This window comes from Hevea brasiliensis, chromosome 9, assembly GCF_030052815.1.
Source record: "Hevea brasiliensis isolate MT/VB/25A 57/8 chromosome 9, ASM3005281v1, whole genome shotgun sequence".
Classification (NCBI taxonomy): domain Eukaryota; kingdom Viridiplantae; phylum Streptophyta; class Magnoliopsida; order Malpighiales; family Euphorbiaceae; genus Hevea; species Hevea brasiliensis.
Window position 1 is genome coordinate 9,943,860 of NC_079501.1, and position 137,431 is coordinate 10,081,290.

Consider the following 137,431-nt stretch of genomic DNA (forward strand, 5'->3'; position numbering starts at 1 on the left):
TTTACTAGCTGTTTTAGAGATTCCAAAATGTCCTCCATAATCAGAAGCATGGCAATGATGCATAATACTCTGTCTCCTCATCAGGAATACATCTTCTTATTAAACCATCACAACATCTCCTAAAGAGTAAAGGATCATCCCATCTATAAAATTTTACCTCATGCAAAAACTTTTTCTTTTGTTGCCATGTCATTCCTAGAGGCAAAACTCCACAAGATAGATAATTCACAAAGTCTGCATACCAAGGTAGTTTAGCAACAAGAGAGAAAAGTTATTCATCCAAGAAAAACTCATCAATAGGGACTTCATCCATTTCTTCATCATCCAATTTCAGCCTACTAAGATTATCTGCAACTAAATTTTCAGCTCCCTTCTTATCTCTAATCTCCAAATCAAACTCTTGTAGCATCAGAATCCACCTAATGAGCCTAGGTTTAGCCTCCTTTTTTCGGTTTATATACAGGATGGCTGCATGATCTGAAAATATAACCACCTTTGAGTCAATAATGTAAGGTCTGAACTTTTCCAATGCAAAGACAATTGCTAAAAATTCCTTTTCAGTTGTTGCATAATTTGTTTGGGCCTCATCCAGTATTCTACTAGCATAATAAATAGCATAAGCCCTTTTGTCCTTTCTTTGACCAAGAACAGCTCCAATTGCATAGTTGCTAGCATCACACATAATTTCAAAAGGTAGGCTCCAATCGAGCGGTTTCATGATTGGTGCAGTGATAAGAGCTTGCTTCAACCTGCAAAAGGCATCCAAACACTCTTGGTCAAATAAAAATGGTGTGTCATGACTTAACAAATTAGACAAAAGTTTAGCTATTTTAGAAAAATCCTTGATAAAGCGTCTGTAGAACCTGGCATGTCCTAGAAAACTTCGAATTCCCTTGACATTGGTAGGAGGAGCTATCTTTTCTATCACTTCAACCTTGGCTTTATCAACCTCTATTCCTCTGTTAGACACCAGATGTCCAAGCACTATCCCTTCCTGAACCATGAAATGACACTTTTCCCAGTTTAACACAAGGTCAGTATTTGCACATCGCTGCAAAACTTTAGAAAGGTTAGCCAAGCATATGTCAAATGAAGATCCATAAACAGAAAAGTCGTCCCTAAAAATCTCCATTATATCTTCAATGAAATCTGAGAAGATTGCCATCATGCACCTTTGAAAAGTGACTGGTGCATTAAACAACCCAAATGGCATCCTCCTATAAGCAAAGGTTCCATATGGACAAGTAAAAGTAGTTTTCTCTTGATCATTTGGATGGATAGGGATTTGAAAAAAACCTGAATATCCATCTAAATAGCAAAAATAAGAATGCCTAGCCAATCTTTCTAACATTTGATCAATGAAGGGAAGTGGAAAATGATCTTTTCTAGTGGCAATATTTAATTTTCTGTAATCTATGCACATTCGCCAACTAGTCACTGTTCTCGTGGGAATCAATTCATTATTTTCATTTTTGACCACTGTCATTCCACCCTTTTTTGGGACAACATGTACTGGACTCACCCAAGTACTGTCTGAGATAGGATATATGATCCCTGCATCAAGCAACTTCAAAATTTCCTTTTTAACAACTTCTTTCATATTTGGGTTCAACCTCCTCTGATGTTCAATAGATGGCTTACAATTTTCTTCCAAACTGATTCTGTGCATGCAAAAGTGTGGGCTTATTCCCTTAATGTCATCTATGGTATATCCTAAAACTTTCCTAAATTGCCTCAACACTCTTAACAACTTATCAGCCTCTAAGGTACTTAAATTTGCATTTACAATTACTGGATAAGTGTTATTAGTGCCAAGAAATTCATACCTGAGCTGAGAAGGAAGTTGCTTAAGTTCTACCTTAGGTGCATCTTCTTCCTTGAATGATGGTTGCTTAGATTCGACTTTTTCCTTTTGTGTGAGTTGAAAAACTGGAGTAGAAATGAATGGTGGACTACCCTCTAAATGTTGAGCATATGCAGCCACATGAGGGTTGTCATAGTCTATACCTCCTCCATGAACCAAGCAATTTTCAGGTGGATCTTCCGGATATCTCTTTCTGAAGTGTTCTTCAACCAGCTCATCAATGATATCAACTCTCAAGCAAGTATCAGCTTCAGAATGATGCTTCTTCATAGTGTTATTAATATTGAAAACCAATTGATCTTCACCAACTCTAAGAGTTAATTTTTCTCCCTTAACATCAATCAATGCTCCTGCTGTAGCTAGAAAGGGTCTTCCCAAAATAATTGGGATATTAGAATCTTCCTCCATGTCCAAAATGACAAAGTCAACAGGTATATAGAACTTCCCAACCTTCAGAGGCACATTCTCCAAAATCCCTTCAGGATACTTAATTGATCTATAAGCTAACTGAAGAGAAATGTGGGTTGGTTTTAGATCTCCCATATTGAGCTTCTCATAAATGGAGAGGGGCATAAGGCTAACACTAGCCCCTAAATCACATAAAGCTTTTGTAGAACATGATTCCCCAATGTGGCATGGAATTGAAAAACTCCCTGGATCCTTGAGCTTTGGAGGAAGTTTCCTTTGGAGGATTGCACTACATTCTTCTGTCAAAGCTACAGTTTCATGGTCTTCAAGTCTCCTCTTGTTTGAGAGAATTTCTTTTAAGAATTTTGCATAAGAGGGCATTTGTGAAAGAGCATCAATAAAAGGCACATTTATGTATAGCTTCTTCAAAACCTCTAAGAACTTTCCAAATTGCTTATCAAGCTTGGCTTTTTGAAATCTTTGTGGAAAGGGAAGTTGTGGCTTGTAGGGCTCTAGAGGTATATACTTCTCTTCCTTCTCTTCAATTTTCTCTTTACATTTTTCTGCACTTTCTTTCTCACTTTCTTGTTTTTCACCCTCATCAGTTTCTTTCTCATTTTCTCTCTTCTCACTATTTTCACTTTTCTCATTTTTTTCACTCTTCTCATTATTTACAACCTTCCCACTTCTTAAAGTAATAGCTTGACACTGCTCTCTTGGGTTTTCTGGTTGACTTGGAAGCTTTCCAAAAGACTTAGTACCTGAGGAAGATGTTTGTTGTGCAATCTAATTTTCCAGCATTCTGTTATGTGTTTGCATCTGTTCTAACCTTGCTTTCATCTCTCTCATCTCCTCATCATGCTTAGTTTGGTTAGCAAGAATCTGTTGTAATAAAGCTTCTGTGGTGGAACTTTGTTCTTGCTGTTTTGGTGAAGGATTCATATTTTTCTGCTGAAAATTAGGCAATGGTTGCCTATTTTGCTGATATGGAATTCCTTGTTACTGTTGTAGTTGAAAATTCTGATTTGGAACTTGACTTTGCTGATTTCCGCATGAAAAGTTGGGATGATTCCTCCAAGTTGGATTATAAGTTTGAGAGTAAGGATTTCCCATTTGTTTGTTCCCATAATTACCAACATATGCTGCTTGCTCTCCATAGTCTACTCCACAGCTGGTAGTTCCCTCTGCATAAGCAACTTGTGAACTTCCAGATGATGATGATGAACTAACCAACACACTTAAATCTTCCATCTTCTTAGCCAAAACATTTGTAAGTGCATCAAACTTTGCATTAATCATGTTGAATGGATCAAGGTCATACATTCCAGCAACTTGCCTCCTTTGAGTTGGGGCTGGTCCTTTTGGACTACTCCAAAGATGAGTATTCTTTGCAATTTTCTCCAATAGCTCATAAGTTTCATCTTCATGCTTCATAATAAATTCTCCTCCTGTTTGAGCATCAATAATCCCTCTAATTGCAGGAGTGACATTTGTGTAAAAATTCTGGTTTATCATCCATTTTGGAATGGCATGATGTGGGCATTGTCTCTCTAATTCCTTCCATCTCATCCATGATTCATAGAGAGTTTCATCTTCTCTTGGTCTAAAAGTTGTCATTTGATTCCTCAATTCTTGAGTTTTTCCAGGTGGAAAATATTGTGCAAGAAATGCATCAGTAAGTTCCTCCCAATTTGTAATGGAGTTGTGAGGTAAAGAATCAAGCCAATCCAATGCTCTATCTTTCAAAGAGAATGGGAATAGCTTTAATCTTGCTGCATCATCAGACACTCCAGGTTGTTTTTGCATATCACAAATCATAGCAAACTTCTTTAGATGTGTGTGTGGATTTTCAGAAGGATGTCCCCCAAATTGAAAATTTTGAATCATTTGAAAAACTCCAAAATCCATCTTGTAGCTATTTGCATCAATTCTTGGTCTTGCTATACTTTCTCTCAAATCATCAAAATGAGGAAAAGCATGATCCATCATACTTCCCCTAGGCACATTAGCATTTACAACTTCTTCACCTTGGGCTACATTTTCATTGTTTCGATCATTTCCAGCATTACCACCAATTCTAATTCTTTCATCAGCCATGTCTGCTTCTAATTCAGTTTCTCTCAATGCTTCTTTCCTTTTTCTGGTTTCTTTCTTGTTGGCTTTACAAAATTTCTCAATTTCAGGATTGAACAATAAGGAAGTGTCACTTGTGCTTCTAGCTCTTCTCATAAAAGATTAAAAGTACCTGAAAAAGAAAAAACAAACACAAAATGAAAAGATAACAAAGATAAAACTATAAACAACTAAAATAATCAAGAATTCAATCTTAAACAAACAACTCCCCGGCAACGGCGCCAAAAACTTGATGTGGCCCAACCGCAAGTGCACGGGTCATATAAGTAATATAGAAAAGATATCGTTCCCACGAGGAGTTGTGTTAATGATTGAATTTTTGATATAAAAAGTTGACTAAATTGAACTATTTTTGAAATTAAAGTAATAAATTGATGGGTATTGGAGTATGAAATCTATATGTGCAAAATTAATAATCTATTCAACTATGTAATGATTTAACTAAATTTGCATCAAATTAAAATAAGCAAATTCAAATATGGCAAGATTTAAAATGGCAAGTAATTAAATTCAATTAGAAATTAACTATGATAAAAGGGCGATTCCGGAGTTCGGGATTTCATATTCAAGCTATTTTGGGATTTTAAATTGGTTATCCAATCTTGTGAAACTTAAGGGTTTTAAGGAGATTAATTCTTAAATCCTTTGAATACCCTTTCGAGTGGGACAAAGAGTGCCTTAATCAATCTAATCCTACTTTCGTGGAGTTAGAGTTAATTAAAACCCATTAGGTTCTTTAATTAATCTGTGAATCCTCTTAATCCTTAGTCTATTTCTAGATCTAAGTTAATTAAGTCCAATTTCTTGATTATCTATCACAAGGCCTTCTCCTTTCGGTGCCTCAACCATGGATTAAAAACATCACTTAATGGGATCCTACATTAAGCATGTCATTAAGCACACAAGAAATGAATAAAACTCATTAAGACCACAAAATATGGATTACCCAATCAAAATCCATAAAATATCTCAAATATTACATCCCTTACTCCAGAATCTAAGTAAAACTACTCACTATCCATAATATTTACAAGATATTGTGAGTTAATATGGAAATAAAACTTTAATCTAAGCTAAGAAACAAAAAGCTCAACACTAGAAATGTAGGAAAAATGTAAGAAAAGAAAGAAATCTCCAAATCTGGTTGGAAATGGTGTGAAAAATGATTGTGACTCTTCAGCTGCTCCCTGCTCCTTTTTCTCTTCTTCCTTTCTTTCTTCCTCTAGGAAATGAGGCTATTTATAACATTTTCTGACATGGAGCCCTAAAATGGTGTGTTTGAGGTGAGATTTTTTGAGGGAATCTCCTGCCAGCTCATTAATGAAATTTTTTGTGGGACTGCATAAGTGGACTGCATAAGCCATGCAGTCCCTTATGCAGTTTTCGGCTGGTTTCTGGTTCACTTATGCGAAACTGCATGACCAGGCGCATAGGTTATGCACAATTCCGTGAGATTGCATAAGGGAGGCGTGAATCTGCATAAGCTCTGCACTCTCCTTATGCACAATTCGGCAGGTATTAGAACAGTGTTTCTTCTCCTTATGCAGATCTGCATAACTTATGCGGCAAGTTATGCGCAATTTGGCCAATGCATATTTCAACTTTGAAACTTGTTTTTAACATCTTTGGCTGTAGAAATCACTCCTCAATGGCAAAGTTTCTTTTTAGTCCTTCAAAAACACCAATTTTCCTACAAAATAAAGTAAAAATTACAAATTAATCCAAAATTGACAATTATGAAAAACTAACTAAATAACTAATGAAATTAGCTAAAAATGACTAATAATAAAATAAAATGGCTATGAAATTAAACCTAAATGATTATGCAAAATGTATGCATCATATATATATACATTTGCATATAGTTTTCATATAGATTACACTTAGTTTTAATTTGATTTATGCATTCATTTTAGGATCATGCATATCATAAAAATAAATTTTTACCTTGTCCTTAGAGGATTGAGAGTTGCTTTGAAGAGCAATTAAGCTTACTTTTAGAAGGGTTTTATGGATTGAAAGTTCTAGATAGGTGCAAAGTTATTAGATTCTTGCTTTAGTTTATATCTTCTTAGCCAAGGGCCACCCAATCAATTGCATTGACTTTGAGTGCTTAGAGAAAACTCTAGGGTGAGAAGTAGCTAATTAATGTCTCACCAATCCTAGAATAATCTTTCTAAACCTTTCAAGGCGAAATCATAGCATACACTTGAAAAAGAAATGATCTAGGCATTCTTTGAATTTTAAACCCATATTTTAGCCTTAGCCAACCTCACTTTAAAATTTTCCTTTGGAATCAATTTGAGCCTACATTTATCTCTCTTATTCCTTTGAAACCCACATCAATCCTAGCCATAAACCCAAACACTTACCTACCCTCCATGAGAATAATTCTTTGAGTGATAGATACACATAAAAAAAATAAAAATAAAAATAAAAAAAATATATAACAATTAGTTGGGAGAAGTGACTAAAATAAAAAGGCTAGCAAATTCAATTGTGGTATGTAAAGTAATTCACCACCCAAGTACACAAAGAAATGAGTTTGGGGGTGAATTGAAAGGGACAATTATAATTCAAAGTCAATGTTATTTATGTAGTCCCTCTAAAAGCTTCAAAATTATATGCTAGCATTGGTGAATTGTTGTAAAGTTCCTTCCCCCGCTTGATTTAAAAAAAAAAAAAATTGTGTGTCTTGATCTTTTAATAATTTGATTATTCTCATATTTTGTTACCTTTATCCTTTCCTTGTTAGCCACATTATCACCCCCTTGGCCCCATTACAACCCTTGAAAGTCCTTTTGATCTTTTGATGGTGTTTTGTTATATTAGTGGAAATTGGAATAGGAGAATTGCCTATGGGATTGTGATATCATTAATCCATTCATTTACTTCCATCATTATTTGAGACACTTTAGTTTGTAGATTACCCTATAGTCTATTTAGGCATGATTATTCTTTGTGATTGATTAGTTTGGGCTTGATGATATGGATAATTGACCCAAGGGCTAAGCGGTGATAACTTTGGTGAGGATTAAACTCTTTGTACCTTGAAAGTGGGTATATGATTTGTTAGTGGTTAAAAGTAAGCTTGAGAGTTTGGATAAGTAATTTTCATAAATTTAAGGTAGGTACCTCAAATTGCATTAATTGTTTTAATTTGCTTGAGGACAAGCAAAGGTTTGAGTTTGGGGAAATTTGTTACACTCATTTCATATAGGCATCTTAGGGTAGTTTTGCATCCATTTTGCCCTTATATTTTAGTATATTTTATATTTTTAGCTTTATTTTAGCTTATTTGTTAACTTTAGATACTTTATATTTGATTTTTGTAATTTTGTTATTTTTGATAGGATTTTGTGGCATATCGAAGATCAATGAGTGCATTAGGAAGTGATTTGAAGAAATTGGGAATTCTTTACGCATGGAGGAAAGTTGAAGAAATCAAGCTTTGAAAGAGCAAGTTAGCCGAAATTTGCTTAAGACTTTGCTTATGATGTTGCTTAGGGTATGTCATATAAGCTTAACCTTAGGTCTGTTCAAGCTGAAAGTCAAGCGCGGCTTAAACCCTGCATATTCAAGCTTTTACTCCACAACCTGCCTAGAATTGCTTAAGATCCTGCTTAGGGTAAAGCGATAGTGCTTAAGGTGCAGCACAGATCAAGCTGGAAGTCATGCATGAGCAGAAAGAAAACCCATTTTATTCCAGTCTGCCGAGATTTGCTGAGGGTCTGCTTAACCTTAAGCAGACAGTGCGACCAGAAGCTGAAATTTGCTAAGAAGCTGCTTAGGGTTAAGCCGTACCCTAAGCAGACTGCCCAGAACGTGAATAATGCTGCTAACTTGGATAATTTTACACCTCATTTCCTATCCACTCCTTGGCTCTTATTTACTTTTAGGGTAACTTTTTGGGACGATATAAATTCATCATTTCCTAGTTTTTGCCACAAGAGGAAAGGAAGGAAAAACAAAAAGGAAAGAAAATATAATAGAGAGAGGAGGAGACGCCATTTTTCTAGGGAGGAGCTGCTGCAACCATTTTTGGAGCTCCAGCAATCAGAGTTTTGGGTTCTTCTACCTGGGTTTTTCTATTTTAGTTCTCTTATCATGTTTTTCTTTACTTTTCCATCAATCTTTCTTGTAAATACCATCATGAGCGAGTAAACTCTTTAGATTTCAGAGTTGGAAAATATGTTTTAGATTAATTTGTGGATTTGGACTGGGTATTTCCTTATTTTACGTAAATACGAGTTTTGATTCCTTCCTTGTGTGCTTGATTTACTTACCTAATATTGGTACCCATTGGGTATTGTGTTAATCTTTGATTGAAGGACCGAAAGGTGAAAGTCATTGATAGATAATCAAGGATTTGAACTTAAAATCACCTAGATTTAGAAATAAACTAGGATTTTAAGAGGAATTAATGATTGGTTACAAAACTTAATGGGTTTTAGAGTAATCAAATAACATACGAAAGTAGGTTTGAAAATTTTAGAACACACTTTGGTTTGCTTGAAAAAGATATCAAAGGAATTTAGAATTAATCACCTTCAAACTCTATTTTTCCCTAAAAATTGGAATGCCCAAGAAAAATCCAAATTAATTTATGCATAAACCCCCAACTCTGGAATCACTTTTAACATAATTAGACTTTGATTTGAATTACCCATTGTTAATTTAGTTTAATTGCAAACTAGATCTAGAATTTATTTGTTTGCTCTTTACCCATTTCAATTAGATTAATTAATTTACCTTGCTCATTTATATTTACCATTTATTCATTAATCATTAGCCCAAATAATCGCTTCGTTCATAGTTTGGTACTCAAACAGTAAATACTCGTGGGAACGATACTTGATTCATCACTTTATTACTTGAGACGACCCGTATACTTTCGGATTCGCCCCATCATATATGCCTTGCCTCCTAGACTTCTAGGTGTGATTGGACCAAAAAGATCGAGATGTAATAACTCCAATGGTCTAGATGTAGTTACAACATTTTTTTATTTAAAAGATGATTTTGTATGCTTACCAAGTGCACATGCTTTGCATTGAAACTCTTTTTCAAATCTTAACTTTGGAAGCCTTCTAACAAGATTCCTTCTAGAAAGTTTAGCAAGTGTACTCATGTTAGTATGTCATAATTTTCTATGCCACAACTATGCACTATCATTCGAAGTCATAAAGCATGTTTCACAATTTTCTTCAAAACTTGTTAAATCAAGTAGGTAAATATTATCTATTCTAGCACCAGCAAACATAGCATTGTTTCCATGAATCTCACAATGTGTTGAAGTAAAAATAACTTTAAAACCATTATCACACAATTGACTAACACTTAAAAGATTATATTTTAATCCTTGTACTAATGCAACATTCTCAATGCAAGGATTTTTATCAATAGTTCCACATCCAATAATTTTAACTTTACTTTTATCACCAAATTTGATATAACATTCTTCTTTCAAAGTAAGAGAGGAGAATTTGCCTTTATTTTCTGTCATGTGCCTAGAGCAGCCACTATCTATGTACCAGTGTTCTGTTTCTAGCATACTCCTTAGGCAGACCTAAAATCAGTTAACTGTCCTTAGGTACCCAAGCAACTTTGGGTCATTGTATGTTAGTAATATTAGGTAGGGTTCCTTTAGGCACCCATACTTTCTTTGCCTTAAAGGTTCCTTTCCTAATAGGACAAGCATTAATCATATGACCTTTATGATTACAATAAAAGCATGTAATATTTGGTTGAGAAGAAGATGAAGCTTTAACAAAATAATATTTGTATTTTCCATATTTCATAAATCCATCATAGTCAATTCCAAATTTTTCATTTGTGGATCTTTGATTTTCAAGAAGTATATCAAGTGTTTCTCTTCCTTTTGTAAATTTAGTTAAATCTCTTGTCAAAGATTCAACTTTTGCTTCAATAATTCTATTTTTCTCAAGAAGTTGTTCACACACTTCTTTTGATCTTTGAAGCTCATCATTCACTTTCTTAAATAATTTCATTTAAGATTTGTAAAATTCATTTTCCTTTGAAGCCACACTCAAAGAAATATTTTCTGATCTTAAAGCACAATTTTCATAAACCAAAATTTTGCATTTCTTTTTAAAAGATCTATATTTATCAAATGTCTTTACAAATGCAAGTTCTAATTCATCAATATTAGAAAGTTCAAGATTTACCTCATTTTCACTATCTTCAATGTGTGAGCTTTCACCTTTTTCTTCAATTGCAATCATACAAGCATTTGCAACATCTTTGTCACTTGTTTCATCATTTGATGAAGAGTCACTATCACTCCATGTTGCCGCTATTGCTTTTTTACTTTTATCCTTTCTAAACTTGTTTTTCTTCTTCAATGTAGGACATTTTGGCTTAATGTGGCCTGGTTTGTTATACTCATAACAAACTATTTCACTTGAATGATTTGTAGTCTTTGGGGCATATTTCTTTGTGAACTTCTTGTATTTGCTTCCACCTTTTCTAAATGCTCTTTTGAATCTCTTGACTATCATAGCCATATCTTCATCATCATCACTTGAAGCACTTGAATCATCACTTGAACTAGCTTTGAAAGCAACACTTTTCTTTTTCTCATCTACCTTTTCGGATATGAAGGCTATACCTTTCTTTTTCTTTTGATCACCTTCTTTCTCATCTTTCTTGTAGATCATCTCATGTGCAATGAGAGAACTAATTAGCTCATCATAGGTGTATTTTCTAAAATCCTTGGTGTCTTGAATAACAGTGGTCTTTGCTTCCCATGACTTTGGAAGAGATTTCAAAATTTTCTTTACAAGTTCTTGTTCCTCAAATCTCTTTCCAAGAGCTTTAAGAAGATTAGCAAGATCTGTGAATCTGGTACTCATTTTAGCAATAGTTTCACCAGGTTTCATCTTAAATAACTCATAATCACGGATGAGGAGATTTGCCTTCGACTTTTTCACCACATCGGTTCCTTCATATGTGACTTCTAGTTTGTCCCATATTTCTTTTGCAGTTTGACACCCTGAAATACGATTATATTCATTAATATCAAGAGCACAATGAAGAATATTAATAGCTTTGGCATTTGTAGAAATTTTCTTCCAATCATTATCATCAAATTCGACTTCAACTTTAGGAATTTGCACAATTCCTTCACTAGTTTTATAAGGAATATAAGGACCATCTTTAATTATTCTCCAAGCATCAATATCAACAAATTGTATAAAGTTTCTCATTCTAGTTTTCCAAAAAGAGTAATTTGTGCCATTAAAAACTGGTGGTCTAGTGATTGAATAACCTTCAGTTAAGGGGGCAGATATACCAGCCGAGTTTCTAGATGAACCAGCCATGTGAATGGATCACTCTAAGGAGTTTAATCCTCAAGCAAGAGAGACAAGCTCTGATACCAAATTGATGTCCCAAAATATGTCAAAGAGGAAGGGTGAATTGGACACTAAAAACAATTTTTCGGTTCTTGCTCAAAACTTTTGAAAAATTGTAGCTTGGTTCAACCTAATTTTCTAATGTGAAATATGAACAATACAGCTCTATTGATAAGTTGATTCAAAGTTGGGTCATAAGCAATCAGTATACTGATCTAACAGAATATATTGGCATTCAGTAGAAATTTCAGTAATTTGAATAAGTTCACAACACAGCAAACAGAGCAGTACACCAAATATATTAGTTGACAGCAAATAAAATAATAAGCAAATTAAATCAGATATCAGCAGATTCAGCAGTAAACCAATTTTCTTGGTTTGCAGCAAGGTTAACAATAAACAGTATCAATTTTTATATCAACAAAAACACTTCAATCAGAAAGTTAAAATGCATAAATGTAAAGAGTAAGGGTTGAGAAATGAACACTGAATTTTTATAGTGGTTCGGCTCAACTAGCCTACATCCACTCTCTCAAAGATCCTACTTTTGAGTCTTCACTCCACTAATCTTCTCTTTTAAAGGTAAGAGACAAAAAGCCCTTTACAAATCTTCTCACCAAAACTTTTACAAGTAGCTTCACACTTCTACCAAGTGTTATCCCAAACACTTTTCACAATAAAGCTTCAATAGGTGCTTGAATGACCTCTCATAAATGATAAGAAAGTGTTTAAAACTCAATATCACTCAATAAAACAGAATCTATAAAGAAGAGATGAATAGGTAAGCCAATGATGAGCAATAAAAATAATTTTGAGCACTTTGAATGAAAGCTTTAATGATCTTAAAAGGTTAGGACAGTAGAGAGACTTTCATTAAGTGCAAAATGGCGAAGGATAGGTGTATTTATAGCTTTGGAACGTTTTTGACCATTTGAGAACTCATTTGAACTTTATAATTTCAAATTTCAAGAAAATAGCCGTTATTTTATCTTTTCTTGCAATGTTGTGCAGAGTTGAGACAGTTAGCATACCAGAAAAAATAGCAAACCAGTTAGCATACCAAAACAAGTAGCAAACCAGTTAGCATACCAGGAAAACTTTTCTGCATAACTTTGAAAACTTTAAAATTTTACACCAAATCATAATCAAATGCTTTTAGGCCATTGATGAATTTAAAAGAAATAATTGAGGGATTAAAAATAAGTATCATTGGCTTCTACTCAATTCTTTTCACAAGTAATCCTTAAAGTTAAAACTAACTTCTGTTCTATATTTACCTTCAAATTTGATCTTCAATGCAGCTTTGGAAGGTAACATTTTCTTCCTTTATCTCCTTTAATTCGTCCTGTGTTATCTTAAAATGTCATCCTTTCTTCAAAAGCACGAATCCATCATGAATTCCTTGAGTCATTTTCTTTGTTCTTTGAGAAGCACAACACTTAAAACAAGGTTAGTTTGATTCTAGTTGAGTTTTGTTATCATTAAAATCTATACTCCTTTGAGCTCATGGGGTTAACAGACATGTTTTCCCTAGTATCTCTAAAATGGACAAGGGCTTTCTACTTGGTGACTCTATTATCTCTATCACTGATCTCCAGATGAAGATCAGAGTTTTGGAAACTGAGAAGGAGATGACTAACAGTAGGCGAAAGCAACCTTCATTGCCAGAGATTGATTTCCAGGCAAGACGGGACGATGCAGTAGTGAGGCCCAGCTGCACTTTGGATGCTCACCCAGTTTTTAGCATCCTAGAAACATTCCAAGAACATCAAATTACAGCTCAAGAGTGTAATTTGTCCACCACAACGGAGAATGATAATATTATTTCGCACGTTCTCTATCCGGACGCAAAGTGGTGTTGCTGAGCAGCTGAAAGAGAAACTGGAGACTGCCCTTTCTAAATGATCGAACTGTATAATTTGTTTGTAATCTCAGTCCCTCCATGCAGTCATTGTCAAGAAGGGGAGAGATTATCTTGCTTGTGACTAACAAATTACTGTCAGCTGGTGCCATTAACGTTCTGAAATCTAACTTCATGTTGTTGTATGAACTTATTATGTCAAATTTGTAGACATGGCAATGGTAATCCCTGTTATGATCTTTGTTTAATGTTCAATTGTGTAAAAATTCACGAATCGGAGAATTTACGAAACATGATCTAATATTGGGAGAAAACTGAACTAATTCCATAGGAAAAAGACAGTTGGAAATCTGGACATAACCATTGCAATAATGTCACGGTGAATCAGTGATTTGTGTTTCTTTTTGGTTTAGTTTTTTTCTTCTTTATTTACTGGCTTCAATATTTGGGTCCCATTTTCAGAATATGCTAAAATTTTGGGAAAGATTTTGATGCCAGAGAAATAATTAAGACCGTGTCCATTATAGATTTAAGATATAAGTACGTGAAATTGATATATTTAATAGGTAAATTCTATTATATATTATATGTCTTGAATCTACGATGAAACTGATTTAAATTAAAAAAAATGGTTGATGTAAATAGCTCTAGTCATCCACATTGATGTGTAGTGAATGCAGATGAAAATCTAGTGGGACAAGATAGCCCAACTCTGATCAGGATTCCTAGCTGAGGCCTGAGCCCAGCTAGACTTGAGGTTGAGGACTTAAATCTTTTGATGCAGTTCGGCCTATATATTATTCTGTTTATAAAGTGGGCTGAATTGAGTATTGGAAAATAAAATTTAAATCTCAATTTTATTTAATTTTAATTTTGAAGTTATATAATTTTAAAAATAATTTTAATATTTTTTAAGTAAAACTAATTGATATGCTTTACTTGTTACTTGCTAGTCTTTTTTACTAGACCTGACCCATCATAAATCTAAATAAAAAATGTATAGTGAAATTTAAATACATGAATCTCATATATTTATATTTTGAATTTATAGCCGATTAAGTATAGTTAAGAATTTTTCTAGAGAATATATATAAAGATTAGGGAGCAAGGGTTATAGCTTTTATAGTTCGTCTCTAAATTTTACTCTGTGTTACTTTCATTATTTAGCTTCAATTTGTTACTAAAAATTGTATTTCACAAGAATCTCTCTAAATCGTTAGAGCATGAAATAATAAAATTACTTTTTTAACGTCATTTTCTCAAACACTTAAAAAATACTAGCCAATGCAATCACTATCTAAACTTATTACAAAATTATTAATGCTATCACAATTATCAATTTTTCTGTAAAGAATGAGAATTTACCTTTTACCAGAAAGTGTTAAAATTATATTTATAGATATCACACTTTAATTTAAAGGAATTTTTTTAATCTGAAAATTTACTATTACACAAATTAAAATTTAGAAAATTTTAATAACAAAGTTAAGTAATAAAAATAAAACACGGCACAAATTTAAGAAGAGGCTATAAATATTTTTCGAACAAAGGCAATCTATAAATTTTTTTGGTACTTAAATAATTTTCTGTATTAATAATATAATATACTTTACAAATTTATTTGGCATTATAATCGTTGATTTACGGATTATAGTTTAGGGTGGAAGCTATGATAATAAAAAATAAACAGCTATTCTATAGAATTGCAAGCATATTATCAATCTAGATTTATTTCAAAGTATGAACAACACTTAAGAGACACAATTACAATTATTTTAATTCAAAATAAAATAATCTATATCTCAATTATATAATATAATTTATTTAAAAGCATGTTATAGCATAACCAAATATCATATAAAAAGGTATGTCCTGGCTCTGTGGATCACTTTGGCATATATGGTCGACTAGTATTACTTCTTTAATACTGACCTAATGGCCAGTTAAAAATAAAAATCAAATGAGCAAAGTCATTCTACTTATTAATTATGTATTAGGTAAATAATATTACTATAAAAATTTTTTAGAATTCAATAATCGTCAGCTAATTAAAAATAAATAAATAAATAAAATTTACAATGGAATAACTTATTAATCACTTCATAAATTTAAAATTCAATGTTGAAGAAAAAATTTTGAGTCTCAACTTGGCAAATAGCGAGGCGTTTAAATCAGAATTTATGCTGGAATGCTTATTTAAGATATTTTTAAAATTTATAAATTGTATTTATAAGAAAAAATATAAATTAAGAAATAAGGAATTTTTATTTTGATGTTATAAATTTAGTCATTTTAAGTTAATTTAATAAATATTTTACTATATTATTCTTATTTAATTTTATAATTTTACTATATATTCTTATTATATTTATTCTCATATCCATTTTAAAAAAAAATTATTTTTCTGAAATAATTTAAATAAATTATTTATATTAATTTTAATAAATTTAAAAATTATATTTTAAATTAATTTTAATAAAATATATGTCTATAAAATATTTATTTACTTAATTTAAAATTAAATTATACTATAATATACCATTTAAAAATACTTTTGATAATATTATAATAATAAATATTAAATTAATATAATTTATTATTAAAGCAGATAATTTAACATATCTTTTAATTATTTGAATAATAAATATATTTATAAGTTGTATTTTTATTAAAAGTATTTATCTATTTATCAGTTATTTTTAAATACTTTAACTAAACATTAAATTACTTAAATATTAAATACTTATAAATTTAAATTAACTTATAATTTACTATTTATAAGTAAATTTTTATAAATTACGTTAAATATCCTCTTAAATAAATTATTAACTATATTTAATATATCTATACACCTTCACTCACGATAATATAAATTTTCGTTTTTAATATTTTAAAAGTAAAATATTTTATAATTATATAATATAATATTTTTTAATTGTTAATCCGACTTTTTTTTTTTTCTGATTAATTTGCTCGACTTGTATATCCAGCCGTGCCTCTCTCCCACGCAAAAGCTTCTAGTCCGCCATAACGTTTTACCCAAGTTTCATTATCCTGCGCGCCCAGAATATCTTTCCTTTTTTATTTTTATTTTTATTTTTTGGTATTTACAAGCCACAACCTACTTTATTAATCCATTAATCCACGTTGATCTAGTTTTAAAATTTTTATTTAATTGGTTCAGATATTTTTATACGTTATTTTCACTCGCCATATTAAACCTATTATCCCAATTCACTTTCTTAGTTAATTTATTATTCTTTTGAAATTTAAGCATGAAGTTTATGCCAATGTATGCGATTAACTAAGAGCTTGATTATTCTACGAAAAAACTATTAAGAGCTTTCATGTGTCCCTACCGCAAGTGCACGGGTCGTTCAAGTAGTATAGAAAAAATATCGTTCCCACGAGGAGTTGTGTTAATGATTGAATTTTTGATATAAAAAGTTGACTAAATTGAGTTATTTTTGAAATTAAAGTAATGAATTGATGGGTATTGAGAATGTGAAATCTATGCATGCAAAATTAATAATCTATTCAACAATGTATTAATTAAACTAAAATTGCATCAAATTGAAATAAGCAAGTTCAAATATGACAATATTCAAAATGGCAAGTAATTAAATTCGATTAGAAATTAACAATGGTAAAAAGGCGATTCCGGAGTTCGGGATTTCATATTCGAGCTATTTTGAGATTTTAAATTGGTTATCCAATCTTGTGAAACTAATGGGTTTTAAGGAGATTAATTCTTAAATCCTTTGAATTCCCTTTCGAGTGAGACAAAGAGTGCCTTAATCAATCTAATCCTACTTTCGTGGACTTAGAATTAATTAAGACCCATTAAGTTCTTTAATTAATCTGTGAATCCTCTTAATCCTTAGCCTATTTCTAGGTCTAAGTTAATTAAGTCCAATTTCTTGATTATCTATCACAAGGCCTTCTCTTTTCGGTGCTTCAACCATGGATTAAGAACATTACTTAATGGGATCCTACACTAAGCATGTCATTAAGCACACAAGAAATGAATAAAACTCATTAAGACCACAAAATATGGATTACCCAATCAAAATCCACAAAATATCTCAAATATTACAACCCTTACTCCAGAATCAAAGGTAAACTACTCACTATCCATAATGCTTACAAGATATTATGAATTTATAAGGAAATAAAGCTTTAATCTAAGCTAAGAAATAAGAAATTAAACACTAGAAATGTAGAAAAATGTAAGGGAAGAAAGAAATCTGCAAATCTTGGTTGAAAATGGTGTGGAAGGTGAAAGTGACTCCTCAAATTCTGCCTCCCTTCTTCTTTCCTTTTCTGCTCCTTTTCTCCTCTTTCCTTCTAAAATGGGAAAATGAGACTATTTATAGTATTTTCAGACATGGAGCCCTAAAATGGTATGTTCTAGGAGGAATTATCTGAGGGAATCTTCTGCCAGCTCATTAATGAACTCTTTATGGGACTGCATAAGTGGACTGCATAAGTCATGCAGTCCCTTATGCGCTTACTGCTTCGGTCACTTATGCGAAATCGCATGACTTGGTGCATAGGTTATGCACACCGTGAAAGTGCATAAGGGAGGCGTGAATGTGCATAAGCTATGCGCTTCCTTATGCACATTTCTACCGGTTCTGGAACAGTGATTTTTCTCCTTATGCAGATCTGCATAGCTTATGCGGCAAGTTATGCACAATTTGGTCAATGCATATTTCAGCTTGAAAACTTGTTTTTGACATCTTTGGCTGTAGAAGTCACTCCTCAATGGCAAAATTCTCTTCGGTCCTTCAAAAATACCATTTTTCCTACAAAACAAAGTAAAAATCACAAATTAATGCAAAATTGACAACTATGAAAAACTAACTAATTAACTAATGAAATTAGCTAAAAATGACTAATAATCAAATAAAAATGGTTATAAAATTAGACCTAAATGACTATGCAAATGTATGCATCAAATACCCCCAAACTCAAGCTTTTGCTTGTCCTCAAGCAAACTTTAAAATGTAATGCAAAATTTTTAGGGGTGCCTTATCCAAAGAGCTATGAAAATTACCTATTAAAGTAACTAAACACACCTTTAGTCATACCAACAATCCATATACCCATCCTTCAAAATGCAAGGAATTTAATGCTTATCCAAGCTTTCACCGCTTAGCCATCAAGTCAATTATCATTCAAAATCCCCAAACCAACCAATCAAAAGAGAGAGTCATGCTCAAAAGGAATTCTAGGACAATCAATAGTCAAAGTGTCTCTATATGGAATGATGGAATTGAATGAATGAATGAATAGTTTTCCAATCCCATAGGCAAATTCCCTACTCCCATCTCCACTAATGTAGCAAGTACTATCAAGAGATCAAAGGTCTTTTTAGGGATGTAATGGGGCCATGGGGTTCAAGAATGAGGCTAAGAAGAAAAAATGGGTAAAAAGGCTTCAAAGCATGAGAATATTTTCAATTTTGAAACATAAGGTACACTTTATTTTATATATATATATATATATTTTTTTTATATATATATAGGAGAGAGAAATACACAATGAGGATTGTCAAGTGCTAGCATATTTTACAAAACACATAAAATGGAGGGACAGTTTGATACTTTAAACTTGTATTTTGCATTTTCTTTTTTATGATTGTCCCTAGAATTGCCACCCCCAAACTCATTCCTTTTAATACTTTGGGTGGATTTCTTTCATTTTGAATGACAATAATGAAAAGCACATATACTAGCACTTTCACAAGATGACAAGCATTTCTTCTCCCTTTTATTGTATATATTTTTTTAAATATCAGAGTATAAAGTGTACCTAATATTCAATTATCCTCATGAAAAGGGTTGGAGTGTTTGGTTCATTGGCTAGGTAGCAATAAGGGTTTCAAGAAAAATTAGGAATAAAAAGGCTCAAAGGGGTTTGCAAGGGTCAATTTTAATTAGGAAAAGGGCAAAAGGTTTAAAATGAGAAGGTTTAAATCAAAGAATGCCTAATCATCTCTCTTTTCAAGTACAAGCTGGTATTTCGCCTTGAAAGGTTTAGAAAATTTGTTCTAGGATTGGTGAGATATCATTTGACTACCTTATATCCAATAACTCCCTCTAAACACTTCAATTTCCAAAGGACTAGTTGGGTGGCTTTTTGGCTAAGAAGATATAGGCAAGGGATAGACACTTCAAAACCTTGCACCTTTTAGGAAACTTTCAATCCACAAACCCAACTAAAAGGTGAGTCAAATCACTCTCATAGGCACATTTTCAATACTCAAGGGATTTGGCAAAAGATTTTAATGCATGATGCACTAAAATGAGTAATGCATTAACTAAATGGAGGAAGTCTATTTGTCTACTTGTGTGCAATGTGATGTATAATGTGTATATAAATGTGTAATGTGTATGTATGTATGGTTGTATATGTGAAATATTTACAATATATGTAAATGGAATGGGATGAGATGCTCTATACTCAAAATGTGAAAAATTAAAGCCAAAAATCAAAATGTGCACCCCCAAACTCAAAATTGGACATTGTCCTCAATGTCTCAAGTAGTAGATAACCAAAACTCAAAGCAAATAATATTGACCAGGAATTGTAAAAATTAAGAGCAAAAAGAAAGAGTTACCTGGTATGGAGCAGAGGAGAATTCAAGATATAAAGGGATGCATAAAAAGCTGCATAGGTTATGCAGAGTAAAGAACTGTCCATATCAAGTGCATAAGTAGGGTGCATAAGCCGTGCGGTTCTGCATGAGTGACAATATGGGTTGCATAGGCTATGCAGGACAGTTGCATAAGGGGAATACAACCTGTGCAGTTCTGCATAAGTAGCAGAAAGGGTTGCACAGGCTATGCAAAATATTTGCATAAGGAAATTCATAGCCTGTGCAGTGTATACAAAAGCTGCTGCAGGGGAATTGGCAAGGGAAATGTACAACCAGCAGTAGAAGCATTGAAATATATACAGGGTATGGGTAAATATGTACAAAATGGCAGTCAAAGAAAATTAATGGAATAACTATCCAATAAAACTTCAAGAAAAACAGAATTTAAAACAAACTAATTCAAAACAAACAAACATAAGTCAAAACAAACTATAAATGTTTGAACATATTTACAAAGAAAAGGTCCTCCAAGATTGAACAAAAGTAAAACAGAAGCTAATCTAGTTCTATTATTTTGCCCTTGTCCAAAGATGTTGCTAAGGGGCTGGTGGCTGCTGCCTGCTGACGAAATGATGGTGCTGGAGGAGGTGATGGAGGTGGGGGTGGCATGCCCAGAAAGATCATGAGTTGCTTCACCATCTCCTTCAATTCTTTCTGCTTGTCCCTGGTTTCCATGACAAGGTCAAATAGTTGATCATGACGATCCTTGAGTGTATCAAGACCAGTGTCAAGCTTCCTATCCACAAAGTATATGTCATCACTAAGCCTTTCAAGATAGGTGAATTCAGTTTCTGCTGCAGGTTGTGGAATGTCAGAATGTGGCAAACTGAACCCTGTTTTGGTTAAGTGGGCAGTATCAAAATATAAAGTGTCCACAAGTGCTGGTATTGGGTGCTCTTCAGGATTAAAACCAAAATGCTTAGCTATAACTGTTATGAGCCCACCCAGGACAATGTCACCTATGGATTTAGTGGCAATATGCAATACATGCTCACAAAAGAAATAACCAGGAGAAACCTTGACCCTGTGAAATGCACACCATAACATAAATAATTCAGATTTCCCCACAGCACCAGAACTAGTCCCTCTGCCCAATATGGTGCTAGCAATCAGCCTATGAATAAACCTAAGTGCAAGGTCAAGTATTTGGGAGGTTTTTGATCTTCCAGCAGAAAAAGTTTGAGGTTGGTTGGTGATAATTCTCCAAAATTGGGCAGCATTCCAAATACCCTTGTTGGCTACCTCTACTCCAGTATGTGGCACCCGAAATAACCCATCAATTGCAAAACCAAAAATGCTATGAAATTGGTCCAATGATAGCTCTCTATTTTGCCCCAAACATCTAAATTTCATAATTGGCTTATGGTCTACATCATGCAATTTGAGGGTAGCAGAGAATGAAGAAATAAACTCCAAAACTAGAGTTGGATAAACTATCTCCTGCTTATGCACAAATTCCATCCAACCCATACCATCAAGATATGCAACTACATTGTCGAATAAACCAAGAGATTGTAGAGAATCGGCAGAAATATACCTAGTGGGTTGTACCCTCCTGTCCTTGAGTCTCTTAAAAGCTGCCTTTTGAATTGTATCAGGAAGAGGCCAAGGTAATTTTGATACCTGTGAAGCTACCGAAATTGTCTTTTTGTTGGAGGAGGGTGTGGAGGCTGGAGCTTTTGGCTTTTTGGGTGGTGGTTCCGACAATGGGGTGGGTGGTTCTTTGCGTTTGGATAGAGGAGGGGCAGAGGACATGGGTCGCACAGATTTGGACCGGATTTTTCGTTTGTATGTGGTTGTGGGAGGTGGTGGGGGTGTTTCTTGTGGAGGGGAATTAGGGTTAGGAGGTATTATTGACAATGGTGAAACCTGGAGAGGGGAAGCTGGACGGGAATGGGGAGGCGACTCCATTGCTGATAGAGAGGATGAAGAGATAAGGGTGGAAATGAAAATTCAGGGGGAAGTTTAGGGTTTATGCAGTGGAAATGCTAGTGGAGAAGAAGGGGAGAGGAAGGGATATGCGAGAATGAGTATCGTGAGAGAAGAAGGACAGTGAACAGGGTTTATCGGGGTGAAGGTGGGAAAGAAAAAATTTTGCCGAAAGGAAAAAATTTGATTTAAACGGGTTTTGTAAAAGACTGCATAAGGGGAAAGTGCATGTGCATAGCTTATGCACCAGCTTATGCAAGTGTCGCCTTGTTTTGAAGTTCAGAAAAATATGTCATGCAGAAGTGCATAGGCCATGCACTCTGCTTATGCAGGTCTCGGCAACTTTTTGAAATTTGGGTTGTGAAGTCATGTGGGAGTGCATAAGTCATGCACTCCCCTTATGCACCTCTCGGCGGATTTGGCTTTTCAGAGAATCGGGTCATGCAGAAGTGCATGGGTCATGCACTCTGCCCATGCAGATTTCGGCAACTTTTGAAATTTGGGTTGGTGGTCATGCAGATGTGCATAAGCTATGCACTCTGCTTATACACATCTCGGTGGGTTTTGAGATTCAGAGTGTGAGGTTATGCAGAAGTGCATAAGCTATGCACATTGCTTATGCATGTCTCGGCAGATTTGGAGTTTTTGGATTTCTGGTCATGCAGATGTGCATAAGCTATGCACTCTGCTTATGCACCCCTCGGCAGGTTTGGAGATTCAGAGTTTTTGGTCATGCAGGAGTGCATAAGTTATACACTCCCCTTATGCAAACTTCGGCAGAGAGAAAATGAAGAATTTGAAGTTATGCAAATGTGCATAGGTCATGCACTCTGCTTATGCAGGTTTCGAAAGATGTGAAATTTGACAAAATTAGGCTATGCAGAGTTGCATAAGCTATGCACTCTCCTTATGCACTTGCAATAAAGGTGAAAAATGGCAAGAATTGTGGTCATGCAGGATTGCATAAGCTATGCAGTTGCTTATGCACAATTTAACAAGATTAAGAATGCAATAGAACATGAATTGCAAGTATAAAAAATACCCTAGAATGAAGAAATATAATTCTATGAAGCATAAACCATGAGAATTTTCACCAAAAACACATCAATATATGCAAAGTTCATCAAAAATGCATCATACAAGCATGTAGACATGGATCCTACATAAAAGACCTTTGAGAACTATGCCATTTTAACTCAAATTCTGCAAATCAACATTTAGCACATTAAAACTCAATAAAATCTGCATAAAGTTGCATCTATTCACAAATGATGAAATGAAGTCTCCAAGTTTTGCCAAGAAAATGCACCATACCTACCTTGAATCCTACAACCCAAAGAAGCTCAAAACTGCAAAAATGACTCACTTACCACCATATTAACATTATAAGCACAAATATTGAAAAGTCACACACCCAACCTCACCAAGAACATAAGCCATCTACTGCAGACACCCTTTTTGCTGCAGAATGTCATTTTTCCTCTGCATAAACCAAGTAGCAGCTTCAGCAGTTCACCAACTTTCCTCCATTGAAATACATCCAACCTCACCAAAAATACAAGCCATTTGCTGCAGACACCCTTTTTGCTGCAGATTTCATTTTTCCTCTGCATAAACCAGATTGCAGCTCCTGCACAGGTTATGCAGCAAAAACCAATTAGTTTTTGGAAGAATTTGAAGGACAAAATTTTCAGGTTAAGGATCACTTCCCCAACAGTTCACCAGCCTTTCTTCATTGAAATATATCTACAAGGGACAAAATTTCAACAATGTCAAAAATTGAATTTGGGGAGATTCAAGATAAAAACAAAAGTAATGAAAATAAAAGTAAATTAGCAAAAGCAAAATAAAAGGACTTGGGATGCCTCCCAAGAGGGCTAATTTATAGTCCTTAGCTGGACTCTTCATGAATTTTACTGAAATGAGGTGAGGGATTGGAGAGCTTGTAACAGCTTGCTCCCTTTATTGGGTCTCCAGTTATGTAATGCTTCAATCTATGCCCATTAACCTTAAAATTCCCAGATTTTTCACTCCAAATTTCAATTGCTCCATAAGGGAAAACCTTAGAAACTCTATATGGACCAGTCCACCTTGACTTGAGTTTTCCAGGGAACAATTTCAATCTTGAGTTGAACAACAAAACTGAATCACCTTCTTTAAATTCCTTTTTCCTAAGGTGCTTATCATGCCAAACTTTAGTTCTTTCTTTGTAAATACGGGCACTTTCATAAGCATCCATCTTCAATTCTTCAAGCTCATTAAGTTGTAATAACCTTTTCTCACCAGCTTGCTTAAGATCAAAATTCAAGGTCTGAATGGCCCAATATGCTCTATGTTCTAGCTCCACAGGTAAATGACAAGACTTACCATACACCAACCTAAAGGGAGTAGTTCCTATAGGAGTTTTGTAGGCAGTCCTATATGCCCATAAAGCATCATCTAGTTTGATAGACCAATCTTTCCGAGAATTGTTCACTGTTTTCTCCAAGATATGTTTGAGCTCTCTGTTAGAAATTTCAACTTGTCCTGAAGTTTGAGGGTGGTATGGGGTAGCTATCTTGTGCACTACACCATACTTCCTCATTAAGCTCTCAAATTGCTTATTGCAAAAATGGGAACCACCATCACTAATTACAACTCTAGGAGCTCCAAATCTGCTCAAGACAAATTTCTTCAAAAATTTTACTACCACTCTAGCATCATTAGTTGGAGTTGCAATAGCTTCCACCCACTTTGACACATAGTCAACCCTAACTAAGATGTATCTATTACCATATGAAGGAGGAAATGGCCCCATAAAATCTATTCCCCAAACATCAAATAATTCCACTTCAAGAATATTATTTAGGGGCATTTGATCTCTTTTTGACAAATTTCCACTCCTTTGACATTTATCACAATCCAACACAAATTTCCTCACATCCTTAAAAAGATTTGGCCAAAAGAAACCAGCTTGCAAAATTTTACTAGCTGTTTTAGAGATTCCAAAATGTCCTCCATAATCAGAAGCATGGCAATGATGCATAATACTCTGTGTCTCCTCATCAGGAATACATCTCCTTATTAAACCATCACAGCATCTCCTAAAGAGTAAAGGGTCATCCCATCTATAAAACTTCACCTCATGCAAAAACTTTTTCTTTTGTTTCCATATCATACCTAGAGGTAAAACTCCACAAGATAGACAATTCACAAAGTCTGCATACCAAGGTAGTTTAGCAAGAAGAGAGAAAAGTTGTTCATCCAAGAAAAACTCATCAATAGGGATTTCATCCAATTCTTCATCATCCAATTTCAGTCTACTAAGGTTATCAGCAACTACATTTTCAACTCCCTTCTTATCTCTAATCTCCAAGTCAAACTCTTGTAGCATCAGAATCCACCTAATGAGCCTAGGTTTAGCCTCCTTTTTACGGAGCAAATACCTGATGGCTGCATGATCTGAAAATATAACCACCTTTGAGTCAATAATGTAAGGTCTGAACTTTTCCAATGCAAAGACAATTGCTAAAATTCCTTTTCAGTTGTTGCATAATTTGTTTGAGCCTCATCCAGTGTTCTACTAGCATAATAAATAGCATAAGCCTTTTTGTCCTTTCGTTGACCAAGAACAGCCCCAATTGCATAGTTGCTAGCATCACACATAATTTCAAAAGGTAGGCTCCAATCAGGTGGTTGCATGATTGGTGCAGTGATAAGGGCTTGCTTCAACCTGCAAAAGGCATCCAAACACTCTTTGTCAAATACAAATGGTGTGTCATTACTTAACAAATTAGACAAAGGTTTGGCTATTTTAGAAAAATCCTTGATAAAGCGTCTGTAGAACCCGGCATGTCCTAGGAAACTTCGAATTCCTTTGACATTGGTAGGAGGAGCCATCTTCTCTATCACTTCAACTTTGGCTTTATCAACCTCTATTCCTCTGTTAGACACCAAATGTCCAAGCACTATCCCTTCATGAACCATGAAATGACACTTTTCCCAATTTAACACAAGGTCAGTATCTACACATCGCTGCAAAACTTTAGAAAGGTTAGCCAAGCATATGTCAAATGAAGATCCATAAACAGAAAAATCGTCCATAAAAACCTCCATTATGTCTTCAATGAAATCTGAGAAGATTGCCATCATGCACCTTTGAAAAGTGGCTGGTGCATTACACAACCCAAATGGCATCCTCCTATAAGCAAATGTTCCATATGGACAAGTAAAAGTGGTTTTCTCTTGATCATTTGGATGGATAGGGATTTGAAAAAAACCTGAGTATCCATCTAGATAGCAAAAATAAGAATGCCTAGCCAGTCTTTCTAACATCTGGTCAATGAAGGGAAGTGGAAAATGATCTTTTCTAGTGGCTATATTTAATTTTCTGTAATCTATGCACATTCGCCAACTAGTTACTGTTCTTGTGGGAATTAATTCATTATTTTCATTTTTGACAACTATCATTCCACCCTTTTTTGGGACAACATGTACTGGGCTCACCCAAGTACTATCTGAGATAGGGTAAATGATCCCTGCATCAAGCAACTTCAAAATTTCCATTTTAACAACTTCTTTCATATTTGGGTTCAACCTCCTTTGATGTTCAATAGATGGTTTACAATTTTCTTCCAAACTGATTCTATGCATGCAAAAGTGTGGGCTTATTCCCTTAATGTCATCTATGGTGTATCCCAAGACTTTTCTAAATTGTCTCAACACTCTTAACAACTTATCAGCCTCTAAGGTACTCAAGTTTGCATTTACAATTACTGGATAAGTGTTATTAGTGCCAAGAAATTCATACCTGAGCTGAGAAGGAAGTTGCTTAAGTTCTACCTTAGGTGCATCTTCTTCCTTGAATGATGGTTGCTTAGATTCTGCTATTTCCTTTTGTGTGAGTTGAAAAACTGGAGCAGAAATGAATGGTGGACTTCCCTCTAAGTGTTGAGCATATGCAGCCACATGAGGGTTGTCATAGTCTATGCCTCCTCCATGAACCAAGCAATTTTCAAGTGGATTTTCTGGATATTTCTTTCTGAAGTATTCTTCAACCAGCTCATCAATAATATCGACTCTCAAGCAAGTATCAGCTTCAGAATGATGCTTTTTCATAGTGTTATTAATATTGAAAACCAATTGCTCTTCACCAACCCTAAGAGTCAGTTTTTCTCCCTTAACATCAATCAATGCTCCTGCTGTAGCTAGAAAGGGTCTTCCCAAGATAATTGGAATATTAAAATCTTCCTCCATGTCCAAGATGACAAAGTCAACAGGTATATAGAACTTTCCAACCTTCAGAGGCACATTCTCCAAAATCCCTTCAGGATACTTGATTGATCTATCAGCTAACTGAAGAGAAATATGGGTTGGCTTAAGATCTCCCATATTGAGCTTTTCATAAATTGAGAGGGGCATGAGGCTAACACTAGCCCCTAAATCACATAAGGCTTTTGTAGAACATGATTCCCCAATGTGGCATGGAATTGAAAAACTCCCTGGATCCTTGAGCTTTGGGGGAAGTTTTCTTTGGAGGATAGCACTACATTCTTCTGTCAAAGCTACAGTTTCATCATCTTCAAGCTTCCTCTTGTTTGAGAGAATTTTTTTCAAGAATTTTGCATAAAAGGGCATTTGTGAAATAGCATCAAAAAAAGGCACATTTATGTAAAGTTTCTTCAAAACCTCTAAGAACTTCCCAAATTGCTTATCAAGCTTGGCTTTTTGAAATCTTTATGGAAAGGGAAGTTGTGGCTTGTAGGGCTCAGGAGGTATATACTTCTCTTCCTTCTCTTCAATTTTCTCTTTACATTTTTCTGCACTCTCTTGTTTTTCACTCTCATCAGTTTCTTTTTCATTTTCTCTCTTCTCACTGTTTTCACTCTTCTTATCATTTATAACTTTCCCACTTCTTAAAGTAATAGCTTGACACTGCTCTCTTGGGTTTTCTGGTTGACTTGGAAGTTTTCCAAAAGATTTAGCACCTGAGGAAGATGCTTGTTGTGCAATCTGGTTTTCCAACATTCTGTTATGTGTTTGCATCTGTTCCAGCCTTGCTTTCATCTCTCTCATCTCCTCATCATGCTTATTTTGGTTAGCAAGAATCTGTTGCAATAAAGCTTCAGTGGTGGAATTTCGTTCTTGCTGTTTTGGTGGAGGATTCATATTTTTCTGCTGAAAATTAGGCAATGGTTGCCTATTTTGCTGATATGGAACTCCTTGCTGCTATTGTGGTTGAAAATTCTGATTTGGAACTTGACTTTGCTTATTTCCCCATGAAAAGTTAGGATGATTCCTCCAATTTGGATTATAAGTTTGAGAATAAGAATTCCCCATTTGCTTGTTTCCATAATTACCAACATATGCTGCTTGTTCTCCATAATCTACTTCACAGCTGGTAGTTCCCTCTGCATAAGCCACTTGTTGTGAACTTCCAGCTGATGATGATGAACTAACCAACATACTCAAGTCTTCCATCTTCTTAGCAAGGACATTTGTAAGTGCATCAAACTTTGCATTAATCATGTTGAATAGATCAAGATCATACATTCCAAAGAAATTGCCTTTTTTGAGTTGGAGCTGGTCCTCTTGGACTACTCCAAAGATGAGTATTCTTTGCAATTTTCTCCAATAGCTCATAAGCTTCATCTTCATGCTTCATAATAAATTCTCCTCCTGTTTGAGCATCAATAATCCCTCTGATTGCAGGAGTGACATTTGTGTAAAAATTCTGGTTTATCATCCATTTTGGAATGGCATGATGTGGGCATAATCTCTCTAATTCCTTCCATCTCATCCATGACTCATAGAGAGTTTCATCTTCTCTTGGTCTGAAAGCCGTCATTTGATTCCTCAGTTCTTGAGTTTTTCCAGGTGGAAAATATTGTGCAAGAAATGCATCAGTGAGCTGCTCCCAATTTGTAATGGAGTTGTGAGGTAAAAAATCAAGCCAATCCAATGCTCTATCTTTCAAAGAGAATGGGAATAGCTTCAATCTTGCTGCATCATCAGACACTCCAGGTTGTTTTTGCATATCACAAATCATAGCAAACTTCTTCAGATGTGTGTGTGGATTTTCAGAAGGATGACCCCCAAATTGAGAATTTTGAATCATTTGAAGAACTCCAAAATCCATCTTGTAACTATTTGCATCAATTCTTGGTCTTGCTATACTTTCTCTCAAGTCATCAAAACGTGGAAAAGCATGATCCATCATACTTCCCCTAGGCACATTAGCATTAACAACTTCTTCACCTTGGGCTGCATTTTCATTGTTTTGATCATTTCCAGCATTAACACCAATTCTAATTCTTTCATCAACCATGACTTCTTCTAATTCAGTTTCTCTCAAGGCTTCTTTTCTTTTTCTGGTTTCTTTCTTGTTGGCTTTACAAAATTTCTCAATTTCAGGATTGAATAATAAGGATGTATCACTTGTGCTTCTAGCTCTTCTCATAAAAGATTAAAAGTACCTGAAAAAGAACAAACAAACACAAAATGAAAAGATAACAAAAATAAAACTAAAAACAACTAAAATAATCAAGAATTCAATCTTAAACAAACAACTCCCCGGCAACGGCGCCAAAAACTTGATGTGTCCCTACCGCAAGTGCACGGGTCGTTCAAGTAGTATAGAAAAAATATCGTTCCCACGAGGAGTTGTGTTAATGATTGAATTTTTGATATAAAAAGTTGACTAAATTGAGCTATTTTTGAAATTAAAGTAATGAATTGATGGGTATTGAGAATGTGAAATCTATGTATGCAAAATTAATAATCTATTCAACAATGTATTAATTAAACTAAAATTGCATCAAATTGAAGTAAGCAAGTTCAAATATGGCAATATTCAAAATGGCAAGTAATTAAATTCGATTAGAAATTAACAATGGTAAAAAGGTGATTCCGGAGTTCGGGATTTCATATTCGAGCTATTTTGGGATTTTAAATTGGTTATCCAATCTTGTGAAACTAATGAGTTTTAAGGAGATTAATTCTTAAATCCTTTGAATTCCCTTTCGAGTGAGACAAAGAGTGCCTTAATCAATTTAATCCTACTTTCGTGGACTTAAAATTAATTAAGACCCATTAAGTTCTTTAATTAATCTGTGAATCCTCTTAATCCTTAGCCTATTTCTAGGTCTAAGTTAATTAAGTCCAATTTCTTGATTATCTATCACAATGCCTTCTCCTTTCGGTGCTTCAACCATGGATTAAGAACATTACTTAATGGGATCCTACACTAAGCATGTCATTAAGCACACAAGAAATAAATAAAACTCATTAAGACCACAAAATATGGATTACCCAATCAAAATCCACAAAATATCTGAAATATTACAACCCTTACTCTAGAATCAAAGGTAAACTACTCACTATCCATAATGCTTACAAGATATTATGAGTTTATAAGGAAATAAAGCTTTAATCTAAGCTAAGAAATAAGAAATTAAACACTAGAAATGTAGAAAAATGTAAGGGAAGAAAGAAATCTGCAAATCTTGGTTGAAAATGGTGTGGAAGGTGAAAGTGACTCCTCAAATTCTGCCTCCCTTCTTCTTTCCTTTTCTGCTCCTTTTCTCCTCTTCCCTTCTAAAATGGGAAAATGAGACTATTTATAGTATTTTCAGACATGGAGCCCTAAAATGGTATGTTCTAGGAGGAATTATCTGAGGGAATCTTCTGCCAGCTCATTAATGAACTCTTTATGGGACTGCATAAGTGGATCGCATAAGTCATGCATCCCTTATGCGCTTCATTCTGGGTCACTTATGCGAAACTGCATGACTTGGTGCATAGGTTATGCACAATTCCGTGAAAGTGCATAAGGGAGGCGTGAATGTGCATAAGCTATGCAGTCTCCTTATGCACATTTCGGCTGGTTCTGGAACAGTGATTTTTCTCCTTATGCAGACCTGCATAGCTTATGCGGCAAGTTATGCACAATTTGGTCAATGCATATTTCAGATTGAAAACTTGTTTTTGACATCTTTGGCTGTAGAAGTCACTCCTCAATGGCAAAATTCTCTTCGGTCCTTCAAAAACACAATTTTTCCTACAAAACAAAGTAAAAATCACAAATTAATGCAAAATTGACAACTATGAAAAACTAACTAATTAACTAATGAAATTAGCTAAAAATGACTAATAATCAAATAAAAATGGTTATAAAATTAGACCTAAATGACTATGCAAAATGTATGCATCAAGCTTGATTAATTAAGAACAAACCAGGGTTTAAGGACCAATAAAAAAGAAACATAATAAATGTCGCAGATCACGTTCCCGGCTTAGGGTCCAAGCGATGTACCGTGTGTTGATTAATTCCAACTACGGTTCAACCTTCAAACCCATGGCTTAGTCACCTTTTTAGAATGAATTTGTTTTACAGTATAAACATTCAGCACCGGTCAAACCTTTTAGCACCCGCCACCACTGTATGTATATATATATATATATACCTCTTCGGCTTTTCGTTGTCATCAATCTTCTTAACCCAATATTAAACAAGTTAAATCTCATCTCATCATCACTTCTCTTTATTATCTTCTGCATTTATTTCTGAAAGAGACGTTAATTTCTCTGTTCATTATCAGTAACTAAATTAAGAAGATGGGTTTCTTCCCCCAAAACAAGAAAATCTTTGTGATTCTAATTGTGTTTTTATCCTTTTTCTTGGTTGCTGAAATGAGACCTCTGAGAGACCACCAATGGCTGAACATGCAGGATGGGCTGCTGCTTCAGTCCCTACAGAAATCGTCTGGTTCCAACCCATGCAGCAACATCCCTGGACAGGGCACTGGCGTTTGCTCAAGGAAAGTAGCTGGGAATAGTGCACGTTCGCCTCCTGCAGTTCCTAAGCTTGTCATGGCTGATATGAGGCCCCTGGGAGACCAGCAATGGCAGAACATGCAGGATGGGCTGCTGTTTCAGTCCCTACAGAAAGGCCAGGGGAAGTCGTCTGGTTCCAATCCATGCAGCAACATCCCTGGACAGGGCACTGGCGTTTGCACAAGGAAAGTAGCCGGGAATAGTGTACGTTCGCCTTCTGCAGTTCCTAAGCTTGTCATGGCTGATATGAGGCCCCTGGGAGACCAGCAATGGCAGAACACGCAGGATGGGCTGCTGTTGCAGTCCCTACAGGGGCAGTCGTCTAAATCTAATCAATGCGGCAACATCCCTGGACAAGGCACTGGCGTTTGCTCAAGGAAAGTAGCTAAGAATATTGTACGTTCGCCTCCTGCGTTTCCTAAGCTTGTCATGGCTGATATGAGGCCCCTGGGAGACCAGCAGAGGAACATGCATGATGGGCTGCTGTTGCAGTCCCTACAGGGGCAGTCGTCTCAATCCAATCCATGCGGCAACATCCCCGGGCAGGGCACTGGCGTTTGCACCAGGAAAATAGCCGGGAATGTTGTTCGTGCTCCTCCTGCAGTTCCTAACCTTGTCACGGATGTTTCTGGGGCTTCTTCCATTGCTAGCGAGACTAATAAACAACATCCAACTTCTTAAACTAATACAATGTTCCTTCTGGAGCTGTTTTAGATCTCCGAGTTTTCATCACCAAAAATGCTGGTGGTCAAGTATAATCCTCTTAGTCTCTATTTATTTCGTTCTTTCATTCCTCTTAAGTTGTACTTTTTTTTTTTGGGGGGGTTTGGGAATAAATCAAACCATGCCAATTCAAGTAAAGTCCGTTTGTCAATTAATTGATGTAACATGTAACTCAAACAAATCAATAGAAATCATTTATTCATTTTTTTTTTAGATCTTGTAGCAATTTTATTTTTTCCCTTATTCTTGGAATCATGCAATCCATTTTCAAGCTCATGACAATTATTCTTCTGGGATATGAATTAAATCGACGAAATAATATAATTGAAAATATAAATAAAATATTAAAAAAATGAAATGCTGATGATACAAAATAGTATTAAGTAAGTAGATATAACTATACTCAGTAATTGAATTAGCACGAATACTTTTTTGAAGTATTTAGATGCATGAAAATATTTTATAGGCAACAAAGATGATATATATATATATATATATATAGTTTCTTGCAATAACTCAATTATTATAGAAGAATGACAATGTTTTTGAATTTGATATCTTAATTTTCTGCATGAAACTATTTTTACATGAGCTCAACCATATATAATTGGTAAAGACATCATTTCCTATACATTCTGAAATTATTTAACCTGACTTGAGAATACTCATGATTATAAGCAAAAGAAAAAAATTATTATGGTATATCCATTAATAATGATAACATGAGATAAATTTAATCTGACTTGATCGAAGAAGTTCACTCACTTGGCATATTTAAATTTAAATTTCTATTTTCTCAAATCTTGAAAACAAAAAGAAATCACATCTTAAAAAAAAAAAAAAAAAAGAAATAACATAAGACAAGAGAAATAGTCCAAGTCAAGATAAAGAACAGAAAGTTAAACAGATAAAGTTAAGAAGAAAAGTTGGGAGTCGAAATAAAATCAAAGCTCATTCATAGCATTAGAAAGCCAAAGTCAGAATCAATATCCTCATGGAATGGGACATACTACGCCCAGAGTAAAATTACACCATAAGAAAAATTCGAAGTCAATCAATATAACAATGACATTCTTATCAATTGTTTCGGTCAATCTCAGAGCACAATCTTATAATTAAATAATATTTGTTTCTTCGAAATTGTTTTAATTAAGAAAAAAAGGATTCGTTAATTAAATTTTGAACTTTTATAAAAATTATATTATGTTATTAATTTAAAATCAAATTTTAAATGAGATAATTAAATAATATGTGCTGCTACGTGTTGATTTAAAATAAATAATGAAATTCAGGTCAAGGTTTTATATTCAATGTTATAAGGTCAATATAACCCTTTTGTTAATTAATAGTATTGTTTTTTGTGTCCAAGAGACACGACATAGGCTTTCTCGCAGCTACCCATTCAATACACTTTGATCCAATACCATGGGGATGTTCAACTCGATATTACAGAAGTAGTGGTGAGACCAACCTTCTTTTATATATATATATATATATATATATATTAACATTAGCAATGATGTCAATGGAAATACCTTATTGGTGGAGGTGGGTTTTTCTTAATTAAATTAAATTTATGGTTTAATTTGTTTCATAAAAAATGATTTATATCTGAAAAATAACTTTTATAAAAATATTTGTTTCATAAATTTGATGTATGTATAAATATTTTTACAGTTTAATAAAATTATTAAAATTTTAAAAATAAAAATAAATTATTTTCTAAAAAAAAGTTAATTTTTTAAAAATAACTTAATTTTTCCTTTGATCAATAAATTATTTTTTGTTGAATAATTTTCCTAAATGTCCTAAACGCTAGATAAAAGTGAAGAATATTTTTTGAAAAAATATTTTTCATGAAATAAATGGAGTGTAAATTATACAAAATTATATAATAATTTATTATTTTGTTTAATACATTAGTATTAGAAAATCTGTTATTTTATTTATTTTTAAGTAATGAAGATTATTTGTGTAACACCCCTGATTTTTTTAAATATTATTATTGGGCTTCGTGTAGGTATCCTCAATTCACGGAAATTCGACAGTTGTCCGGATCTGTGAATTTCCGGCCAGACAGACCAGCTATCGGAAAAGTCTCCGAATTGGATCGAGGTTTTGGCTACCCCACCATTGTCATGCATCCCGAGCGCGTTCCCGAAGTCGGAATCGGCAAAGGTAAACCCGAACCTTGCTTTTTCGTAATTTTATAGTGCTTAAATCCATAAAATATTCGTGGTAGCTTAGAAAATTACGATTCTTTTTGCAATAGCTTAGTAATATTTCTAAGGACTGCGGGGCAGAGTTTTATAATTTTTAGAGCTTATTTGAGCAGTTTTTGCAAAAATGATCAATTATAAGGACTAAATTGAAATTTTACATATTGTGATGGATGATTGATTTGGTGGGCCCAAGAGGGGCTGTGTGATGTGATTGAGTTGTGGACATATGGATTGTGAATATAGAAGTGTGTTTTGAGCCCTTTTGTAGGTTGGGTAGGTCCTAGGTATAGGGGAGACTCTGCCGGATTTTCGGCACGACTTAGGACGTATTGGTCTTTTTCTTTGTTTGTATTGAGTCAAATTTATTAAATAATTGTAATAAAATTGTTAGGTGAGCCGATGCCTTTCTTCCTCCGCCCACCGCCATGATGATTGTCACAAGTCTGTGAGTAAAATATTAATTTTAATTGTAATTTCACTATTATTATATATTCAAGCATGCCCATGCATCACTTATATGCATATATTTATGTAGTTAAACTCTAGGCACGATTTATGTTGCATTGATAACTGTTAAAGTGCCATGGATGTTGTTGTGGTAATTTGGAGCAAAGCAGCGTGCGTTGGCGTGCGTGTGATGTGGTGTGGACTATGGATAGGACGGGTAGTCACGCTTGAGTTCTTCATTGACCCGATCCTTCGGGGGGTAGTCACGGCTTGAGTTCTTCACTGGGACCCCGATTTGGTTTATTAAGCGAAAGTCCGGCTTGAGTTCTTCGCTGGCACTAAGTTGGATTTAAGAGAGTCAGATAGGGATCACCCCATATGTTATGATTGATGCTACAGGGTGCGTGAGTGCTCCAAATTACCTTTTTGATGTTATGATGTGAAAATGTTGTTGATGTTGCATTTCACTCTACAGGGTGCATTAGTTTTAGATAGTTATAGAGATTATGGTTAAAATTGATATTTTACTCTCTGAGTCGAACGCTCACTCCTGTTCAATATTTTTTTCAGGCTACAGGAGGATTTTATTTTGGTTAACCTGCTTTTCTCCTTCGCAGGTTGATTATCGATATTTGTGTAATTTTATTTACTCCTAGAATTTCCGCATGTGTTAGAAGTATTTATTTGATTATGGTCTGTAATATTATTATCATGTTGGACCTGTAAACGTATAATGATATGCATGTTTGATGGATTGGATGAGGAAGCTGAGCTCCCATTTATTTTTATGAGGGTATGAGTATGTGGAGGGTGAGCTGAGCTCCCCAATTGAGTATTTATTATGTTTACAGGTCGGGTGAGTCGAAAACTCCCCGTTGGAAAGTCCATTTTATGGCCGGACTCTGTCCGTTTGTTTTCTTGATATTGGGCCCAAATGGGCCTTAGAGTTGGGTAAATGAATAGTTAAGGCTTACTACGGGCCTCGGGGGCTTTAGGCTGGCCCAGGTCCTAGTGCCGGTCCGGCCCATAGGTTGGGTCGTGACAAATGTGGTATCAGAGCTTAGGCTCCATTCATAGGAAAAATTAACTAAGTGTTGGGAAGAGTCTACTAGGAGTCACATGCGGAGTATAGGATTCTGTTTCGTCTTTTCCTGTAATTCTTTGTTTCTAGATTCTACGTTATACCTCGGGAAATATAAGATTACCTCAGTTAGTGTCTTGATTTTCGTGGAGTACATAGAAACATGAAATAGATTTAGCAAACTTATTGAGGTCTACGTTGGAAACACGTACTCCAATAAATACTATATTTTCGTCAGTATGGGTTTAAATGGTGTGCCCATTTCGTGCAAGGCACGAGTACATAAAAGTGAGTCTTGAAAGTACAGTTGCCCTAGATAAGGATGAGGATACCATTCTGGCAACATCGATGGATGACCCGCATGTAATAAGTTTATGATAATAGAAGATTCAAGAGAGATAAGAGATTAAGAGACCTAGTCTGCCAGGACGTATCGTAGTAACTATACAATATTCTCGATGTCTATTCCGTGTCGTGGATTACTGATCGACATGAGATTATTGTGTAGAGTCGCGTACTTCCTTGTAGTGCTTATGATGAGGATGTTGCAGCGGTCTGCTTTGGTACAAGAATGCCGCAACGAGTTCTATATCCGCAAAGGAGTTGGGAACTCTGGTTAGGGATCTAGAGCTAGAATATCGAAGGTCACAGCTTGGGTGGTAACTAGAGTCAAGGACCAGCTTACCCTAGCATGAGCTAGAGTTACAAAGAAGACTTGCAAAGTAAAGGTGACACCTATAGAGTGAGACCATCTAGTCTTGGTATGGAATTTTGGATGGTTTTTGCAAGATGACAAACATTTTGCTTAGAGCTTAGTGAGAATAGTATACCTTGTGTGTATCAGTATGGAATAAAGTACAACCCTACTACCTAGAGAAGGTCGAAACTATGAATATATGATTTACAGAGCTACGATATGATAAGAGAGACATTAGTTTGACATGGTTTTGGGCAAGGTGGTAAATGTAGTACCTTTGTTGCAGCAAGTTAGGGTATAGTCCTATCTTTTCAGAAGGGATCGAAAGTTATTACTAATAATGGTGACCCACAAAATAGTGCCCACTTGATGGACCGTAGAGTGTGGTAGAGAGTAGTTGGCTCGGGTATCCTGGAGAGGATACAAGTTCTATTATAGGAATCATGTATAATCAGATCACGATGGATGTAAATCCTTTGAATTGGATGACGGGTTTGGGTGCCCGAAATCTTAAGTTTTGGAATTGAGTAAACATGGAAAATAATAATAATAATAATAATAATAAAAATAATAATAAATAAAATTACTGCAGAATCAGTTCTCGAGGTAGTAAGGGTATTATGTAAGCTAAAGAATAAGAATAGAAATCATACGATAAAGGTATGACTGCAATTTCCTGAGTTCCTTTCTGACTTCATATTGTTCAAACAATAGTATAATCTAATTATAATAGTGTTAAGAGTAATAAATTAGCGAAGATAAATCACAGAAGGCCAGTAGATAGAGAAAGTGTAGAATGAAAATTGGGATAATTGATTACAGATGCAATATAATCTAAGTGCCAGTGGGAGTACTAGCTAGAGTGGTCAAAGGACCAAATCTGAGTAGCACAGACATATGATAACGCGATAGAGACTCTGAAAGATATAGTTAGCAAGTACAGCTGTTATGTTAGGAAGAAGAATGGAACCAGTGATAGAATAGTCAAGTTCTATTTTGGGTAAGACAAAGGAAATAAATGAAAGGACAACCTAAAGAGCGCATAATAAAAGGAACAAAGTTAAGATATAGGATAGGCTAAGTGTTATTCTTGGCAAGGAGAATGACAAGGATGGAAAATCCAAAATGGGACCACATTAGTGAGAAAAGTGATGGAGGTATGGAATACAATAATAATGAGTAAATGTTAGAAGGTGTGCGATGGTATTGCGGACTACCTAAATAGGTAGAGAAAGAGAAGTTAGTAAGCAGTAAGTTGAATAAAAGTCAGTCTAAGGGATCAAATAGGTATGATGAGAGGAAAAGAATGATAGATAATGACACATAGGTTTTAGGTTAGACTTTTGAGATAGTGAGAAGGTAGTTAGAGGTTAGTTATGAATGTCAGGCAAACATTTTTAGTGTGATCAATAGAATCACTTTGCAGTGAAGCAATAACGACAGAGCAACAGTAGGGGTAGAATAAAAAGTGACAAGTATGGATGGTAATAAATCACTAGAAAGTTTAAGGATCAAATTAATGACCATAGATAAGGGTGGAATTAGTGTTGGAAGAATCTATTAGCGAGAGAAATCTTTCAGGATTCAACAAGGGTTAAGGGCACAATATAAACGATGATAGATATGAATCATAGGTCGAGTATAAGTAAAGTTAATAAATTATAAAATATTATGTCAGGAAGGACGATGGTACAGTAAAGGGTTCATGCAGATGATACCTTATAGGTAGAGCACAATTGTGCTAGGAGATGATGAAATTTGAAGAGAAAGACTAAAAAACATAGGTTAAACGTTATTATATGGACAATCGGGCGTAGTTGAATATAAAGAATATTTTTCTTTCTTTTCAAGTTTAGCTCGTGTTTTTGATTCCAGAGCGTTATATAAGTAGCAGAGACTGAGGCAAGGAGACCTAGTTATTTGAGATTTTGATAGGCACCAATTCATATACAATTTCCTGATATGAGAATGACAGTAAGTGCATACGTAGTGTTAAGTATGAAAGGACGATCAGAGTAATGACAGGAGTTAAATTGAGTTAGCTACTAAGGCTTACTACGGGCCTCGGGGGCTTTAGGCTGGCCCAGGTCCTAGTGCCGGTCCGGCCCATAGGTTGGGTCGTGACAATTTGGGGAAAAAAAAAGATTTTGACAATGCACAATATGGATGACTTTCCCATTTATATAATGGCCTAATGAAAGGGAAACAAAAATTTTCTTTCAAAATTGTAATATTTAATTCATTAATTTAAATTTTGATCAATTTTAAAATTTTTGTTGTAATTTTATTTGATCGATTAAAATTAAACTTTCAATTTTAACATTTTAATCAATTTTTGTTAGTAAAATCATATAAAAAGAAACATGTATTAAAAAATTATTCAATTTAAAAATTTAATTTTTTAGATGATGACAAAAAAAAATAGTTTATATATTTAATATATTTCCACACGCAAATGTCCATTAAATTGGAAGCATGGATAAGCATTTTATCTTATATTGAAAATTTGAAATGTTTAATTAATAAATGATGATGAATATGATTTAAATTTCAAATTTTTTTGTATGAGAAGCTTGAATATCATATTGAGAAATATTTAACTCAAAAATTTAAAGTTTATAGATGAAAGAGACTAAAAATAGTTATGTATCACTCGATCTAAAAGTTGAAACTCATATATAACGATCTCAATAATAGTTTTATATTTAATTAATTTTAATTAATTAAAGATCTAATTTTGATAAATAAAATTGTAAATGATTTGCTTAATGTAACCAAAGGACTACCGTCGAGAAAGCTTTAATTACCTGATTATCACACCTTGTTTAAGCGTAGATTAGAACCATCTACGTAAATGGGCGGGACACCATGTGGTGCAAATAAAAAAATTAACCATATATTGGATTAAAATAAAATTCATGAAAAGATTGGAATTTTTTTTTCCCTCAATGTTCTTTCTATAATCCCTCCCACTTGGAATTAAAAATAAACTGAAGATTGTTCAAGCATAGCTCTGAGATATTCAAGTAAATCTCTTTTTCTTTTTCAGTATCCAGAGACTGCTAGATGTGGATTACAGAAAAAAAAATTATTTTTATTCACAAGCTATTTGCAGTGTGCTGGAAACAATGTTATTGTACAAATTAAGAAGGAAAACAATTGAAACATTGGAAAAGAGGATCCACTTCCGATGGGTTAGTATCAGTTCTCGCGCCACTAACTGTGTAGTAAATTAAATTCTGTAATAAATCCAATGGATTAATTTCCAGTTCTGTTAGTAGCCAGCGATCGACCTTGAGCTTCACTGAGGTTTATCAGTAGCCACACCGAAATTAGGAACCAGGAGACCAGGGTATGCATGTTGTGGAGGAGCCACAGCATGACCAGCAAAGTTCCGTTGGTTGGTGCAAGGGGCGCCGCCCTGGTTTGGTATATTGGTACACCCATTTGATCTAGAAGGAGGGACAGGGCCCTTCGGCAGAGACTGGAGCACTATATCTTTGTTTATGATCATTAATTCTTCTTCTTCGTCGTCGAGGATTCTGATAGCCTCAAATTGTTGCATGCTGGACAGAAGAAGCAAGATTGCAGCCAGTAAAGCAAGATTTTGACGTCTCATCTTCTTGAAGAAAGCTAAATATGTGGCAAGGAAATGAACGGAGGAAGGATTGGGAGAGTAATGCGGAGGATAGAGAGGAGGATAGGAGTAAAAGATATTTATATAAGAGAAAGCAAAGCGACCAGCTTCTATAAGTTGAATCTTTCAAATATTTTTTTTTTTTTTTGAAGTTTATGAGACGTGTTTGTGACTCTTGACTAATATTAATTTCTTTAAAGAATAGAAAGAAATGGTCAAATCAAATGGCAAGTTTGGATTTTGGAATTGAGTTCAACCCAAGTTCACATCATATGAATAAATTTATGGGATATATTAATATAGGGGCAAACAAGGCATTAAGAGGTTGGTAGTTGATGCTTTGATAGTGATAGAGCTGACTGGATTGCTCCAAATTTCACTTGAACATTAATTGATGAGCACCTTTATCTCTTTCATGCATGCAGGGACCGCCGTTGTTTATTTTATTTATTTTTGTTTTATGCTTATAATTGAATCAGTTTTTACTCTTTGAATGAGTATGCATTATATTAATTGAAAAGCACTTATTATATGACCATTTTTTTTGTCAATATTTTTTACTGGTCCTTGATCTTTAACAGCAAATACATTTAAGTACTTATTAAGAAATATTATTTAATGAATATTATAGAGGTTGTATATTAAATTCTTGCCATAATCGTTTTTCAGAATTTGCATGAAAAAAGTCGTAAGAATAAAATTGATCTTAAAAAACAACACACAGTATATATACACAAAAAGAAACACATTAAACACTCTTCACCGGCCATTTTAAATGTAATTATTTCAGTCAATATTTATATGTAAGACTCATTTTTAAAATAAATTAAATGTGATTTACCTAAATATATCCCAATTATATTCTCTTTTTTAATAAATGTACTCATAAAAATTTTAATGTTATTTTAAGATTAAAACAACGTTTCTTGATGAAAATTTTATGTATTTTTCCCATCAAAAATTATTATTACCAATAATATATATGAATTTTATATCAAATTTATCATTATCTATATATAAATATACTTTTTTGTATATATATTGGAACTTTATATGGTGGGGCTTAAAAGCTCAATTATACCCCTATATTTATTAGGAAATTTCAATTTAGTCAATTTTTAAAATTTTATCTAATTTATTATAGAAGTTCAATTTAAGCTCAATTTAGCCTAAAAAAAAAGAAATTAAATTTCTTAATTTTTAGGCTTAAATAAAAAAATTAAGAAATTTAATCACAAAATTAAGAAATTGAACTTGTTGATTTTTTTTTTATTTAAATCAAGAAATCAAAAAATTTAACCCATAAATTTTAATTTTTTAGCTAAATTGAATTTAAATTAAAACTTTTGAACTAATTTGAACAAAAAGTTAAAAATGGGTTCAATTGAATTTCTCCAATAAATATAGGAGCTAAAATTGAATATTTTACCAATTTTCTTCTCCCTTATGTGTGTGTTTTGATAAGCTCTTATCCCTTGTGTTAACATCATGAATAGTTCTTTTATCACATGTGAATGTAAATTCTCAAATTGATACGTAATTATTCTCAATTAAATAGTAAAAAATTAATATAAAAATAAATGTTTAAAATTTTTAACCATTCATTACACTATATTTAATTATTTGAAATATATACTTTATGCTTAATTAGTGATATTAGAGTTGATTTTAGAACTGTGACTGCGAGATTTTTAAATTCAAATTTTAATCAGAATTTTGGAGTGAGGTTTTCAAATTTAAAATTAATATTCTCAAAGTACATATATATTTTTTTATTTTAGGTTATTTTCAAAATTAATCTAAAAATATTTAAAAAATATTGTAAGAGAGTTGAATCTAAAATATACAATAAAAATAGAAAAGCTAGAAGTCCAGAATGTTTTTTTTAATATATAAACTCTCTTCATGATCTTTTATTAATTTCAATAAAATTAAGTACTTATTAAAAAAAGAAAAAACTCTCTTCATGACTGTGTTTATATTTGATTATACAAATATAAGATTTGCCTATAATTGTAATAACATTTTCATTAGCAACGATTATATCTAATTAGCCATTCCAATTACAAAAATACTATTTCTTGTAAAGATACTATTAGATATATTTGGTGAATTTGTAATAGTTTTCATAATTACGAGAACTCACTTTTTATATTATAAAAGAGTTATTTTTGTGAAAGAGAGTACTACTTTTATGTACATTAGAGTATTTTATAATCTTTCTTTTTTGTATGTATCAAAAGCATTTAATAAATTATTGAGGATATATATGATTGAATGAGATATATAATTAGGGGTGGTATATATTTATTTGTATCAATTGATGTGATATTTGATTTTAGAACTTTAACTTTTTTTTTTAAATAAGAACACATGCATACGGGTGAAACATGATTGAATCGCTGTTAAAATTATGATAATTTAAACAGATTCTTTAGTCATATATAACCCACCTACACATTATTACCATACGATATGAAATTCCGAAAGACCAGCCTCTGGACACATTTGATTTTCACGTGATATTTGATTTTAGAGCTTTAACTTTGATTCTTGACAGTGTTGGCTATTGAATAAAAATTTATCTGGTCGGCCACGATGAAATATGGGAAGAAAAAGGAAAAGAAAGTGGGTGTTTGGAATTGAATATCTGGGCTTCGCAGTAAATGTACTGTGCATTCTAGGAACGGAATTCTTGACCATTGCGTGCCTGCAATAGAAAATTTTTTCTGAAATTGGCTTCTCTGCCGGGCACAAAGAAATTGAAATCAAGTCCCTCATAAATTAACATCTTATATACTAGCTAGGTTAATTGCATGTATATTTCATTTTTGTCAAGTCTAAAGAGAGCAAGAAACTGGGTTATAATTTCCTTTCGCACCATTAAGCATTCACACCAAAAACGTATAGACTACTGCATCCAAATCTTGAAGTCAAAAGACGTCTTAGATAATACAGAATGAGGTTGTTTAATTAAGCCAAAAAAAAAAAATAGAAAAAAAGAAGTCTAAAATTTAGTTCCAGCCAACTACCATGGTGCACTAGCTACCATGTGGTTAGACTGGCCAGCTACGACTGAGGCAAAATCCTCTAGACTTTCGCGTAATGTGTGCCACTGCATCTTCTATAGGGAGACGGTTTTATTTTAGGAAAGTGATTAGAAGCTTGTTCTTCAGGGTGGAATGGTCGTTAGTCTTTTTCAAAGTTAGGCATGGTACTAAGATTAAATTTTAGCAACTTGCATGGAACAACCTGGGTAATGATCGCTGGCCAGGAGCCACATTAATTCCAGCATCTGGACTTTTCAGCAAACTTGCATTCTAAGACTAAAGTAACTCGCAGAACATGATATGTTTCCACTGTCCGATGTTCAAGGATTTTCAGGGATGAATGATTAATGATGGTTTAGTGATAAATCCATCACTGATATATTATTAATATGTCACTAATACTTAGTAATGATGACTCATATTTTTAAATTAACTACATATTAGTGACAAATTATGATCACGCTAATAACCTTGTCACTAATTCAGTCATGCAATGGATTAAGTAGAGATCCACCCTCCAATCCAACGCTGAAAATCTGTTTTTTCTAGTGCCACTAGTACAGGAGCCTTTAAGATGAGTTAAAATTTTTACAGAATAATTAATTTCAGGACTATAAGCTTTGGGAAGATTTTAGAGATGAGAGTGTGAAAATTATATATATATATATATGATTTGGAGATGGTGATAGTGAATTAGTGATAGTCTCTAGACGCTACCGCTAATAAAAATTAGCCTGTATTTAATTGTGAATAAAAATTGTCATTAACTGCTACTTATCGTTAGCTATCGATTGTGATTGCTGGTGGTAAAAAAGTATTAGTGGTGGCCATGTAGTATATATTTTTTCTCTTGAGCCATGCTCATTTATTTATCAAGAAGTTTCTAAATAAATTAATAGTGGCACAGAGAGAGAAAGGAATAGCATGTAGCAAGCTAGTGAGTAATGAATTTTCTTGCCGAAGATTATATATATTTGCAACTGTAAGAGCTAAACTGGGGACTTTAGTTCTTTATGCCCTTCACGTAGCTAGCAGTGAACTAGCTAGCCTGCAGTTGCTTCATAAGTTTCTTAATAATATATTAATTATCAGGACTGCAAAGATATCTGAAACTAATTAATCAAATCATCAGAACAGCAGAAGGGAGACCAGAGGAGAAGGAAAAAGAGATGATAAGTAACCAGAATAAAAAAAAAGAACCCTTGAGCATGTTATTAATTTGTTCATGCAGATTATTGTGCGTTGTACAAGAAATTAAAATAGTGTTGATCAACTGGGTACATATAAAGAAAGGAAGTCCTGTAATTTCTTAATTACAAATAACTAGGACATAAAGCCAATAACAGTATGAGCACAGTACAGGCCGGTAAGCAGCAAAAGCTTTCATTTACGATTAGCAGACATTCCAACTGGAGACATGAGGTGTTGATATGGACGCGGAGGAGCCATCGCCCGACCGGCATAGTTCTTTTCACTCACACATAGATCAACTCCAGAATTGACGGGAATATTGGTGCAGTGCTGGGTCCAGAAGGAGGATCTGTACTCCTTAGTGACTCAAATAACCCCATTACTTTCCCCACGATCAGACCTTCTTGTTGTTGTTCTTCTCCATTTGGAAATGGAACTCTAATGGCCTCATGAGTTTGCATGCTCATGAGAAAAACCAGAGTTGTCTCTAAAAGAAGAAGATTCAGATGCCTCATTTTTTGTTTTTTGAAACGATATTAATTGTTAGATGAAAAGGATAATGAATTGCATATGGTTGAGGAGAGAAACACACGCATATATATATATATATATATAGCTGCTTGTAGGGCTTATTATTATTATTATTTTTTGCACAGTTGTTTTTTATTGGTGACTTTTTTTTAATAAATAAATAAATAATGAACGAAGCTTGAAGGAAGAAGGTGGTAGGTATGAAATTGAATCTTTTTAGTCATAGTGTGTGGCGTTATGAGCTTATGTCAACCATCTAGTCATAAGACATCATTTGCTTGTATTTTGGGCGCACACAATACCTGATTATTCTATCAACACCTTGTTGCAATTTCTATTGTTAGGCTTTTGCTATGGTCCTATATATGTTTGAACTGCAGACCTAATTAATTTATGATTTTTTTTTTTTTTTTACTTTGATCTGATTCATCATGTATTTATTTAAGATACAAGATTATATTTTATGGATTTGACTTCATTTATAATTATTGAATCTAGACAAAAAATTTTCTAAATTTATTTTATTAATACGATAATCATGTTAAATATATATATATATATATATATATATATGTCATTTGGTAATTAGTCCAACAATCATTAATTACCTACTTATAAGGTTAATTAACTTTTGAAATTTAGCAGCCCCAATCTTAGTAATTATAATATGTATATTGGAAAGATTCAAATTAATATTATATTGAATATTGTCCCAAGTAAAGTCAAAATTTCAAATAAAAATTGGAACTGTTTTTCTGTAAATGTGTGCTCAAGCTCTCAATCATATGAACTTGAAAAATAGGGTTAATTGTGGAAAAAAAAAACATTTAAAACATGGGAGTGTATTAGAATGTGAGTCATGCCATTTAAAACATTAAAATTCATACCTTGAAAAATATTAATTTTTCATTAATAACAGCATAATTAGGTTAACGATTGGACTTTTATACATTTATAGCATTATTTTCGTAATAATTTTTGAGGTAAAATTTATCTTATTTATATTTTTTGGTGGAGTGTTTATAGATTAAGTGAGTGATTTAAAAAATATGATCTCTTATAACTTTTAAAAATTTTAAAAAATGTTTTCATCATAATAAAAAAATGATAATATTAATTTTACATTTAATCACTAATTTAATAATAATTTTATTAAATATTTTTAATTTAAATTATTATATAAATATTTAATTACGAATAGTTAATATTTAATAAATAATAGTAAAATAACTGAAAACTCTATGTGTTAATTAGAGTAGGAGTGGAAAATTGAAAATGGTGCAATGACTTTCCAGCGTAATACAATGCTGGGAAACTCAGACGTGTGTTGAAGCAATTCTAGCTTCAGTCAGTTCTTTCAAAGTGAGGTTTTCTCGCATGTCAAACAATCTGCAAGTGTTGCAGTAGATTGCCTAGCTAAGCTTAGTTTCAACAAACTTCTTAACTGTAATTGGTTTTGTAATATGCCTGAATCTCTACCTGCTATTTGCAATGCTGAAGCTGTTGGGGCTGTTTAATGCATCTTCTTCTTTACAATTCAAAAAAACAAAAAATTAATACGCTTACATGACCTGTTTTAATGCGATGTGGACTTATTAGGCACTGGGTTGGGACTGGAAGGCCACAGCTATAAACACTGAGCAAGCTTTCCTTCACGTCGTCACAAGTAACATCAACCAAATTATATCCTTCAGTCCCATGAATGCTATGCACAAGGAAGGCCCATTTTGATAAAATATATTAATTTTTTTCTTTGGAAAATGTATAATTGGATCATTAGATTTTGCTATATATTAAATTCTAGCCCCTAAGTTTAAAAAATTAATTATTTAATTTTAAAATTTACATTATATTATATTTTAATTTTTAAATTTAAAAAATTAATTATTTAATTTCTAAGTTTTATACTATATTATATAACACTTTATTTTATATAATTTTAATATAAAATAATTTAATCTTTCTTATTAGTAGATAAAATTATTATAAATATTAAAATTATAAAAAATAAATTATTTTATATATTAAAATTATATAGATTAAATAATTTATTTTTTAAAATTTTAAAATTAAAATATAATATAATATAAAATTTAAAGAATAAATAATTAATTTTTTTAATTTAAAAATTAAAAATTAAATTATAATTTTTTTATCTAAAATATAATATAAGATAAAATTTAAAAACTAAATTATAAATTTCTCTTTTTCTTATCAAACCGTCATCTTTCTTTTTATTAATTACCATATTCAAAATTTAACCCAGCTAATAGTAATTTTTCTAGCCAAGCCAAATTCTTTCTGTAATTTGAAAGTGACGACCCTGCAGCATCAAGTGATTATTTCTCCTTGCTTTTTACTTTCTGGGGAGGGTGGCCATCTGTCCGCCGACCGTCTCTGATCTCCTTACTTTTTAGTTTTCGTTTTATCTTAATTTTTAGATAATTTTTATTAGTTTTCTTGCTTTTGGTTAAGTCTTCCTATATTGAGTGTAGTACCTCTCTTTAGATGGGATTTTTGTTGCTTGCTTTAGAAATGATCACGTATCAACAACACAGTTTGTCTTCCTTGCTTCAAATGGTGTTATGTTAGTAGATGAATTCCAGGATACTCTCTATTCAGGTGGCATTTCAAGGGTAGATTTTTTACCTTTTCACGTGGTACTTGTAGATGATCTCGTGGGTTATATGAGATTGAAAAGTCGAAGCTCTGCCAAGCCTCCTCTGGTTCATCGAAGGTTTCATGATCCTTGTCCTTTAGCTTCACTGTGAGTCTGGTTTCTTATTTTGCCTATGACCTATTAGCTGATCTGTTGAAAATCTCTGCGTAAATTGAAGAAGGTGGAGTTTTCTTTGCTAATTTTTCTTTAGTTTGATGGTATCCTCTTTAGTGTCGCTCGGACAAGATTTTTTTTTTTTTTTTACCAGACTCCGGCAAGATTGATGTATGCAATAGCCAGTGATTTTCATGCATCGCAATGGAGTATCTCTTTCGTTATGGTGCTTAGTGTATGTTATCGGGTATGAATATCCAATTTGTTTTGAGATTTCAAGCAGGGTGAAATCTTAAATTATTTTTAAACTTGAAAAATTAATTAGATTCTAAGTATAATAGTCTTTATTAGACTTTAATTATATAATCCATTAACTATTTAATGAAATATGCCTTTCTGATTAAAAAAAAAAAAACTGATTATTTCTCTAGATTTCTTTTTTTTTTTTTTTTGATATGGGATTAGTACTGACGGGTAAGTGCAAACGACGATTGCGATTACAAACCATTTTTTTTTTATTAGTATTATTATTATTATTATTATATTATAGGAGTATCTAAAAGTTGTTGTTTTTTTTTCTAAGCATCGATTAGATGGACTCAACTCAACTGCTCAAACGCCAAAGCTCAAAGCAAAACACCAATAAGGATTTGACACATAGCAACAATCTCCCATGGTCTCCATGCATCACCCACCAGTTCCCTTCACAGTGCACTCCCCTTGCCTTTCGGTTCACAGGTGAAGACAAAAACCGAACCACGTTAACAACGGCCTTTCAAGCTTTCATTAACCGTAGACGGCTCAGACACGAGAAAAGCCAGAAAACGCCCAAGCGCCCTTACTATCCCTCATCTCGGGAAAGTGGGACAATGATTATCTGATAAGCATCGGAAAAGCCATCCTAGCTATCTTCTGTTCTCTTCTCTATGGGGACACTCCTGATTTTCAAATGATGGTTTCCATGTCGAGAAGAGCCAGACAGAGAGAGACACCAGTGGTTTTGTTTTATACATGGAGAATTTTACATAGCTTTGTTTAATTCTTCTTATTCTACTCTTTCAAGTAAGGAGTGATTTTATCAGTCGAATTGGTCAATTCTTGCAGAGCTGGTGTATAGAACGTAGAGATTCAGATTGGGAGGCTGGGAGGTAGATATCTGTGCCTCGCTCGATTTGATAGATTCTGATTTTATCTAAATTGAAGGAGAATAATTGAATGGCCCAATTTCCGTCGTCTTCTTCATCTTCGGCGTCTCCGCCATTGCTGTCAATCGACGAGTGTCTGACTCTAATTCCTGGCCTCCCAAACGACATCGCAGCGCAAATACTCTCCATGGTCCCTTACTCTCGCCATTCTCGTATCAAATGCACCTGCAAGGCATGGTACGCCTTCCTCTCCTCCAAAACCCTAATTACCCTCCGCCATCACCTCTGTCATCACACTCATCTCCTATGTATATTCCCTCAGGACCCTTCCATCTCCTCCCCTTACCTTTTTGATCCGCAAAATCTCGCATGGCGACCGCTACCACCTATGCCCTGTAATCCTCACGTGTACGGACTCTGCAACTTTACCTCCATATCTCTCGGCCCTAATCTCTATGTTCTTGGTGGGTCTCTCTTCGACACCCGCTCTTTCCCTATGGATCGCCCATTGCCTTCCTCCTCCGCCTTCCGTTTCAATTTCGTCGATTCCTCGTGGGACCAACTCGCTCCGATGCTCTCCCCTCGTGGTTCATTTGCTTGCGCTGCAATCCCTAGTTTGGGACAGATAATCGTGGCTGGTGGAGGGTCGAGACATACCTTATTTGGGGCAGCAGGAAGTAGGATGAGTTCTGTGGAAAGGTATGATGTTGGGAGGGATGAGTGGGTGGCAATGGACGGGTTGCCCAGGTATAGAGCAGGTTGCGTGGGGTTTTTGGTAGGGAGTGGAGAGGAGAGGGAGTTTTGGGTGATGGGAGGCTACGGAGAGTCCAGGACAATTTCTATGATGTTTCCAATGGATGAATATTATAAGGATGCTGTAGTCATGGATGTGAAGAAGAATGGGTGTGGCAAGTGGAGGGACGTTGGGGATATGTGGCGGGAAGGGGAGAGAGCAAGGCTTGGGAAGATTGTGGTCGTTGAGGACTGTGATTGGGACCGACCTGGTGTTTTTATGCTTGACAATAATGACATTTTCAGGTGAGTTACCCCTTCTATGGTGCCTTTGTGTCGAAGCCTTGTGTTTTCTTAATGTTTATTCTATTCTAGAGGTAATAATTGCTTCCTATAATACTAAACTAGTTCAATTACTTATTAGTATTCTTACTTAGAGTTTTATTTTGAGTGTTGTGCTTTTCTCATGCGTTTTATTTTATCTGGCTGATACTTAGACTCCTTGTGTTCAATCCATTATTTTTCTATTAGGAAGTAATGTTAGTTATACTTCGTGTTCATATTTTTCTATTAGGAAGTAATGTTAGTTATACTTCGTGTTCAATACTCTTAGTAGCAGTGATATTGTTTATACAAAATCTTGCACAGTTATGCTTGTTGTATGGTTATGGCCTGGTGTGTTTGCTTCAGTTAATAGTGAAGAATCTTATATAATATGCAACAAAGTAAAAAATCCCAGCATTGGCTTTTGGATTGGGTAAAACAAGAAAAACTCATAATAGGATTCAGAACGCTTCCTCAGTAGGCTATGGTTTTCCCCTGCTTTATGGAATGAAGTTGTTGATTAATGATTATAAAAAGTAAGGGAATTAACATTATTACTTTTCTTTTAAGTCTCTTTAATGATCACTGTGAGCGTACTTAGCTGGTGACTGTTGGCTATTCATACTGATGAAGGTGTAAGTGCTTTTTTTTCCCATTACAATGTGTAGTGGGTATTTACTTTTGTTCTCAATTTAGGATCATTATTTTCGGGAATTTCACACTAGACAATTTCCAAAATTCAAAAGTAAATTCTAAAACCACTCCTAATCCTAACTTTGATTTCCAAGCCATGGCTGATATTCTCTAGATTCACCAAATTCTTTGAAACTTAAAATATTGAATGCAAGAGGTAAGTTAAGAACTATTGGCATGATCTTAAGGTTGATCATATCTTTCATATGGTTATTGATGCAAATTGATAATATTTTAGTTTGATTTATGGATATTGATGTGAGCTCTCCTACTTTCCTCTCCTCTGTTTGGAGGTGGTGATTTGGTTTGTGTTTTCACTATACTGCTCCCTCCCTTCCCCCACCTCCTTCCACCCACTTCTCTTCCCACCACACCCCCCCCACCCCCCCCCTCTCTCTTTGTTGGGGAGGAGAAGAGAAGAGGATTTGTGCATTGGAGGGTGATCTTTTTAGTTACAAAAGTATCAGAATGCTGAAGTTGAAATTCCCATTTGGTTTATTATAACTTTTCTACACAATCTATACACTTGGCCTTTTATTCTTCTGTATTAGTAGGAGGTGATTTGAGGGTTTTGTATCTAATTATGTAGTAAAATTTGTTATTACATTTACATTGGGTAGTTAGGACTATGTGGGTAGTCAGAGTCTCAATTGAAGATTTCAAAAGTTTTTTATGGGGAAAAAAAATCAGATCTGAACTGGGAACTTAACTATTTGGAAAAAATGAGGAACAGATAGGGTTTAATCTTACACCTAAAAGTCATTAAACATCATGCCCGAGATGCTATTGGGTGGCCCACCCAGGGTTGAATTGCTTGCCTAATCTGAAAGGAGCTTTATTTGAAAAATTCTCTAACCATTGGTTAACTGAAATTGAAGGAGATTATATGGATATAGATCTGGTATTCCTAACCCAACTTGGACCTTGAATCCAAGTACAAAGCAAATAAGATTAAGTAGCGTGATCCAAGACTGCGGAGAGCTAATTGCAAGGGATTGGATATGTTAATTGTCTCATGGTTACTCGGGGGCAAATATCTGTGTTGATTTCCTGCAAGCTAAGTGGGTTTTTCACATATGGGAGACCCTTCTGACGTCTTAGAGTCAGTTTTGCGGGTCAGTGTGGCTGATGTGTCGTTTAGTAGTTTGTTTTCCTGCTTCCTAGTTTATAAGTAAAGACCAAGATGCTATATTACAAATTACAGGACACAGGACCAGCAACTAATTTTCTTGAATGAACTTACAAGATTTGTTAAGGACTAGAAATTACTCAATAACATCCTGAGTAAGACAAATGTACCATCTAGACTGTACTATTAAATTTCTCAAGTCTTGCAACTTCTCAAGCTGTGTTATCTGCATTGGACATTTGTTAAACAAAGATTGATAAAGGAAAAAAAGCGATGCAGAATTTATGGGACTGATGCAAACTTTTCATGTAATTACTTTTCTGTTGGTTATAAATGCTACATTTTTGAAGTTTAATTGGTGATACACATTATCTATTCATGCTTTTCTGCGTTACAGGTATGACATGGTTTCAAACTCTTGGCAAAATGAGTCTGCGGTACCAAGAAAAGCTCCTTGCAACTCCTCATGTGGTTTTGTTGTGATGGATGGGGAGCTGCATGTTATGACTCTCCTGAAAGGAGGTGATTCAACAGAAAGTCGAAGGTCAAGACAGCAGAAGAGGGCTGGGTCAATTTTCATCCAAATCTACCATCCCAGGAAGAAGACATGGAGATCACTCATTACAAAGCCACCATTTCATTGCCCTTTGGATTTTAACACTGCAGTTTTGTGCACCATTCAATTGTAAACAACTATATCTTACGATTGTGGCAGTTATTAATACCTAAATAGTTACCCATTTGATATGACAATTGTGTATGTTACATGAACCTTGGTCCTTCTTCATAGCAAATGGTATAGGTCGATGTACAGATTGATGAAGTGTTGCTATTTAATGTACCACAGTTCATTTTTAGATAGATGCAATAACAATATGTTGTATTTTGTTACTTGAATAGAAATATCCGTCTTGATAAGAATTTTGGCTGATTTTGCTTGTAAGCTTTTTAATCAATTTATGTACTGTGATAAAAATGTATAAAAGAAAAATAAGATGAAAATCCAAAATAACATTTATTTACTTGAAGAAAACTAGAAAAGACCACATCCTGTACGAGGATTCCGAGGAGCCCTGCAGCTGAACGATCGCTGGATGAAGGAAGATACTGTGAATCATTGGTTGACGGTAGCGAGAAGAGAGCACTTCACATAACTGGAGAATCCTTGGTTGACAATAGCGAGAAGACGTAGGAAGGCCTTGTGTACGCATTGGTTCGCAAATCCTAGTGCAACTGCCATACAAGAACCCCGTAAATCTAGATTCCTTTATCCCATACATCGTCTTCATCTTGGCAAACACAGTATCAGACCCTACTTGATGAGTCCATCCAACTGGCTTAAACTCCCAGAATCTTGGCCAATTTCTCCAATCCAAGCTCACCCCTGTGCAGATCATTGAAGAATCGTGCCATGTACTTGGCATTCAACACACAGCAGCCAAATACTGTGGCAATAATATCATTGAAATCCAAAATAGGTACGGGCAGCGGTTTCTTGCTAACCAGCTACACCATGGGGGCAAGTCAAATAACCCATGGAAAGTTACTCACTCCAAGTCACTGTGTCTGGTTAACACACGAGCAAACATGTTTGAGAAAAAGAAAATGTTGATTCCATTACTCCTCAGCTCCTCAAAATCAATTCCACTTTTCTTCAGAAACTTAAGGAACTTGGGATCAGAAACTTCTATTTCCATAAGGAACTTGAAATTAAACTCCCCTCCATGAGATTAGACACCCAAACTTGCTATTTCTCATATTGGTCAGTCACTCGAGTCACTGGTTGAATTTAGATCGAATATGTCAGTTTATGGAAATTGCCTCCTTAAGTCCTTAGTCGTTTAGTCCTTATATTTGTGTGAAGTCCTTACATATGTTGCGCTGCTACCATATTCCCGAATCCACTAGGAAATCAGGGTTTTTTTTTTTTTAATCCTCTTTTCTTTTGATGCAAGAAAATGGTTTACTTAAAAGGCTAAATTGCCTATACAATAGTATATAAGAGTAGGTAGTTAAATTTTAATTTATAATATAAAATTACTTATTTTTAATTTAAATAATATAAAAGCTCATTTTTCATAATGAGTTTATGTGTTATTTTTTTATTAATTAAATATTTATAAAAAAATTAATTAATTAAAAATAATATTTTATAATTAATTTCTCTCTAATTTTTCTTTCTCTAATAGCTCGACAATTTTAATTATACAACACTTTATCTTTAACTATAAATCATGAAAATATATATATATTTTTAATTTTTTGAATGTCACATCATTATAAAATAACATAATAATTCGCTATCGAAGGATTGTAAGTGATTTTATATTAATTAAATTAAAAATCAAGACTTTTATACGTTGGTGAATCTAAAAAATTTTTCTGAAATTAATATATAAAAAATAAATAATAAAATATTATTAAAAAATTTAAAATATAATATTAATATCTTATAATTAGACTCAAAGAATTCTAATGCCTTAAAAATTATTATAAAAAATTTATTATTATTAGTGCTATCAAATACAATATATCTCTATATATAAATAACTAAAAATTATTCACCATTTTATCTTGATAAAGTTTATTTGTGAAAAAGTAACAATAGAATTTTAATAATAAATAAACTTTTTAAATGCATAACTTACTTTTTTTTTTATCTTAATTAATTTTAAATTTTATTAAAAATAAAATTTAATTATTAAATTTATGAAAAACGATATATATATATATAAAGAACATTAAATAAAAGAGTCAAATGACCCTTTTTTTTAAATTTATATTATAAATTAAAAGTTTAGATATTTTATTAAAAATTGAAGTGTTGTGTATATAATTCATTATTATTTTTTTTTTCTTTTTCTTGTTCTAAAACACAATGAAGCGCTTAAATCTGTTTCGTTTATTGTTATTATTATTACGTGTGAGATTTCATTTTGTATGAACCGCCAAAAAGGATCGAAAGACAGACCACAAGATGGCGAATTTGATGGTCTCCACAAACCAAGCGACGGGAACACAATTTCCCTATGAAGAAAGGAAACAAGAAAATTCCACAATATTTTCTTCTTTTCTTTTCCCTTCCCTTTCAATTCTTCCATTTTCGCCAAGAATAATCATAACGTTCTTTTGTCATCTAGATTGGAAGATTATTCTGACGGTGATTTATGTGAATCTGGTGCTGCATTGGAGTCAGAATCGTCCCTCTGGGAATTAGAATGGTAAGTGATCTTCAGTTTTCATTATAAATTTCTCTGGGAAAATGTCTGTCAAATTTGAAATTAATTTTCATCTTTGATGATTATAGGTTGATCTCTGATTTTAAAAGTTGGTCATTTTCTTTCTTAGGATTAAGAATCACTGGACTATTTAGCAAGATAGGTAAACAACAATGGCTGCAATTAGGATATGCATTAAGCATTTAGATATGTGTGTATGAAAATGTTTGTTAACAATTAGACAGTGTCGCTTGAAGATAATTGAATTTGTTGATGACAATATTCTTGAAGGTAATGCTTGCCCTTTCTTTTCTTTTTTTTTTAATTTTTTATAATGAACAACAATTATTTGAATCTTGAGAGAGAAAATAACAAAATCAGCAATCTGCATGCTTGAAGATCTTTGCTTTGATTAATGTTTTTACTATGATAGTTCAGGCTTTTGAAGCTAATGATATTATAAATTTCAAATGATGAAGGCATTACCAGTGAACATTGAAATTGGTTCCCATATTTGGGTTGGAGATCCCGAGCTAGCATGGTTAGATGGAGTTGTTTTTAACATTAAAGGAGAAGATGCTGAGATTCAGACCAGTGATGGAAAAACTGTGAGTGGGTTAATCTACAATTTAATTTCTTTCTGTCTTATCATCTTCTGAATACATTGTTCTTTAGTCCTACATTTTTTCACGCTACTTTTGTTTCAAGCAGATTGTTGCAAATTTGTCAAGAGTGTATCCAAAAGACGCGGAAGCTCCTGAAGGTGGGGTTGATGACATGACTAAGCTGCTATATTTGCATGAGCCTGCAGTTTTGCACAATTTGTCAACGAGACATGAAATTAATGAAATCTATGTAAGTTTAACCTCGCCTTCAGTTTTGAGATTATTGGTGTTCCCATAGTGAGATAAGACAGTTAATTACTGCAGCTAAGGGCGGCTCTGTTATAATATTTTGACATCTGGGCAGACTTATACTGGAAACATTCTTATTGCTGTCAACCCATTCCAAGGGCTTCCACATTTATACGATGCTCACATGATGGAACGATACAAGGGAGCACAATTAGGAGAACTAAGCCCTCACGTTTTTGCAATTGCTGATGTTGCATATAGGTGATCATGAGCTTGTTGTATACACTTATTCTTTGTTTCTTTACTGATTATATGGATAATGTGCTAAATTGCCTACATTTTATTTGATGCAGGGCAATGGTTAACGAGGGTAAAAGCAACTCAATTTTGGTCAGTGGTGAAAGTGGGGCTGGCAAAACTGAAACTACTAAAATGCTTATGCGCTACCTTGCACATTTGGGTGGCCATAATGCTTCTGAAGGACGAACAGTTGAACAACAAGTCCTAGAAGTAAGTTGGATGATACAACTCTGGTTTAAAGTAACTAATGCTTTAACACATCCCAGGGCTTAAATTTGTGGAGTGCTGCTGTATATTGGTCAAAGCAATAAGTAATATTTTTCAAGGATCAGTGTTTTAGGCTTGAAGTTTATCAACGTAGGGGTGTAAAATTAAGATAGTTAGGTGTATGACATGCACATAAGGTTTTGAGACTGTAACCTTTTAGTCTTGATTAGCTATGAACATAAAGAGAGGTGTGCACATGAGTGTTAGAATCTAACACAGCAAGGGGAAATGAGATATCATGCGCCTCTACTTTAAGGTGTGAGGATTTCCTAGATCAGTTATTCATATTGTAATTCAGAATGCAGAATGGTATAGTTGCCACTGTCCCATATTCCCATTCTTTTTTCTTTTTCTTTTTTTTATAGTTCAGAAACATCCAACGATATTGAGAAAAAATAAACCACCAAATATGTTGCTAGTGAAAATATTTTGCTTGACAATTGAACAAGAACTGCCTTTTGCTGGGAAGCATCACTTGGCAGAGAGAACACATGATAATTAGGCAAAAGTTTACCCATTGGAGTGTCAGTTCAGATTCTGCAACAACAAACAAAATGAATGGTTTAAGAGGGGTAGCCATGAACAAAGTGCTTTCATTCTTCTAGTTTAATTACCTCGAATTTACATGGTTACTTATGCCTTATCTTGGCTATGAGCAGATAAAGTAGGTAGGTATTGATGGTAATGTTCTATTTTGCTTTGACAAGGAAAAAGCATAACAAGATTTCAAGGGCTTGGAGGGCACATTTGGTATTATGTAAACCATCCTGGTTCAATACTGAGCAGACACTAAGAGCATATTGGCAACGAAATATTTTAGGACATTGGCGGATTTAACCGCAGGATAGTGCACCTTCCGTGTCTCATTGTTTGGTGTATTTTGAATGTGTAGAATTTTTTTTTATCCTCATATCAATGAGCTACATGAAGTACACTCAAGGAATCAAGAACTAAATTTCACTAAAAATTTTATCGACTTTCTAACTTCAAAATTTTGAAATATGAAATATGATTTTGCATTAAATATATGCTTTCTTAATAGCTCCTATGAAGAGATTTAGAGTCCATTATTTCTTTTCATTTGTAAAATTTGAAGTTGAAACATAGACTATTTGATTGCTTTCTCTTATGTGAGTTATATTGTTCGGATCTTAGCTTTGCAAAATGTGGAGATTTTATTCTAACTAATGTTATGCAGTCAAATCCAGTTCTTGAAGCATTTGGCAATGCAAAGACTGTCAGAAATAACAATTCCAGGTCAGAAAATATTTCGCTCTGCATTGTCTTTTTCTTTTTTTATATTTAGTTTAGCTTAGCATGAGGCTGAGCCAGACTTTTTTTTTTTTTGACAATAATATCTGATATCATTTGCATGTAAATAATAGCAGATCCTTTTCAATTTTATTGCATTTGTGGTCTAAAGACAAGAGGGTATTTATTGGATGAGTTTACACGAAGCACCAAAATGGTTTCCATCCCGAAAACTTCCATATTGTCAGGCTTGCTAGTTAAGTTGCAAGATAATACATAAACAAAATCAATCTAGAAAAAACAGTTATAATTTTCACTTCTGTTTGAAAATTTTCCTACTGTTAAGAGGGCACAGTTCATCTTGAACTCTTTTGCTAATTCATTATCAGTAATTTGCAGCTACTTACATTTTCTTGACTATATTGGCACAGCCGTTTTGGAAAATTTGTTGAAATTCAATTTAATGAGCATGGAAGAATATCAGGGGCAGCCATCAGAACATACCTTCTTGAGAGATCTCGAGTTTGTCAAATTTCAGATCCTGAACGCAACTATCACTGTTTTTACCTTTTATGTGCTGCGCCACAAGAGGTGTGTATATTCTTTGATTAAGCACTTTAGTTGCTTCACTCCAGCTAATTGATTTTGAGTCTTATCAAGGAAATTGAGAAGTATAAGCTGGGCAATCCAAGATCGTTCCACTATCTTAATCAATCCAGTTGCTATGAACTGGTTGGTGTTAATGATGCCCATGATTATCTCACCACTAGGAAAGCTATGGACATTGTCGGAATAAGCAAGGAAGAACAGGTCTGGCCTTTCTGTGTGGATCAAATATATGCGTTTTTCATGTTATGTTTCTATTTTGTTTTTTTTTTTTAAATTTTTTTTAGATTTTTTGTTTATATCATGAGAGCGATATTATGTCTTTGAGGAAGGGTTCTATGTAAATGCTTTCTGTATTATTATTATTATTATTCTCTTCAGTTATTGTGTAAATGTCTTAATGCAGTAAAAAGTGGGATTATTTCTCTCTCTTGCAGGAAGCTATTTTCAGAGTTGTTGCTGCAATTCTTCATCTTGGTAATATTGATTTTGCAAAGGAGGAAGATATTGATTCATCCGTTGTAAAGGAGGAGTCCAAATTTCATCTACAAATGACAGCAGAGCTTCTCATGTGTGACTGAAGCTTTGATAATTAACAGTTAATATCATTGTTAGTAAATCAGTGTTGGAATTAATGTCTTCTACTTATTTCAGGTGTGATCCTCATTCATTGGAAGATGCATTACGTCAACGTGTTATGGTAACCCCAGAAGAAATTATCAGGAAAAGTCTTGATCCTCATGATGCAGCAGTAAACAGGGATGGTTTAGCCAAGACAATATATTCTCGGTTGTTTGACTGGTAAGATGCTACTTTCTGGATTGTTATTTTGGGTTTTGTAATGTATTATTATACAATGGTTCTTTCATATAGTTTCAATTTTCTTTCTAAGTATCTGCTTTTTTTGGGTTCAGGTTGGTGTATAAAATTAATGTTTCCATTGGGCAAGATCCTAACTCAAAATTTTTGATCGGGGTCCTTGACATTTATGGCTTTGAAAGCTTTAAAACTAATAGGTAATGTTTGTCCAAACAAATAATATGTATGTATATATGATATGGTTAAACCTGAAATAGGCTAAATGTCTCACATTTTAACTTACCCAAGATGTGAATGTCTATGTGGGTGAAAGGACTTTGGTACTCCACTATCCTGACTTGTAGCACCGTTTGTGTCTTGTAACATGGTCGGAAGGTCTTATTGACAACTTTCATATTTTGTTTCATTAAAAATCTGAACATTGTAATGCTAGCTGACAGGATGGTCTTTTAGTTGTATCCCCTTTTTGCCTCCAAGCTTTGTTATTCGTGAAGTCTTTATGATATTTCTAATATGGTTAATATTTTATCATACAAGTGAAGAAAAAGAACAAATTTTCTGAAATGCAAAAAATTAGTTCCTTGGAATAAAAGTAGACAGCATTCCAGATTTTTTATTTGAAGTTAATACATATACTGCCATCCTGGATAGGTCATCTTGAATCATAGTTTCTGGAATCTCAAATTTTTTTTGGCCCAACTTGAGCTCCTGCCCTCCTAAAATGATGGAACTTGTGACAAAAAATTGTCACCATGACTGGTTGATATAATGAAATCGAATACTGAATTTACCTCTTTTTTGGCTATGCATTTATTCTAACTTGATTAAATTTATTATTGTGGACAGTTTTGAACAGTTTTGCATTAATTTTACGAATGAAAAGCTTCAACAACACTTCAACCAGGTACGAGGTTAGTCATATATGACTGCTTTGGAATGCTTGTCTGTCAATGTATAATCTAAATGTCATGGTGCTATTCAGCATGTGTTCAAAATGGATCAACAAGAGTACATAAAAGAGGAAATTGATTGGAGCTACATAGAGTTTGTTGATAATCAAGATATTCTGGACCTCATTGAGAAGGTTTCCACACTATTCTTTTTCCCCTTCTTTTTGGAAGTACTTATTGCGATTTGTGAACTTAACTCAGTGCATTGTTCTGGTTATACTTTTCTGTTGTTAAAGAACTTAGCATAGAGGCAAGGTAGGTTACCATTTTAACTGAAGCAAAGGTTCTTTTGCTGAAACTTAATTCTGGTTGTAGTGGTTCTTCTACAGAGAAGTGCAGTTAATCAATGAGTTAAAGATTTAGGCATAGTGACCCTTTTTGCTGGATAATTTAAAATATGCCTCAAATATAAGACACAATTCCTGTTAAAAGTCTTAAGACTTGCCCCACAAGGGTGCAGGTTCAAGTCTTGAGAGTAGTCACTTCTGCAAGAATGCTAAAGGGTAGGACTTGTTCAAATTCTCCGTCAAGGCCCCATTTCCGTTGGACCTTAACTGGGTAATACCTTTACCATACTGTCAAATTGCAGTACTGCACAACATTGTTTCTCACTTAAAATTTTGTTCTACACATTCTGCTATATCTAGAGGACCATCTATATATTTCTGTGTTTAGATTTCTACACAATCAAAAGATACAGCGCCTAAGTTCAAAGAAAAATGCAATCAGCATTTTTTGTTTCTGTATCAATATTATTGTATTCTATGACTGAATTGCTGTATTCTATTAGTTTCTGAAGTTAATACATTGTATTAACTTGTATTGTCATTCAAAATTAGTTAATACTTTGCATCAATATTATTGTATTCTGTTTTCTACTTCAGATAATATTATTGTATCAATACTCTAGATAATATTATTGTATTCTATTAGTTTGTACATCAATTCTATTAGTTTCTGTATCAATATTATTGTATATCAATATGAAATTAGTTAATGCGAAAGTAGACCTCAATAATGATGTTCAAAATTAGTTTCTGAAGTTAATACTTTCTTCTGATCTAGATGCATGAATAGTTATTTTTAACCTTGAATTAATGCATTCTTTCTATCATTACTATTGTATTCTATGACCGAATTGCTCAGTCAGCATTTCATTTTTAATGGATGCAATACTCAATTGGTTTTCATGCGCAGATCTCTAATTCATAGTGCTTTTGCAGAAAACAGGTGGGATCATTGCCCTGCTTGACGAGGCATGGTATGATTATGTTTGATATTTAAGGAATTTGATTTTAGGACATTTTAATTGTCTGTCATTCTCCCGTTAAAAGGCATTTCCTTGAAAGGTCTGTGTCTGTTTGTGTTATTGATTGCATGCTGTGAACATTTCTGGCTTGCAGTATGTTTCCAAAATCAACTCATGAGACATTTGCACAGAAGCTTTATCAGACTTTCAAAGATCATAAGCGGTTCATTAAGCCAAAACTCACTCGTGCAGATTTTACCATTGTTCACTATGCAGGAGAGGTGAGCTCTTGTTTCTATATTTGGCTGTATTATTATTATTATTATTATTATTTTAACTCTTATTACCTTTGCATTTATATATTCCCATTTCATGCATTTCAGGTTCAATATCAGTCTGATCAATTTTTAGACAAAAACAAAGACTATGTAGTTCCTGAACATCAGGATTTGTTGAGTGCTTCCAAATGTTCTTTTGTGTCGGGCCTCTTTCAGCCATTTTCTGAGGAGACTGCCAAACCGTCAAAGTTCTCATCTATTGGCTCCCGATTTAAGGTATCTTCTTTGTCATCAGCTCTTTTACACCAGTGGTGAAACTTTTAGGTCATAAAATACATACTGGAATGGGAAAACATAAAGCTTGATGTTATGATCTAATTTGTGCAGCTACAACTGCAGCAATTGATGGATACACTAAATTCTACAGAGCCCCACTACATTAGATGTATTAAGCCAAATAATACTTTAGAACCTGCTATATTTGATAGCATGAATGTCATGCAACAACTACGTTCTGGTGTAAGTAAAATTTGGAATTTTTTTGAACCCTCGTTTACTATGAGCTAGTTGTTTTTGCATTTTATGTTATTGTTATTTTTCTAGGGAGTTCTAGAGGCAATTAGAATCAAATGTTCTGGATACCCTACTCATATGACCTTCTCTCAATTCCTACACCGATTTGGAATGCTTGCGCCAGAGATTTGGAGGGGGAAGTAAGTATCTACCTTGAATATAAATAATTCATATTTTCGCTTGGCCAATTTCAAGGTTATGTTGAAACTTTTGCTCATTTGTGCTCCTGAAATCTTTTCATATATGACCAGCTATGAAGAGAGGGTAGCATGCAAATGGATTTTTGAAAAGATGGAGCTTACGGGGTATCAGGTAATATCAGAATCATTAGCCACAAAATATACTTCACTTTATCTCTATCACTGGAAATTACAGTAATCCAGATATAGATATTGGCCTCAGTCCTTATATTAGTATTTACCTATATTTACTATGCTAAACTGAGAACTTGGATTGTTATCTATATTGATTTGCAATGCAGAGTCTCCTATTGTTTTCTTCACTTTTGTTCTATCGAGGAGGAAGCGTTGTCCTTCTCCTAGTACCCAATCTTTTCTTCTCATCTAATAAAAAAGAGGAGAGATTTTACAAATAGGACATACTTTTTACTGCCATTTATCATTTACATCCTCTATATCCTGCCCATCTATATTTTACAATCCGTGGATGGCTTTGCAGTTGGGGAAAACAAAGGTTTTCCTAAGAACTGGTCAGATGGCTGAGTTAGATGCACATAGAGCAAGAGTACTTCGCAACTCAGTGACAGTTATACAGAGGCATGTTAAAACTCGTGCAACTCGTAAAAATTACCTTCTTCAGCGGCAGGCTTCTATTCATATACAATCTCAATGGAGAGGTGAGTCCACTGGCAATAATGAAGCCTTTTTCTTGAAATTGTATATCTTACATAAAAATATGTTGAGGTATAGCTGAATTTCTCAGCCAATACATATTGAAAGAATTTCTCCTTTTCCTTGACAATTTGGTTGCTTTTGACCTTTGTTTCATAGTTGATTTTTTATTCTAGGGCTTCATTTTGTCACCTTAGTTCTTCTTTATGCTTTCACATTAGTATTACTGTTATTTCAGGAAAACACGCTCGCCAATTATATAAGGAGATGAGACAGGAGGCAGCAGCTGTCAAAATTCAGAAGAATTTGCGTAGACAATTGGCCAGAAGATCATATAATGGGATGAGGTCCTCTGCAGTTGTCTTGCAAACAGGCATACGGGCAATGGCTGCACGTGGTGAATTCAGATTAAGAGAGCAAACTAAGGCAGCAACTGCCGTCCAGGTAAATCCATGGCTCATTTTTCCCCCTTCTAGAGATATATTTTGTTGTTTTTCAGGTTCTTGAAAAATGATTATTACAAGAAAGAATATTTGCAGGCTCATTGGCGCTCCCATAGAGCTGTTTCATGCTATAAGAATCTGAAGGAAGCATCAGTTGTTTCACAATCTAATTTGAAGGAAAGAATTGCTGAGGGAGAGGATATGAACTTAAATATGGTAGGTCTCAGTATTTGATCTAGTTTTTGACAGCTGATTTATTTTGTTGTCTTGGAAATATATTTCTCTTGTGCTTGTCTAAACATTTATCACTCCACATTTTTTTCTTGAATCAAAGGCTTGTAAAGCACTATTACTCTCAAAAATGATTCCAAGCCTAAAACATAACCTTTGAACTTGATACTGTTATCTGGTGGCCCTTGGATATGCGCCACGGGAATAAGAACGGGTGTTGCACTACGGTCTCAACTATGGCTAGACGACCTCCTGAGTGCTAGGACGACCACTCTCAGCTGCTGAAGGGGTATTTATAAAGGTAGTTTTGATACCTGCAAGACAAAGAAAGGAAATCAGAAGAGCCAAGTGAGGCTTCCCTACTGGGCATTTTGATGGCTAAGTTAGTAAGGGTTAGTAATGAGGCTAAGAGAGAGAAAATGAAGTAAATGTCGAGTTACGACATAAATTTATGAGTTTAAGAATGTTCTATACTTAGTACTAATGTGGATTAAGTAGTATGATCAGGCTAATAAGGGAAGGCCATGTGTCCTGTCAAAGTAAGTTAGGCATTTATGAATTGTGCAGGTCCTGTAAAAATGTCTTGTCTGTAATATCCATACGCGATAGTAGTCAAGATCATATCCTGAAGTGCTAGTGGCAGTTATGGCTTTTAGAGTTGTTGTGTCAAGTTCATAGGTTTCTAGAGTTTCAGGGCATTAAATGTTTTCGGCTATTTACTATCCCCAGCTGGCTTGAAGTGACTTGGGATGTAAGGCACTTATCCTATGGGCTCTAGAATACTTAGTAGTTTTTATATTGCTCAGGCACATTAATTAGGTCCAAACTGAGTGGTCGTAACCATAAAGAGAGAACAATGAGCATCTTGGGACCCACCTGGTGGTCCTTGGTTTAAGAAGACCAAGCCTCACAACTTGTACGCTATGACCACCAGGTCATGGTTGTGGACACGTGGTACAATCAAAGAGGACCTGAGTATTCCTCTTATGTCAGAAATCATGTCTCTCTTACTTCAAAATTCAAATAGCAAAGTAAGTTGTATGTGTTAAAGGACCCATTACTTGTTGAAAAACTAAAAGTCATACTGAAAATTTTTGTACGACCTTTTCAGGATAAATTTTAATAATTATTTTTAAAATTATATAATTATAATATTATAATTTTTTAAATTTAAAATATAATATAAAATAATTTTTAAATTTTTAAATTTTATATAATAAAATCTTTCTAACTTTTAATTATTGATTTTTCAATTAGAAATAGCTTCTATATGGTGCTTAATCAACATTTCTCTCTTCTCTCTTACGTAAAGTGTAAAATTATTCTTACTACATATAAAAAATTTTCTGTCTATAGAGAGGAAAATGATTCAATTTACACATAGTTTAAGAGAGAAAAGAGAAATACTGATTAAACTCTATGCTGAAACTATTCAAATCAGCGTCTAACTGAAAAACTGATAATTACAGATTAGAGGGATTTTACTGTACAAAATATGAAAGTTGATAGGGTTTTATGTTACATTTTTAAGTTGAGAGACTGCAATATTACAACTAAATAAGTTCAGAGATGGTTGTTAAAATTTACCCTCCCTTTTCATTGCATTTATGCTCCAATAATTGTAATTTTGATCTTTATCATAAATGTATTATCCAATTCTGACGATTGAATATGGGTATCCATGTTGGGTACTTTCGCTTGCAATGGTATATTAGAGTCTCTCCTTTAGGATATTCTTATGGCACAACAGCAATACTCCCATTATTTACAGAATTAAGAACTATATAGGATCTTGTGCTCCTATGTTGCATCCCCATTTCAGTGGCAGTAACATAAAGAAGTTGCAAAGAGATCTCTGGTGGAGATGAATTAATTACAAAATTCAAATCTCACTTCATCAAGGAGAAAAATTCTTCTACCTTATGAGAGTGGTGGTCAGCTGTAAGGGATGTAGAACAACAAGAACAGAGAATAGAGAAACAAATTCTCATAGCTTTATTAATTCTCAATATCAAATTATAATCATTATAAACTCTACCAAAATACCTAGAGAACTTAGGACTAGGATTAGAAATCCTAAAATAAGAAAATATTAAACCAATACTAATTGGGAATCCCAAATCAACTTAAACTTCCTAAATAAAGTACTACTTCCTATATAATAATAGAATTTCTAAACACTATAAATTTCCTAGTTAGTATAAACCTAAACTTCTTAATTTTACAATTAAAAATGAAATCAAAATAATTCTTAAGTTGAGTCTTCTTGGACTGCATCAGTAAGCAGTGCAGGAAGTTTTCTTAGGCTATTTCATGTAGTTTTAGTTTGGCTGGAGGAAAATAAAATGAGGAAGGAAAGTGTAAAAGTGAAAGGAGAAATAGAAGGGAAACATATTCCTCCAATCCGTTTGGTTAAAGTATGGAGCACAGTGAGGAATCTAAACAAATTTTTTACCTGGGGACTAAAGGGCACAATTTATTATGCTTTTTAATTAGGTGATACAGGCATGGAAGGTTAATGAAGGTGCCATTACCATTTCCCCCAAATGTGATAGATTGAATCAGGACCCAACTAATAGAATGGCAGTAGAATTTTGCCTCCATTATCATTTCCTCCCAACCAAAATGAGACACCGACTTTCTGTCCCATCCTTCTTCCTTTTCCTTTCCACCCATTTTTCCTCTCAACAAAACTTACTATTAGTTGCTTATCAAAAAAAAAAAAAAAAAAGGAAAGGAAAAGCTTACTGTTAGTTTTTGATGTATCGGAACTTTTTTCTCAGTTTTCTATTTTTAGTACGATCTGTCCACTTTGACTCAGTGTTTTTTAATAGAGTTATCACTTAGAAGCTTATTGTTGTATTGAATACCTAATCTCATTAAGAACTCAGGGCATATTTCGTAAAAGCAAGAATGAGCAGATTATGTTACCACTTATTAGTACTATGAATTGAATTGTGTACAGTGTGCTCGATAGTGTATGCTAATATGCATTTCATTTCTATTCAGTAGTGTATGTTACCTCTTATTTCATAAAAGTAAGAATGAGCAGATTATGTTACCACTTATTAGTACTATGAATTGAATTGCGTACATTGTGCTCAGTAGTGTATGCTAATCTGCATTTCATTTCTCTTCAGGAAGGAGAAATAGATTCACTCGAGGTAAAAAATTATAAACTTCAAAAACAAGTGGAGGAACTCACATGCCATTTGCAATCAGAAAAACAATTGAGGGTGAGATATAATAATGCATTAGTCAACATTTTTCATTTTATACAAGATATGTTATTTTGAAATTTTTGACTTCTCTTTTAGAATTAGGGGCAGGATGGACCAACTATTTTTCATTATTGTTTGTTGGTCTGGCCTGCTTGCTCAGCATCACAACTGAATAAAAATAATGCTGACCATAATGACTTCAAAGAAAGTGCCTTGACAAGTCTTCAAAATCATACATGCAGATTGAATTGGAAGTAGAAAAAGGGCGAGAGATAAAAACTTTGCTGCATTCCCTGAAAAATTTACAAAACCAAGTTGATGAAACAAATGCTGTGCTTCTCAAGGAACGTGAGGATGCACATAAAGAAAGTGGAGCACATCTTATCGTCACAGAAGCCTCTACTCATGACGATGATGCCAAGAAGGGGACTTGCAGTGAAGAAGTGGGGAACTTGAAGGTGATGGTGATAGAGCCTATCCTCGAGATTTTCCATCAATCTTCACATTTTGCAGTTTTAGTTATAAGTTGAATTGGAGTGACTTAAAAGGGATGAGAAATATAAGATATAACTTTGCAGTTAAAATGGCTATTTTCAATCTAAAGCAAAGCTGATGACCCTCGGGAGAAAAATCAATTATGAAAATAGTCAACAATCAGGCAGAAAGAGATGAGAAATTTGGTTTTTGGGTGGGAAAAAGACAAAGAAGAAATCAATACAAATATATATGTTTAATTTGTGTTGACATTTCTCATTTTATTGTTAAATGACACTAATAATTTTTATGGTTCCTGATTTCAAATGACCTGTTTTAACATGCACTGGACCTCATTTTATGTTACACAGGCATTATTACGGGCAGAAAAACAAAGAGCTGAAAATTCTGAAAGGAAATATGCTGAAGCCCAGGGATTAAGTGAAAAAAGACGTAAGAAATTAAAAGAAACTGAGAGACGAGTTCATCGACTTCAAGACTCTTTGAACAGGTAGTAATAGTGTGGAAAACTTTAGGGACATTGTAACCATAGGATTCCAAAGTTTTCAAGTTTTATTATGGATGTCAGATATAGAGTTCAACATGCTTCATCCTTGGCAATGCTTGCATTGTACATTCATATTTACTATCCATCATCCATGGTTTGTTTAGTTAGCTGCAATAGTATATCTACATGAATCATGAAAGTTTGTAAAATTAATATGTTGTTTAACTAATGCTAGACTTGATCTAGTGTGGCTCAGGATGTTATGTTCCATGTCAGACCAATTTGCAGACCTGAAAATGATCTTGCACACTTCATCAAACTCGACTTCAACTTCTGGAACCATTGCCACAGATGTCCGGGTTGATTTTGCTTCTGATAATTCGGATGCCTCATCCAATGACTCTGATTTCTCATTTCCAGCTCCAGTTTTATCTTCTGCCTCAGATGACTTGTCTTCTCAAAATAACAATTTCCAGTTGATAGTACAGGATCTTTCAACAACAGAAATTTCAGGTTAGTCTTCGTTCTTGATGTAAAGTTGTAAACTGTAATTGCAGTTGAGAATCTTCTGCTGCAAAGCAAATGCTAGAAAGTTCCTTGTCATTAATTCTTCATTTGGGAAAAAGATAATATGATTCAGAAAGTCATTCCCTATATTGCAACAATTTCACTTGCTCCATTGATGAAGACAGTTACAGTTCAAAGTTTTGCTTGTTTCTATTGAACAGATTGCTGATCATGATCATGTCTTGTATCTTTCTCTTTGGGGTTGCATTATGCAGGTTCGGAGGAGTGGCATGGTGATAAAGAGGGGGCATTTGATGACTACTTCTAATGTAACTTGTAGCTTCTTTTCCTTCTAGGTTAGATGCTTACTCAACATGGGCTTGCTGGCATTGTAGAGTAGGCACCCACCCTTGAACTGTTACATCATACATAGCAAGCTTTTCTAAAGGATCTAGATCAATTAGTCAGGTACTCCTTCAAAAGAAAAAAAAAGAAAAATTCTATCAACTGTAAATACATTGCTAGTTCACTAACATCAGTGTAGTTTTGTTCATTCTGCTAACAATGGCTGAAAATGCCAAAAAAACGAAAAAAAAAAAGAAAGGCGGTATCATACAGTCTCTCCAGGGGTGAGCACGGACCAGTTAACCAAACCAAATGGCCATTTTGCAAACCGAACCTAATGGTTTTTATAAAATGCAAATTGAAACTGCTAGTCAGACCAGTTTGGTTTCAGTCACTTTTTCGTATTCTTTTAGTTAAAAAGTTCTCTTTTACAAAAATTTAATTAACTAATTGAGTTAAAATAATTTATTCTCATATTGTATGCATAAATTAAAAACATAATATAATAACAACAATAATAACAATAATTATTATTATTATTATTATTATTATTATTATATTCAAATTAATATTATTGATTGTAGAAGATAGACTAAATGTGATTATATGTATTTATCAAATTATTATCTCTTTTTCACATCTTATATTACAAATTCATAATAAAATAAAAATAATAAAAAAAAGTTATAATACTTATAACATTATGCAATTAAATTCCAAAATTCCAACAATATGTACAATGACATGCAATAATAAAAGAAACATAATCCAATAATATAAGAGTTAATAAAATCAGCTTTAATCTACCATTTATTTAAAATAAAATTCAATTATAACAATTAATAAGTATTTCAAATAATAAGAATTAAAAATTACAAATACATAGTGAGATGGTGTTACTAATTAATAAAATATTTAATTTTCCATATCAACATCGACATTGTTTCTTTTTTAAAAATATATTTTTTTCCTTCGTGCAACCTAAATCAAAGTTATATAAAAATATATTTATCTTTTATTGCGAAGGCCCTTGATTTGTAGCCTTTTTTCATTGCTTATGAATTAATCTTAATAGAACACCAAGATTCATTCCTTGATATATAAAAGAGGTAAAATTAAAATTAATTTCTTCCTAGCGAACCATACCATTTGACGAGCAGCAAGCAAGAGGTCCCTTGAGATTGGCTCGTAAGGTGAACAATACATGATCTTATGAAACCATTTTTGGTTTAGTATGACAATCCCTCCTTCCTACTCAACTTCATTCCGAATTCTTACGGTTTCTCGAATCTGATCTGCGATTGACGAGGAATCAAAAAATGAAAAATTGAAGCTTCGTCTATTTATGTAATTTTTTTGGTACTTTCACTGATCATATTATCCCATCTCACAATTTTTTGATGAGCGATGCTTGGGGAGTTGGTGGGCTTTTTCTTGCTAAGTGCTTAAGAGGCCGACTCCTGACCAACTAGCCTTGCTATGTTGATCCAATCCTCTTGCTTTCTTTGCTAAACATATCATGCAATTTTCTCCTTTATCTAGTTAATTTTTGCAAAAAAAAAAAAAAAAACGCAATTATCAACCTTTTATAATGGATATTTTTTAAAATGTGAGGTTATTAGATTAGGACTCTTAACTTGTATTATCAGAACTTCTGAAACAATGGCTTTTCAATCTTCTCTTGTTAGCAAGTTCAGCTCAAAAAAAAAAAAAAAGTTTAATGAACTCGTTCCCTGTTGGTATCTTAAAATGATTTTTTATCATGGGATTGGATCCTATCAACAGCAAGATACATATCCTTGGTTTTCACATGTTGACACACCCTTAGTTCCCTTTGTCTTGAAAAGAAAAGTTACTTGACATGTAAACGTTAAATATTGGTGCAAGCTAACATCCACTAGATCTCCCCTACATTTAGCAAAAAGAAACAACACTCACTCACTAAGTTTCTCTATTGCATTAGCTAAGCAATATCCATATATGGTAGCTGACACTTGCTGGTGAGTACACTTGATGGGATTTTCAATTTCTAGCTCTCACCTTTCAGAATTCAGCTTCACTATCAAGCAACCCTTCATCTCAATAACTGAACTCTCACCCCTTCTTGTTTAATTTTTGAGCTTCATATAGATATTGTTCTTGTTTTTTCATCTTTTTAGGTTGGATTGAATTCCTGAAGTAGTAACATGGAGAGGACCTGCTTGGGCAGTGAAGGAGACGATTCAAGTGGCTTTTTATGGCCTCAAAGAAACTACACATGCAACTTTTGCAAGAGGCAATTCAACTCAGCTCAAGCTCTTGGAGGTCACATGAACGTCCATAGGAGAGATAGAGCCATGTTGATACAGCTACCTTCATGGGTTTTTGAATTTCCAAACCCTAACCCTAATTGTTCTTCCTCTACATCTTTATCTTCATCTCGTACTGCTTCAGCTAAGTTGCTGTCATGCCCTTGTACTCATCATCCCTCGCTGTCCCCATCCTTCACTTCTTTCTCTTCATCACCATCTTACCAGGAGAAGAAATCCACTACTCTTGAATGTCCGCGACGCTACTCTTCTACTCCTCTTAGTGAAGCTTTAACGATTAAGAAGAAGAAGAGCATGAAAGCTGTGGTTGAGGTTGAAAAATTCAAAAAAGGTTTTGCACAGAAGTATGAGCTTGAGGTTTTGAAGAAAAGTGAAGTTATAAGCTTGGACTTGGAGATAGGGTGTAAAGATCCAAAGGAGGTTTTGGATTTGGAGCTTCGACTCGGTTATTTTTAGTTTCATTCATGCACATTAATTGATCTTTGGCTTTGATTTCATTGATTAGCTTCTTTCAGTACTGCAGTCTCAAGCACCAAAACCATGGTTACATAGAAGATGCTTTTAGAAGTTAATATTGATTATTGGGTGATCAAAGATCAAAGAGAAGATTAATTGCAATTTGCAGAGTCTCATACTGAAGATTTCTCACTACTCAACTAGCTGATGAGTACCCTTCTTAATTAATTATTTAATTTTTGTATTTCTTTTTGTAATCTATCTTTTCCTATATATAATCTACAATATGCAATCCTGTTTATGGATGGTTTTTTAATTATCAATTTTTTATGCTAAATTCTATGATTAATTTTGGATGGTATGGTCCTTGTTAAATTAGGTTAAATGTAACATTAGTTGAAGAAGCAGGTTGTTGAGAAATCATCATTCATCTCTAGCTACTTGGTACTAAGGAAGATGAGGGTTATTTTATTAATTAGCTGATATTGCTCTCTCTATGAAATTACTACAAGTCATTTATTTATTTATTGCTTAAGAGCCATTAGTTACTCTCCATTAATTTAAGAAAAAATAGTAACTATATATCTACAAGGTCGATTTTTGTCAATGCTTCTAGTGTATATTATAATATCACTCACACCAAAAATTGTGCATTTATTGGATGTACATGAAACACGGAAAAACTGCTACTTCAAAAATATATAAACAAAACAAAAGGACAGATAAGACATTCAAGATGGGGAAGGAAGGAGTTTATGAATTGATGCCAACCCAAGGGAAGGGATCAGAAAATGAAAATGCCAAATAGGGATGGGATAGGAAGGACATGAAAATTAAAGGGGGTACTAACAAATTGTACTATCCATTATCATGTAGAGAGATTGAAGAAAGATGCAATGCAAGGGTATGTGTTTTGGGATATTGGATTTCCCAACACATCTGAGCTTTTGCATGTTCCCCACATTTGTCTGGTGTCAGTAACATGATGACCTTTCCCTTAACAAGAAACTCTTTGTCTGTTCTTTGCATACCAAAACAAGATCACTTTTTAATTCCATCAGTCTCCTTAATTTTTAAGGCACAGATTGATGAGAATATTGGGTGGACTGTGAAAATAATAATAATAATAATAATAATATGCCCTTTAATTTTTAACTTTGTAACTGTAGAGTGAGGTCACTCATCCAAGACAATGCGAAGAAATTAGGTTAAAAGAATTGACATCTTGGCCTTGCAACAGAACCTGCCAAACTCCATAATTCTGTGAAAAAGAGAGGATAGCGGGATAAAGGTAAGTAGCCGGCAAACGTCACCATCCTCAGGCATCTGATGCTTTTCTTTTCTCCCTCTTTAATATTTTATGCATTAGTTGCTTGTATCCATAGCGTAAAATACTTAACTGGCCATGGAAGGTAATATGAAATAGCTATTACATTATGAAACATATACTCTATGGTATTGTATTTGATTCTTACTATTTCAATATGATATGCAATTTTATAATTATAGGAAAATTTTTCCTATAATTAATGAGTTTGCATGTTTGAAATTGAGGATGGGCGAGCCCCATCTTTTATAGATTTATAAAACATGGGCCTAAATACATCAACCCACATAGTCAGTTTCGTTTCATGGGCCCAAATTCTGAGTGATTGACCACGTCCTTAGAAGAGAAAGGATCACTGATGATTAGGGTAATATATATATTGGTAATATTTTGTTAATTACAATGTGATTTTAACTTTTGAATGGGATTTTGAAACACATCCGGCTGCTTAATTTTCATAGCCTAATATTAAGAGTAAACAATCCAAATTCAAAGGATTGACCAGAAAAAAAAAAAAAAGGAAACCCATTCAATTCAGTTCTAATAAAACCACATTTTATATTATGTTTTCTGTAACTTGGAATTTTACCAATGGGTCAAAGGATCCAGCCTGGTACATGGATTGACCAGCCTAGTCTGCCCTTTTACCTAGAATTCATGAATGCTGCAGAATGCCTATGATATTGCCCTTTTCTTCTTCTCTTTTTTTAATATTAATGTCCTTTTAAATACTCTAAATTCTCATTTTAACAGTAACAATAAATCTATTTGTCCTTTTTTTTTAATGAAAATTATAAAATTAATTAAGATTAGCCTAATCAAGGTAAAGATAGTGTTATTAAACCCGCCCGACTCAGAGATTGACTTGACAAAGCAACTGAATGAAGTGATTTAATCAATGGGTTAATAATTTAATAGTGAATCATTAAAAATTAATTAAATATATGTAAATTAATTAAATATAACACTTATTAATATAAATAAATAAATATAATTAACTAAATTTTAATTATTTAAAATAAAATTTTAATATTTATTAAGTTATATTTAATAATTTTTAAGAGTGATTTTTAAATTTTATATAAGAGTATTAAGTAATATAAAGGTTAAAAATTTCTATAAATATATAATTTTTTTAATATTTATAAAATATTAAGTATATATTAAAAAATAAATATATTAAAATAAAAAAACACATAATTATTAAATTAATTGGATTGATTTTAATTTAAAGACTTCATATATACTAACACTTAAAAAAAATAAATTTTATTAAATAATTGAATTGATTAGATTAATTGAGTTTTACCGGTTCAATTACTAAGTCAATTGCATTATATTGTATCACTTTTTTATTTTATTTAATTATAAATTTAAAATTAATTTAAAAATTAATTTATTAATTTATTGATTTAACCGATTGATTTGATTCACGTTTAATAACCATAGGTAAATATATAAAGAATCGAAGAATTTCGAAGAGATTACGAAAGCAAATAGTTACCCTCTATTGCCATTGCTATATTAACAACCGTAATTTTCTCCCGCCCAATGCTGAAAAACTTTAAAAATAAAATCCATAATTCATTTAAATTTTCACTAAATATAAATTTGAATGGTTCATAAAATTAAAAATTGACATAATAATTATATAATTTGATTCCAAGTTAATTTATTTAAATTAATTCTATTATTTCATGTTTTATTATAAAATTAAAAAAATAAAACTAAAATTAATTTGACCCATTTACCACCTCTATTGTGAATCTAAATATAAAATAATATTTTTCATGCCTTTTCTCACATGCCATTGAGTAGAATTATAAATATAAAATAATATTTATTTTTACTTTCTTTATTTGTTAAAATTTTTTAAAAAATTAAAAAAATATTAATTTAAAATTAAATTTAATATTTTTTTAATTATGAAAATAATAAAAATAATAAAATAAATTTTTATATTATTTTTTAATAATATTTAAAATATATTTTTAAATATATATATATATTTTTAATTTTGAACTTTAATATTAAATAGGGCTTATGCACATTCAATGCCCTAAATTATTCCCGTACAATCATAATAAACTTGAAGACAAAAATCCAAGCATCACAAAAATTAATCTTTCCTAATGATTTATATGTGATGTCTGCTTGTGATTTTTTGAACTACTTTCCTCCTTTTTGTCCCCCATCACGAAATCCCATATATTTTATTTATTTATTTATTTATTTTATTACTTAAGATAACTTTTGATGAGAAAATACAGATTATGAGAAAATACACCTCAACAATAATTATTGTTAAGCAAAAAAAAGTTAAACCAAACTCACCAGAAACTAACTCAAGGGAGAGAAATATTCTAAGACCATATAAGAGATATATTGTTGCAATCGTAAATCAATATAAAATACTTATGAGAAACCTAATAGTAATTGAAAAGACTCTGACACTATCTTAAGAAGATGAATCAAGTTTAACTCATCCTTAAAAGTTAACTTAAAAAGATTACAGTGTCTAAAATTATATAAGCAACAGATTACTTATATTTTAAATCATATTAATATTATAATGACTAATATAACCTGTTAACAATGAAGATAATATAACAGAACTAATAGTTTTTATTTAGTCCTATTTCAGTTTTTAAAAGAATATTTGATAAACTAAATGATAACAACCATAACTATAATTCTAAATTTCTAATTACCAAGTCCATTACAGTTATTACAATTTCTTTTTTGTAAAAATAGAAAAAATATTTCATTAATTAAAAACAAATCATACAAAAATATAAATTAAAATATTATATTTGTACATAAATAAAATTAACTATTCATATGAAAAAATTAATAAAAAGAAATTGAAAGATTAAATAGTATCGACAAAACACATAAATTTTACTATTTGACTCTATGATCTTTTCTAAAGCCTCATTAGATAAACTCTAAATTTAGATTTCCTATTGGATAAAAGATCTGCACCGAATAGAGTACTCTTTTCAAAAAAAAAATCTCAATAATAAACAAACAAAATAACTCTATTAGAGAAAAAATATCATAAAAAATTCAAGATGTAACAACAATAATAAAATCTGAGGATTGATTCATTTAAAATCTATTAACAATGATAAATCTGGAGAGACGTACTCAAAATTCATTCCTAATGGATGCAAATCTGAGAGTTATTAAAAAAAATCAACAGAATAAAAAAGAGAATGGTTGTCACTGATAAAAACACTCAACGATGATTACCTAAAAAGGAGATAAAAAATAAAGATGAAAAAAATAAAGAAAAAAAAGTTTCTAAAGAGAGCCTCTCTGTCTATAACCTTAATTAATTTATAGTTATTACATATTAAATACATAATAAATATCATTTATCATTCCTAAAGAAAATTATAATTTTCATACATTTACAACCATCAAAATGTATAATCTAATCATCCAAAAAAATATAAATAATAAATTAGTCAATCGACCTCAAATGATCAAAATTTCACTAATTTTCTAAAACACTATTGTATATATGCATCAAGTCTGAAAGAAAAGTATACTCTCATGCCTGCAATGCTTTGACTAATATTCATTGAATGATTGACATCTGAGTTTTGAGATTGGACGATTAGCTCTTAAGATTGGTTAAATGCCTGCTATTTATTTCCCTTGTTCCTCTTCCAACTATATATCCCCTTCCTTGTTTAAACTACATGAAATTTATAAGACTGGTTCTCTTATTATGAGCCAATTGTTTGCACATTGCTCCTCCATTTGGTTGCAAGTCCTAGCTCTCCCTCCTTTCTTCTTCTTGCCTTTTTAGGCCTTCCAAGTTGCTTTTTCAGAGGTCATCATGGCTGGATCTTCCCCATTAATTGATTCCATCTGTCTCTCCCACTTTGTGGAGTGGAATGAATCTCTTCCTCATATATATATACATATATGTTTTGCTTGAAAAGAAAACTTCTATCATGAGTGGATCATTACAGCATTATCCTTTTGCAAAAGAGAAAATAAAGGAGCAGAGGATTTGTTACCCAGCTTGCCCTTACAGCACAAATTCTGGCTTCATTTGCTGTCCAATTCGCACATTTGTTAGCTGTTCTAGGAACATACACAAGACTAATACAAGGATAAGTGGATAGATACAATCGAATATCATGAACAAAGGCTTCAAGTTCCCACGGAGGAGTGACTTGAGAAGACCATAAATGAACCATCTGCATATACTTTTATACAAGTAGCTAGCAATGCTATAATACTAACTATAATAATCCTTAATATTTTCTTTTTATAATCTGACATTTAATGAATTAAAATAAAATACATGGAATAAAGAGTAATTGATTTATAATCAATTATTGTGTAGTTTATAAATATTGTCATTTTCTATGCAAATATCATTAAAAGTATTTCGTTACTAATAAGTGTTGAGTGTAGTAGCAAGATCCATTGCGCTCTTAAGGAAAGAATCCGAATTTGATTTTTAGAAAAAACATTTTTAAGAGAGGCAAGATATTATAATGTATAAAAAAAAATATTTCACTTGTGCAAAGAGAAAGAGATATTGCATTTACTAAAAGGGATATTACATTTGCTATAATATTATATAATTCATTATAATTAAGCACATTTGCTAGCTAGCTAATAGCTAGATTCCCATTTCATAAGTTCTGAAGAAACTAATTAAGCAGCCGATGACTATGATCAAAAGATTGAAGCAAAAGAATTTAAGAATTTTTGAAGGGAAAAAAAAAAAAAAAAAAGCTAAGAGAATAATATTGAAGTGATGTCGATTGCAATGACATAAAGTTGATGTGTTTCCCATTACAGTATGGTTTAAAAAAAGTCATATTTTTCTTTTTCAGGATAGAAAAAATTAAAAGTTGGTATATAATTTAAAGGCAAACAGAAACTCCAAAAATGCTCTGTGTTCCTTCATCATCATTTTGTATCACGTAGGAAGGTTCCTGCATCTTTCCTCTGGAATGAGATAAGCAAGCTCTAATTACAGCATCATATTTTCATAATTATCTGCCAATAATTTTTATTTATGCCATACATTCTTGTTTAATTATGATAAAAAAAAACTTGCTTTTATGTCTTCCATGGTTTAAATTGGCTTCAGTAATGGTTAAAAATATTAATGTGTGTGGACGAATATGATTCTTGAAATTTGACCATGATCTGTCAATCATAAACTAATTGATTGTGTAATTGTTCATTTAATCATTGAGCACCAAAAAGGTTCTGTATTTTCTTATAAGTTGGTGTATATAGATAGATATATATGATGCAGATTTGATGGAAGTGGCTAATAGATATTGAATATATACTGTGTCCAGTTTCTTGATCTAATAAATGAGGCTTTACTTCACGTAATATATAGCATATTTCACGTTGTCCTCATTGCAAGTCGGCAGGCGTTGAAAAAAAATATGTGTATGTATCTGTCCCAATGTGAATAGGTTTACCGAATTATAATAAATATAATTACATATATTTAATAGAACTCTAAAATATTTATATTACCTGATATATATTTTTATTTGAATATATAATATATGTCTTTAATTAAACTTTTTTTTTTATTGCGAAAATAAAAGTTAGGGACAATAGATTCAAAGAAAAGTACTATATAGATAGAATTTGTGTAAATTATACATGGGTAAATTTATGTATTTTTATCAAATATAGATACCCAAGTATACACATAAAACAATATAAAAACAGGATAAAAATGACAAAATAAAGACTCTGTTTAGAAAGCCAACATAGATGAAAGCAACAAGAGGTCTAAGAATGACTAAGAGGGAGACAAATCAGGAAGAATTATGCTTTTTTTTTTTTTTATTAATGATAAAAGCTGTCTTCAAAATTGAAAATCTAGCCGGCTAATTCAGAAAGGCTCTCTCAGCAACAATCTAAGACTTTTCTCCCAATGCGAATCTTCACTGGAACTCACACTTAGGCATTGCTTGTGTCTCTAAACCCTCATCTTCCCATCTATAAAAATCTTTTGTCTTCCTTACTCGGCAAGCATAACCCAATATTTCTATCTACTTCTTTTTCTTTTGAAGCTTTCTTAATAATTCCTAGCTATTATGGAATCAAACCTTCATGAAGACTCCAAGAGCTCCTGCAGCGAAGAAGAAACTGATCGATCAGAGCAAGCCAATGATGATATGGGCACAGGTCGCTCCTATGAGTGTATTTTTTGCAAGAGAGGCTTCACTACTGCACAGGCTTTGGGTGGACACATGAATATTCATCGGAAAGATAGAGCCAAGCCAAGGCCTAACTCATCAGTTCCTTCAATTTCTGGCAAAGTTGATGACGATTATCATGTAAGTTTTAGAGGCTACCCTCCAATTCAAAGCTACTCACCTCACTATTCCACAGCTCATCATCATCATCATGAGGTACATATAAATTATCAAGCATTTTTTCCAGCAGCATCTACTTGGGGTTTTAGACCCTCACATATCGACCATTTGCATGTGCAAAGCCCTCAGCTTTTGAATCCTTTCGAGGAGGATTGGCGAAGGAATCTAAGCCTGCAAATTGGTCCATCCCATGTAGATGGTAATAAGGGAAAAACAGAAGACTGCAGTGAATCAGACGAGTTAGATTTGGAGTTGAGACTTGGTCATGATCCATAGTATTTATTATTCTATTAGGCATTTGATGAGGAAATTGCGTGTGTGTGTGTGTGTGTGTATATATATATATATATATATAGCTGTATTTGTTATACTATTGTACAGCTATGGATTTTTGGATGCTTCAAAAATGTGGGGGAAAATGTAGAAAATTGTTGTGGTGTTTAATAAGTGTGTTTTGGCATTTCTTCTTGGGCAATTCTTCAACTGGGAAGACATTCCACTAGTATATGTTTCACGAAAAAAGACAAGAATGAATAATAAAAATTCCCAGTTCAGATTTTGAAGGAAGTTTTATTAGTCTCCTTCGCCCTCGATGGACCCTAGATTCATTTAGGGTTCCATGAGATGTTCTTCTCTTTGTAAGTTTTGTCTGCTACATCTTTACTTATTCCCTTCAATTTTAAGTTGGAATTCTGGTTATATTAATTAAGTGCTTGATAAGGTGATTTTTCTTCTATGATTTAATAATAAAAAGAAACCATTAGATGTGATGATAAATATATATATATACCAAGCATATATACTTGCCATTACTTTTCAAATTAATATCTTCTTTCTGCACAATGCTTAATTAGAAACCCTAATTTCTTATTTAAAGATGGAAGAAACACTTGAGAAAAGGTTAGCCCATCTAATTAGTATCCTTTGTGTGCAAAATCTAGCTACGTTTGCTTAATTATGTATGCAAAAACTAAAATTCTTAGATAAATATTAATTAGATTTGTGTGAATTCCACATATATAAACTTGAATTGCATAGATGGCCTACTAGCATAATCATGTTAATAGCGAGACCATTCTGATTATTGTAGTTCATATTGCATATGGCTACCATGGATATCAGAATTTCTGGCTATATATTTACATATGAAGTATGAATGGCCGTGTATATATTAATGGCCAAGAACTCTTTGGAATTGTTTGATTTTAATTAAGTTTAAAGAATAAATTAAAAATTAAAATTAATTAATCTTGAATAAATACAGACATGAGTCTTATTGAGGAATAATGATGGACATATTATAAAGAAGATTATTATATGAAATAAGATGAAAATAGGAAAGAAAGATATAAAGACAAGGAGGATATATATTGATATCGAGAACTTTTTTTGTTTAAACTCAATTCATAATGGACTAAAAATACATATATTCAGTGAAACTCACTTATCAAATACTTAAATCTCATATATTTTTTTATATTTTGAGTTCATAATAAATTAAATTTAGGTAAGAATTTCTCCAATATCGACCTGTTTATTAATTTTTTATGACTTAATAACTTGAGTATGTAATATGCAGTTTTTTATTTAATTTGAAAATGCTTGTGATGATTAATTAATATATGTGTTACTTGGTATATAAAATATTATAAATTTAGTGACATATGATCTCAATTGCACGCAAACAGAGGGGACAACAATTAATTAGCATGTCATAATGTGTGCAGCAATCTACATTTATATGAATCTGGCAAAAGCAAGTTTGTGAGGGTCCAATTTTGAAATTAAGTTACGAGTAAATACAAGGTTCAAAATCCTTCTGAATGTATTTCAATGAAGTGGGAGGGAAAATATACAATAGAAATTTATGGGATGGGAGTGGGAGTGGGAGTGGGAGTGGGAGGGGAGGGGAGGGTCCAGCCTAACAAGATCATAGAGCAAAATCCTGCTTTAAGTTGGAAGATATGGGTTGGTTTGGAATTGTATAGATAATTATGGGTCATGGGGGAAACAGGATGGCCAGCTTCAGTTTTTAATTTTGTTCGTCTTTTCTTGTTTTATTGGGATGCCTAATTGCCTATATAAAGATTCGAATGATTCATAGTTTCCTTCTAATATGAAATATATATTTGCTTTTGGATTTGTTTCCCAAGTCTTAATTGATAATCAGTTCATGAAAGACCCGATACACTATATTTCTAAAAAAATTATCAATAATTATGTGAATTCCTTGTTATTTCTCCCATCTTTTTCTTTGAAAATCAACAACCCAAATATTCATGTCTCATTTATCATGTACTTCTGTGTATCAAGCCATGAGGTCCACCTCATAACTGTAAAGATGAATTTAAAATATCCCCAAAAACTTCAAACTGGCACCAGTGGTCTAGTGGTAGAATAGTACCCTGCCACGGTACAGACCCGGGTTCGATTCCCGGCTGGTGCAATTACTGTTTTGTTTTTTTCTTTCTGTTGAGGTTGACCCAGCAGGAAAAACGACCGCACCAAATAATATTTTAACCACCGGATGGCCAACAATGACATCCAATGAAGAAGACTGCGCTAATGGATTTGTTAGCACAAGATACGCGACAATTATTGCGAATTTAATGGCGGCACTGTGCTTGAATTCCGAAATCTGGCGTCATCTTCGTTAACATTTTTTTTTTTAATTTCTTTCTTTATCTCATGCTTTTTTTTCCCATAAAAATTATTATCTTGATTTCCACTGGCATATATTTTCAACAATAATAGCGTGATGATTGATCGCTCTTCAAATCCAACAATAATTAAGTATTAATATTAAATTGATTGAAATGGGTTATATAAATTCTTTTATTATCATTTAATTTTATTAAATATTAATATATATAAATATTTAAAATTTATAAATATTTTGATATTACTTCTCTCCTTATCATTTTAGAGTTTGTAATTCTCCTTTTCACTCATTTTTTTATTAATTTAGATATTCTGTAACGATTGCAATCATTAGTAATCTTATTCATTATTATAATACTATCTGCATTTCTATTACATTCTATATTATATCTTAAATGTCCAAAATTCACTCCTATGTAATATAGTTAGTCTAGTCACAATAGCATAAACTGACCATTCTTCAAATCCAGGACTTTAAAAATCCATTTCAAAAATCTTAATTGCTTTTCTTTATGGCAGCTGGGATTTCCTCCTATGGTGCTCATGATTGAAGGCCGCATGGTTACAAATTGCAATTGTATTTCCTTTCTTTATGCTTTACAGCAAAATATGTAGCTGTACAGAGTCGAAGCATTTAGGAGTCCAATGGATGTGGCCTAATAGTGTTGAATGAGGGAAATGACTGAAATCAGATCGAGGAACATCGACGGGAACTTTTCCGAAAGAAAAAGAGAAGCAAAATCCAGCAGCCTACCTTCTCCTTTAAATAGGATTCGCCACAAGCTGCTCCGAACAACTCAGACATGTTTAAAAATTAAAAATTTATAAGAATTTAATTCAAAAAAAAATAAATTCATTTAAAAAATAAAATAAAATATAATTATATAATTATATAAAAATTCAATTAAATTATTTTCTTTTCTTGTATATGATGCATTCCAAAGAAAGTCAAAATTCAAAATCGATTCAATTATTCATATTCTTCTGAAAACCAGACAACTATTGATTCACTTGGACTCATCTCAGCAAAGCCTGAATATGCTTGGACTGAGCTCTGCAGCTGAGTATCTAGCTAAGATTTAAGAATATTAAACAGCCAAAGCATGGTCGTCCAACTTAAATGAAAACGGGAGCAAAGATTTTTCACACCCATTCCATACATTCAACGCATTTTGACATATTTCAACTTCTTCATATAAACATGCCTAAAATCTAACAACAGGAAGTACCATTGATTACAGTTACCACAAAATGATCCACTTTCACGATGCTAGCAACTGTATCATCATCTTCGATTGATTACCTAGTCAGATAGTATACAATAAGGAATATCACAACAAAGGACGCCACAAGTGTAAACATTCTCCGGCTTGATTTTGTTTCAAAAACCTTGGAGGAAACACACCGTCATCAGTTATCACAGCCATTTGAATATAACAAAAACACAAGAAGATAAGCTCATATAATTTAATTTATGTACCATCTTAAATCGATCCATAGTTCCTGATAGGACTCCCCTGGATGAATCCATGTCATTGCCCTATATGCAGAAACCTTCACAACATTATTAACCAGAACAATAAAGGAAGAAACGCTTTAAGAGTAAATTCATGAGAGCAGCAGGTATTACCATTCTGTCCAATATGCCATTATGAGTCTCCACCTCCTCATGTATATCACCTGACAACTACAGAAATGAAGCGCATTAAGATCTGTTTGGGGCATTCATGATAGCTAATAATGCAATACATGCAAAAACAAATGAGTTCCACTAATATTCCATTGATTCCGTCTAGACATATTATAAATACAAGCAAAAGCATGTATAATCTAGACATAAAAAATTTGAACAGAATATAAGAATTACATAATTAGGGAATACAGTGTATAAAGTTTAACAATCATGACAGTGTTCATTTAGCATTCGCTTGATCATATTTCATGCTAGAGCTGAGAAATAAAGAATTACAATAAGATTTTAGGAACATTGCAACACTCCTTACAAAATTAGAAATCGGTGCAATGAAATTTCCATTTTTCACCCTTCAAGTTCTCAACTTTCAAAAAGAAGCATGAATTAGTCAAATAAAAAATTATACACATTACAAACACATGCACGCATACAGTCTATATCTTATCCATAGCACTGACACAAGACTACTTTACTGTTTGAGATTGAACTCACTCTTTTCAGAAGATTGACTCGATCTTGCAATCCTTCCATAGCTCTTTCATTATCTTGTTCATCAATTTCATGGGAGTAAGAAGACGAGGCCCTGATGCCACCCTCTTCAATGCCATCAAAAAGGGCAGCTCTATTGGTACGGAGATCTCTGTACACAAAAGGAGTTAGCGTAATCCCAGATGGCAAGATCACACCGCAAAAGTATGCATTCACTAATAAAAATTGACAGCCTCCAATGGAATTTAAAGCAAAATTAATAGGAAGGACAGTTAAAGGACGAAGTTCACATTCAAACCCATATTCAAGAGAGATGCATCCAGATAATCCCATAGAGAATCGTGCTATAGAATTATTAAGTGCTTAACCAGTAACAACTAACAAGAGTTTTTAACTCTTCCAGGAACCACAACAAAAGCATGGCATTGACAAGATTTACAGACCAGATCTAAGAAAAAGTTGAATTAGATTGAATTTCCAAATCAGAAAGATGATTTGTTATTATAAACTAAGAAATAAGGGAAAAATGCTAGAAGACACAATTGATGACTAGAAGAACAACCTATATCTCTTGCTGTGATGTCTGTGTGTGTGAATACTCAAATAACAAGAATTAAAGAGAAAGCATGTATGTAGAACATTAGGAAAATATAATTGTGTGACCATGATCTAGAATGGCATTGTATATTTGTATTACAAGTTCATGGAACATGAACTTTTTACCCTTCAGCCAATTTCATCTGAGTTTGGTCTGGGATTATTTATATCATGAGATGATAGAATTATATCATGTTTTCTTTCATAAAAAAAACAACTAAAATATAATATCTCATGTATCAGAGAACACCTTGACGGCTTAGGTGTAGTGATAAACTAGTTCATGATTGAAAGAAAGTGTAACAGGTGCCAAGAATCTTGACACATAGTTTAGAACGATAAACTCAGAGATAAAGACAGTGAAACATAACCTCAAACATAGTGATATATGAAACCAACATAGAAACAAGCTAATATACATATTGCCGCTCGCTAAATTAAACAAGCTGATAAGGACATGGCACTAACTGGTTTATGGTGAAGTGACAAGAGAAAACATGTTTATGAGAGCCCAAATCTAACAAAGACCAATGAACTTTAAAATAGGGTACACATATTGTCACATTCTAATCCTAAAGAAAGAACACTAAAATACCAGATGGATCTCAATGGTTTATCATGAAAGTTTTCATGGCTTAGGACACCAAACCACCAGTCACCCAATCCAACAGATAACTTACAGCTCCTCTCCAGCGAAAAGCCAAAGTTCCAGTAGATTTTCTAAAACAAACAATCTGAAGAAAATATGTGCAACTTTGACCAGCTCATGCAGCCAATTACACCAGAAATCGACTAGATCAAGAAAGGGAGACTCTCAAGCACCCATCCATCTCATCCAAATCAACTACATTTCTTTCTCTCACTCACTTTTGGTACCTAATTTGTTATACAGTTCTTGAACTAAACATGCATTAACCCCAGTTTCTAAACATGCATTACCTCATCCAAAATCATTAGTTCAAAACTTCTCACAATACCAAAGTTTCTTCAAAGTATATACTTTTTCTAAAGTCTCAAAGGGGATATTCTTAGAAAATTAAGGATGTGTATAGGTCTTTGTTAAAGTTAATACACACACACACACACACACACACACACACACACACACACACTCTCTCTCTCTCTCTCTCTCTCTCTCTCCCAACAAAAAAAGGAAGTATGTCATCAAATAGAATAGGTGGCATTAATAAGCAAGACGTTGTCACATTGGGGTAGAATACACAAAAAGCACCAAGTCAAGGTGAACTACCACGAGAAATACTGATGCATACAAATGGAGGACACAAAATATCAAATTAATGTCGTAGAACTGTAAGAAAACCTACTTCTTTATCATGCTGAATAAAGCTATTCTACTCCACACCCAGTAGATACAGAGGTTAACAGGTCTAGTTCAGCGACATGAGAATATATTCAACAGGCATGCAGTCCATTGGTGCAACCCCACTGTTATCACCTACTTTTGCACCATATACCCTTATAAAGGATCTATTTAACTAAGATCGACACCAGCTTATTTATAATCTCAAAGACCAACAACTTATTTTTAATATTGAATTAATGCTGCCAAAATAAGTCTCCTATATAAGTTTTAGTGATTTTTTAAAATGCAATCAGTTCTTAAATTCATAAATTCACACACAGAGCATCCAATTATTGTGTGTTGTCCAACATGGGCAATTCAGAAAGCTGAATTTTTTATGTAGCAATGTGATATACGTGAAGATAGATTTAGATACACTTTACAGTATCAAAACATACTTATCTGAAATACAGAGGGCAGACATTTAATTAACTTAGTCAAATATGGATTATAGTTAAAAGTTAAAACAAAGTGAAACAGAATAAGGAAGCAGATATTAAACAATAAAAATCAAGCTGAATCTAATATGGGAGAGACGAAGAGTGCCCATGACAGACAAATCACAAAATCTATGATCAACTTCAGGATATTATAACAACAACAACAACAACAACAAAACAAAACAAAATAAATCCAGGGAACAAAAAACCAGAAAATCGTGTCCTCAAAAAAAAGGGGAAATCCCTTTACAAAACAATCCATATACAGATCCAACCACATATCTAGACCAGCTGGATCAGATAAGCACGTCGTCAATTTTTCAAAAAACGAATAAAAGCTATCCATTTTAAAATTATAATAAGGGGAAAAACAGCAATTGGACAAACCTCCTGGAATTCATGATCTAAAGATCACCAATATCTTTTTGCTTAAATGCTTCTGTTCCGATGAAGAAAAATTGAAACACTGAAACAGCAAAAATGGGGAAAAAATCGAAAAACCACAATATTAATTGATATATGGATCATATTAACCAGCTTAAATTCATATTAGAAGAGAGTAGAAAGAGATTTAGAGCATGAGAGAGTCCAGATCTGAATTGATACCTTTTTTGGCACAGACACTAGGAAACGACAATGAGAGTGAATAATCTCAAAGCTACCTTCAAAGAGGAGCCCGAAATTTTCCGCTGTAAACAGTGGGAACGACGAAAAGAGGACGGTCAAGTAGTTTGCCGGTAATATGAAAAAGAGAGGGAGAAAGGGGAACGATCAACAAAATTGGGTGAAATTGCAGGATGGGTCCCGCATAATTGCTAAGGTGGGTAGCATGTTCATGTGGGTTGGGGAGATAATCGCTAAGCTTTCTGTGGGACCCTTAGCGGTGATCCAATCTTCACTGCCGTTCGATCAAAATGGGCATTGGACAAGCCTCACTCCGTTTCCTATAGCAGAGGTTATCATGCCCATGGACCGATCCGGCCCGGCTCATTAAAAATGTCGGGCCAGGATAAAAATTTGGTGGTGTTTTAGTGACCAAACCAAACCATTGATGAACCGGTTAAATTAAAATTTTAATTAATGATCGATTTAAATTTTTATTTTTATCGATTTAAATTAATGATAAATTATTTTTATTTCACCAAACCATTGATGAACCGGTTAACCAAACCAAAGCCTAAATTGATAGTGAGTGTTTAGTACTGAAAGAGTCGTATGTGATTAAAATAAAAGTTACGGAAATAAAAATATCAAGGTGGATGAGTAGTCATAAAGTATATATTGAGAGCATCAGAAAAAAGATATGAGAGTAGTACAATATAATTTAGAAGCATTATACATTTTCGAGAATTTAACCCAAAATTAATTAAAATAAAAGAAAGAAAATTCATATAGACTATCTCAAATTCTTAGGATAAAGGTTGAGTTGAATTGAGTATTGTATCAAATTAATTTTAAGAAATTATTTTTAATTTTTATGTTATTATAAAATTAATTATTTAATTTTTATAATAACTTTTAAGTTTTAATTCAATGTATACTTTTATTTTTATATTTATTTTTTAAAATTTTTTATTGTTAATAATAATTATTTTTATTTATAATTTTTATTAATATAAATATTTAAAAAAAATTTATCATTATTAATATTTTTTATTTATTATATGTAATTTTTTAATTAATAGTTAAATTGATAAAAATAAATCAAGAGGTCAAATAGATAGTAAAATTAATTATGAGAAATTAAATTATATATTTTTAATAATATAAAATTAAATCATTAATTTTAATATAATGAACTGAAAAGTTGTTAGATTTTTTTTTTCTTTCCCCGGTAATCTTTTTCTCTAAAGGAAATACAGTTTTTTAGAATTCTAACAATTATTTATTGTAGAACAAATTATTTTCGTCTTAAAAAATGTAGTGTTTGGTTATTAGTTTTCGCAGCCTGACAGAAGGAAAAGGCAAGTGGAAGAAATGAGATGTTTAAAAAGTGTATAAAATATCAGCACACTGGAAGAGAATCGGATTCTGGGGGCTTGGTGGCGCTGCAAAAGCAAGCTCGAGCTGCATTTTAGCACCACCCAACAGGCCAAGTGACCATCACCATTAACAACTTCGCCGACTCATTGGTTTCTTGACCGCCACTACCACCATAATCGAATCCGTATCCAACATGGAGCAATTTCTTTGTGATCGGTTGCTCGACCTGACGCAACCCATCTCCGAGCGGTTTAGAGCGCTCTTCTCACTCCGCAACCTCAAAGGCTCCGCTCCCCGTAACGCCCTTATTCACGGTTCGTTCTTTTTCTGGTTTTTCTTAAACATAATTCTCGGCTTTTATGCGTTTTTCCCAATTTCGAAGCAAGATTAGCGTTTAGAGGTTGAATTATAGTGTATACACATGCGATGTTGGTTCTTTTCTATTAGTATGAAGAGTTTTAGTCATCCAAAGCATAAAATTATTATTATTATTATTATTATTATTATTATTATTATTAGATTCTGAACTCCCTGAGCTATTTGTGCATTCGTCTTCTTCTTCGTTGATTAGATTTTTTTCCCCCCATTTTAGCAACAAGGGACTGTTCGAATTTGCTGGCACATGAGGCAGCATTTGCATTGGGTCAAATGCAAGATTTTGAAGCTATTCCTGCTTTAGCAGCTGTTCTAAATGATCTTTCTTTGCATGCTATTGTTCGCCATGAGGTTGGTTTTTATATTAAATTATAGTTTCTTTTTCGCTTTTTTCCATAGGTGCTTAATACTCGAATGTAAATTGTGCTGTTTCATTGCAGGCTGCAGAAGCTCTTGGTGCCATTGGTTTAGAGAGCAATATTCCTCTTTTGAAGAATAGTTTGAGTGTAGATCCAGCTCAGGAAGTTAGAGAAACTTGTGAACTGGCTCTCAAGAGAATTGAGGAAATGAATGCTACAGGCACTTGTGAAGAATCGTCTACAATCGAAAAATCACCCTTTATGTCAGTTGACCCAGCTGCTCCAGCTTCTTCTTGTTCTTCTGTTGATATGCTGAGGTATGTTTAGTTATGGTTGGAAGATATAAACTTTTTGCCATTTGGATTAATTGGTCAGATTGTTTACTGATATTAATGAATTTTAAGGGAAGGTCTTTTGGATGAAGAAAAGGGCATGTATGAGCGCTATGCTGCTCTTTTTGCTCTTAGAAATCATGGCGGGGAAGAAGCTGTTTCTGCTATAGTTGAATCCCTGAGAACGAAAAGTGCTTTGCTTAAGCACGAGGTATGCTAATTCTTGAATCTATTTATATTCTCCTATTTGGGGCTTTTCTTATGTCATAATCCAACGGAGTAGATATTTTATGAACATGCATTTGTTCAAGTTGCCTAAGTTATGTGAGGTTTCGTGAGAATTCTGTTCTAGCTGCTACATGAGTCTACTTGGTATTATAATGCTTCTACTCAACTCAACTAAATATTTATCCCATAAATTTATTAGGGTCTGCTATATGAAATCTCTTTACGATTTTAGATTAAATCATCGAAAATGTGTAATGCTTTTAGGTCATGTTTTATTACTTTCCTTCAAGTCAGTTTAAGTCTACCCCTTTTTTTTTTATCCTCTAACTAAATGTGCTTTACTTGTCTAACTGGAGCTTCCGTATATTTAGGTTTCACGTAACCAAATCACCTCAATCTCCCTTCTCTCAATTTATCCTTAATTGGCACTGCTCCTACATTTTCTTTAATACTCTCATTACGTACTTTATCTAGTCTAGTATGGTCACTCATTCGCCTTAACATTCTCATCTTCGCAACTCTCATCTTAGATATATACGGCTCCTTCATTGCCCAACACTCATTACCATATAATATGGCCAGTCGTATGGCTGTACGGTAAAATTTCCCTTTTAACTTATTGGGAATCTTGCGATCACATAAAACTCCCGTGGCATGTCTCCACATCAACCATCCGGCTTTAATCCTATGATTAACATTCTCTTTACATCCCCCATCTACTTGAAGGATTGAGCCGAGATATTTAAAATGATTACTTTGGGGCAATATCATTCCATCCAAACTAGCTCCTTCCCTATCACCAGCTCGGCTTTCACTAAACTTGCAATGTATGTATTCTATTTTCGTTCTACTTAACTTAAAACCCTTTGACTCTAGAGTACTTCTCAAAAGCTCTAGCTTTCTATTGACTCCTTCTCGCGTCTCATCTATCAGAACTATATCATCCGCAAACATCATGCTCCAAGGGATACTCTCTTGTATATATTTCGTCAATTCATCGAGAACTAATGTAAAAAGGTAAGGTTACAGCTGAACCTTGGTGTAATCCAACTGAGATGGGAAAATTTCTTGTGTTCCCTCCCACTGTGTGCACAATAGTAGTTGCTCCTTCGTACATATCTTTCAACACTTATATGTACCTAATAGATACCCTTTTTTGTTCTAACACTCTCCATAAGACATCTCTTGAAGCACTATCATAAGTCTTCTCCAAAATAGATAAAAATCATATGTAGATCTTTTTTCACATCTCTATATTACTCTATCAAGCTTATAATGAGAAAGATCGCTTCTATAGTTGAACGACCGGCCATGAAGCCAAATTGATTGGGAGAGATAGAAGTGTCATGACACAGTCGATGTTCCACAACTCTCTCCCACAACTTCATAGTATGACTCATGAGTTTAATTCTCCTATATTTTGAGCAACTCTGTATATCTCCCTTATTTTTAAAAATAGGTACTAAAATACTTTTCCTACATTCATCAGGCATTTTCTTTGAGTTTAGAATCTTATTATACAATTTAGTTAACCATGTCACTCCCATATCTCCCAAACGTTTCCACACTTCAATTGGTGTTCTATCGGGTCCACAGGCTTTACCCGCTTTACCTGCTTTCATTCTCTTACGTGCTTCCTTTACTTTTGAAAATATAATCCTTATAGTGTAATTCACATTCTTTGTAGTCTATATTCACGCTATTATCACTTTAACTATTATTAAAGAGATCATCAAAATAATTTCTCCATCTTTCTTTAATGTCCTTATCTTTCACTAACGTTTTTCCTTCTTTATCCTTAATGCACCTAACTTGATTGAGATCTTAACATTTCTTTTCTCTCCTCCTTGCTAATTTATAAATGTCTTTTTCTCTCCTCCTTGCTAATTTATAAATATTTTTTTCTCTCTTCCTTACTAATTTATAAATATCTTTCTCCCCTTCTTTAGTTCCAAGTTTCTCATTTAACTTTTCAAAGGCCTGCACTCTTGCTTGACTAACCGCCTTTTTTACTTCTTTCTTTACTATCTTGTACTGTTCATAAGCCTCATTATTATCACACTTAGGTAATTTATTATACCATTCCCTCTTTCTCTTCACTGCCTTTTGTACTTCCTCATTCTACCACCATCTCTCTTTTGAGGGTGGTCCATGTCCTCTAAACTCTCCAAGTACTTTTCTAGCTACTTCTCTAATTTTTAATACCATCTGTATCCACATAACATTAACCTCCACATCCAGCTTCCATGTTTCAGACTTGAGAAGCTCATTTTTGAATTTCACTTGCTTTACTCCTTTGAACTCCTACCACTTTGTTCGAGCTACAATATTTCTTATAGTTTTACTTGAATTGTTTCTAAACTTGACATCCAAGACCACTAACCGATGTTGACTTGTTAAAGCTTCTCTCGGAATAACCTTGCAATCCTTGTATAGAGCTCTATTTGTCTTCCTAATTAAGAGAAAGTCGATTTGACTTCTATGTTGTCCACTTTTGAGGGTCACTAAATGCGACTCCCTTTTTATAAAGTAGGTATTTGCTAATATTAGGTATTTGCTAATAAAGTAGGCAAAATTCAGGATGTTTTTCCCCTCCTCATTTCGACTACCAGAACCAAAACCTTCATGAACATTCTCATAACCTTGCCTATTACTTCCTATATTTCCATTCAAATCTCCACCGATGAGAACATTCTCTTCATTCGGTATATTTTGCATTAGATCATCCATATCTTTCCAAAACCTTTGTTTACTCTCACTATCTAATCCTATTTGTGGGGCATAAGCACAAACTACATTTATTATTTCTCCTTCTAGTACTAGCTTTACTAGTATAATTCTATCTCCTACTCTTTTCACAGCTATTACGGCATATTTTAATGTCCTGTCTATGATCATGCCCTTTCCGTTCTTGTTCCTCTACTTTCTGGTAAATCATAGTTTGTATCCTGAATTACCCACTTCCTTGCTTTTCTCTCCTACCCATTTAGTCTCCTGAATGTAAGTAATATTTACCCTTCTCCTTTTCAAGGTATCCACAAGCTCTATTAATTTTCCTGTAAGTGATCCAACATTCCAAGTACCAACCATGATTCTCCTTCTATCCTGTTCCTTCCTAATTGATCTCCTTCTATGATATCTTCTATTGTTCTATATGTCTATCTTGTGTTCTGTTCCACTATCTGTTCTACTATCTATTCTATGAACTAACTTCTTTACCCACACCAATCCATGATGTAGGAACCCTTGCTCATTTAACACCATACCCGAGCGTCGGCATGGGGCGTCGCTTTCGATGAACGCCCTACACCGTTGCATATTTCTCATTATACCTGGACTCTGATGTAGTGCGTCTTAAGTAGAGGACGCCCCAATGTTTATATCGTAAGAATCCATATTATGAGGTGTGATCAAATTTTTAGGTTGGTTGTTACCTATCGCAACCCTTCTCTTTCATCCGGGTTTAGAACGGGCTAAGCACAAACTATTTAGGCGGAGTTATGAGAATGCTTCTATCACTTAAATATAGTTCTTTTTTTTATGGGAATTTCTCTACTTGTCTGACATGGGTTTTATCACTTCTAATTTAATCTCTAACCTTTGGATGCTTACTTTTGTACTTTGTTGCAATACACAGGTTGCTTATGTTTTGGGCCAATTGCAGAACAAAGCTGCTTCAGCTGCACTTAGCAGAATACTTAAGGATGTAAATGAGCATCCAATGGTTAGACATGAGGCTGCTGAAGCTCTTGGTTCTATCGCTGGTTTGTCAGTTGTTTTATTTCTACTGTGTTTATGATTCTTCTGATTGTGAATTATGATTGATTGAACCCTGGTTAGAAAATGTTATTGGTTAGTTGAATTTCTTTTTTCTGCAGTATTAAAACTATTAAAATTATTGTGGAAGACATCCTAGACACAAAAAATGAGAAAGTATGAAATATCCCCTTCTTGTTGGCTAGACTATCATTATGAAGTTTCTGAAACATTCCAACAGTAATAACTGTAACTTAATAGTGAATATAGATGGGTAAGCTGCTAAGGTCATCATGTAGTTTCAGATTGTTGAATCAAATCCTCATGATTATCTATGGGAAACTGTTGTTTTGAATAATCTTATGATCTTATAATAAAATAGTGGAGTAAAAGAAAGGGTGCCTTAGGTTTTATATGTTAATTATGAGAATATTTGCAGTTTTCTATGATTTTTGGAACTAATACTTTGAAAGTTAAAGTTTGGGCAGGAACTGTTGGCAGATGAATCTACTTTCCTTTTTTTTCCATTATAACATGTTATTGCTTGATCATCAGCTCATCACTGAATTTTGTTAGCCGAACTTTGTGGGTTGTATAAAATACTCCAGCTGTGTTTTGCAGCTTTTTGAATCTCGATCGTGTTGGGTTTAATTTAATAGGTTTTTGCTTTGGTACTAGATGAACAAAGTATTGCACTCCTCAAGGAATTTTCGAAGGATCCTGAGCCTATTGTATCACAAAGCTGTGAAGTTGCTCTGAGCATGGTAGAATATGAAAGATCAGGAAAATCATTTGAGGTAAACATTTGGAAATTAAAACTTGAGAATACTTGCAGCAGACAATTTAGCATATTTTCAGGAGAAGTGACTCTATAACTCTTTCTTTGCAGTACTTGTTTATGCAAGATCCTTTAGCGCAAGCGTAGATGAATCATGCATCTTCTGGAAACTCCCTTACTAATCAATGTGCCAGTTTCAATTCAGCTAATGGACACATTCTTTGTGAAGGCAGTGTTTGTGGGAAAGAGTGTCATGAGAATAACAGAATAGAACTATGAGAAAATCATATACAATAAGAACTGGACGTTTTCGAGTTGTGTTGATTATTCTTGTAATGATTGTATTCTGTTGGTGACGTGGGATCTAATCACAGTAAATTTTGGTATGACTAAAATGATTCTTCACTTTGATAAATCAATTTATGAGTTAGTTGCATCTTTTACCATACGAAGCGTAGATAATTAGGTTAGATGATAGAAAGAGAATAAGGGGTAAATTTAAATTGATCTAGAGGGGAGTAGTACAACATGACCTATAAGTATTATACATTTTTTAGGATTTAATAAAAAATTATTTAGAGTGAAAAAAGAGAATATATATAGTCTGTCTTAAATTTATAAATTTTTAAGATAAAAGCTTAATTAAATTGAGTTGAGCACTCTTCAAATTATTGTGGCAGGTATTTTCAGTAGCTTGTCCTCTTAATCTTGTGATTATGGTATATGAGCAATTTTGATAATCACCCGCGTGAAGCAAATAGCCGTTCCTTAAGTTTCTTTTGTTAAAAATTTTGTGCACTAAAACACGAAGAAAATTCATTGGCATCGCTCAACCCAAATAAACTTCTACTATTAAAATTATTCGTTATTAAATAAATCAAGCCTTTTTTTTTTAACAAAACAAATCAAGCTTAATACAAATAAATTTGAAGTCCATAATTTGAAAATTTTTTTATTACCTTTAAATGACTGACAACTTAATAAGGTAAAAAAATTATAAATAATTTGTAAAAAACAATGTAAAAAGAATAAACATATAGCAAATAAAATAAAAAAAATCAATTAAGCGGGTCTTAATTGCGTAACTAATAGAGAACCAGATAAAATCAGTAGATCAGGAATTTTTTATTTCTGTGTTTATAAACTAATTTAAATAATTGCTTTATTATATTATCTCTATATAATTTTATAATTTCACTATAGAATCTGATTGTATTTATGCTTACAAAAATAAAAAAATTAATTGTAGTTATTCTTATATTCATATTGAAAATTTTATTTTTTTATAATAATTTAAATAAATTATTTACATTAATTTTAATAAATTTAAAATTTATATTTTTAATTTTGATAAAATATTTTCTTATTTAATTAAAAATTAAATTATATTATAATATGATTGAAATATATTTTGATAGTATTATAATAAAATATTAAGTTAATATAATTTATTATTTAAAAAATACTTTTATACTCTTTCTATATTATCTTTAATAATACATATCTTTATAAATTATTTTTAATTAATAATATTAATTATTTATTAATCTTTTATAAATATTAATTAATTATTTAAAATTTTTAATTTTATGACTCAAACAAAAAGTGTTATAAGAATAAAAGTTATTAAATACAATCAGTGCATGCGAATATAAAATTCATCTTCGGAGCACTATTTTTTTAGTGCTATGGTTCATATGATAATTCGACGAGAGACGCCAACCAAAAGACCTCGAGATTCCTCTTGCCACGCGATTCTAGCCTCCAGCACCTTTTTTCTGCCAAACACGTACCTATGCATGTAAGAGGGAGTGAGACTGTGACTAAGAGTATCTGCACGTCTTTCTGACACAGATAGAGAGCGCTATGGCGACCCCTCAGAAGCCATGGAAGGCGGATTACGCGAAGTAGGGCGATCATTATGCAAGACCTGCAAGAAACCCATCGACAAAGTGAATCTCAGCTCGGCAAAATGGTCCAAGGTGTCTGATTCTTTATCTCTATCTCCTTTTTCCCCCTCTTTATCACTCCTTGCATTTCAAGCCCTAAAATTCATGTCTGGTTTGACTTGCAGGAGAATGAAATTACAATAGTCAGGAGGATTACTTGGTTGAATTTTTTTTTAGAAAAAAAAAACTTCCATTTGATTCGTACAAAGTTGAAGCTGTAGGTGGAGCCTCTAGCATGGTCACTGTCAAAGTGAACGGGGAAGTGCTGTGCGTGAAGCTTCTGGTTTGCAAGATACAGGTCACATTCTTGAGGATGGGAAGAACATCTATAATACGACTTTGAACATGTCGGACCTGTGAACTGGTGTTAACAGGTGGATCTACAAAATTCTGTCTGTTTAACTGTTTGCATAACAGTCTTTTCAGAAGATAGCTATGGTTTTTCTTAGTTTGGGCCTTTTTACTCCATTCATTTGTTTATATGTCTATCAATGTGAATTGCACAAAACCTGAATTCGATCTGGAATTACTGGTTCAATACTTCAACGTGTTTTCCGTTTTCTTTTTTCAAGGTGAGATGAGATGGTAATCTAAAGCAAACATTGTAGGTAAATGTGAAGACGGCATGGCATACATTAAGACACTTATAGTGCTTTGCTTCTGGAGTTTAGTATTATTTTGAATATGTGTCAGCACAGCTTACATTTCAATTACGGTCGTTGGCAAAGGGTAGCCCACTAATGACACATCAAGAAGTGGCTGTTCCTTAAATTGGTGCAATTGCTAAGAGATGCTTCCATCTATTGACATGCAAATGATCTTATATGCTTGTTTATGTGCATTGAAAAACAGTATTTTAGAAAAATAGGGGCAAATTGGAAAACGAAAACTTATTATTTTCTGGTAAGTATTTTCTATTGAAGCTGATTGGTTTCTCTGTGAAATGGTAGAGCTGTTCAACAACCATTCTCATACTCTCCTGTGTTTTGGATATGCCTATTAACTGGAATTTCCTTCGTCAATGTAAATGACAGTCTTCAACAAGACATCTCAGTTCTCAAAGATCCGTTTCCAACTTTTCATCCAGTCTATCTTTAGTGATGAGTACTGATGCGTCAGTTTGGCTGATATGGTATTGGCTATTGCGCTTTTTGAATTGTTCTCTTTTCCTTTCTTGTTTTGACTGATTTGGTGGTGGTCTTTTTAATAAATAATTTTAACAGGCAGACAACTGTCATATCTTTGTTTATTTGAATTTCTTTTCAGAGTACTTCTGGATATTTTTATCTGCCACTCACTTGGAGCACATAGCAAGAACTTTTAGATTTTATTTACATTTGAGTTTCTGGAGGGTGATTTTTTTGTAATATATGTCTACATATAGCTAACTTGGCCTGACTAGAGTTTGAAATGCATGCCATGACCATGATATTGGTGGTAGGAGGTTGCTTGCCTGAGTTTGAATATTGTAAGACTTGTTTGCTTTCAGAGATCATACGTAGATGTCACATAGTAATCATGATGGGAAATACTTTAGTAGGTGAATGAATCTACGAAATCAAAAAAGGAAGACAGCAAGGATATGGTTTTAGATGTTACTTTCTATAGAATAGAATAATGCAAAAGGGTTCATACTCATAGGGCTAAGTTAGGTTTGACTATGAGTTGAGCATTCATTGTCACTGTGGACTTCAGATTGCTGCTTTGTCTATGAGAGTTTCTACCATTAAATAATAAATACTCTTTTTTCCTTCTCCTAACTTCTATCTACCGGCTATGTAAAGCTATTGTATCCTTTAGATAATCCAAGATGACAAAGGGTCAGACTGTCACTTGTTCTGTAAATCGGGTCGTGTAGGTTTAGGGAATGGCAAAATTGGAGGAACCAAATTTCGAAAAGGGATGTCAAAATCAGATGCAGTCAATGAATATAAACGTTTATTCCTTGAGAAAACTGGAAATTCATGGGAGGCATGGGAACGAAAACAGAATTTTCAGAAGAAACCTGGCAAATTCTTCCCATTAGATATTGTACGGCCTTTCTTTTACTTTTTATTTTTCTCATTCTTTGGAATGCTCCTGCTTAGGTAGAAGGTAATCATTTCTTTTAGTTATTCTAAACTGTTTGAATTCTAGGACTGTGAAGTCAATAAAAAGCAGATAAACAAAAAGAGGAACGGTGCGGATAGTCAACTTCCGTATCTTCCACTGGTAGAATTGATGAAGTTGCTCTTTAATGTGGAAGCATATAGGCATGAGGATTCTGGTTTACAAGATACAGGTCATATTCTTGAGGATGGGAAGAGCATTTATAATACGACTTTGAACATGTTTGACTTCTCAACTGGTGTTAAAGGGTAGGGTCTATAAAATTCTGCTTGTTTGCATAACTGTCTTTTCAGATGATAGCTATGGCTTTTCTTAGTTTGGTCCATGTTACTCCATTCATTTGTTTGTTTGTCTATCAATTTGAGTTGCATAAAACCTGAATTTGATCCGCAATTACACGTTCAATAATTCAACGTGTTTTCTGTTTCTTTTTTTAAGGTGAGATGAGATGGTAATTGATAAGGTTGAGAAGGGCCCAAGGCCTTTTATGGTATATTCTAGAAGAGCTAAAGGGCAGGGCAAAGGGAGAGGAATCTTGCTGGAGGCTGCACATTTGGAATTAGCTTAGGGAAAGAATAAAAGAGAGAAGGACACGTGGCCGGAGGAGGTTATAACAGAAGAATTAGTTCCAGAATTTAAGGGGAGTAGCAGGGGAAATGAGGCATCTTTTGGCTACTGAGAAAAGGGAGGGCAGGATTTGTTTTCTCTGCACGAGATTCTTATCCTGGGGACTGGATGCCAGTCATTTATCATTTCTTTATTTTTTTCTCTTTGATTGTAATTGACTTTAAGAAATTTCATAAGAGCTGTTATGTCATATTGATTGTATTCCTTGTTCTGTAAAAAGTTTGTGAATCAATACAATCAAATCCATCTTCTTTCTTTCATTTCCACTTCTAGCTTGTTTTCTTACTCTCTACTCTATCAATTTGGTCTGACCTGCCGGATCCACATGACCAAAACAAGGATGGAGGGAAGAATGGATAAGGTAGAGGGGAGTATTACTGATTTGGAAGAAGCCATCACAGCTATTCGGTTGAACCAGGATCAGATACGACTGGACCAAGAACAACGGTTCAGTAGATTGGAAAATATGATTGCGGCACTAGCGAGGGGTAAAAGTAATTCTGAAATGAATGGTACATCTACTCCATCTTCTCCACCGCATCATCAAGGAGATACCCTAGCCACCAAGTCTAATGCTAAAGCATTGCTATTGGAGGATGTGTCTACTGTTACAAAGAAGGTCGAAATGCCAAGCTTTGATGGGGCTGACCCAGTAGGATGGGTGGCAAGAACAGAGCAGTATTTTGAAATCCATGGTATTCAAAATGAACTCAAAGTGTCACTCGCTCTCGTGAGTATGGAAGGAGCACTTTTGCAGTGGCTTCAATGGTTAAGGCAGCGTAATCCACAGTTAACTTGGGAACAACTTTGGCAAGAGCTTATGCAGCGGTATAGTGACGAGATGTCCGACAATCCATATGAGCATTTGGTCGCACTGCAACATCTTGGTACCGTAGCTGATTATGTTGATGAATTTGTAGCAAGGGCCTCTCTGGTTCCAGACATCTCAGATAGACAATGCTTGAGATTCTTTTTGAATGGCTTGAGAGAAGACATACGCTTGCGTCTGCGTTCTCATAAAACTACGGATTTGTATAAAATAATGAAACTGGCTTGTGAAATTGAGAGACAGTGGTGGCATTCTTCCAAAGATAAGGCAGCACACAATTTCTCCGATGGGATGGAGATGAAGTATCCCTTACATGGGTTAGGACAAAAAGCCCGATTTCTCAGGACCAACGTCCATATTTTGGCCCAAGTTCAGTTCAGAAGAGAGATGGGCCCTTAACTAAACCACCTTATAAAAAACCAATAGCTCTTCCAGCTCCTCCAGCAAAATCTTTGACAACTCAACTAAAACAAAGAGGTACCAGGCAGTATTCACATCAGGAGTATCAAGAACTTAGGGCAAAAGGTTATGTTTCAGATGTAAACAACCCTATTCTCCATTGCATGAGTGTCCTAACAAATCATTGAGGGCCTCAATTGGAGGGGAAGATGAATATTTGACTGAGGCAGGGGAACTAGCAGAGATGGAAGAGTGGAGGTTTGGGAATGGTACCGGAACTGGATGAAACCCATTTCTCTCGATTGGAGTTGCCCTCATTCTCAGTAGGAGGGATTCAGTGACCAAGAACCATGAAATTTCAAGGGCGGATTGTAAATCAACCCATGGTAGTGTTAGTGGACAGCGGTGCGAGCCATAATTTCATTTCTAATCAGTTAGTGCAGCGCCTACAATTGCCCATTTCTGCCACACCCTCTTTTAATGTTAAGTTAGGTGATGGGTGCAAGGTTTCCTCAACTAGATCATGTAAGCAATTAGAGCTCCAATTACTTGATTATATAGTTAATACTGACTGTTATGTGTTTCCTTTAAGGGTTGTTGATTTTATTTTGGCAGTAGCGTGGTTAGAAACTCTGGGTGAGATGCATGCTAATTGGCGAAAGATGACCTTGAAATTCCAAATGGGCAATCGTACTGTATTTTTACAGGGAGATCCATCTTTGAGTCGTACTCTAGTTTCTTTATGAGCACTAAGGAAAACTGTTGATGTAGAATTTTCTGCTATTTTGTGGCCCATGGAATCTGATGGGGGCAATAATGAAGCAATAAATAACTTGTACTCTGATCAACAAGAGGCTATGCAAACCATGCTTCACCAATTTGTTGATGTCTTTGCTGAAATCAAATCCTTGCCACCTCAAAGGCAAGCTGACCACCAGATTCCTCTTCTGCCCAAAACGGAACCAGTGTCCGTACGACCTTACAAGTATGGGCATGTTCAGAAAGATGAAATTGAGAAACTAGTATCTGAAATGCTTTCGGCTGGAATTATTCGTCCTAGTAGCAGTCCCTTCTCCAGCCCAATATTGTTGGTTAAGAAAAAAGATGGGAGTTGGCGTTTTTGCATTGACTATCGCCAATTGAACAAGGCTACAATGCCAAACAAATATCAAATTTCAGTGATTCAAGAGCTGTAACGGTCAGGCTCCAACCACTAAAGAAATTGTCCGCTTTGGCCATAAGCCTCACGGTTTTGTCCCATAGGTGAAATGAAGAACTTCCCAGGAAGTCACCTATCATAGAATTTCTCTCAAACGAGCACGCTTAACCCTGGAGTTCTTCCAACTCTCCAGGCCATTCCACCAAAAGGTGCCTCTAGTGATTAGTTCTCCCATTTTATATATCATTACCTTCCACTACCATTCCAATGTGGGACGAGTTTCCCATTTTCAGGGAGCTTTTCGCCTCATCCATCCTAATCGAAGCAATTAGTCGCTGGCTCACCCCCTTAAGACTCGAGTGTCCTCACTCAACGCACCGTGCTAAGGGAGCTTTTGGCTCTGGTACCAATAAAGCAAACTCTAAACTAAAGCCTAATTAGTAGAGAGCACTCAAGAAAACAAAAAAAAAATTAAGAGTTTGGGGCAAGAGGAATTTCAGCCAAGGTGGTTCCATGAGGGGAGTGAAGATTTGGTTGAATTGAAGGTTGATTTAGGCTATGGAGAGCTTGAAGACAAGGTTAGTGCTAACAATTCCTATCAATTTTGAAGTTTTAAGAATTTTAGTTAGGGTTTGCTATAATTAGGGATTTTCTTATTTATGCTCCAGTGACTGGTTGCTTTGCTTAGGATGGGCGAGGCGAAAAGCTCCCTGAAAAATGGAAAACTTGTCCCACATCAGAATGGGAGTGGAAGGTAATGATATATAAAATGGGGTAACTAATCACTAGAGGTGCCTTTTGGTGGAATGGCCTGGAGAGTTGGAAGAACTCCAGGGTTAAGCGTGCTCGCTTGAGAGAAATCCTAGGATAGGTGACCTCCTGGGAAATTCTCCATTCCAATTATGGGACAAAATTGTGAGGTTTATAGCCAAAGCGGACAATTCCTCTAGTGGTTGGAGCCTGACCGTTACATTTAATAGTATCAGAGCAAAGGTTTAGGCGTTTCTAGGTTTAGATAGATAAAAAGAAATAGTGTACATAACATGCATGGGCCTTAAATTAGGAGTCGAGGTGATACTAATGCATATTTGTTCTTCTATCTGTTTTATAGGTTAGATGGCTTCTGATACTTCGGAACACGAATCCCCTAGACATGTGGAAGAGGTAGTTGAGAGTCATGTACCTGCTCGTAGTTAGAAGCAGGACAGGAGAGAGGAGTCATCACAGGGTGCCGTTGGTAGGGCACAGCAGACATTCTTAGAGCAGATGACTCAGATGCTTTGTCAGGTTGTCGGAGCTATACCACAGCCACTGCCATTGCCGCAGCCACAAGCATAGCTAGTTCAGAGGTCCCCACTGGAGAAATTGAGGAAGTATGGGGCCGTTGATTTTAAGGGTACGAAGGAGGACGATCGAGCAGCTACAGAGCACTGGTTAGAGAGGACTGAGAGAGTACTACAGTAGTTGCACTGTATACCTGAGTAGCAGTTGGAGTGTGCTCTTTCACTACTACAGGAGGACGCTTACCATTGGTGGGTTACGGTGTCCCGGGTTGTGCAGCTGACAATTTCTTCACTAAAAATAAATTGAATAACAAATTAAAATGGCACTAAAATTAATATGGGATAAAATAAGATATGATAAGGTGTTTTGGCACAGAATGTGGCATTCCTTGCTCGGCTGCACTATAGATCGGATAAGGGGGTGTTAAAAGAGCTCTTGGATGAATTACATGGAGCTCAATATTTTTCAAAGCTTGATTTAAAATCCGGATATCATCAGATTCAGGTGGCAGCTCTTGATATTCACAAGACAGCGTTTCGGACGCATTCGGTGCACTACGAGTTTCTTGTAATGCCATTTGGACTAATGAATGCTCCAGCGACTTTTCAAGCCTTGATGAATGATATCTTTCGTCCATATTTACGGAAATTTATACTTGTGTTTTTCGATAATATTCTTATTTCCAGTCGTGATTGGGAATCTCATATGCAACATTTACATAAGGTTCTTGAGCTTTTGCGGCAACATCATTTACATGTGAATCAAAAGAAATGTTCTTTTGGAAAGACTTCAGTCGAATAACTTGGTCATATAATTTCTATTAAGGGAGTGGAGATGGATCCTACCAAGGTTTCCAGTATAAGTACATGGCCTATTCCGAAGCCAGTTAGGGCAGTACGTGGATTTTTGGGGTTAACAGGCTATTATAGGAGGTTCATCTTGAATTATGGATAGCTTGCACTCCCTCTTACAGCCCTACTTAAAAAGGAGGCTCAAGTTTCGTTTCAATGGAATACTGAAGCACAACAATCCTCGATGCACTTAAAAAGGCAATTGTATCCTCACATGTTCTAACCATGCCTAATTTTTCTTTGCCTTTTGTGGTAGAGTGTGATGCCTCAGGAAGTGGTGTTGGAGCTGTTTTAATGCAACAAAATCGACCAATTGCCTATGTCAGCAAGGCCATATCGGATAAATCTACCGTTTGTCAGCTTATGAGAGGGAGTTAATGGCATTGGTTTTAGCAATACAACGCTAGCGACCTTATCTCATTGGTCGAAAATTTACAGTGAGGACTGACCAACGGAGTCTGAAGCATCTTTTATTGCAGCAAGCTAGCACCCCAGCATAGCAGTACTGGCTTTCGAAGTTGATGGGATATAGTTTTATGATTGAATATAAAACTGGCCTCTCTAATAAGGCAACCGATGCCCTGTCTCGTAGGGATGAAGAAGTAGAATTACAGGCGATCTTAGTGCCTCAATGGGTTGATTGGGAGGAGATTGGGCACGAAGTGATGTAAGATGAACAATTGGGCAAAATTATAATGGAATTGTCAGCTGGATCAAAGGTGCAACCTGGATATTCGCGTATTCATGACAGGTTGTACTATAAAGGCAGATTAGTTTTACCAGCACAATCTGCTTGGATATCAAAACTTATTTCTGAGTTTCATTCCACACCACAAGGAGGGCATTCTGGGGCATTCCGCACTTATAGAAGGATGGCATCTAATTTTTATTGGAGGGAAATGATGAAAGCAATACAGACTTATGTAGCCTCTTGTCTAATTTGTCAAACGCATAAATACGACACTCAAGCTCCTGCAGATTTATTACAACCTCTTCCAATTTCAACAACAGTATGGGAAGATGTCTCCATTGACTTTGTAACAAGTCTTCCTCGATCAAATGGGGTTGACTGTATACTTGTAGTAGTGGATCGTCTCTCCAAATTTGGGCATTTTATTCCTCTGCGCCACTCTTTTACAGTAATCAGTGGCTAAAGTCTTAACTAGAGAAGTGGTGAGGTTACACAGCAAACCAATGACTATTGTAAGTGATAGAGACCCTTTATTCCTTTGTAATTTCTGGGGTGAATTATTCAAATTGCAAGGCACTCAGTTGAAGTTCAGTTCAGCATATCATCCGCAAACGGATGGCCAAACGGAAGTGTTAAATCAATGCCTAGAGTCTTATCTTCAATGTTTCTCCTCAGAGCTGCCAAATGGATGGTCGAAATGGTTATGTTGGGCTAAGTACTGGTATAATACCAGCTTCCAAATTTCTGCAGGAAAAACCCCTTTTGAAATAGTATATGGTAGGCAACCTGCAACCTCCAGTCCTTCAACATTATTTGCCTAGAGAAACTAAGGTGGAGGCTGTTTCACAACACTTACAAGACCGGGATGAAATATTGAGACAGCTTCAGTTTAATCTTCATCGAGCTCAACAAAGGACGTTGAAACATGCCAATAAGCATAGAAGAGACCTGGAGTTTGCTGTTTGAGATCATGTTTTCCTTAAATTGAGGCCTCATCGACAACAATTTGTTGCATCTTGAATTTGTCCTAAGTTGTCTGCCCGTTATTATGGACCATTTGAGGTAATTAGGAGGATTGGGGCTGCGGCTTATAAGCTAAAGCTACCTGTTACTTCAAAGGTTCATCTTGTATTTCATATTTCCCAACTTAAGCGGGCTGTTGGTAATCACCCGGTTCTCACTAATTTACCAGTACATATGGAAGAACAAGATTAGATTATGGTGGAACCAGATCACATATGCCAACAACGACAGATTCGCAGAAATAATCAATTGGTGTCACAAGTGTTGGTTCAATGGGAAGGGCAATCTGTAGAGCAAGCAACTTGGCTAGATGAAGCTGATTTTCGTGGGCAATTCCCTTACTTCAGCCTTGAGGACAAGGCTGCTTCTCAACAGGTAGGCAATGATAAGGTTGAGAAGGGCCCAAGGCCTTCTAAGGTATATTCTAGAAGAGCTAAAGGGCAGGGCAAAGGGAGAGGAATCTTGCTGGAGGCTGCACATTTGGAATTAGCTGATGGAAAGAATAAAAGAGAGAAGGACACGTGGCCGAAGAGGTTATAACAGAAGAATTAGCTCCAGAATTTAAGGGGAGTAGCAAGGGAAATGAGGCATCTTTTGGCTACTGAGAAAAGGGAGGGCAGGATTTGTTTTCTCTGCACGGGATTCTTATCCTGGGGACTGGATGCTAGTCATTTATCATTTCTTTATTTTTTTCTCTTTGATTGTAATCGACTTTAAGAAATTTCATAGGAACTGTTATGTTATATTGATTGTATTCCTTGTTCTGTAAAAAGTATGTGAATCAATACAATCAAATCCATCTTCTTTCTTTCATTTCCACTTCTAGCTTGTTTTCTTACTCTCTACTCTATCAGTAATTTAAAGGAAACATTTTAGGTAAATGTGAGACAGAATAGCATGCATTAAGACACTTATTAAGTGCTTTGCTTCTTGAGTTTAGTATTATTTTGAATATGTGTCAGCACAGCTTACATTTTCAATAAGGTTGTTAACAAAGAGTAGCCTACTAATGACTCATCAAGAAGTGGTTGTTCCTTAAATTGGTGCAATTCCTGAGAGATGCTTCCATTTATTGACATTTAACATGTGAATGATCTTTTACGCATGTTTGTGCTCATTTAAAAATGGGGAAAGTTTTGTTTTTAGAAAACTATGGGAAAATTGGAAAAAGAAAACTTATTATTTTATGATAAGTATTTTCCGAAGAAGCCGATTTGTTTCCATGTGAAATGGTTGTTCCTTAAATTGGTGCAATTCCTTAGAGATGCTTCCATTTATTGACATTTAACATATGAATGATCTTTTACGCATGTTTGTGCTCATTTAAAAACAGGGAAAGTTTTGTTTTTAGAAATCTATGGGCAAATTGGAAAAAGAAAACTTATTATTTTATGATAAGTATTTTCCGAAGAAGCCGATTTGTTTCCATGTGAAATGGTTGAGCTGTTGCACAACCATTTTCGTACTCCCCTAAGTTTTAGATAGTCCTATTTACTGAAGTTTCCTTCATCAATGTAAATGGCAGTCTTCAACAAGACATCTCAGTTCTCAAAGATCTGTTTCCAACTTTCCATCCAGTCCATATTTAGTTATGTGTCAATTTGGCTGATACAGTATTGGCTTTTGCACTTTTTGAATTGTTCTGTTTCTTTCTTGGTTTGACTGATTCGATGGTGCTCTTTTTAGTAAATAATTTTTACAGACGGACAACTGTCATATCTTTGTTTATTTGGATTTCTTTTCAAAGTACTTCTGGATATTTTAATCTGAATGTCGCTTACATAAAGCACACATCAAGAACTTTCAGATTTTATTTACATTTGAGTTTCTGAGGATGATTTGTTTCTAATCTATGTCTACGTATAGCTAACTAGACCCAGACTAAAGTTTGAAATGCATGCCATGACAATGACATTGGTGGTAAGAGGTTGCATCATCTGAGTTTGAATGTTGCATGACTTGTTTGGTTTCAGAGACTAGTTCATACGTAGATGTCACGTAGTAGTCATGATAGGAAATACTTTAATAGGTGAATGAATGTGCTCAATCATAGAAAGGAAGACGGCATAAAGGATATGGTTTTAGATGTTACTTTCAATAGAAAAGAATACAGCAAAAGCATTCATATGTGAGATTAGGGCTACGTTAGGTTTGACTATGAGTTGAGCATTCATTATGACTGGAGTTCAGTTTGCTGCTTTGTCTATGAGAGCTCCACCATTAAATAATAAATACTCGTTCTTCCTTCTTCTAACTTCTATCTGCTGGCTACGTAAAGCTATTATGTCTTTCAGATAATCCAAGATGACAAAGCGTCAGACTGTCACTTGTTCTGTAAATGGGGTTGTGTGGGGAATGGCAAAATGGGAGGAACCAAACTTCAAAAACAGATGTCAAAATCAGATGCAATCAGTGAATTTAGATGTTTATTCCTTGAGAAAACTGGAAATTCATGGGAGGCATGGGAACGAAAGCCGAATTTTCAGAAGAAACCTGGCAAATTCTTCCCGTTGGATTTTGTACTGCATTTTTTTACTTTTTTTTTTTTTTTTTGGAATGCTCCAGCTGAGGTAAAGGGTAATAATTTCTTTTAGTTATTCTTAACTGTTTGAATTTTAGGACGGTTGAGTCTATAAACAGCTGACAAATAAAAATAGGAGGGCTGCAGACAGCCAACTTCTTCCACCTCCCCTAGTAGAATTGATGAAGATGCTCTTTAATGTGGAAGAATTCAGGCATGAAGCTTCTGATTTGCAGGATGCAGGTCACATTCTTGAGGACGAGAAGAGCATCTATAAGGCGACTTTGAATAAGTCTTGACTTATCAACTGGTGTTAACAGGTGGGTCTATAAAATTCTCTGTTTGCAGAACTGTCATTTCAGATGATAGCTATGGCTTTTTTAAGTTTGGGCCATATTACTGCATTCCATTTGTTTGTTTGTATATCAATGTGAGTTGCACAGAACCTGAATTTGATCTGGAATTATATGTTCAATACTTCAACATGTTTTCAGTTTCTCTTTTAAGGTGAGATGAGATGGTAATCTAAAGGAAACATTGTAGGTAAATGTGAAGACAGCATGGCATACGCTAAGACACTTATCAAGTGCTTTGCTTCTTGAGTTTAGTATTATTTTGAATATGTGTTAACACAGCTTACATTTCAATTAAGGTCATTCACAAAGAGTAGCACACTATTTAATAACTCTTCAAGAAGTGGCTGTTCCTTAAATTGGTGGAATTCCTAAGAGATGCTTCCATCTATTGACATACAAATGATCTTATGTGCATATTTATGTGCACTGAAAAACAGGGAAGGTTTTATTTTTGAAAACTAGGGTCAAATTGGAAAATGAAATATAAATTTCTGGTAAGTATTTTCCATTGAAGCAGATTGGTTTCTATGTGAGATGGTTGAGCTGTTCCACACTCATTCTCATACTCTCCTATGTTTTATATATTCCTACTAATTGGAATTTCCTTCATCAATGTAAATGACAGTCTTCAACAAGACATCTCAGTTCTTAAAGATCTTTTTCCAACTTGCTATCCAGTCTATATTTTGTGATGTGTCAGTTTGACTGATACAGGATTGGCCATTGTGCTTTCTGAATTGTTCCTTTCTTTCTTGGTTTGGTTGATTTGATGGTGGTCTTTTTAATAAATAATTTTAACAGCCTGAGACCTGTAATATCTTTGTTTATTTGAATTTCTTTTCAGAGTACTTCTGGATGTTTTTATCTGATTGTCATTCACATGAAGTACACATCAAGAACTTTTAGATTTTACTTACATTTGAGTTTCTGGATGGTGATTTGTTTCTAACCTACATCACCCTGATCAAAGTTGAAATGCATTCCTTGACAATGACATCGGTGGTAAGTGGTCGCATCACCTGAGTTTGAATGTTGTATGACTTGTTTGCTTTCAGAGACTAGTTCATAGGTAAAGGTCACATGGTGAGTAATCATGATAGGAAAGGCTTCTGTAGGTGAATGAATGTACTCAATCATAAAAAGGAAGACAGCATAAAAGATATGGTTTTTTATGTTACCTTCAATAGAACAGAATAATGCAAAAGGGTTCATATGTGAGGTTAGGGCTAAGTTAGGTTTGACTATGAGTTAAGCATTCACTGTGACTGTGGACTTCAGATAGCTGCTTTGTCTGTGGTACTTGCTACCACTAAATAATAAAAACCCTTTTTTCCTTCTTCTAACTTCTATCTTCTATGCCAGACAGTCGCTTGTTCTGTAAATGGGGTCGTGTAGGGAATGGCAAAATTGGAGGAAGCAAACTTCGAAAAGGGATGTCAAAATCAGATGCAGTCAGTGAATTTAAATGTTTATTTCTTTAGAAAACTGGAAATTCATGGGAGGCATGGGAGCAAAAGCAAAATTTTCAGAAGAAACCTGGCAAATTCTTCCCATTGGATATTGAACTGCTTTTTTTAATCTTTTAATTTGCTTTATTTTCATTCTTTGGAATGCTCCTACTTAGCTAGAAGGTAATCATTTCTTCTAGTTATTCTTAACTGGCTGCATTTTAGGACTACGGAGTCGATGGATAGCTGACAAACAAAAAGAGGAGGGATGCAGACGGCTGTGGAAGCATACAGGTATAGCAACAGTCATCTTTTTCCCTTTTTTTGTAATTTTTGTCTGAAATACGAAATCTAATATTGTGCAGAGCTGCAATGATTGAATTTGAGATTAATATGTCAGAAGTGCCTCTTGGGAAATTAGGCAAATGTAATATCCCGAAAGGTAATTACCTGGAAAAATATCATTCATTTTCCTCTATGGTGCCAAAATTGTTTGTGTTCTCCAGTTGAATTCATATTGCATTTGATTAATGCCTATTATGCTTTTCCAGGTTTTGAGGCATTGACAGAGATGCAGAATTTATTAAATAGCAGTACTCATGACCCTTCCATCAAAGCAAGCTTGATTATTGATGCTGGTAACAGATTTTTCACTACTATCCCTTCTATTCACCCACATGTTATTAGAGATGAAGATGAATTTACGTAAAAGGTACTCGTAATTGCATATTTACTGTTTTTGCTATTCTCAACTAATCTGTCTTCTGTGTCTGTCACTAATGCTGAATAACATTAACTTATTGCAAATTTGTTTCTTTTGGTTTTTCGCTTGGCCAACATTTTGTGGTTGGTCTGCTAATTGGAGTTAATTTTAACATATTTTTCTTTTGTGACTGACAAATTTGTAGCAGTGTTTAATTTTGGCATGGGCTCCTTCTATGTATTTGTATCATTTAGCCGTCCGATGCTACGTGAAAATATTTTACCCATGGACATTTATCATGCAGCTTCCTTATCTTTTGAGTAATTTTTACACCGTCCATCAAATTTGAGGATTGTTTGTTTTGTCCCTCAACTTATTAAAATGAAATTCCTAAGCTTTGGCTTGTTATTTTAAACAGTTCCTCGTATCTATTTTAATCAGTTTCATAGTAATCTAAAAATGAAATGACCCAGTTACCCCTAACCTACCCTCTCAATTCCCTCAGAAACCAAACACTCTCATGTCCTTCCCCTTTCCCCCACCCACCAAAGCTCATTTTCTATTACGCTGCCCCTTCTTTCCACAAGTTTCAAACCTCCTCGCTGCCTCTAGCAACTTTCTTTCCTCGCATGCTCCTTGCATGTTATAATTCCACCGCCCCAATCCAATTTCCTAAGATACTTACAGAATGGCCTGACAAGTTTAGGATCCCATTCGACTTATAGCTTAGTTTAGAATCCTATTCAACCTGTAGGTTTTAAGTATCTGTGGGTTCAAAGGATTTGAAGGCAGAGAAAACCTGATGGAGGTAGACAGATAAGTAGAATCGGGGTAGGTGAAGTCTTCACTCCAAGAGCCTGGCTAAGAGATTACTCGGTGAAGAGGAACTACGGGGAGGCTGTATTTTTAGTTTCACTGGAAACATCATGGCTCTATTATTTGAGCTTCGACAATTGACTGGAATTCATAATTTTTTTTGAACCCAAAACGTAAGTGACCTTTGGAAATCCTTAGGTGTAGACCTAGCCTCGGTCGGTTTTGGTCTGATTTCGGGTCAAAACTTACGGTTCAGACTGGTTTCAGTTTGAAATGATTCTGGCATCAATTTATAGTAAATTTTTAGACATTATTTATTTAGTTTTTATTATAAAAAATTAAAGACTCAAATATAAACTCAAAATAAATTTTTTAAAATTTGATTATTTGAATTGGATTAGTTCGGGTATTGGTTCAAGGTGGAAGAGCTGTACTCCGCTCCCTATAGGAAGATTTTGGGCCAGTTTATGAACCATAACTGTTGACCTACTCTGGTCCTTGTATGACTTAGATCAGGCTCGGTTTACTGTTTATGATATTAGATGCGACGGTTCCATTATTATATGCATAATGTTACAAAAGGGCACAATTAGAGAGATTAGCTAATTGTGTCTCAGTTAACGGTCAAAATATTAAAAGCACGCATGTGTACCATGTGCAAGGATGGCGTGGTTAATAGAATTCAAAATAAAAATAAATGAAGATAATGTGTCTGTGATGGGGTAAATTTAATTTGGAAACTGGCAGTGGTGTGGCTTGGCATTGGTAAATGGCAAGGAAGATGCTACGCAATGAAGAAAGCTTGAGGCTAAGGGGGATGAATTGTCATTGTCATCGTCATCGTGGTCATTTTCATTTCCACTCTTTTAGGTGCTAAGATCCATTTTCCATTGTTAGGGATGACGATTTCTCCCATGCCTCCTTTCTTTTACTTTGCTATTTTAACAAGGAAAATAGGAATTTGAACCTTTAAAACTAAACTATTGTAGAACATGTTTGCGATGTCAAACTAATAAAGATGCCATTACTTTCAGTCATAGATAGCTCATTCTAAAAACTTGCTCAATATTACTCTACTGAGATCAATCACGTTTTGCTTCGTGGAAATGATCCAGGCGCCGCTCGCTCCAAACTCGCTATAAGTTGCTTCTTCTTTTCTCTTTCTTACAAATTGAAAATTGTCCTTTATAAAAACACAAACGTGGAGTGTTGAATTAATAGAGTGGTTCGAAAAAAAAATATTAGTAGAGTAGTTTTGGGCAGAGGGTGACCGGCTGGTGGCCGTAGTCTGAGAGCCACAAAGCGACAAACAACAGAAGTTCCCAAGGAGCGGCGTTCGGCGGAAAAGGACGAAAAAATGACCTCTTGTTATTAAAATAAAACAAACTTGAAAGCAAGAAATTTCAATAGCAAAACTAATTTACCATTAATAAATTAATTGAAAAAAAAAATCACCCTAAATGGTCCGTTCCATTAAAATATAAGCCCCATTGCATCAACCATTAGCAAATGTTCCCTTAAAGCCCTGCGTTAAGACCTTCCATGTCCCCTATTCACTTCCCTTACGAGGCCCCTCCCTTTTATGTCCCTTCGTCCCAAAACCCACTTCCCTACACCTCCCTTAAGACCCCCCTTATCTTCGAGCCTCACTTTCTTGCACCATTTCCTAGTCTGCTCGTGTGCCTAAATTAAATTTCAAGATTCTCCATCTCTCTCTCTTTTTCTTTATTTTTTCTATGTTACCATACCATGGCATCATCTGGAAGTAGCTCCCGTTCTCCCTGCGGAGCATGCAAGTTTCTCCGGCGAAAATGTGTGTCGGATTGTATTTTTGCGCCATATTTTCGCTCGGAGCAAGGGCCTGACAGATTTGCGGCCATTCATAAGGTTTTTGGTGCTAGTAACGTGTCCAAGTTACTTTTGCATGTACCAATTGCTGATCGCTGTGAAGCTGTGGTCACAATTGCCTATGAAGCTCAAGCTCGGATTAGAGACCCTGTTTATGGATGTGTTGCTCATATTTTCGCCTTGCAACAACAGGTTCCAAGCTACCCTATTTATATCTTGAAATCTTCGTTCCGCTTTATATTTTTTGACATATTTATAAATATAAATGTTTATTTCATTCATCACTTACAAACCAAATTATAATAAAATAATAATAAATCTACAAAAACACTGCCAGGTGGCATGCTTGCAGGCCCAATTGATGCAAGTGAAAGCTCAACTGGCACAAAATCTAGTGGACTCATCAAGGAATAGGGAGAATCAGTGGCAAGGAAATAATAATTATGGGGTTCCATCATCATTTCCAGGTAATCATCCAGCTTATAATTGTATGATGAATCCAATCTCTCCACAGATCTCACTGGAATCTGTTGATCATAACAATGATGGGTTCATTAGTATGCAAGATATAATTCAAAGCAGCAGGGAAGATTTTGCATTCCAATCTTGTACCAAGAGAAGACCATACAATCCTGACTTGGGTGAGCTTCAAACACTTAAACTTAGGATGATGAGGAACTAATGAATTATTAATTTTAATAAATCATCTTGTTTCTCTGTGTTCTCAAACTCGTGTATATATTGATGAGACGATATAAGAAACTTAAGATAAGCCTGATGGAGGCATTCCCCTTTTGTTCAATCAAACATAATATATATATATAATGCCTTATAAAGCTAGCTAGAGAATTTTCCAAGTTAATTTACTAATTACTAGCTAGGGTGGCTAACTTTCTAATAAGGATATATAATTTAATTTTTTCTTTTTTTTATTGAACTGCAATAATGAGGACAGTGCAACTTCAATTGTTTTGCATTTTTTTTTCTTAAATTTATTTTAAATGTTTAATTTTATATTGTTCTTCTACCAAGTTAAGCGACAACGTACGTAGAGACAAATTTGAACCCTCCATTGTCCTTTGCCAAAATAATATATATATATATATATATATATATATATATATATATATATATATATTATAGCTAGGTTGGTGTAGATGACAATCTTGAATTAATGTATTTCTTAATTATGTAGGAAACCCACGAGTTTAATTTTATCTAGATAAGGTGACTGGTCTGGTAATTAATAAGATCCCCTTATTTAATTCATAATATAATTAAGAAGAAACACTCTTGCCCATTTCCATGAAACATGCCCCTGTTTTACAAGCAGTTAGCTAGCATGATTTCGTAATATAGAATATTAGAAATTAAATCCTTTTTTCTATCGTTCTAATTAAAATGATAAAAATAAATAATTTCATTATATCATTAATGTAATTTGTTTTATATATATATTTGACTTTTTGTAAGAAAATATTGAGATGTGATGAATCGACACTAGTTATTACTGTCAATTCAAGATTTCCATCGAGATTTTCTTTTCCTAGTGGAACTATTGCTACACACTCATCACTGAAAGCAGGCTCACACAGCAAGCAATCACTTTCATAATTTGTCCTTCCCAGTTGGACATCAGCAATCAAATTAAGATAAACAATATAATATGTAACACATCGAGATTAATATTCCTGGATTAGTTTGATGTTAAATAAAAGAAAGTGACAATGACCCATTAATTAAATGGGTGATGAGTGATGATTAGTTGAATGTGAGTTCAAAAGAGCTGTATGAAGAAAGTGAAATGAAAACCCTTAGAAAGGAGAGAAGACAAGAAAAGAAAGTACTTAACTTTAATAAGCCCCACGAGCCTTTTATAAAGATACAAAGAGTTGAAAAGATGGAAGAAAAGAAAGCTTATTTGGTTTCTTCTTTCTTTCCATTTCTCAGTTTGAAATTGAATGGTGAGTTTATATGGTATTTATTTTGGACAAAAGATTAAATAAATAATAATCTGGGTCAAGTTCCATATGTTGATTTGATTCTAAACGGAGAAGCCCATATAGCAAACGTGATCCGGTGACAGCCACCCAAGTGTTTTCCTTTTTTCCGGATGATAAATGCTATTCTTTTTTCCTCCGTTCTTATTATTATTATTTTTTTTTTTTTTAAATAGAAAAAATCAGTAAGGTTGATATTATTTTTTTTTCTCCTTTATTTCATTTCAAGGTAAGGAAAATAAAAAAAGGAAAAAGAGGATAACGGAAGCTATAAATATCGGTGCGCGAAAGATAAGTTCGGAACATTCCCTATTTCGGAAGGGGGTGGGACCACCAAATGGGTTTTTGGATAGGGACGAGCCATCCCGCGAAACGCGGCGACCAGATAAAAGGCCGTGCCACAAAGCCGTAAGATCACCGCCCTCTCCATTATGGATTTCAATTTCATTGACCTCTATCACTTTCTATCTCACGTGGTAACCACGTGCCGAAGTTGAAACGAATGAAGGGCGGGTAGAGGGAAGAGGCTCGTTACTAGAAAGTACTAAAAAATAATATTTTTTTTATAAAAATATAAATTTTCAAAATATATTTATATATATGCATGAAGTGAGCAGGTATATTAAAAAATTAATATGTAATATTTTTTTTAAATTTATCACGTGTTATTTTTTTAATATTTTTTTATATAAATTATTTTTTTTTATTTTTTATTATTATTTATAATATTATACTAATATTTATGATTTAAATTATTAATTTTTTAAATTTAATTCTAAAAATTAAAATTTTTATAATTAAATGTAATATTTAAAATTATTATATTATTTTATAAATACTAATTATTATTTAATATTTTTTTAATTATCATTATTATTTATAATTATCTTGATATTTATTATTTAAATTATTATTATTATCTTTAAATTTTAATTTTTGAAAATTAAGATATGATTAAATGTAATATTTAAAAATTATTATATTATTTTTTTATAAATTTATTTATACAAAAATATTATTTATCACATATCATTCTCAATATCAATAATAATAATAATAATAATAATAATAATAAATAATAATTTAAATATAATAATAATAATAATAAAAGCCATTGATAGCCATCAATTTAAAAAAATTAACCATTAATTTATAATTTTATAATTAATTATAAATATTTTCTTTTATATTAATTATTATTTAATTTTTTATTTCACTTTTAATTATTATTGTTATTCACAATATTATCTTAATATGTATAATTTAAATTATTATTTTTTTAAATTTAATTTTTAAAAATTAAGATATTTTGTAATTAAATATAATATTTAAAAATTATTTATATTATTTTATAAATACTAATTATTATTTAATTTTTTATTTATTTTTAATTATTATTATTATTATTATTATTATTATTATTATTATTATTATTATTATTATTATTATCCATACAACCTTAACATTTATTATTTAAATTATTATTTTTTAAAAATTTTAATTTTTAAAAAATTAAAACAATTTATTATTAAATTTAATATTTAATTTTATTTATATTATTTTTATATAAATTAATTCATGCAAAAAAAATTATCACATATTATGCTCAATAATAATAATAATAATAATAATAATAATAATAATAGTAAAGGGTTATCGTTGATCATTAGTTTAAAAAAATTGATTATTAATTTATAATTTTATAATCAATTATCATATAATTTAATTAACCTTAAATTATTTCATATATTTAATAAATATTTTTATTACATTATTGTATTTTTTATTATTTTTATTATAAATTTTTGTTAAAAATTTTTTCGAGATAAAAAGTGTAGTCTACATAAAAAATTATAAAAATAAAATATAGAGATTTGACTTATTTATAATTATTATGTATTATTTTTTATGTTAATAATTTAATACTATTTTTATTTCACTTGTTCAAGATTAATTAATACTTATTATAATCGTCATCGTAGCCAATTTATTATGATTTAATTGAAATAATCAAATAAGTATGAAATATTTTACTGTGATAAAAATTAAATTTGAATGCTTTTGTTAGTTTTTCAATTAAATAATATTTAATTATAAATTAATTTTTTATTTAAAAAGTTTTCATTTGTTTGTCTATATATAGTATATCATATGAGATGTTTGATACACATTAAGTATTTTTCTTTCACCAAAAATTGTAATTTCACCTAAATGCTCTCAAATAATTTTTCGATTTGCACTATTTTTTTATTATTTATGTAAAAAATTAATAATTATCATTCTCAAAATTTATTTATTTAAATATATTTAATAATATTTATTTAATTATTAATTTTTTATAAATTTCTTATTTAATATTTTTTAAACTTTTGAATATTTTATTTTATTATAATTATATATCGAATTCAATGATAACTAATATTTTGATTATCTATATTTTATTATCATTACTTTTCAATATATATATATATATATATGTCACACCTAAATTTTAATGTCACATCTTACTCCTCTGTAAAGCATAACATGATCCCGTATAATACTTAATAAACTACTGAACTTCACCTACCGATAACTCATTAAGTACTCTACAAGGGATTTTAAAACAATTTTCTTACTTTTTGGAAATGGTGAGCATTTTCTAATAGGTATTAAAACATTTATTCGAAGTTTTAATACTAGTAAAAATTTTTGTCCCATTTTATTTTTCCGTAAATTTTATAAAAATTTCGGCAGAGTGCCGTCTGTATTTTGAGAAAACAGTTCTTCAAATACCTGTAAAAAGCACTTCCAAAGATTTGTCTTAATAACTTCATCAATTTCACAACCATCCCAACAAGTTTCAACATCATTCCTTAATTTCCAAAATTCAACAATCATTAAAATACTATTTGTTAGCATAATTACAGTAATTAGCATGATTATAGAAGATTTGTGTAGCATAATTATAACAATTAGCATGATTATAGGAGATTTGTATAGCATAATTATAGCAATTATTATTCTTGTCCAAATTAGTTCATATTTTCATGTATAAATAGATGTAATATCTCTGTAAATGAGACACAGACAAATACACAATCATTTTCTTCATTACTTGTATTCTTTCTTCTAACATGGTATCAGAGCCATAAAGTTTTTATTTCTAGTTTTTTGGGTCTCTCTGCTCTCTCTACAACCTGTTCTGGTTCATTCTTTCATACCTATTATTATACCATTTTTTTTTTCCTCCTCATCTTGTTATTAATGGAGAAATATGATATTTCAAGACCTATTGCAACAATTCTGACTGGTTCAAACTATAATCTTTGGGTTCAAGGAATGAAAAGTTTTTTGATAGGTCGTAAGCTTTAGATATCACAAGAGAGAACGATGAAACGATGCAAAATTTGTTGAGGATTGGAATAGTAAAAATCATCGATCATCACCGGTTTCGCAATACCTCTCATCCATCCACATCCAATTTGCTAATTATGACTCGCAAAAGAAATGATTTTTGGCTAATCGATATCGACTTGCCCACTATTATCGGGCCAGGACTACTCTTCATAATCTGAAACAAGAAGCAATGATTTTCTTGCCGTGTCCAACTTATTTGGAATCAAATATCTCGGGCCAAAATCGGTGAAGATCATCTTCATCTCATTCAAGTTCTAATGGCTCTTCGATCGTAATATGAGGACATCGAAATCCACTCCCATCATTGAAAACGCTATTCAAGAGATTATTTTTGAAGAGACTCGTTGGATAAAACTCCTCAATTTGAAGTCGCTCTTGCAACTACTCGATCCTCACATCGTAAAGCAATCAACTCCGTAAGAATTGTAATCAAATTGGTCATGCTTTTGCATATTGTCCTACTATAAAATGCAAATATTGTCATGGTTACGGTCATATTCTTGAACATTGTCCCACACGTCCTCCAAGACCAAAAGGAGGCGGTTAAATTCAAGAATGTCTCAAAGCCCGCCCGATCTTCCTCAGGGCTCTCGCCATCACCATGAGTGATCTTGAGGCACTATTCAAACGGGTTATCTCTTCTAATTCTCCTAATTCTTATTGGCTTTTTGACTCTGCATGTTGTAATCATATGACCACTAATCTTAAATTCTTGTCTTACACCTCAGACTATCTTCCTTACCACCAATCCATCGCAAATGGTACTAAAATGAACATCACACATCTTGGTCATGTGTCTACCTCAAATCTTCATCTCCGACACCTATTATATCCCTAATTTGGCACTCAATCTTATTTCAAAAGGACTAAATGTTATTTTTCTCACCATGGTGTCGATCCACAAACATTCTTGGGGAGGGTCGCAGAGTGGGTCGATTATTTGAGCTTACATCTTTACATCTTCCTCAAAGATTTGTGTCTACAATCCCTAATTCCTCCATTCACCAATGGCATCTTCATCTTGGTCATGCTTCTACCAGTAAAATTCAACCTTTAATTTTTCGTGGATTATTAGGATCTACTAAGTTTGAGTTATTTAATTGTTTAAATTGTCAAAACAACCATTACCTTTTTCTCATAATAATACTACTTTAGACACTCCTTTTGGTTTAATTCATTCGACATTTGGGGTCCTTCTCCTATTTCTTCAATAAATGGTTTTCGTTATTTTGTAATATTTATTGATGATTATTCTCTTACTTGGATATATTTTTTGAAACATCGATCGAGTTATCACAAATTTACATTACATTTGCAAAAATGATTAAAACTCGCTCTTGTGACATTAAAATTCTCATGCCATGGAATATCGATTCTTCTTTACTTCTTAGTCAACAAGGCACCGTTGTTCAACGTTCTTGTCCTCACACCTCTCAACAAAATGGGTGAGCCAAGCATCGCCATATTCTTGATTCTCAGACTCTTCTTCTTTCGCCTCATGTCCAAATTTTAGGAGAAGCTTTCATTATATTATTAATCGTCTTCCTACCTTGGTTCTTCATAATTTATCTCCTTTTGAAAAGTTGTTTGGACAACCTCCGACTATTCCATCCTTAAACCTTTTGGATGTGTTTCTTTTGTTCTTTTACAACCTCATGAACATACCAAATTAGAAATGTTGTTTTCTTGGTTATGGCATTGAACACAAAGGGTATCGTTGTTGGGATCCTGCTTCTAATAAGTTACGATCTCTCGTCATGTTACCTTTTGGGAAAATACTATGTTCTCTTCTCTTTCCAAATTTCATCACTCTCTATTTTTCACTCAAAAGAGTTTCCAAGTCCCGATCCAGTGATTGTGATGTGCTCAATATTAGCCCAACTACACTGAATCTGTTGATCCATCTCCTCCTAGCACTACTCTTGTAAGAGAAACTCCTCATTATCTTTCTGATTTTCACTACTATTGCAACCCTTCATGAGCCTCGTTCTTATCGTGAGGCACTTTAGAGAAAACTCATACTTGGGATGTAGTTGATCTTCCACCAAACAAGACCCTATTGGTTGCAAATGGATTTACAAAATCAAGACCCGCTCGATGGAACTATTGAACGCTACAAAGCTCGCTTAGTAGCCAAAGGATACACTCAAGAGTATGGTATTGACTATGAAGAAACTTTTGCTCATTAACATCTATTCGCCTTAGCTATTAATGGAAACTTTTCCGGATGGATGTCAAAAATGCTTTTCTTCATGGTGATTTAACGAAGAGGTTTATATGCATCCTCCACGTTATCATTCTCCTCATAAGGTTTGCAAACTTCGACGAGCCTTATATGGATTAAAACAAGCTCCTTTGCCAAATTTAGTTCCACTCTTGCTCAACTTGGTTTCTCTCTAGTCCACATGATTATGCATTATTCACTCGGTATTGTTCTTCTGTTGCTTTATGTTGATGATATGATAATAACAGAGATGATTCATGTATTCTAGAGTTACAACATTATCTCAATCAACATTTTGAAATGAAAGACGTTCTCTCTATTTTTGGGTCTTGAAGTTTCTCAAAATTCGATGGCTATTATCTATCTCAAGCCAAGTATGCATCCGACTTACTTTCTCGCAACCCCATTGGAGCTCAATTGCAAACTTACACCTCTTGATGGCACTCCTCTTGATGGTCCTACTTTATATCGAGTCTTGTTTATCTCAATATTTCATACTCGCTCAACTCATTTCTCATCCTTCGTTATATCAAAGGCACTCTTTTTCATGGTTTGCACTTTTCCGCTACCTCCTCCTAGTATTATCCGCTACTTTATTGTTTCTTCTTGGGTAATTCTCTTATCTCTTGGCGCAAGCAATATCGTATGCTACATCCGAATTACTTTGGTTACGGTGGTTATTGGTGTCACTCATTCTTCTGCCACAATGCTTCATTGTGATAATAGAAGTGCCATCCAGATTTCTCATAATGATGTATTTAATTAGCGTACCAAACACATCGAAATTGATTATCATTTTGTACGTCATCATGTTGCTCATGGCACCATATGTTTGATTCTGTCTCCTCATATATTCACCAAAACGCATACTCCCGCCTTAAGCAAACTCAAGTTACCACCTTGAGTTTGAGGGGAGGTGTTAGCATAATTATTAGCATGATTATAGAAGATTTGTGTAGCATAATTACAGCAATTAGCATGATTATAGGAGATTTGTGTAGCATAATTATAGCAATTATTATTCTTGTCCAAATTAGTTCATATTTTCATGTATAAATAGATGTAATATCTCTGTAAATGAGACACAGACAAATACACAATCCTTTTTTTCATTACTTGTATTCTTTCTTCTAACACTATTAATCAATTTCATCTAAATTAAAACAAGATACTTCCACTCATATTTCATTAAAGATAAAATAATTTATATACATCATTACAAAAATTTACATTAGGAAAAATCCAAACCAAATTTAATACAGGCTTTATACAACTTTATATAATTTTATACAACTGCTCATATCCAATTTTACATGTCCATACAGTTACATACATTTACATATATCAAAATAGTTTTTACAATCAAGGTATATAATATACCCAATAGACTTCAAGGCAGGTAGCTCCTCTATTCTCAGCAGCTTACTCTGTTGCTCCTCTAGTCTCTATATCTGCGACAACAATAATAGCTATCGCTGAGTACTAGGATTCAGTGGTGCACAATATACTAAAATAATCTTTATGCAGAATTTAAATTATATTTATTCAAAAAATAAACTGAACATGAAATATAAATTCAAAAAATGATTTATAAGATTTTAATCCAAACAATTTCATTGTAAAAATCTCAAAACAAATTTCATAAAAACACACAGTTATATCATACTATTTGAAACTAATATCATCTCAATAGCCAGAGGCTAAGGAGAAGTCACATCACAAGGCTAGCTAGCTCAAATATATGGGAACCCATTCTTTTTCTTATTTTACTGGCACACACCTCAACACTTTAGCCAGAGAAGGAATCAAAATTCGAAACTGATTTTCCCCACTAGTCATGCTAGAGAGGTATTCAATATGTGGTCATGACACTGTGGTTTCAAAACTGTCTTAACAATTTACTAAACATTTATTGTCATTTCAAACACAAACAATAAATCTTTTAACCATTTAAATCAAAAGCATAATAAACATTTCAATCCAATTGTGTCACAATTTAATATCTCAATTCATTCAAAAATAATTTACAGAAAAAAATTTAGAGAAATTCTATGTTGTGCACAAACCTTGTATGAGTCACCTCTTGGCCTTGATTCGATGCCTCGAGTTCTTTTCCGGTATTCCTTTCCACTGAAACACACAGTTTCACAGTGTTTCAGTATCACAATTTATCATAACTCCAAAAATAAATTCAAATCTACTAATACCTAGCTTTAATATGCTAAACTTGACGTTCTTTAAAATTTGTATTTCGGGGTTACTATTCACGATACTATTCAAGTTAATTTGTTGACTTTCTAATGCTTAACAAGTATGGAAATTCTAATTTCAGTCACATACAAAATTTTGATTACCTAATTTGTTAGTTTTGGTTGTTTTCTCAAATTTTAAGTCTTTTAGACAAAATTGTAAATTTTCAGTTTTGATATCATATTTTACACTGTTTCATTGGTCATTTTGCTGTTAGAAGTTGGCTATATTTTCTTCATAGAAATTGTTTCTTATTGTCTTAACTTTATTCTCCTTTTTGAATCACTCCAATTAGAGTTTTGTAGCTCAAGTTATAGCCATTTGAATTATGGCTGCCGGATTAGACTTACCCAGATTTCTGGGCAAATTTATTGGTTCTGATAGTTTTAGGTCACCAATTTTGGGTGGCTAAATAACTTGGTTAAAGGCATAATTTGGGTTTGTGTTCTTCATGAAAATTTTAGGTCTATATCTCAGCTTTTCATTGGTAAAATTTCAAGTCATTTAGACCTGCCTAGCCCAAGTTATGGCTAAATGAACTGTTCATTTGGTCATTTTTGTACAGGTCATATTGCCTAAACCGGGTTTAGTCAATTTGTTCACTAGGTTTTAGTCACTTTTTGGGCATGATTCCTAAATAAAAAATGTGTCATTTTGTGTCTAATTTCATTCTCAATTGGCCTCACACCAATTGGGCTTGTAAATTTTCAGTTTTGATCCCAGAAAGGGACCTTAGTCATCTCATCAGCAGATGTCCTATTGAGAGTATTTTGAAGTGTTAGAATTGTTGATTAGGACATGCCGCCTCAGATGTCCCTAATCAATCCTAATTTGAGCCTAATTCTAACACTTTCAACATACCTCAATTGATTACAAAATGACTATTTTTCAGCTCCAACAAGGTCAAACACCTCATTTAACAAATTCTCACATTTTTCCTCCAAAAACCCTAGGTGCCAAACCCTAATTTTCATACACTTCAAATCTAATACTTTCCAATCACCAATCCATAGCTTACATACATTATTTAACTTAAACAAACCTTCAAATACATCAAATTTACTCATTTTAAACCTTAACTTACTGCTGACCGAATTTACATTTAGTCCTCCAATAATTATTTTTGTTTCATTTTAAGCATATTCCTAAGTTCATTCAACTATAATCACCATTAATTCAACTAGAAAATTAAGTTTAGTTTACTAACCTTAGTGCAGAAAAATTTTCCTCTTCAAACCTCTTCTTTTCTTCTTTCTTTCTTCTTGGACCTTGTTTTCTAGTTGCCCAAACAATTTTTAACCTTGGCAAAACAGTTTTCTATGGTGGGGTTTTGAGATTTGCAAGCTCAAAGATGAGCTTTAATGGTGGATTATGGGTGAGAGAGAGGTGAGAGAGAGCTCATGGAAATTTTGAAGAAGATAAAGACTTTTTGTTTTTTTTTTTTTTCTTTCTTTCTTTTATGAATTATCCTTATGGAAGACTACAAATTAAATTAAATAAATTTGTTAATTATAATGTTTATTGCATCATGCATGATGTCATGCATTATGTCATCACTTTTCACTTTTCCTTTTTTTTCTTTTTTTTTATTTATTTTTTTATTAGTTCTTTAATTTAATTCCCGATTCCAAAATTTTCTTTTCTCCAATTTTATTAGACAGTTAGGTCAGGAGTCAGCTCTAGAGGTCAATTGACCAAATTGCCCCTTACCGGTTCGATCCGGTTTGTAAATAATTCAATATTTCTTTTGAATCCTTGACCTAATTGTTTGACTGACTTAACAATTCTTTTTTATGATTTTCTCTTTTCCACTGCATTTGCAATAGTCCTAAGGACCGCGGCGTCACATTTTACGATTCGAAATTTGAGTTTAAATTGACTTCGCAATCCTTCCCGAGAAGGTCACCCATCGCTGTGACTCTCGGCTCATTTAACTTCTTATGTTCTGTTTTTCTTATTTATACTTAACTAATTGACAATTACTAATTATTTGTGTTTAGGGCTTATCTAGTTATCTTAAGTGTGGTTCTAATCCCCTTAATTATCCGGACCGATACCGGTTACCGAAATAGTGAAATATACCAGGCTATACAAATAGGGGTGTTACATTTGAACTGTGATCGGCGTATAATTTAAGTATTCTTAAATCGTACAAACCTTATCAGAGTATATTGAATGAATATCTTGTCACTTACTAATCCCAAAAAATAGACAAAATCCAAATAAATAAAATGCTGAATAAACATCATAAATATCCCATAAGTAAACTACAGAATCTCTACATATTTCAAATAAAAACTTAAACTGTTCAATAAACTAAAATAATTATTAGCCTGAGAAAATATGAATTCGGGCATACTATGAGAACAAATCAAATATTGTCTCTCTCTAAAAAATGGACTGAATATTTGGATCAGCTGCAGAATTCTACTGATCTGAAACAGATAACAGATAGAGAAAACGTGGTTTGAGCTAAATACTCAGTGAATGATAATTATAGCACACAACGGAATAGGAACAGACAGACGCTTGATTAATTTCACAATAAATTTTCTATTCAATAAAATCATACTCATGTTGTCAAAATCATTAATAAAATAATTTCATAAAACATATATATAAAAGAAATTCATTCAATAAAAATTTTATGGTACAATGCACCAGGGTGATGATACCCTACATCACCAAAAGCCAAATGGTAAGCGCGCAACCAGATATTAGATACATTCCTCCTCCTTCACAGATATCAATGCATATGATACTAATGCAAATCATAAACTGCAATGATGGATGACTCGACAATGCAACCTAATACCATGATAGTCCACACGGTGGAGCCAGATAATAGAAATAGATACTGGGCATAGGTACCAATTCAAAATAGAAAATCAATTTGTACAAATCAATCAAAATCAATAAAAAATTTTAGATAGCAAATAATAACTGATAGTGTAATTTCAATAGTTTATTTCAATAATTTCAGAGAGTCAATAAAATCAAATCAATCTCAAATCAATTCAGTGTAACACATACGTAAATTTTATAGTCGAATATCAATCAATATAAATACATTAAAAGCCTGTTCCCTGAATCTTAATGGCTCTAATGCAGAGATAGTTGACAAAATCAATTATTTAATCAAAATCGAAATAAAATTCAATAATAAAATAAAACTCTAGAAAATCACATGTAAAATAATTATTAAAATATTGATTTAAAATTTCATTTAATAACAAACTTAATGCTAAGAAATTTTAAAATGGACTAAAACGGTGCTACGTATTATAATTACCACTCATCTGGAACCTCCAAAACAATAGCTTGATTCAATAAAAGAGAGATAATTTCAGCTGATAGAATGAATATTTAAATCTCCTACATACCCAAAATATAAAAGAAAAATATCAAATAATAAAATAAAATAACTTTAATATATATATATATATATATATATATATATATATATATATATATATATATATACACGCAGGGACGTATTCGGTAGACGTGGACGTGGACGAACACGGGACAATGACAGACAAGGTTATATATATATATATAAGGTTATATAAAATCTAAATTCAAGGTTATTATTAATTATGATCAACCCAATTCAATACCAATGGTCAAAGAGAAAATAAATTTCTAGAGTAGTTGTAACAAATAAAGGAAAGAAAATAAAATCAAATTCACCGATTATTGAACAAAAATGAGAATTTTTACCTTGAAAACAGAATCGAAAGTGATGAATAGAAAAGTAAAAATTTAGAGATTCTCTGTTGAGAGTATTTGGTAGAAAAAGGAGGTGACAAACAGGTTTTGGGAGCAAAGTTTAGTAAAAGAGATGATTAGGGTATATATATATTTTAAGAGTTTTATTAGGTGTAGAATGGGATAAGAGTTATTATTTAACTGGGTTGTTCAGATTGCAGATATATATTTAACTTCAAAATAATATATATATCTAATTTCAAAATAATATATATATCTAAAAATAAATAAGCAGGCCATCCAATAAAATATATATATATTTTATAAATATATTAAATTATTATTACCTAATTAAAATAAAATAAATAATAAATATATATGAGTTTCCACATACTTTCCCCCTTAAAAAAAATTCGATCTCCGAATTTGAATAGACAAAATTCTAACCTGAATAATTAAATAAGTGAGGATATTTGGCTCGTATTTCAGATTCTGCCTCCCATGTGGCCTCACTACTTGAGTGATTATGCCACAAGACTTTGACCAAAGCCACTTTCTTAGACCGAAGTTTCCTAATTTGTCGATCCAAAATCTTTACTGGTTGCTCCTCATATGACATATTATCCCTAAATTGCATGGTTTGAGGTTGTAAAACATGAGATGGATCTGGTACATACTTCATAAGCATAGAAATATGGAAAACTGGATATACATATGCAAAACCAGGTGGAAGGGCTAAACGGTAAGCAACTGCTCCAATTCTCTCCAAAATTTCAAATGGACCTACAAAACAAGGGCTAAGCTTCCCTTTCTTCCCAAACCTCATGATTCCTTTCATAGGTGAAACTCTCAGAAATATATGATCACCAACCATAAACTCTACATTTTTATGCTTAGGGTCAGCATAACTTCTCTGTCGACTTTAAGCAGTCAAAAGTTGAGCACGAATTAGTCGAGCCTTCTCTGAAGTTAATTGTATCAACTCTGGTTTAGTAAGCCTTCTTTTTCCAACTTCATCCTAACAAATCGATGACCTCAACTTTCGACCATATAATGCCTCATATGGAGCCATATCTATACTTGCCTGATAACTGTTATTATAAGCAAACTCCACTTAAGGCAAATTATGATCCCAACAGCCACCAAAATCCACAACGCATGCACGAAGCATGTCCTCTAATGTTTATATGGTCATTTCTGACTGTCCATCCACCTGAGGGTGAAAAGTAGTACTAAAGTCTACTCGTGTTCCTAAAGTTTATTAGAATTTCTTTCAAAATCAAGAAGTAAACTGAGTACCACGATTAGAGACAATGGAAACTGAAACTCCATGAAGACTAACAATATTGTTTATATACAACTGTGCAAGTTTAGCAAAGTCATATGTAGTCTTCACAGGAAGAAAATGAGCAAATTTTGTTAATTTATCCACTATCACCCAGATTGCATTGTAACCACTTCGTGTACTAGGTAAACCCACAACAAAGTCCATAGCAATATGCTCCCACTTCCACTTAGGAATAGGCAACGGCTGAAGTAACCCAGATGGTCTCTGATGTTATGCCTTAACCTGCTGACAAGTCAAACATTTAGCAACAAAGTCTGCAACATTCCTCTTCATGCCACCCCACCAATAATGCTCCCTTAAATCACGGTACATCTTAGTTGAACTTGGGTGTACTGTGTAAGCAGAATGGTGTGCTTCCTCCATGATTTCTCTTCTCAACTCATCAATACTGGGGACACAAAGTCTAGTGCCATAACAAAGAACTCCATCATCATTTAACATAAACCCTTGAGCTTGGCCTTGATGAATACTATCTATAATCTCACACAACTGAGAATTCCTTTTCTGAGCAGCTTTAATTCGATCAATCAAGATAGGCCTAACTCGAAAATGTGCTAAGAATGATCTAGCTACGATTTCAAACTCTACTCCCTGATCTAGCAACTCATGTAATTCACCAATCAGAGGCCTCATCTTGATAGATATATGGGCTAAACTACCAGAAGACTTCCTGCTTAGAGCATCAGCCACCACATTAGCTTTTCCAGGGTGATACTGTATAGTGCAATCATAATCTTTCAGCAATTCTACCCATATCCTTTGCCTAAGATTAAGATCACGTTGTTCAAAGATGTATTTGAGACTTTTGTGGTCAGTAAAGATTTCACAAGTATCACCATATAGATAATGCCTCTAGATTTTCAAAGCAAAAATTACTGCAGCCATTTCCAAATCATGAGTTGGATAATTCTTCTCGTGCCTTTTCAACTAACGAGAAGCATATGCAATAACCCGTCCACGCTGCATCAAAACACATCCCAAACCAATCCTAGAAGCATCACAGTACACTACATAACTCCCTGATCCAGACGAAAGGGCTAACACTGGTGCTGTAGTTAAACGAGTCTTAAGCTCCTGAAAACTTTTTTCACAAGCCTCAAACCACTGGAATTTCACATTTTTCTGTATAAAATTAATTAAAGGTGCTGCAATAGGAGAGAAGTCTTGAACAAACCATCTATAATACCCTGCTAAACCCAAGAAATTACGAATCTCTGACACAGTTGTGGGTTTAGGCTAATGAAGCACTGCCTCAACTTTCTTCTTATCAATGCACACCCATCCTTAGATACTGTATGGCCTAGGAAAGCCACACTATTTAACCAGAACTCACATTTTGAGAACTTGGCATATAGCTTGTGTTCCCATAAGGTTTGAAGGAATATTCTCAAATGCTGCTCATACTCCTCTTTACTCTTTGAGTACACTAGAATGTCATTGATGAATACTGTAACAAATTGATCTAAGAAAGGCTTGAAAACTCTATTCATTAGATCCACAAAAGCGGCTAAAGCATTGGTAAGATCAAAAGACATTACCAAAAATTCATAATGTCCATACCTAGTCCTAAAGGCTGTCTTGAGTATGTCTTCTTTCTTGACCCTCAATTGATGATACCCAAATCGAAGATCAATCTTGAAAAAACACTTTGCGCCTTTAAGTTGGTCAAATAGGTCATCTATGCGTGAAAGAGGATACTTATTATGCACAATCACCTTATTCAATTGCCTATAATCAATGCACATTCTCAAAGACCCATCCTTCTTCCACACAAATAACATAGGAGCACCCCATGGAGAAACACTAGGGTGAATAAACCCCTTATCTAGTAGGTTTTGTAGCTGCTCCTTCAACTCCTTAAGTTCTACAGGTGCCATACGATAAGGTGGCATAGATATGGGCTCAGTTCCAAGAACTAAGTTTATACCAAACTTTACCTCTCACTCCAACCTGATAAATCTTTTGGAAACACATTAGAAAACTCCTTAATCACTGCAACATTCTCCAAACTTGCACCTTCTACCTGAATGTCTCTAACATAAGCTAGATACCCCTTACACCTCTTTCGCAATAATCGGCTAGCACTCACTACTAAGATAAGATTACTAGAGGCTATACTGCAATCTTCCTGAAATTGAAATTCTGCCTCTCTAGGAATTTTAAAGAGTATAATTTTATTATGACAATCCAATGAAACGTGATAAGTGGCTAACCAATCCATGCCTAAAATCACATCAAACTCAAACATATCTGAAAAAACAAGATCTGTAGCTAATTCCCTATCTCCAATGTGAACTATACATCCCCTATACACCATATCAGTGTCTATTGCATTCCCCATAGGTATTGATACAGATAAAGGATACTCGAACAAATTAAGTGGTGTACTAAATCTCAAGGAAAAGTATGGAGAAACAAAGGAATGGTTGTGCCCCAGTCTTAGCCATAGGCATCTATTCAGATGTCTGATTAATAGTTTGAGGTGGTACCTCCTTTGTTGGATTAAGGTTTGCACCATTAAGACACTTGCCCTAGCTCTCCTCTTACGTTTAACAGACTCAGGCACCTATTCATTTTAATAAACAAGTATTAAATATGAAAATATGAGCCAAATTAAGACAAGTGAAAAAGTATGAAGGACGCAGATATCTAAAGCAATGATAAACTGAAAAGACGTTAAGGATCCTATGCTCCACAAGTTTACTAGACCTAAATCGGGCTCTGATACCAACTTTGTCACGACCCAAAATTCTGAACTGTGACTGGCGCATAATTTAAGTATTCTTAAATCATGCAAGCCTTATCAGAGTATCTTTAATTAATATATTGTCACTTACTAATCCCAAAAAAATAGACAAAATCCAAATAAATAAAATGCTGAATAAATGTCATAAATATTCCATAAGTAAACTGCGAAGTCTCTACAGATTTCAAATAAAAACTTAAACTATTCAATAAACTAAACTAATTATTAGCCCGATAAAATATGAATTCGGGCATACCATGAGAACAAATCAAAGATTATCTCTCTCTATAAAATGGACTGAATATTTGGATCAGCGTAGAATTCTACTGATCTGAAACAGATAACAGACAGAGAAAACATGATTTAAGCTAAATGCTCAGTGAATGATAATTATAGCACACAACGAAATAAGAACAGGTAGACGCTTGATTAATTTCACAATAAATTTTCTATTCAATAAAATCATGCTTATGCTGTCAAAATCATTAATAAAATAATTTCATAAAACATATGTATAAAAGAAATTCATTCAATAAAAATTTTATGGTACAGTGCACCAGGGTGATAATAACCCACATCACCAAAGGCCATATGGTAAGTGCGCTATCAGATATTAGATACCTTCCTCATCATTCACAGATATCAATGCATATGATACTAATGCAAACTATAAACTGCAATGATGCATGACTTGACAATGCAACCTAATACCGTGATAGTCCGCACAGTGGGGCCAGATAACAGAAATAGATACTGGGCACAGGTACCAATTCAAAACAGAAAATCAATTTATATAAATCAATCAAAATCAATAAAAAATTTCATATAGCAAATAATAACTGATAGTGTAATTCCAATAGTTTATTTCAATAATTTCAGAGAGTCAATAAGATCAAATCAATCTCAAATCAATTCAGTGTAACACATCGGTAAATTTTATAGTCAAATATCAATCAATATAAATACATTAAAGGCTTGTTCCCGGAATCCTAATTGCTCTAATGCAGAGATAGTTGACAAAATCAATTATTTAATCAAAATCGAAATAAAATTCAATAATAAAATAAAACTCTAGAAAATCACATGTAAAATAATTGTTAAAATATTGATTTAAAATTTCATTTAATAACAAACTTAATGCTAAAAAATTTTAAAAGGGACTAAAACGGTGCCATGTACTATAATTACCACTCAACTGGAACCTCCAAAACAATAGCTAGATTCAATAAAAGAGAGACAATTTCTGCTGACAGAATGAATATTTGAATCTCCTACATACCCAAAATATAAAAGAAAAATATCAAATAATAATAAAATAAAATAACTTTAATATATATATAATATAAATTCAAGGTTATTATTAATCATGATCAACCCAATTCAATACCAATGGTCAAAGAGAAAATAAATTTCTAGAGTAGTTGTGACAAATCAAGGAAAGAAAATAAAATCAAATTCATCAATTATTGAACAAAGAATGAAAATTTTTGCCTTGAAAACAGAATCGAAGGTGATGAATAGATAAGTAAAAATTTAGGGATTCTCTGTTGAGAGTATTTGGTAGAAAAAGGAGGTGGCAAACAAGTTTTGAGAGCAAAGTTTAGCGGAAGAAATGATTAAGGTATATATATATTTCAAGAGTTCTATTAGGTGTAGAATGGGATAAGAGTTATTATTGAACTGGGTTATTCAGTTTGCAAATATATATTTAATTTTAAAATAATATATATATCTAAAAATAAATAAGCAGGTCATCCAATAAAATATATATTTTTTTATAAATATATTAAATTATTATTACCTAATTAAAATAAAATAATAATAAATATATATGAATTTTCAAATATATATATATATATATTTATGCATAAATTATTTTTTAACTATATTTTTATATAAAAGTATAATTTCAAAGATAAATTATAAATATGATTACTTCAAAAATTTAACTAAAAATAAAAATAATTAAAATTATAATATTAAAATTATGAAATTTATCTTTAAAAAAATAATATGTATTTTTAATATTTATTATGTCAATAGCAAATAATGATATATTAAAATTTTAATTTTTGTAAACTATATTTATTTTATATTATAAATTTATGTAAAGTGATAATTTTTTTATAAATAATTTTTTTATAAAAAATACATCAAACTAATAAAAAAAATTACACTTAAGTATAATATTTTTAAAAAATAATATAATAAAATGTTAGTTTTAATTAATAATAATGTTATATATTTCTATTATTATCAAATTAAATAATTTAATTCATTATTAGTAATTTAATTTTTTTTATTACATTAATAACAAAAAAATATTATATTTATATATTTTTAAAATAATATTATTTTTTATTAATTTAATATAATTTTGCATAGTTTATAAAAAAATAAATATCAATTTATATAAATTATGAGATAAAATATAAAAATTTAATTAAATTTAAATTATTTTTTAAATAAAATATTTTTATTATATTTTAAAAGAAATAATAATCAAAACTATCATTAATATATTTATAAAAAAAATTAAATATATATTTTAATTATTAAATAAAAAATTTTAATTTAAAATTAATTTAATAATAATAATTTATTTTATTAAAAATTAAATTAAAAAATAAAAATTATAAATGTCACATATATAAAATAAGTATTATGTTAATTTTATATAATTTTAAAAGATTATATATGTGCATTAAATATATTTAATAATTTTTTGGAGAGAGAGAGATATGAACGTGAGCGGGTCCACATAGACAATGGATATGTGGGGGCGTGAGTGATGAACGTGAGCGGGTCCACATAGTGAATGGATATGTGGGGGCGTGACGCGTGTTGCTAGTCTCCGTACAGTTGAGAGGATTGGGCTTTGGGTTGCGAGGCGAGGAAAATGGAAGTTGAACAGCCACTTATGAATCCGCGTGCCACCCCTTTTGTCATCCCTTTCTAAGAATCCAGCCTCATGTTTCTACAAAATTACCCACATGCCATTGCGGCCTTGGGAGTTATGAACATTTTTTTTAATTTAATTATTCTCATTAAGATTTGAATTCAAACATTTATAATTTTAAAAATAATTTTTTGATAATAATTTTTTATTATTTCATTGCAATTTTTATGAATTTATATTTTGTGGTAATATGTAAATTTAATATCACCTTAAATAAGATGAATTTTTTTTTTTCTGTTAAAGGCATTGTATCATGGCTAAACCAATTATAAATTTTTTTATTATAAAGATTAATTTAGCTAAGACAGGCACATACTTGTCCTAGAATTAGTCTGTCTGTGATATGGTTAATAAAATCGCCAAAAAAAAGGGATGAGAAACATATTTGTGATATTATCTTTAATTAGTCTTATCGTATGACAACTTTGTAAATTGGTGGAATGAGAATATTTTCATTTCGCAATACTAGTGCTTATCCAGTTGCCAGCTAGGAACTGGTTGCGTCGGCCAGGGCAGCGCAGCGCCGTGGTGTCTAGGCCACGCGGTCAAAGTCTCTTTTTATTACAATTTTACCCTTCAGTCCTTTTTCTTCCTACGATTAAAATTTAAAAGTAAAAGAAACATATTTTATTAAATGCTGTTATCGACTTATCATAAATTTATCTTTTAATAAAAATAATAATTGGGAATGTCTTTGTCCGTGTTTTACAAACTCTATCGGGTCTACACTGAATTAGAAAAATTCATTTACCTCTATAATCCCTAATAAATTAATTCAAGAGATTAAAAAAATTTATTTAATTTAAAAGGTTTCATGGTAGAATTTTGTCACTAACTTTTTATATATATATATATATAATCTCATATATAAAAATATTCTAAGTTTTCATCACACTTTAAAAATATATGTGAGTGTAAAAATATATATAATTAATTTATTTATATATTTTTATTTTTGATAAAAAATTTATTTTGGTTCTTAAAGTATATTTCAGGTTCAAACAAATTTTTTAAATTTTAAAATTTATTAAATAAGTCATTTAAAATTTTAAAATAAATTAAATAAGTTTTTTTATTATCTTGAGAATAAATAAAAAATTAAACTTTTAAAAATATATAAAAAAGAATAAATTATAATTTTATTCTAATATAAATTCAACTAAAGTCATAAATAAAAATTTTTTATACTTGAGATCTTCATTAATAATCTTACACGTATGATTATTATTTGTAATATCTATGTAAGTATATATTGTATCCTATAATAAATTGATAAATTATTTATTTATCAAATAATTGAAATGATTTTTTTATAGATTTATTATCATTGTCATAATTTTAATAAAAAACTTATTAAATCTTTTATAAAAAATAATGTATCATCCTACTGTAGGATGCTATAAATATTTATTAAAATATTATAAATGTAGTATGCTAAATAGTTAAAGATCTCGTGTATGATTTTAATTAGATTTATATTAAAAATAAATTATTATTTTTTATATATATTTTTAAAAATTAAAAAAATTATTTGATACACTTTTAAGATTTTGAAAAATTATTTAATTTTTAAAACATCGAAAGACTTCATTAAACTTTAAAACATTTTAAAGATTTTTATGAATATTTAGCATAATTAACTTTTTATTTATTTATTTATGTAAAAAAAAAATAGAGTACACGGTGGAGTCGGTGATAATAAAGCTTTATTATTATATTCTTTGAGGGGAAAGAAAGATGCCGCCGCGACTTGGCCCTGAGCTTTCTTTACCCAGCTGTCATTTATGAGCACACAGCTCATCTCCTTCCAACTTCTGACAGATAGGCTTTTTATTTGGTGGAGCGAATAGCGATGATGTACTGATACCGTCCTTTTATTTACTCCTTTCCGGCTTCCACCGGATTTAGTTCGAATCGAATTAAATCGTATTAAATTATAAAAATTAAATTTTAAATTTTAAAAATTAAATTAAATTAAATTAAAATAAATTTTTATTTTAATTAATTTAATTTAAAATGATTAATTTTAATTTTTAATTAATTTTTAATTTAAATTTAATTTTTAAATTATTTAATTTAATTTTAATTTTAATTTAAATTTAATAATTATTAATTAATAAAATTAAATAATTTTTATATATAAAATTAAATATAATTCATAAATTTTTCATAAAAATAAATTAATTTAAAAATTAATTCGATTCGATTTGATTCAATTTGAATATATAAATTATTATTTAATTTAGTTTGATTTAATTAAATTTTCTCTTTAAAATTGAATTGAATCGAAATAATTAAAATTTTTATAATATAAAATTAAATCGAACTAATTAAATTTTAAAATTAAACTGATTTGATTCAATTCAATTTTTTAATTTAAATCAAATTCTGCTCCGCCCTACTTTCACCTTATTCACCAATCGTGGTATATTCCATTTTGCTGCTGCTTCGCTTGCAATTTATTTTTTTAATTATAGGGAAAAATGTTTGACGAATGGAGGTTGCTGTGAAATTTTAGTTTCTATTGACGAAAATTAGCCAACTCTATGCCATTATACGAAGCTTGTGATTAAATCATTAATAATGTAATTACTATCCTTTACTATTATATTTGAGCAATTTTCACTTTTTAATTTTTGGGAGGTGGTTGAGATTTAAAAAAAAAATTAAAATTTAATTTTTTAAAAATAATATATACCAAAAATAAAATATTATTCATTAATTTTAAAATTAATGATTTAATTTATATGTACATACACACACTTAAAATATAATTTATATTGAAAAATTTGTGTTGATTAAAATGCATTACTAAAAGGTCTTGGCCTGTGTTTGCTTAAAGCTTGTTTTTTTATAATCAGAACATCAATGATAACATTAAAAAAATCTGTTAAAAGCATGTATCTTATTTTCTCTTCAATAAAAAAAAGTACATATATTAGTTAAAAAAAAAACTTGTGCTCTATTATAAAATTTTTTTTTTTAAATTGAAGGTACATACAAGTTCAATGTCCTAGAGATATTGGTTTGACTATAAGTGATTAATCCTATAACTCAAGAATAAATAATTAATTAAAAATAAGAGAGGAAAAGTGGAATTTTTTTTAATATATAAATCTAGGTTTGTTTGGGAAAAAAAAAGTTTATTAATGGTCGGTTGGAGTGGCATTCATACATAAATATGATGTGGTGGGGCCAAGCTCTGGATTTGACCTAACTCTGTCGATTAAGGTGTGGATAAAGAAATCAATATAAAAGGCATTTCGTGTGTTAGTGGCGGATAT

General features: G+C 33.0%; 7 protein-coding genes, 1 long non-coding RNA gene, 3 other non-coding genes and 1 pseudogene across 39 annotated transcripts; 10 read left to right on the top strand and 2 right to left on the bottom strand.

The window, feature by feature from the left end:
• Nucleotides 1-3,797: 3,797 nt before the first annotated feature.
• LOC131183501 (small nucleolar RNA R71) lies at nucleotides 3,798-3,904 on the top strand. The gene has a single exon (XR_009151553.1). It is a non-coding gene; the product is annotated as a small nucleolar RNA R71 (small nucleolar RNA).
• A 25,065-nt stretch (nucleotides 3,905-28,969) lies between these two features.
• LOC131183622 (small nucleolar RNA R71) lies at nucleotides 28,970-29,076 on the top strand. Its single transcript, XR_009151662.1, has one exon. It is a non-coding gene; the product is annotated as a small nucleolar RNA R71 (small nucleolar RNA).
• Nucleotides 29,077-34,742: 5,666 nt separating this feature from the next.
• LOC131183357 (uncharacterized) lies at nucleotides 34,743-36,206 on the top strand. Its single transcript, XR_009151474.1, has 2 exons — nucleotides 34,743-34,949; nucleotides 36,011-36,206. It is a non-coding gene; the product is annotated as an uncharacterized LOC131183357 (long non-coding RNA).
• A 12,898-nt stretch (nucleotides 36,207-49,104) lies between these two features.
• On the top strand, nucleotides 49,105-53,344 carry LOC131183045 (F-box/kelch-repeat protein OR23-like). The gene is made up of 2 exons (XM_058152776.1): nucleotides 49,105-50,583; nucleotides 52,821-53,344. The coding sequence occupies exons 1-2, from the start codon at nucleotides 49,616-49,618 to the stop codon at nucleotides 53,110-53,112; spliced, it is 1,260 nt and encodes a 419-aa protein (XP_058008759.1). The 5' UTR covers nucleotides 49,105-49,615; the 3' UTR covers nucleotides 53,113-53,344.
• Nucleotides 53,326-54,150, bottom strand: LOC131182801 (probable CCR4-associated factor 1 homolog 11; annotated as a pseudogene).
• A 1,178-nt stretch (nucleotides 54,151-55,328) lies between these two features.
• Nucleotides 55,329-69,762, top strand: LOC110661048 (myosin-11). Of its 6 annotated transcripts, XM_058152777.1 has the most exons (27): nucleotides 55,329-55,644; nucleotides 56,121-56,249; nucleotides 56,353-56,496; nucleotides 56,611-56,756; nucleotides 56,849-57,005; nucleotides 58,261-58,319; nucleotides 58,745-58,904; nucleotides 58,974-59,123; nucleotides 59,357-59,490; nucleotides 59,574-59,720; nucleotides 59,834-59,935; nucleotides 60,585-60,642; nucleotides 60,721-60,822; nucleotides 61,912-61,949; nucleotides 62,092-62,218; nucleotides 62,321-62,491; nucleotides 62,603-62,734; nucleotides 62,819-62,928; nucleotides 63,040-63,100; nucleotides 63,467-63,644; nucleotides 63,878-64,083; nucleotides 64,179-64,298; nucleotides 67,454-67,549; nucleotides 67,777-67,992; nucleotides 68,380-68,519; nucleotides 68,752-69,029; nucleotides 69,299-69,762. In XM_058152777.1, exons 1-27 carry the CDS (start codon nucleotides 55,642-55,644, stop codon nucleotides 69,349-69,351), a joined length of 3,417 nt encoding a protein of 1,138 aa, XP_058008760.1. In that variant the 5' UTR covers nucleotides 55,329-55,641; the 3' UTR covers nucleotides 69,352-69,762. The 6 variants fall into 6 exon arrangements, with proteins under 6 accessions (XP_058008760.1, XP_021675249.2, XP_021675252.2 ...); XM_021819557.2 differs by lacking the exon at nucleotides 55,329-55,644 and having other exon boundaries at nucleotides 56,115-56,249; XM_021819560.2 differs by lacking the exon at nucleotides 55,329-55,644 and having other exon boundaries at nucleotides 56,115-56,249; nucleotides 68,773-69,029.
• Nucleotides 69,763-71,176: 1,414 nt separating this feature from the next.
• LOC110660967 (zinc finger protein 11-like) lies at nucleotides 71,177-72,470 on the top strand. The gene is made up of 2 exons (XM_021819439.2): nucleotides 71,177-71,368; nucleotides 71,528-72,470. Exon 2 carries the CDS (start codon nucleotides 71,555-71,557, stop codon nucleotides 72,131-72,133), a length of 579 nt encoding a protein of 192 aa, XP_021675131.1. The 5' UTR covers nucleotides 71,177-71,368; nucleotides 71,528-71,554; the 3' UTR covers nucleotides 72,134-72,470.
• Nucleotides 72,471-79,332: 6,862 nt separating this feature from the next.
• On the top strand, nucleotides 79,333-80,406 carry LOC110632067 (zinc finger protein 10-like). Its single transcript, XM_021780179.2, has one exon. The coding sequence runs from the start codon at nucleotides 79,562-79,564 to the stop codon at nucleotides 80,117-80,119; it is 558 nt and encodes a 185-aa protein (XP_021635871.1). The 5' UTR covers nucleotides 79,333-79,561; the 3' UTR covers nucleotides 80,120-80,406.
• Nucleotides 80,407-82,218: 1,812 nt separating this feature from the next.
• TRNAG-GCC (transfer RNA glycine (anticodon GCC)) lies at nucleotides 82,219-82,289 on the top strand. The gene has a single exon. It is a non-coding gene; the product is annotated as a tRNA-Gly (tRNA).
• A 1,303-nt stretch (nucleotides 82,290-83,592) lies between these two features.
• LOC110632053 (bet1-like SNARE 1-1) lies at nucleotides 83,593-87,996 on the bottom strand. Of its 2 annotated transcripts, none has more exons than XM_021780154.2 (6): nucleotides 87,693-87,986; nucleotides 87,474-87,552; nucleotides 84,690-84,837; nucleotides 84,135-84,191; nucleotides 83,985-84,044; nucleotides 83,593-83,893 (listed from the first exon to the last, which is right to left on the bottom strand). In XM_021780154.2, the coding sequence occupies exons 2-6, from the start codon at nucleotides 87,485-87,487 to the stop codon at nucleotides 83,804-83,806; spliced, it is 369 nt and encodes a 122-aa protein (XP_021635846.1). In that variant the 5' UTR covers nucleotides 87,488-87,552; nucleotides 87,693-87,986; the 3' UTR covers nucleotides 83,593-83,803. The 2 variants fall into 2 exon arrangements, with proteins under 2 accessions (XP_021635846.1, XP_058008765.1); XM_058152782.1 differs by having other exon boundaries at nucleotides 83,746-83,893; nucleotides 83,985-84,058; nucleotides 87,693-87,996.
• A 948-nt stretch (nucleotides 87,997-88,944) lies between these two features.
• LOC110632052 (deoxyhypusine hydroxylase) lies at nucleotides 88,945-95,292 on the top strand. Its single transcript, XM_021780153.2, has 7 exons — nucleotides 88,945-89,383; nucleotides 89,662-89,795; nucleotides 89,885-90,120; nucleotides 90,208-90,346; nucleotides 94,001-94,127; nucleotides 94,798-94,916; nucleotides 95,009-95,292. Exons 1-7 carry the CDS (start codon nucleotides 89,263-89,265, stop codon nucleotides 95,042-95,044), a joined length of 912 nt encoding a protein of 303 aa, XP_021635845.1. The 5' UTR covers nucleotides 88,945-89,262; the 3' UTR covers nucleotides 95,045-95,292.
• Nucleotides 95,293-96,536: 1,244 nt separating this feature from the next.
• Nucleotides 96,537-114,374, top strand: LOC110632058 (LOB domain-containing protein 16). 23 transcript variants are annotated; one of them, XM_058152797.1, is made up of 8 exons: nucleotides 96,553-96,879; nucleotides 96,972-97,220; nucleotides 108,097-108,659; nucleotides 109,540-109,697; nucleotides 110,058-110,437; nucleotides 110,509-110,585; nucleotides 110,695-113,702; nucleotides 113,848-114,374. In XM_058152797.1, exons 7-8 carry the CDS (start codon nucleotides 113,412-113,414, stop codon nucleotides 114,190-114,192), a joined length of 636 nt encoding a protein of 211 aa, XP_058008780.1. In that variant the 5' UTR covers nucleotides 96,553-96,879; nucleotides 96,972-97,220; nucleotides 108,097-108,659; nucleotides 109,540-109,697; nucleotides 110,058-110,437; nucleotides 110,509-110,585; nucleotides 110,695-113,411; the 3' UTR covers nucleotides 114,193-114,374. The 23 variants fall into 23 exon arrangements, with proteins under 23 accessions (XP_058008770.1, XP_058008771.1, XP_058008767.1 ...); XM_058152796.1 differs by having other exon boundaries at nucleotides 108,097-108,337; nucleotides 108,438-108,659; nucleotides 109,540-110,437; XM_058152793.1 differs by having other exon boundaries at nucleotides 109,540-110,437.
• Nucleotides 114,375-137,431: the final 23,057 nt, after the last annotated feature.

Coding starts and splice junctions, on each gene's coding strand:
- LOC110632058 (XM_058152787.1), top strand. CDS start 99,908: ATGACCAAAACAAGGATGGAGGGAAGAATGGATAAGGTAGAGGGGAGT.
- LOC110632052 (XM_021780153.2), top strand. CDS start 89,263: ATGGAGCAATTTCTTTGTGATCGGTTGCTCGACCTGACGCAACCCATC. Junction 89,384..89,661: donor CCGTAACGCCCTTATTCACG/GTTCGTTCTTTT, acceptor CCCCCATTTTAG/CAACAAGGGACTGTTCGAAT. Junction 90,121..90,207: donor TCTTCTGTTGATATGCTGAG/GTATGTTTAGTT, acceptor ATGAATTTTAAG/GGAAGGTCTTTTGGATGAAG.
- LOC131183045 (XM_058152776.1), top strand. CDS start 49,616: ATGGCCCAATTTCCGTCGTCTTCTTCATCTTCGGCGTCTCCGCCATTG. Junction 50,584..52,820: donor GACAATAATGACATTTTCAG/GTGAGTTACCCC, acceptor TCTGCGTTACAG/GTATGACATGGTTTCAAACT.
- LOC110632053 (XM_021780154.2), bottom strand. Junction 84,192..84,689: donor GAGTCAATCTTCTGAAAAGA/GTGAGTTCAATC, acceptor TCATTTCTGTAG/TTGTCAGGTGATATACATGA. Junction 83,894..83,984: donor CTATGGATCGATTTAAGATG/GTACATAAATTA, acceptor GTTTCCTCCAAG/GTTTTTGAAACAAAATCAAG.
- LOC110660967 (XM_021819439.2), top strand. CDS start 71,555: ATGGAGAGGACCTGCTTGGGCAGTGAAGGAGACGATTCAAGTGGCTTT.
- LOC110661048 (XM_021819557.2), top strand. CDS start 56,115: ATGAAGGCATTACCAGTGAACATTGAAATTGGTTCCCATATTTGGGTT. Junction 58,905..58,973: donor TATGTGCTGCGCCACAAGAG/GTGTGTATATTC, acceptor AGTCTTATCAAG/GAAATTGAGAAGTATAAGCT. Junction 67,993..68,379: donor AAGAAGTGGGGAACTTGAAG/GTGATGGTGATA, acceptor TATGTTACACAG/GCATTATTACGGGCAGAAAA.
- LOC110632067 (XM_021780179.2), top strand. CDS start 79,562: ATGGAATCAAACCTTCATGAAGACTCCAAGAGCTCCTGCAGCGAAGAA.